The sequence below is a fragment of the Physella acuta genome, unplaced genomic scaffold, assembly GCF_028476545.2.
Source record: "Physella acuta isolate Inbredline_101_S28 unplaced genomic scaffold, ASM2847654v3 ptg001039l, whole genome shotgun sequence".
In the NCBI taxonomy this organism is placed as follows: domain Eukaryota; kingdom Metazoa; phylum Mollusca; class Gastropoda; family Physidae; genus Physella; species Physella acuta.
In genome coordinates, this window is record NW_026732556.1 from 1 (window position 1) to 144,179 (window position 144,179).

General features: G+C 36.9%; 7 protein-coding genes across 18 annotated transcripts; 4 read left to right on the top strand and 3 right to left on the bottom strand.

The window, feature by feature from the left end:
* The first annotated feature begins 2,016 nt into the window (after nt 1-2,016).
* Nucleotides 2,017-6,115, top strand: LOC131954911 (tryparedoxin). Its single transcript, XM_059318757.1, has 3 exons — nt 2,017-2,215; nt 5,005-5,204; nt 5,566-6,115. Exons 1-3 carry the CDS (start codon nt 2,128-2,130, stop codon nt 5,704-5,706), a joined length of 429 nt encoding a protein of 142 aa, XP_059174740.1. The 5' UTR covers nt 2,017-2,127; the 3' UTR covers nt 5,707-6,115.
* Nucleotides 6,116-11,244: 5,129 nt separating this feature from the next.
* LOC131954907 (acyl-CoA 6-desaturase) lies at nt 11,245-20,191 on the top strand. 6 transcript variants are annotated; one of them, XM_059318732.1, is made up of 11 exons: nt 11,245-11,263; nt 12,016-12,233; nt 13,028-13,117; nt 13,563-13,760; nt 14,391-14,492; nt 14,600-14,786; nt 15,461-15,537; nt 15,847-15,944; nt 16,058-16,237; nt 17,905-18,030; nt 18,141-20,191. In XM_059318732.1, exons 1-11 carry the CDS (start codon nt 11,260-11,262, stop codon nt 18,190-18,192), a joined length of 1,332 nt encoding a protein of 443 aa, XP_059174715.1. In that variant the 5' UTR covers nt 11,245-11,259; the 3' UTR covers nt 18,193-20,191. The 6 variants fall into 6 exon arrangements, with proteins under 6 accessions (XP_059174715.1, XP_059174719.1, XP_059174717.1 ...); XM_059318736.1 differs by having other exon boundaries at nt 11,251-11,347; XM_059318734.1 differs by lacking the exon at nt 11,245-11,263 and adding an exon at nt 11,411-11,512.
* Nucleotides 20,192-20,284: 93 nt separating this feature from the next.
* LOC131954908 (7-methylguanosine phosphate-specific 5'-nucleotidase A) lies at nt 20,285-26,318 on the bottom strand. 2 transcript variants are annotated; one of them, XM_059318738.1, is made up of 10 exons: nt 26,060-26,318; nt 24,810-24,983; nt 24,475-24,573; nt 24,091-24,160; nt 22,629-22,675; nt 22,387-22,472; nt 22,199-22,288; nt 21,696-21,861; nt 21,315-21,515; nt 20,285-21,232 (listed from the first exon to the last, which is right to left on the bottom strand). In XM_059318738.1, exons 2-10 carry the CDS (start codon nt 24,831-24,833, stop codon nt 21,119-21,121), a joined length of 897 nt encoding a protein of 298 aa, XP_059174721.1. In that variant the 5' UTR covers nt 24,834-24,983; nt 26,060-26,318; the 3' UTR covers nt 20,285-21,118. The 2 variants fall into 2 exon arrangements, with proteins under 2 accessions (XP_059174721.1, XP_059174722.1); XM_059318739.1 differs by lacking the exon at nt 24,091-24,160 and adding an exon at nt 24,226-24,295 and having other exon boundaries at nt 26,060-26,317.
* A 2,466-nt stretch (nt 26,319-28,784) lies between these two features.
* On the top strand, nt 28,785-34,060 carry LOC131954913 (uncharacterized). The gene is made up of 11 exons (XM_059318759.1): nt 28,785-29,488; nt 29,637-29,644; nt 30,112-30,225; nt 30,488-30,710; nt 31,197-31,248; nt 31,751-31,925; nt 32,123-32,191; nt 32,273-32,418; nt 32,882-32,928; nt 33,363-33,480; nt 33,790-34,060. The coding sequence occupies exons 1-11, from the start codon at nt 28,785-28,787 to the stop codon at nt 33,925-33,927; spliced, it is 1,794 nt and encodes a 597-aa protein (XP_059174742.1). The 3' UTR covers nt 33,928-34,060.
* An 835-nt stretch (nt 34,061-34,895) lies between these two features.
* On the bottom strand, nt 34,896-67,241 carry LOC131954909 (titin homolog). 6 transcript variants are annotated; one of them, XM_059318741.1, is made up of 25 exons: nt 67,183-67,230; nt 66,935-67,068; nt 66,560-66,840; nt 61,091-61,307; nt 55,217-55,292; nt 45,964-54,749; nt 44,961-45,212; nt 44,286-44,416; nt 43,987-44,106; nt 43,652-43,783; nt 43,171-43,372; nt 42,917-43,014; nt 42,647-42,770; nt 42,317-42,448; nt 42,059-42,184; nt 41,362-41,923; nt 40,302-40,546; nt 39,991-40,054; nt 39,868-39,885; nt 39,273-39,378; nt 38,023-38,938; nt 37,723-37,901; nt 37,326-37,422; nt 37,035-37,220; nt 34,896-36,832 (listed from the first exon to the last, which is right to left on the bottom strand). In XM_059318741.1, the coding sequence occupies exons 3-25, from the start codon at nt 66,595-66,597 to the stop codon at nt 36,671-36,673; spliced, it is 12,969 nt and encodes a 4,322-aa protein (XP_059174724.1). In that variant the 5' UTR covers nt 66,598-66,840; nt 66,935-67,068; nt 67,183-67,230; the 3' UTR covers nt 34,896-36,670. The 6 variants fall into 6 exon arrangements, with proteins under 6 accessions (XP_059174724.1, XP_059174729.1, XP_059174725.1 ...); XM_059318746.1 differs by lacking the exon at nt 67,183-67,230 and having other exon boundaries at nt 38,023-38,267; nt 38,754-38,938; nt 66,935-67,171; XM_059318742.1 differs by lacking the exon at nt 66,935-67,068 and having other exon boundaries at nt 67,183-67,241.
* A 5,429-nt stretch (nt 67,242-72,670) lies between these two features.
* LOC131954912 (uncharacterized) lies at nt 72,671-86,764 on the top strand. Its single transcript, XM_059318758.1, has 12 exons — nt 72,671-72,906; nt 77,071-77,209; nt 78,137-78,281; nt 78,480-78,635; nt 79,400-79,649; nt 79,806-79,894; nt 80,401-80,561; nt 80,828-80,998; nt 81,167-81,303; nt 81,989-82,095; nt 82,551-82,786; nt 83,727-86,764. Exons 1-12 carry the CDS (start codon nt 72,789-72,791, stop codon nt 83,743-83,745), a joined length of 1,728 nt encoding a protein of 575 aa, XP_059174741.1. The 5' UTR covers nt 72,671-72,788; the 3' UTR covers nt 83,746-86,764.
* A 45,832-nt stretch (nt 86,765-132,596) lies between these two features.
* LOC131954915 (uncharacterized) lies at nt 132,597-133,235 on the bottom strand. The gene has a single exon (XM_059318760.1). The coding sequence runs from the start codon at nt 133,233-133,235 to the stop codon at nt 132,597-132,599; it is 639 nt and encodes a 212-aa protein (XP_059174743.1).
* Nucleotides 133,236-144,179: the final 10,944 nt, after the last annotated feature.

Consider the following 144,179-nt stretch of genomic DNA (forward strand, 5'->3'; position numbering starts at 1 on the left):
CGCATGGTGGTGGATGTGAGATGTTGGTGGATGTGAGATGGTGGTGGATGTGAGATGGTGGTGGATGTGAGATGTTGGTGGATGTGAGATGGTGGTGGATGTAGATGTTGGTGATGTGAGATGGTGATGGATGTGAGATGGTGGTGTATGTGAGATGTTGGTGGATGTGAGATGTTGTTGGTGGATGTGAGATGTTAGTGGATGTGAGGTGATGGTGGATGTGAGGTGGTAGTGGATGTGAGATGTTGGTGGATGTGAGATGGTGGTGGATGTGAGATGTTGGTGGATGTGAGATGGTGGTGGATGTGAGATGGTGGTGGATGTAAGATGTTGGTGATGTGAGATGTTGTTGGTGGATGTAAGATGTTGGTGGATGTGAGATGTTGTTGGTGGATGTAAAGATGTTGGTGGATGTGAGATGTTGTTGGTGGATGATGAGGATGTGAGCTGTTGTTGGTGGATGTGAGATGGTGGCTGGATGTAAGGTGATCTGATGATGGTGGATGTGAGATGGTGGTGCGATGTGAGATGTGGTGGCTGTAAGATGTTGGTGGATGTGAGATGTTGTTGGTGGATGTAAGATGTAGGTGGATGTGTGAGATGGTGGTGGATGTGAGATGGTGGTGGATGTGAGGATGGTCGGTGGATGTGAATGGTGGTGGATGTAAGATGTTGGTGGATGTGAGATGTTGTTGGTGGATGTCAGAGTTGGTGGATGGATGGTGGATGTGAGATGGTGATGGATGTAAAGATGATGGTGAGAGATGGTGGTGGATGTGAGATGGTGGTGGATGTGAGATGTTGTGATGTGAGATGATGTGGTGGATGTGAGATGGTGGTGGATGTGAGATGTTTTGGTGGATGTAAGATGTTGTTGGTGGATGAAGATGTTGTTGGCTGGATGTGAGATGTTGTTGGTGGATGTGAGATGGTGGTGGATGTGAGATGTTGTTGGTGATGTGAGATGTTGTTGGTGAGAATGTTGTTGGTGAAGTGAGATGTGTTGATGCTGAGATGGTGATGGATGTGAGATGATGGTGGATGTGAGCTGGATGTGAGCTGTGAGTGAGGCAGGTGAGATGATTGTTGTGATGTAAGATGTTGTTGGGTGGATGTGAGAAGTGTTGGTGGATGTGAGATGTTGTTGGATGGATGTGAGATGGTGGATGTGAGATGTTGTTGGTGGATGTGAGATGTTGTATGATGAGATGAGATGGAGTAGGTGATGTGAGATGGAGGTGAGATGTGAGATGTCGGTGATGTGAGACTGGTGATGATGTGATGGTGGTGGATGTGAGCATGTTGTTGGTGGATGTGAGATGTTTTGGTGGATGTCGAGATGGTGTTGGTGGATCGTGAGATGGTGGTGGATGATGGTGAGGTGGATGTGAGATGTGGTGGATGTGAGATGTTGGTGGATGTGAGAGGTCATGTATTCTGCCAACATTTTTGCCTTATTTTGTCTCTGCCTACATCTTCAGCTCTACAAAATCTAGCGAAGCTCCGCCCTCTCATTAATTATGCTGTACCATCCAGGTGTGGGTCACATCGACTACAACAATTAATGAAGTAACTTAAGTAACAGGAAAATCCAAACGTTACTTCTTTTAATCAACATCCTAATCTTCTGTAAATAAAAATTCAAATCAATAGTTATAAATTCATAGCATTGATTACTAATTTTGTATTTATTAATCGAATTAATTATGTGATATATTTTATCCTTTAGTAAACACAGGGTAACATAAAATACCAGATTTAACGACACATCAACGGATCGAAACAAATTCATTATTTTGGTACTTTTAGTTTTTTAAAATTAGTCTAACGGGTTGGGGGGGGGTAACTCAATTAACTGCAAAAATAATCAATAAACTGAAACCAAATATACATATTCAGAATTGCTCTGGTTAAGCAAGTCATTTCTTTACCTGTATTAACAACGTTGTAGTCACATTCTAATTTTACTGTAGGGAATCGATACCGTGTTCTATATATAGAAGATTACGCCGATAAACTAGGCCAAGCTGTTTGTTGTGTTTCCATCTCAGTACACGACACCAGTCGGCCGTGCTAGCTACCGTGCGGTGTACACCAGACTTAGGATCAGTGTTGGAATATTTGAAGATGGCTTTAGTCAAGCTGTTGGGGGACAAGGTTGTGGGCAAGAATGGTCAAGTGGCTGTCTCCTCCCTCTCAGACAACGATGTTGTTGGTGAGTACTGTCTGTGTGTCCTGTGTGTTGAGATACACGTCACTCGGTCAGGTGTAAGTCAACACGCTAGGTCAGAGTCCACTACATTTTTTTGTATGACTTTTATCAATTGTAGAAGACAATACGGGTTGTTGCTTAATTGCATTCGTCATCTCGGTACTTGTATTTTGTATGTTTTGCTAAGGTGGTATAGATACTATAGAAGTTATGATTTATATTGGAAGGTCGCCGTTTCATAAGGCATACCGACACAAAATGAAACACACCGGTCTGTATAGTATAGAGCTGCTAGCTACGATGCTGTAGGCTACTCTGTGGTCTGCATGGAAATGATTGTACCGGTGTACCGGCATTTTTTGTAGCGTTTTTAAACTGCAAGAAAAATAAAATTACTAAAAATATAATTGATTAAAATTTAATATTAGCTTAGACTTATGGCCTACAACATCACGGGGTTGTCAGGCTTGCCGGTCGAGAGATTTATTCAGGGTTTCAGGGTTCATGAGACAGATATAAATTGGGGGGGGGGGGGGCGGCTAGTGTTTCTTCCAGACTTTTTTCTCCGTTAACAGTATATAATTTCTATATAAATTCCATTTCGTTCCGGGGGGGGGGGGGGGGGGCAAAGAAAGTCCTACCACCCCGAAGCGAAGAGATGCCTGGAAGAAACTCGGGGGGGGGTATAGATCTCTTGTTCTAAATTATACAGGCCTAATATTACTAGTAATTATTTCCAAGAAATGAGGGAGGGAGGGGTTTTCATAAATTAAAAATATTGTCGAAGTAGCGCAGCTTCCTTGATAAGATGAGATATCAAGTGACTCAAAGTTTTGCATGTTCTTGTTGAGATTAGAGAAATGCATTCGTTGGGAAATTTTAAGGTTTATACAATTATATTTATGGCACTGTAACATTTACCACCCCTCCCCGCAAACCTTTTACAAGTAGTACAAGCCATAATGTGGTCCATTGGTTAGATATATTAAGCCTGGAACAAGTGAGTGTCGACTGGATATAGAAAAACATCATTGTGTCATGTTAGTGTGGATAGGTGAGAGACGACTGTGGATATAGCTCGAGTCGAATGGCACGGGTATACCGGCTCATGAGTTGTACTCCAGCCAGGCAGGCCTCGGCGTAGTGAACTCCAACTAACTGGCAAATTTATGGACTGAAACAGTGTCACGAAGATATTGCTTTGATACACTACTCACTACATGTTGGTAGTTTATTCATCCGTGGGCTCTCACCATGCTTACCTCCCTTTCCCCCCCCCCCCCCCCCCCCCCCCCCACCAGGCGTGGGACGTCGTCCTACCGTCTGTTACCCGGCTTGATCGCGGGGGAATGAACATAGCTGTACTGTTTTATTTTTCTTAGAAATGAAAAATTGAAATCCGGGAGTTTTTTTTTATAACGTGTTTAGGGAATAAACATCATCAATGCCCAGAGGCGTAGCCAGGGGAGAGCGTGTGAGGCAGCCGCCCCTAAGAGTGCCGGACGGGGTAGAAAAAAACTGAAAGCTCATTTTTAGCTGCATCATTGAGTTGTAAAAAGTCAAAGTTAAGATAGAGACTATTACTTGGTTTATTACAGTTACAGGCTTAACTATTTCCTATCTGTGACACCGACATCAAAACTGTTACGGTTAAGGGAAAGAGACTGGTACCCCAGTCTTTCCGAATTTCAACTTGAATCACTATAAATGGTGGTATTAGGGCGAAAAATTGATAGTTCGCCCCTGAATGTGTCGCTAAGACTCGTCTAGTCATGGTTTTCTAGCGTGTGCCTACCTCTTAATATGGAGATTTTACAATGACGTGTAATTATTATGTGTATGTGTTGGCTACATAGAGCATCTGTACCATGCATTATGGGAACGTGTGTAATCAGCCAATCTGTGATTGAGAGCTATGACAAATACTAGTTTTGTTATTCACAGCGCGTGCCGTTAAGTTCCAATACTGAGCCGTAGCCCCGCCCCGTGACACAGCAGTTACCGTATTGACTTCAAGCGACCCTGACCTCCCTGACCTTACAATGAATAACATTGTATAGACCACTTTACGTGTAGTCTACACGCGTAACCTCATTATTGACATTATCTACAATGTGCGCGATAGCTCGAATACGCAATTGAACGATTATGTTTTCAACAGGACTAAATATGCATTGATTAAACATGTACGGTAACTTCAAGTTAACTAAAAAACCAAAACCCAGTAGTGATGACACCGCGACGCGTGTTTTATTTACGTGTCGTCGTCATGGAGATTCGACCAATTCGTGTAGCTACAACAGACCAATCAAGTCTGGGATCGATATGACCTATTATGTTGTCTAAATCATCCTAACTCCGCAATCAGTACCGAGGTAACGACCTGGGTATCTTTCAGATATCTCCAAGGGGGGTGGGGGGGGGGGGGGCGTGTGAAGGGGGTTGTGCAGACACTGGTTAAAGTATATATATTTTCTAGATCTATATAATATCCAATAATTAATAATGTTCCTGTCGGCCTTTTGTCCTACATCCTTTTGAAGAGAGAGAGCTTGATGAACTTTAGAGAAATCGTCTTTCATTTTTTTTAAGGTATCTAATGTTTTTTCCCCACTTGAATTAGAAGGTGGATTAATAATATATATAGGAAAACATCCTTCTTGTGTCATTCATGGGTAGCATTATAAAAACAAACTTATTCTACTTCTAGGAGTGGACGTGTTAAAAAATGAAACTTGAGCAAATTACTCATATTTTTTCATGATTTCACAGCTAAATTTTGTTTTCCCCAGGCTTTTACTTCTCTGCCCACTGGTGCCCCCCATGCCGTGGGTTTACGCCTGTTCTTGCAGAATACTACACCAAACTAAGAAATGCTGGGAAAAAATTTGAAGTGGTCTTCGTCAGCTCTGATAGAGATGAGGCATCTTGCCAGGAGTACTTTAACAGCATGCCATGGTTGTTGCTACCGTATGAGGAAAGGGATACAAAGGTCTTAGACGCATTTTTCATGTATACACAACGCTAATCAATTCCAACCAACAACACTCTAAAGTTTATTGTAACAGCAACAGCTGCTAGTTTTATTATTATTATTGGGATCTTTAAAAGTCCCTACAGTATGAATACTTCCAAATTGAATAGCATAATAATACCCATATCAGACTAAATACATAACGATAGATTCTGGAGTTTTAAAAATAATTTTAAAAAATCAACAGTTAATAGAAAATTCAGTTAGCCTAAATTATTAGATGGATGTTAGGTGCAATCATTAAGTACTTCAATACACAAGGGCTACTTTCATTTGATATCATGCTTGCACTCACAGCTGTATGATAATTCTATTACAGGATGAACTGTGTTCTTCCTACGGCATTAGAGGGATCCCAACACTCGTTCTACTAGATGCCAAAACTGGGGACACCATTTCTACAGATGGTCGAAGCATTGTTACAACCGACACAGATGGTGACAAGTTCCCATGGAAGTAAAAAGCAATCCAGATAGTTTATTTTTAAAAGATCTAGCTAGATTTGCTAATTTTTACACTTTCTTTTTTTTCTTTATAAAGTCAGCAATTTGTTCGTGCCCTAGGTAACTAGGTTGTCATTCAAATAGGCCTTCTTGATAGTTCTGTAAATTTTAGTTAAGTTGCCTTTAACTAAGGTACTATTTAGAAAATTATTTACCTTGATCTGAGGGATTGTAGTGCACCTGATCATTATACAAGATACAACCACAGTATGTTTTATTTTTTTGTGATATTTCATTGTGAGTTGTAAAATTTATTAAAAGTTTATTTATTATTTGCTCATGCAAGACCAATATTTTACAGTGTTTATATTGTTTCTGAAATAATGTGTTTTATGTACTGAAAGCATATTAAATGATACAATGTTATGTAGTTTTTTAGTCTGTTATTTGTGCATACAAATTATTTAAGATTCTGATATTCAGCAACTTTTTTGTTAATACAGTATTTCAAGTTACATACAGTAGGCAAAGTATTAGTTTTAGGAATTTAAAAACATTTTTTTTTAAATAAAATTAATTATGAAATTTTTGTTTGCTTAAATTTGTCATAGATTGGGCATAACACCTGGCTAAATCCTCAAATTTGTTGCTGTATTAAAATAATGTCTGACCAAAATTATTAGGGGTTCATCAAAGTAAAGCTATAAATTCAAATTTTATATATTAAAAAATTTATCCAAACCCAGAGATCAGAAAATCTGCAATAAAGGTAGAATTTAAAAATGTGAGCTTAGTTAGAAAAATTATTCTGTTTAAAATTAAACTTAGAATGCATAATATTAAAGCACAGACCTCACCAAAAAACAAAAACAAAAGACTGTAAACAAAACAACAAAAATACCAATGCTATTTACTAACCAGGTTTTTTAAACTGAATTATTCAAGGCAATATGTGTCAGTAATAATATGGTGTTTTGCTGAATAAAAATTGTACATATTTTTTTCATCATAACATACACATTTTATTTTTGATGAGTGAAATCACTACTAAGCCAACCTCATCATCCCCCATCCCCGTAGGCGTGCACAAAACTCAACTTTCCTTTCTTGCCATATATGAATGTCACATAAGAACTGGGGGGTGGGGGTGGAGGAAGTTGGCAAGTAGTTTGTGTTGTGCAGTGCAACAAATAGACCACTTCCCAATGGGAAACTGGGTCGTCTAGTAAATCAAAACAAAATCTGTGACAATCAGATATGATCTTCCTTATTATTAATGTAATAATAATAATTATTAAACATATTTTCATAAGAGTCTATTGTGGGACAAACAATAAGTTGCATGCTAGCTAGATCTAGATCTACAATTTTTACAGATCATTATTTGAACTAGGTAATTCAAATGATGTAATCATACATCAGCAACATTTGGACCTAATGACTAGAACAGGGGTCGGCAACCTGCAGCTCATGAGCAGCATGCAGCTCTTTTGATGTCAAGATGCGGCTCTTCAGCTCCGTGCACAAATATTAATAATTGTTTTATTTTCAAAACTCATAAAAATATTGTTCTGCAACACTCTGTAATGAACGATATAATAATAAACAATAAACACTCACTATTCTATTAAAATATTTAGTTATTTCCTATTTCAATTAAATTGTTCATCCCAAATTGAAACAATCAACTTCATGGTGGATATCACAAAGAAACGAAACAAGCTAAATATAAAACTGCAAGGAAAGGAAAACCCAAGCTATGCCTTGTTTGAAGAAGTGGATTGTTTAAAAAAAATTTACTTTTTTGTTGAAGGCATGGAGAGCGGTAAATTACTTAAATTTTGAAAAGTCAGAAAAAAATTTCATGATGAAACCAATGCAACTATTAACATGAATTCAGAGGTGTAGCGAGGACGGGGTTGCGGACCGCATTGGGTGACACCATTTAGGGGGGTGACACCAAGGCAAAAAATTGTAAAATGTTCAGGAGAAATATGCTTTTTTTCCAGTTCCATTAATGATTAATTTAAGTTAAATAGTCTTTTAAGTACAAATTGGCAATTATTACAAGGGGGTTAGGGTGACACCGTGACGTAATGCACACTACCTATAGAGAAAACAAAGTTACATCCAACTGTATTAGTACCATATATATGTATAGATATATATATATATAATATATATATATATATATATTATATATATATATATTATATATATATATATATATATATATATATATATATATATATATATATATATATATATATATATATATATATATATATATATATATATATAAATATATACTTTGTTTCTCTGGGAGGGAGGTGACATCACAAATTGCCGCACCGGATGACACCCGACATAGTGACGCCACTATAAACAATTCAAAACAAATGCAAGTACTCTGACGTTCATAGTAGATTCTCTCAAAACAAAAACTTTAAGCTTTTTGGAATTGATGCTGAATTGATATATTGAATATATATACATATTTATATAGGCCTATTTTATATATATATATATATATATATATATATATATATATATATATATATATATATATATATATATATAAAATAGGCCTATATAAATATGTATATATATTCAATATATCAATTATATATATATATATATATATATCAATATATCAATTATATATATATATATATATATATATATATATATATATATATATATATATATATATATATATATATATATATATATATATATATATATCATTATATATATATATATATATATAGATCTATATATATATATATATATATATATATATATATATATATATATATATATATATAATCATAATTAAATATAATATTTAAATAAAAATGTTAGTGGCTCTTTAAAACAGTGGCGGAACTAGAAAAAAATGGCCCCCCCGCAAAAATTTTTTTTAGGCCCCTATATATATATATATATCTATATGTATATATATATATATATATATATATATATATATATATATATATATATATATATATATATATATATCGGGTGCAGTGGCGTAGCGAGGTCGTGTATCACTCGGTGCGGCACTTAATGGTGTCACCCCCCCAGAGGCATAGAGACCCTTCCCAGGGACAAACTTTCAAATTTTCGATTTGCACCCCCCCCCTCAAGTTTTCGATTTGCACCCCCCCCCCTCAAGTTTTCGATTTGCACCCCCCCCTCAAACTTTCGATTTGCACCCCCCCTCGAGTTTTTCTCTATATATTTTGCTATCTTTTGCCTTGGTGTCACCCCCCTAAATGGTGTCACCCGGTGCGGTCCGCACCCCCCCCCCCCCCCGAAAGAAATTAAATTTATATAATTTATATAGAAAATATATACTTTTAACAGTGCCCGCCCCCCCCCCTCCGAAAATTTCAAGTGCCCCCCCCCCGAAGAAAAAAGTCTGGAAGAAACACTGCCAAAGACCCACCCATATTATAACCGAATATAACCCCTCCCCGTTACGGGCTAAACATGAAATTAAACATTAATACATTCAAAGGTGATATAGATCTTTTGGTTGTTTTTAGGCTTAAAAGCTAGATCATTGTATCCTAAATTTGATTAACTTTAATGTATTTAGTGTTAATAACTAATGTTCAATTAATACGTGTACTAATTATAAAACAATTAATAATATAAAGACGAGCCTTACCTTCCTTGTTGTGTGAATTAGACTCGTCAACAAAATACTTCATCAGGTAAATGAACAACTACTGACTAGTGTCTTTAACAAAATGTGCAGAAGTAGTCAGTTTACAGTTCAGTAGTTCATAGACGGTTCGTTAATCTATGCATTACATCTTATTGTAAGAGTAAGGGTGTGGTGAGGGGTAGAGGTGAGGGGTAGGGGTAGGGGTGAGAGGGGGGTGAGGGGGGAGGGGTGAGAGTTGGGAAGGTTCAAAGGAAGGGGACTAGAAAGTGCCGATAAACATCTACATCAATAGTGCCGACTTTTTCCGGTCGTCTAGAAGACCAGAATAGTCGCCGCAACATTTCCCCAGCCCGATTTCAAAGCGTGCCGGCAAAAACTTCAGATGCTTCGCTAAAGGGAGATAACTTAAACTTTCACAAGTTTATTGATACAGTTGTTAAAGTAAAAATGAACGCAATTATAAATGTATGACATCGAAATAAATAATTATATTTTTTGTAGAGTCCAGGCCAGTAGTTTAAACACACAATCATATATATATATATATATATATATATATATATATATATATATATATATATATATATATATATATATATATATATATATATTTAATAATGTAAACAATATAACAATCCTTTTTTGTTCTCCTAATCGACGCCACTAAAACTAAAAAGGTAGGCTACGTCTTTGAAGTTGTCTATATGTCTGGCGGTCTCTCGAGCTATATTCTGTACATTTTTTTCAAAGACGTTTGCCGACTATCGTGTTTTTTTGTAACTGTAGAAGAAAGATAACTCGACCTCCACCTAATTTTAAAAAAAAAAATTAATTTTTTTTTTTAATTTTTTTTTTACATTTTTTTTTTAAAATAATTTAGCCAGGATTTTTGGGCCCCCAATCGGTCTGCCCCCCTCCCCCGCATTGCGGTGTCTGGCGGCACTGTAGTTCCGCCCCTGCGTCTTTGAAGTTGTCTATATGTCTGGCGGTCTCTCGAGCTATAGTCTGTACATTTTTTTTCAAAGACGTTTGCCGACTATCGTGTTTTTTTATAACTGTAGAAGAAAGATAACTCGACCTCCACCTAATTTTAAAAAAAAAAAAAATTTAAATTTTTTTTTGTTTTAATTTTTTTTTACATTTTTTTTTTTAAAAATAATTTAGCCAGGATTTTTGGGCCCCCAATCGGTCTGCCCCCCTCCCCCGCATTGCGGTGTCTGGCGGCACTGTAGTTCCGCCCCTGATAAGTGTGCAAGTACATCGAAAAGGCTGGTCAAAATTATATAAAGACGTTAGTTTGATTCTCGAATGGTTTATCGCGTTATGTTTATTTTTTTCATTTTTGGCTTTGATAATATCAATTTTGAAAACATTGATTTTTATAGCTATACTATTGTATAGTACGTTTTATTTAAGTAACAATTCAGAGAATCAATAGCTTTTTAATATAGATAGTACAAAACTATTTAAATGAGCTTCGTGGGCATCCCTATTTGTTTTTTTTTTTTTACAAAACCACTTTCAAGATGCATGAAAAACATAATTTTTGAAAAAAAAATTCATTGTTTTTTGGTCGGAACTGGGCCCCTAAACGTCATGGGCCCCCCCGCATTGCGGGGTCTGGCGGTATGGTAGTTCCGCCCCTGCTTTAAAAACTGGGAAATTTTGTAAATTGTAACTTTTGGCTCTGCCGTCTCAAAAGGTTGCCGACCCCTGGACTAGAAGAATCTAGGCCTACTTCAAAACTTGAGTTCATGTGTACCTGCAAGTTAAAAAAAAAGAAGGGACACTTCCTCATTGAAATTGTGGAACAAAACTTTGGTATCCAACAAAAAATGACAGGCTGCAAGAAAACTATGCTGCGATTAGTATCTAGTATCTAGTATCTAAATCTATGCGTATGTTTAAATGTCAACAATAAAATGATAGAAAGCTTCATGCTTTGGAATTATTTTGTAACTATTTAACCGACTTGTGTGCCAGTGTGTGGTAATAGGAAAATGTTTGTTATGAAATTGTTATGACTACCGGTGGCGTTACGCTACCGCTACCAATACCACCATACACCCGCAAAGTGTTGGTATTTTTGGCATCTAGATTTTAGATCTATAAATCTATACTTATGTAACTGGGACTTCCATTTTAACGTGTGTGCATGTCTATAAAATAATATTAATCTTTCTAAATTTGCTTTGATTTTTTTGATAGGCGTGTTGAAGTTGTATTTCTATTCCTGTTGGAAAATTCTAGTTCTAGTCAGTAGTGAGTAGTCAGTAGGCCTATTTTTTAAAATTTAATTTATTTTAATAGACCTACAATTTAATATATTATTTAAGACTTAAGAAGTAGTTAGTAGATCTATTATCTGGTATTATTAATTAAGCGAAATTGAAATAGGCCTACAAAAATACTATAGGCTAATACTCAAACAGGCCTACTACTACTAGTACTAAGTAACTAATACTACAGTTATTAAGTAGGCCTATTAGACTTAGTTTTTTATTAATTAATTAAAAATATAGTTTAATATAGGTATAGACTAGGCCTATTCAATTGTATTAATTATGCTAGAATTAGTATTTAGATTTTGGACCCTAATCTAAATACTAAATATGCCTTCTAAATATTTTTTTTCCAACTCTTAAAATAGTTCCATTTGAAGGAATAAAAATGGAGAATGGGACAAAAGCTAAAAATGGTCATAGTCATGCCATACAAACTGTCACTTTTGAGGAAGTGAGCAAACACAATAAAAAAGATGACCAATGGCTACTAATTAATGGAAAAGCGTATGACATAACAAACTTTGCCAAGAAACACCCTGGTGGAGCCAAAATACTTAACCATTATGCAGGAGAGGATGCAACGGTAATTTTATTAGGTTTAAAAGTTTTTTTCTTTATGGTATTAAGAGTCATCCATAAATAAAAGACATCACATTTTTAAAAAATATTTTTACCTTCCCTCTCACCACTTTCACACATCGTCACCAAAATGCCAGAATCTTACCCCAAAATGATGTAACACCTCAGCCTTTAATAATTTTGGTTTTAAAACATTTACTTCTTTCTAAAATATTTCCTGAACTTAGTAAAATATCAATTTCCCATATTGATACATTTCTATAACAATGTTTTAAAAATGCAAAACAACTACCTAATTTTATTTTCTATCAATACTTTTTAAAACTCAAAAACATGTCAAAAATACCCCCTTTCTCCATTGACACATATTGTCACAACATTTCAACCTCCCATCTCTACCTCCTCTGATTGTAACATTGTTTAAGGATGTCCTCTTACAATAGTATGTAAATTACCTACCTAATTAATTAATTTTTTTCATAGACAATCAGTATCACAGGTAGAAAAAGTAAACACATACTATAATATTGAGAGTAATGAAAGTATAAGCCTACTACATAACATGTTTTATAGATGAGTAGTTTGTACTGAGGGCATATAATTATTTCATACATTAGGCCTATATGTGTGAACTGGAGGTTCACCTTATCCAAATATGTAGTCCTAGGTCTTCAAAAATAAAAAGCATTATACTTTTAGCAAATTTATTTACTTATACTTTGCACAATAAAAACATATATCAGAATCAGTAGAGGAATGAGCATACATATGTTTACATATACATTTTTTTTGTTGCAGGATGCTTGGGTTGCATTTCACAATGACAAAGAAAAAGTCGGCAAATTCCTGCAAAGTTTATATGTTGGTGATGTTGTTGATCCACCATTAGTAAGTTAAGCTCTATCAGCTTGATGATTTATCATTTATGGTTCATTTAATTTTTAAATTTGATGCTTTCCTTTTAAGTTAAATTATATAATTTTCAGCATTAAAGATGGGAAATATTTAGTGCCATTTAATAACAAGTAAAAATTATGTATGCCTAACAGTTATAAAATGAGCACTATTTCAGGCTTTAAACTTACAACACACTTACCTTTTCATTATCTGCATACTCTCTGCCTATGAAAAATGACCCATTATTTTAATAGATTATTATAATAGTAAATTTCTGGAAGGAATGAAGATAAGAACATATTAACAGTACAGTTTTATTATCTTATTCACAAAAGTAAATCACATATTATTTTATCGCTTATTTAGTTTTGCACAACCTTAAAATTGTATTGAATTGTTTATGTAAAACCCTACACTTTCTATTTATTCCCTACAGAGTACTCTTAAAAAAGACTTCAGAGATCTGAGAGAGATGGTTGTAAAAAGTGGTTGGCTTAAATCAGATCCATGGTTTTATCTATTTCATTTTTTCCACATCATCGGTCTAGAGGTACTTGCGTGGTGCTTGTTATGGTATTTTGGAACACAGTGGTATATAACACTGGCAGCCATACTCATTTTGGCAACAGTTCAGGTACATATTTTAAGCAAAATACACACTTATATAAACATTATTACACTTGACTTAATATAGTCTTAAGAAAAGTATTACACAGTAAAAAGGAAAAACGCATTAAAATTGAAGTAAGTTCTTATTTTTTATGTTTTAGAAAAATGGGATTTAGAATTATTTTAAGAAATATTTAATATTTTTAACCCAGTCTAATTAAATATAGATATTTTTTTGACACTAGTGAATCCCATTCTCATGTATCCACTCATCCTAGAACAGTCTAGTTCATATTATTTTAACTTAAAGAGCCAAATGGGATCATTGATATTCCTGCTGAAATGGAACTTTTTCATGCAATTTAAAGAAATTGATATAGCACTAATTAGAATAATGCAGTATTCTCAAAAAAAGAAAATTTTAATTAAATCTAGAATATTAGGGGCCTAACTATTTTTAAATAAAAAAATTAAATTTTAATTAAATCTAGAATATTACTATTTTTAAATGCCACCTTAAAATGAAAAAAAAAATATTTAAAAAAAAATTAAAATCATGAATAAAAATATGAAAAAAATCTTGCTTATATGACTTTCTGTAAAGTTGCTGACATCAATGCCAACTAAGTGTCATCTGGTCTTGTCATGATTTCAGGCCCAAGCAGGGTGGACCCAGCATGATTATGGTCACCATAGTGTTTTCCCTGACCTCAAGAGATCACACCTATTCCATCATTTAACTATTGGCTTTATGAAGGTGAATCTTTTGAATTAATCAATGTAATTGAATGCAGTTTATTTAGTTTATTTTTTAAAATTTCTAACAACCCTTCAAATCAAACAATTATTCATCATTTGTATCAGGGAGCCTCATCTCATTGGTGGAACTTCCGCCACTTTCAGCACCATGCAAAACCAAACTTAATCAAAAAAGATCCAGATGTTGAAATTGCGTATCTGTTTCTTATTGGAGACAAGCTTCCTGTTGAGTTTGGTAAAAAGAAGAAAGGTTTTATGCCTTATCAATGGCAGCATGAATATTTTTTTCTATGTAAGTATTTGACCTTGGAAATTTTCAATAGTTGTTTAAAAATGATTTAACGTTTTTCTCTTTAAAAATCTTTTTTTTTCTGCTCGTTTTATATTTTAAACCAATTTCAGAAATGAAACAGCTTTAATGGTACAAAGACTCTTTACATTAAAGATTTGGTGTCTCGAGAGAGACAGTTTAGCTTTATTGTTAGCTAAGGGAACAGGGCATTTTCCCCCTTGTCAATTACCCCCCAGACATTTCCCCCCCAACATTACCCCCGGAGTAATTACCCCCCCCCCCCACCCTGTAGGACATTAGGGTTAGGTTTAGGGTTAAGGTTAGGGTTAGGTTTAGGGCTAGGGTTTGGGTTAGAGTTAGGGTTAAGGCTAGTGTTAGGGTTAGGCTTAAACCAATGTCTAGCGTTGGTTTTGGTTTTGTGTGAAGTTTTAGGCTAAGGTGGATGCTTAGGTTTTGGTCTTTTTCTTAAGGTTAAGATTAAAGTAGTATATAGGATAGAATTTTAGTTAGAGTTAGGCTTCTAACTTGAGGGGGGGGGGGGGGGTAATAGTTCCAGGGGGGGGGGGATGTCCTGTAGCTGTTAGCTAATACCCTCTTAATTTTGACCTTATGTTCAAGTTTTGAAGTTACTTGTGTTCAAGTTACCATCAAGATTTTACATTCTATTTTTTCAGTGGGACCACCCTTATTATTACCAATTTATTTCCATTTTGAGATCATTTACTTTTGTCTTAAAAGGAGAGACTGGCTGGTAAGATAATTTCAATTGAAATTCTTTTAAGATCATTTTACACAAATAATTTTTAAATCAAAAAGGTATGTAGTTTATTTTTAATTAATTTTGTTACAATCTTGTTTTTTACCAAATGTAACCAAACGTAACCAAACGTAAATAACGATGTTTACACCTTACTAATTTAAAAAAAAAAATTCTCTAAATAAATTTTTGAAAATTAAAAAAAATCAGTCTTGGAAAGTTTGAAGAGTACCAGGTCACATTATAATAAATTTAAAAACAATATATCGAAAGATTGAACTATGAATGTAATGTATCTTTCAGGACCTTGGACTGGCCATTGCATTCTTCATGAGATTTTTCTACTGCTACACACCATTTTTTGGTGGTTGGGGAACATTTGCTTTTTATATGGGCATGAGGTACAAAAACCAAATGCTTAACTCTTTAAATTTTAAGTATCTGTTAATTTTTAAAGATTGACCTACATTCTATTCTAAGCATGTACATGAGATCTGAACATTTTTCTCTGTAGGTTTGTTGAAAGTCACTGGTTCACCTGGGTCACACAAATGAGTCACCTGCCCAACGAGGTAGACAGAGACAGCAAAAATCTGGACTGGTTCACCTTGCAGCTGAGGTCAAGTTGTAACGTCAAGTCTAGCTGGTTCAACGACTGGTTCACAGGTCACCTCAACTATCAGATTGAGCACCAGTAAGTACCACAATGGGGTGGGATCCTTAATGCCAAAACAGGAACTATCAATGTTATGGATCATTTCTAATGCTAAAATACTTTTTCCATAGATTCATGTAGGATATTTATGTTTTGAAATTTCATCTGGGAAAAAATTTATACATTAAAAATGTAATTTCTTGTATGATTTTATTTAAAGTGGATAAAATACATGTAGTTTTTTTTCCTATTAGTGATGTTTTAAAATTATTTTTTAGCTTCAATAATTTGGGCAATCCCCAAACAAGCTGGACACATTTATTCCCTTTTATAAATACACTGTTTGCAAATCCTTGCTGGTATTGCTTATTTCAACAAACGATAGAGGAAATACGCTACTGGGTTAGATCCTCTCACATCTGGTTTAGGATATATACAAAGTATGACGAAATAGTCTGTGGAAAAACAAAAAACACTTCTACATAAAATATAGATCTAAACATTAAAAAAATACTTATTTCATCAATTCATTGGATGATATAAGCACTTCCATCCTTGCTATGTCATCTGTAAATAGTAGAATTATTAATGTAACTGTTAAGTCATATTAATTTAGCCAGAGGGTTTATAGTGAATTGTTTGTACACCCAGTACTGATATTAACACTCCATAGTAAATTTTAATTGTTCTTGCTGACAACATTTAATCAATATCCATCACTGTTATAATGACATTTGCATCACAAGTCTGGTGTCACCTGGTGGGGTAACACAAAGATTCCACCTTCTTCATTAACATTAACTAAAATACAGGCAGATTGATATCACCCCTTGGGAAGATAGCACCACCCAGTGCTCAATGATGTACACATCTGTAATAAGCTATTAAACTAATCCAAAAAAAAAAGCAAACTATCATTAAATTAGATTATTTTATTTTGGTGTCACCTCTTTGAATGGTGATACCCAGTGTGGTCCCCCCACTTTGTGATACATCATAAAAAATTATAACAGAATATAAATATATATTCGTTTTCTTTAAATATTTGTTTATAATTGTATGAAGTCCTTAAGAAGAAATATGCAATGTGCTTAGATCCTATTACATCCAATCAGATGCTTTAATTTATAACCATACATATTTTAAGAATTTTTTAGAGAGGTTTGTTTCATTCAATATTTTATTTTTATAGTCTGTTAATTTTTACACATTTTTTCAGTATTGTTTTCAGGTTCAAAACCTGTCTTAATTATGTTTTTTTTTTGTTATGGGCGCAAATGGTGTTATTTTTATATTTTTAATGCATTAGATCTAACTTGGGTTGGACTTAGGGTTAGGCTTAGTGGTTAGGATTAGGCTTATGGTAAGAGCAATCGATTGTTAGAACAAATATTTAAAAATTTAACTTACTTTATGAATTTAATGAAATTTGTATCTTGTAGAATGGTTTTTTTTGTTTTTGTTTTTATTCAGACAGTTTCATCATACTGTATTGGGAATATGCATATGCTTATATCCTCTCACATCGTGTACAGGAAATAAACACAGTGTTTATTGTTTATTTCCTCTCAACCAGATGATGATAAATATATCCTTAATTGGATGTGAGAGGATTTAAGCACATTGCATATTTCCTGTCTATCGTCAAAACAAACACTACCAATATTGTCTTCATGTAAATAACATAATTTAAATTTTTCTTTTAGTTTATTTCCTACAATGCCTAGAATGAACTATCACAAGGTAGCTCCACTGGTTGAGTCATTGTGCAAGAAACATGGAATAGAATATCGGAATAAAACTTTATATACTGCTTGTGCTGACATTATAAGGTAGGTGAATTAAGCCAAAAAGCTATAATAAAATGTTGCCTTTAAAATTCTGTACATATGTATTTTTATTATTAAATGATAAATAAAATAAATTATTCTTTAATCCCCAGAATGTTGAAAAAGTCTGGTCAGTTATGGTATGATGCTTACTATGATAAATAATAACATAAAAATTAGGTTCCTGAAAAAAGTCTTCTTTAAAAAATGTACATTATAGGAGCTCTCATGAACTATTATAGAACATACTAAAATGTTTTTACAAGTTCTTTTTTTTTCTGCTAGAATTGTTTTTAGATCTCAAATTTGGTGTATTGATTTTGTTAGCTACATATTTTTTATGTTATTATGTGATTGTTATTCTATTTGTATTATTTTAATATGAAAATGTTTCTTTTAAAGTGCAGACACAATCAAATTGTACATTAATTTATTGCATATAGGGCTTACATTAATTTTTAAACATATTCTTTTCTATTCTATTGATCATTTTAAGTTGCATTTTATGATTTTATGACCACAGGGTATAACTTTTTAATTTACCTTAACTCTAATTTTCACTGCTTATAATTAAGCTTCTTTCTATGTATATGCTTATTATATTTTTCTTAAACTATTTTAGGTTTTTTCCTTTTTTAAATGCTTGTTTTTGTAAAAAGAAATTTTTTTTTAATGCGGCAATTTTTGTCAGCTTAAATTATGGAATGATTATTATAATTCTGCATTTCATTATTTTCTTCAGATGTTGTACCATTTACTCTTGGTAAATACAAGTGAGCAGTATTTTAAAAACATCTATTCGTATAGTATGGGAAATCAATGCACAAAAACTAAGTGCAGACCCAACAAGAGTATTGTTATAATTTTATGCAATATCACTAGTCTTATAGGAAGGAATTAACTTAAATTTTGTTTAAGATAACCTTTTATCAGATAAATAGTATTGATGATATCCATTCAATTTGTGATGTTATGTTCTAACTTAACCAGAGTGGACTTAGATTTTGACTTTTCCTCCCTCCCATTTACATACTTGTATATTTTTTAAATCCAATTTACTGCCTCTCTCTACATATCTATAAATATATTAATTTAAAAAGAAAAAGTGATGCTGGGAGATGAAAGTCCCTAAGCTAATGCTGCTGTATCTCAGTTTTGGCTTGAAAGCTGTGAAATTACCAGAATTAAGATTGTAAGGCAGTATTTTTAATGTCTAGATAACCTGTAACACATAGGAGAATCCTACCATCACGTGGCAAATTAGATGTGAACAGAAATTTTTTCTCACACTTGTTTATGTTAATCTCAATGCTTAAACTCTTGACAGATCAATTTTGTGTAAAAAAAACTACGTTTTTGTAAAATATTTTATATATTTTTTGTTTTAGCAGTTCTAAAATTAATACACAATTATAAAAATGTTTTTAAAAACTTTTCATACAAAGCGTGAATTTATAAAATCAGTTTTATACAACCTCAGGCTAATCAACTTTCCTTGTACTTTTCAATCAGCATTGTACATTATTTATTGATTAATCACACAAGTAATATTTATATAATATATTAAATACATAGCTACATCTTGTGCTTGTTTGATCAAAGTCATGTACCTATTCTGTGATAATTATGCCATTTTTATATTTTGAAATATAATAATGAAAATATATAATTTAATTGCATTAGAAATTTTAGGTTATTAACACATTTTTAGATTTTTTAGTCTCTAAGATTTTTTTTTATGTATCCAGTGTGTTGGTTTATGTATTATTTTTATCAAATCTGTTAATGAAGTATTGTATTAGGTTTCTGTCACAGGTCCATCAGCTGCTGTATTATCTGGGTTTTTGCTGATACCCAATCTGTTATTTGACTTGTCAGCTTTTATAAAACAGGAGAAAATTCACATCACCATTGCCTGCTATCTCAATCCTTAATCCATAACATAAGACCCTAGTGTTTAATGTTCTATTATAAAAACACTGAGTTATTTAAGTATTTTCCCTTGCCACTGCTCTGTATAAATCAGATTGTACATTCTTCCCATTAAAATAATCACTGCTGACAAATTTAACTGACATATTGTTTTTTTATATGAACTTATTTTTTTACACACTATCTCACCTCTATTGTGTTTGATGCAATAAATTAGTCAATGTCCAGATAATCTTGTCTTATTCAGTAATCTCTCTGTGTATTCGGGGGGGTAGGGGTGTAGAATGCAGTGTTCTGAGCAATGTTACCACCACAAAACAAAATGTTCACTTGTAACAGTTGGATTTATTGTTAGAAGGTGGTTGACTACAGGATCAGAGATCTAAGATTCACTTTTATGCTACATTAAGCATAACAAAAAGATGGGCATGACTTTGAAAAAAAATATTGTTAACATATACAATTGTGAAAAGCAGCTCAAATTATGGAATTGTGAATGGGTTACTATTTTGCTATTAATAAACAATTGTTTAGGGAGAAAATATCTAACATAGATATACACATTTTGAATAGGAAAAACTGAAATTTAACCAAAAACCTAGAAATGTTGACAAATGGTAAGGTAAGGACATTTTTTACAGTTCACATTTATAAATGTTTTAGCAAGTTAAAAAAATAATTATAAAAGTGTTATATAACAGCGTTAAGTTATCACAATATATGAAATGGATTGTACAACATTAAGGCATGGAAAAAACATGGAATTAAGCATATTCTAGTGGCAGTGGGTAATTGATTCATGTAGAACACTCAGCATCACTCACTCTTGACAGCAATCCGTGTGTTTTAGAATCAAGTTATAATATCAAAATTTTACTGTGAACAAACTCACAATTTATAAAACTAAATACCTTTTACTAAACAATTTTAGTTGCACTACATATTATATTTCTATGTATAGATGTATTTTTAGTAAAGTAGATACATATATAAAATTATTTTGGAGACTATTCGTAGCTTTCTAAATAATTTAGTTCACTAAATACTGAAAGTCTAAAACAAAAGGATCAAAATGTTGGTAAAATCTGCACACATTCATTATAAATTTGGGAGCACCAAAAATCTAATAAATACAGTGTTGTAATGAATACACCTATAACTAAGGTGTTGATCCAACTATAGCTTTCATAATGCCATTCACAACATCTAAACTTTCATCTTCTACTATGACTATATCAAAACTGTTCATGTACAGCTCTAGACTTTCTTCAACCTGCAGACAGAAAAGAATAAACATGATTAAAAACTGATCAAACATGAACTGACTAAACAGGTTTTCAATTTCTGACATTCACCTTAAAATTAAGAAAACCTATTTTCAGGATACACTCTACATGATCAGCACCCTCTGCCATGCGAAGGTCACCAACAGAGTCCCCCATCAGTAGAAGATTTTCTCTGTGTTTGATGTTGAAGAAATAATCACTTGAGTGTATAGCGTTCTCATTCTTGTTGAACGTGTGTATGATCTCATCAGCAAACCCAACCACAATTTCCTAAACAAAAGGGAAATATTATTTTACATGATCATATTTGTAGAGAAAATTAACGTAAGAAATCAGACAATTTTTCTTGATAAATGATAAATTGTTTTAAATTAATGTTTGTAAAATAAGTAGAAAAAATCATAAGCTTCTTGTCTAGACCAAGTTAAAAAAACGAAAAATTGTTGCAACCTTTTCATCAAACGTGAGAAAATTGGAAACAATTTTCATATTCTCTGGATGAAACTGGGCTTGCTGAGATATTGCCAGGTGAATTATGTCCCCTATACCAGCAGAAAAGATCAGGATTGGGATGTCACGTTCATGCAGCTCCTCAAAGAACCATTTGCATCCATTTCTAAATACAAGAGCATTTTAAGTTCACTCAGCCTTGTAGCATATAATATTTGGATAAACAAATGAAAGGGTGTAGCCAATGTAACTTTCCTTACAGAAATGTTTTTTCTCACACTGGTTATCTCTTTATAAAACAAAGCAGGTAAGTTGGATAATCTTCCAATCTAGTTTAAAGCATGTTTAGTAACATCAAGCTAAACATTCATATTCCATTTTTGTAAATGTTTTTCATCCAGGGTCTGGATAAAAACCAACAACATTTGAGCAGGTAAAACTGCTGAGTTAGAATTTATTTAACACAATGATTTCAACCAAACATAAACATAATGACAACTCACCTCAAGCGAGCTTCAGACTGAGCCACTATGCGCTCTAGTTTATTTCGTGAGAGAGAACAGCCAATGATCAATTCATGACCTTTGCTCCACCTACATAAGTAAATGTAGAAATGATACCTAACATTTATATTCTCTAAAATTAATACACATTTCCAATGACATGATGTAAAAAAATATAAAACACTAACCATTCAATCATTTTTGGAATTTTTTCCTCTATAGAAAGATTGTGATCAAATTCTATGGGCAGATAGGTGTCCTTGAGTTTGCGTGCCTAAAATTTTACAAATATTTATAATTAATTTGGCCAAAATTGTAAGAGATGAAACAATATTTTTTTTTTACAAATAAATAACAAGTTAAAAGAAGTCATGAACCTTAATTATAAGCTTTATGTGCACTTTTTAAGATTGAGGTAAAATTGACATACCGCTATTTTGAAAGAGTCAGGCATGAGGGTGCTTTCCTCTAGAACACCTAACACACAAAGCAAATCAACAAAATTATAATACAGTGGCTACAAATTTACTAACAGTTCAGTTATTTAATAAGTTCATGAAATTTCAAATTAATAAATTTTCTCAATGTCAACAATATTTTTGTTTCAAAACATAATAATACTGTTTATGTTAAAACTGAAATCAGGTTATTTAGGAGAAATCTATCATAATTGGTACTTAAATTACGACCATTTTGAGAAAGTTTACTAACAATTACTACATAAACAAAATTGATATTTACATCTAATAATATCACACTAATAGCAGATACACAAAGTACAAAATAAAAGCTAAAATGTTTCAACCTAATTATTATTTAAAGCTTCTATAGGTGACACTGTGTAAAGTTGTGATAGATTATGGTGTTAGAGTGTCAGTTTGTGCATCAAATAATCTCTGTGTTATGACTTCATAAGCCAAATATTTGAGTTTACAAGAGGAAGTAAAAGTATTTTATACAAAAGAATGCCTATTCTGGCACTGGAGAAATGAGAAGCAAAACTTAGATACCTAATAAATACAATTCTCTTGATCCATGGCAACATTTTTATTACAATTATTCAGGATTGTAAATAGTTATTACCACAACATTTTATTATACATAGACTCCTAGGTCTTTTTAAAGTTATTACAGTACTACTGAAATTGAGAAGACTAGTTTGTAAAGGTTAGACATGACCAGGTCTGATGTAGTAAGGGTTAATGCGGGCTGTGGTAAGGTTCTGACCAGATTGTACAGTAGGTAGGAATTAATTAAATATCATTCAGGAAATATTTCGTAACAAAAGAACTCTAAGGAGAAAATTAGTGGGCTTATGAGTTCTTCACAAACTTCTTACATTTACCACAGAGATCTTTTATACTAAAGAAAGAACTGATGAGATAAGATCTATTCAGCTACACTAGGGTGATCTATAATTAATCAATTTAGTTGATGCTGTAGATAATGTCTAAGAAAAAATTAGAATTACTGTAAGATTCAGATTATGTTATATTTACTAGAAGAAAATACATGACTAAAATTAACTTTGCATTTAATTAATACTTCTATTGTTATGGGTTTTCTGTTTACTACTTTCATAAATTTTTATCTCTAAGTAAAAATATTGGTAAATGTGTTAAATCTAAATTATAAATAATAAATAAGCAAAGTTATAAATTTAGTTGACGGATTAATTTCTTCTAAAAAATTAAAATATTAATTTAGCTAGGACATTAGAACATAGTAAGTTTTTTAAACTACATCAAAGATAAAACAAATTCAATAACAGACAAACCACACATGATTAATATAAATGTTTCACTGAATTACCAAACATGAAAGCCAAATGAAAACTGAGCACACAGATAAAGCTTTTTAATACTACACAACCCAATCCAACTTAAACTCACTGTGTGTCGTGTTACATATCTTCCCATTTTCAGAGTATTTTGAAAGCGTACGATCAAAATCTGCCACCACCTACAGATAAAAGTATACAACTTATCCACTGGCAATGCAGTTATAAGCAAAGGGCAATAACTCACCATGGGTTGTACTGCATATTTTGTTGTTTTCACAATGTTTAGTTAAGGTCCAATCAAAATCAGCAACCACCTACAAATGAAACAATTCTAAAAATGTCTTAATTAGATAAATGTAAACATGGTCAACCCAATTTTAAAGTCTCCAATGAAGAGGATGTTCCAATCAATGATCTTTGTGGTTTAATTCTACTAGGGAGCAGAAACTCAACATTAATTAAACCATGGCAATTTAACACGAGAGTAACTAACCTGAAGCTTATGATGTGCATCCCTCATCATTGTTCTGATTGCCTTTTCAACAAATTCATGATCTTTAATTTTTACGTTACTGCGCCCAAGCTCAGGTACCTGTGTGTATGAAGTGTAAAGCATTATTTTATTTTATTTCGCACAAGCTTGCATTATTATTCTACCCCCCCCCCCCTTATACTGGGCCTATTCCCTTAGTTATATTATTGCAATGTAAAATATTTTTTTTAAAACTGGAGAGTTATATAAATACTGAAAAAAGTTAGTTTTCTTTAATGTAATTGTTGACTGAGAGAAAAAAAAAAGCAATATTCAGGCCTATAGAAAATACTTACTAAAGCAATCAATGATTCTGTCATTTTTGAGCCACGTGATTTTCTTTCTGTTTTACTAAGACTACTTTCTATAAATTGAAGAATATAATTTGCCTGAGATATGAATTTAGCTCTGATAAACTTCAAGGCCAGGGTAACCACTCAGGAATACAGCATATATAATCCGCTTTTGCACTGAAAATAATAATATTAATGAGCTTAGGGGCTAAGGTTAGATACATAATACATATTGGATTAGATTAGGCCTATATATATATAATATATACATAAAGGCCTATATATATATATATATATATATATATATATATATATATATATATATATATATATATATATATATATATATATACATATATATATATATATATATATATATATATATATATATATATATATATATATATATATATATATATATATATATATATACATAGGCCTTTATAATACTTTATATTAATATAAATTCCTATATATTGGAGGGGGTGGGTAACAGTATTCAGTATTCAGTATGCACTGCAGAGGCATTTGTCCACATTTTACTGTTTTAAAAAATATTAGGCCATCCAGGCCCTAACATTTTATTTTTATTTCTTTTAACAGCCATAGATCTAAATCTAGCTAGACTCTAGCTAGATCTAAATCTAGAAGATCTAGTAATGGTGGAAAAAAGAAATAAAGTAATAGGCCTAAAGTTTACAATTTCACAATTTGCAGTAAGAAATACTCCAATCAAATATAAAATCATAAATAGATAGGGCCTAGGGCTTTAAATACTTTTATTAATATTATTATAGTGCCGAGTATACTTTTGAGCAGGGGCGTAGCAAGGGGGGGGGGGCGGGGGGGGGGGGGGGGGGTGCGGACCGCACCGGGTGACACCATTTAGGGGGGTGACACCAAGGCAAAAAATAGCAAAATATATAGAGAAAAACTTGAGGGGGGGGTGCAAAACAAAAGTTTGAGGGGGGGGGGGGGGGTGCAAATCAAAAAGTTGAGGGAGGGGGGTTCAAATCGAAAGTTTAAGGGGGGGGGGGGGAGTGCAAATCGAAAACTTGAAAGTTTGTCCCGGGAAGGGTCGCAACGCCTCTGGGGGGTGACACCTAAGTGCCGCACCGGGTGACACCCGACCTCGCTACGCCACTGCTTTTGAGTATGCCATTATAGTAGATTTCTAGATCTAGATCTAGATTCTAGATCTAAATCTAGATTTAGTGTATAGAAGAGAATTTGTCATTTTTTTTGGTACATACTTGAACTTGAGTCACAGTTGAGTAGGACTGAGTGAGAGTCAGTTACTTGCAGACTTAGCAGCTTCTGCTTAATAGTTAGGCCTAGCTATTGAATTATTGAAACAGTTAACTTGCATCCAGTAGCCATTGCCTATGGATCTAAATCTAGATTCTAAATCTAAATACTAAATATCTTAATATTTTAAGCTCGTAAGGCTTCGACTAGAGGTCTAGATTTAGACACTACAAAATTATCCCAAGACCAAGACCTATGCTGAGCGAAAAAATATAAGAGTGGTCTTCTCTGAATGAAATCAAAAAGAGATAGCCTAAGGAGCAACGGATGTAAATAAAACAGCAATAGGCTGTCTAATAAAATACTGACTAACAGACAGTAGTCAAATGGCCAGACAAAGATTAAATTCACTGACAAATACGCTGTTGTTCATCGAGAATGAGGATGAGCAAGAGACAATAGTGGCTGTTGAAAAGGAGAGGTCAGAAAGGAAGGTAACGGCAACGCATACGAAATTGTTTGAAGTTTCTTAATACTTAACTTAATTTATTATTTATTAGATTCCAAACCAACTCTCTTTGTCTTTCAGCTTTCTACTGGGTGAAAAATTCTTGTTTATCTCTAAAACTCTATCGTTTTAGGTACGTTTTTTTAGGCTAGTAATGTGCAAAAAAGTTGCAGTAGATAGTATTATTATAGGCCTAACTGAATAATAAAATAAATTGTGAAATAATTTAAAAGAAATATGGCTAATTGATGACTCAAAGAATTGTGGACCTATTCTATCTTCAGTCAGACTAATTATATGCAGTAGCGTAGCGAGGAGGTGGGGGTGGGGGGACGACATATGTCCCCGGGCGCCGACCTCAGGGGGCGCCAAAATGGGTTGGAAAAATAAATTGAAAGGTTGAGGGGGGTGCAAATTGAAAATTTGAGGGGGGGGGGGGGGTAAAATCGAAAGTTTGAGGGGGGGGGGGTGCAAATCGAATTATATGACACGCATAGCAGTTCTTTATTATATACAGTTCAAAAGTTTATTTACTTTTATGCTTTACCTTTCAGATAACAAGTAAAAAAAAATTAACTGAAGTTTTACGTGTTTGTTTTTGTAAATAAAAAGCAATTTACATTACAAAATTTTGAACCACAGAAACAATATTTTTCAGAGTGTTCATTTTGCAACAGAAAATGAATCTCAACTCAACACAACAGCGGGTTTCTTCAACCGGAGCGAGTTTGGATTAACAACACAAGGAAACAGTCAACATGTCCAAAAAGATAAGTACCTTCCAAAAATTTTTTAAACGTTTGGGTTTAGACTTGTGCTGGATATTTGGTGCCAGCGGTTTTTCTGCCTCTTTCTTATCTATTTCTTCAACCACACTACCCTTAAAAATGCCTCCATTGTACGAAGTGGGCACTAAAACTGAGCTCAAGTCAGGCCTAGAAGAGTCAGGTAGAATTGATGACTTGTTGCTATACACAAATGTTCAGAATACAGTTAAAATGGAACACAAAACAAGAACTATTGAGGATCCAGATATTCTGGATGAATTGATTATTAGGCTTGGACAATACACGACAACAGAAAATCGAGACTGGTTATTAACTGTTAAAGAATTTGACGTAAAAACTCTAGATGATCCAGATGCTATGGAAGATTTGATCAATAGAATTGTAGATTACAAGGTATTCGGAGATCCAGATTCCTTGTTGACTGAAGAAGAATATGATGCAAAGATAGATGCCGAGTTAGCAGAGAAACAAGGAGAAGCAGAAACATATATTGCCGGACTTAAAGAAGAAACAGAAAGAATTCGTAAAGAAAGAGAAAAATTGAGAGAACTTTGCCAAGCCAAACAAGAAACGGTGCAAAGTTTAGATACTAATAATAACAACCAGACAGCTGAAACAACATTTTACTATTCCTACGATTCAGATTCAGATGACACGTTCAGTGAAGCAAGCGAAATACCTACTACAAAAAGTGAAACACCACATACACTCCAAAAACATAATAGCGCAAATCACAACATTCAGATTAACTACAGTCAACAAAAACACAATTACAGTGTCAGATGCTACTATTGTAATAGAACAGGCCACAAACAAATAAATTGCAGAATACGATATTATGATATACGCCAACAAGATGCACAACGCAACAGACCAAAATATAGACAGATTAATAGAATGGCATTCATATCATCGTTTACAGAAGCCAGTAAAAGAACAGACACATTTACGTCAAAAATTAATAGCAGATACGCCACAGCAATTAGGGACACACACTGCTCAACAGTGGCAGTACGTAACACATTCGTACAACACCACCAATACACAGGCAGAACACAACGTGTTCACAGCTCAAGAGGCAGCACATATGTTTGGCCAACAGCTATAGTCACCATAGCCACACCATCAGCGTGTAAAACAGTTGAAGCAGCTGTTTTTAAAAACGGGCCATACGATGTGATATTAGGAAATATTAGAGGTGTGAAACAATTTAGAGTTGAAACTCGAGTGAACTACTTAGAACAACTAAGCCAACAACGCTCATCTTCAAGGAACGAACCTTACCAGAGACCACAGAGAAACAACCCTTCACAAAACCATAACCAACCAGTTGAAAGAATCCACCTACTAAACACATCAAGCTCGTTACCAACATTTAAGTCTAAAGTAAACGGACAGATAGTAAACGCAATTCGAGACACAGGTTGTTCGACAATGGCAGTAAAAGCCAAATTCGTTAAAACATGCCAATATACAGGCCGATATGTAAATGTGGAATTATTTGGCGGTATAATCGCAGAATACAAAACGGCATTGATCAATATTCAAACCCCATATCTAACTGGTCGTGTAATTGCTGTGGTCACTGACAATGGATCATATGATCTGATCATCGGAAACATAGTGAACAACGAAACTATTTCCCGAGTGGAAATCGACGATTGGGTACAAAGGGAAATAATTCAGGTGGTCGAAACAAGAGAACAAGCAAGAAAAGCAAGAGAAAGCAACAAAAGTCATGAACCACCCGTCGACCTAAGTAGTCATCAAGCAGAAGGCCAACAGAACAATGCCATGGATAATACTGAGGCCAAAAACATTTGGGAACCAGAAAAATTTCAGCTAGCACAACAAGAAGACCCGTCACTAGAAAAGATATTTAGACTCGCCCGTAAACACTCAATTACTACATCGAGGTCATCAGAACACTCTTTCTTTATTAAGAATAACACGCTTCAAAGAAAATATAAAAGCAAAGGACAAGAAATAAACCAATTAGTAATCCCACAGAAATACAGAGCACAAATTCTACACCATGCACACGACCTTACACTTGCAGGACACATGGGAAGAAAGAAAACAAAACAAAGAATTGAAACTACCTTCTACTGGCCGGGCATGGACAAAGACATCTCACAGTACGTGAAGTCATGTCAGACATGCAGGAATAGAGATACCACTAGACCACCCCAAGCCCCATTACAAACCACTGATTTAGCTAACAGACCATTCGAAAAAATAGCGATAGATATCATAGGACCACTGCCTACCCCGCTGCTCCACCAGTTGTGAGGGTGGGGATTTTTAAGAAGGCCGTAACGAATGAATCCAACAACACACAGTTCAAGTTCAACTATAATTGTTCTTTATTAAAATGATATATATGTTCAAGTTTCTACCTAACTGATCTACACTGTACTATTTACTTCTACTACTGACTGTTCACTATACTACTAACTCCCATGACCAATCCTAACACTAACTGTTCTCTACATTCTACAACGTACACCTTCTACCTTCGCTAGCTAATCATGATCTCCTAACTATTTACATTCTCGACCGTCTCTGACCGCTACCTAACCCTTCTGGCCCATCGCTCTACTGACCCACGCCTCAGTGGTCAGCTGACCGTCCCATGTGACCGGTCAGCCCTGTGCGCCCATTGGCCTCTATCTGACCAACCAACTATGGTCTATAGTCTGTTTCTGCTAACCTATATCTGCTAAACATGTCTGACGTAATCTTGCGTCATCACAATCAGAAAATGAAAACTGGAACAGCAACAGCTCAGATGGTGTGACACTGGCACAGTCTGAAAATGTGTATAGTGGTGATACATTCATATCTGAATCACTGAGTAAAAAAACATTAGCTGGTAAGAGTTAAAATTCAAGTTTTTAAAAATAGCAAATTTAAAATTTAGTTTATGAATTAAAGCTGTTGGTCTCAAAAAATTATCTATGAATAAAAATAAAATCATCAATCTCTTTTGTTCCTATGTCATTATTGTAACTAAATAAAAGATTAGTAGGAGTGTATCCATGTAATCAAAAGTATCACTTTTTATGTTGTACAAAAAAGGATGGAATATTAAAAAGTGGATTGTATTTATTTAAATATCATCTTTTTGTTGTTAGATGCAACAGAAAACACAACAGCAGATGTTGTTAGCACCATTCAAACTGAGACCAGCTATAATTCCAACACGTTCATCTTGTTGGAATCAGAAGATGAAACAAAAACAGAGAGTGACTACTCATACACTGAAAGCTATGCTTCCTCCAGCGTTTTTTCTCCAAGTTTAAGCTCAGAAAGTTCAACATCAAGAGAATGGAGAGATATAACAGAAATAGTGAAAGAGTAGGTAGAATATTTGATGGATTAGATGTATTTTCTAAATCAAATGCTGCATTTGTCAGTCAAAGCATTTTATCACACACATCAACTCCACACCAAACCATTCCTTGTTATTCATCATCATCATTTCTCATTCATGACCAAACACATGGGGCAGATGAAGTAGAGCTCATCTGCTTCAGAGACCACGGCATGTGAAGGGATAGTGGGTCAACATTATGCCCAGCCGCCTTTGTTTCCCTAAGATAGTTAATACCCATCAGAGCTGGGTTGACTCAGATACTTCCACTGATTAGAACCCTCATTCAAACTGAAGACTTGGGTTAGCATTCTATCCACGCTGTCCCTCCGTTGTTATTAAAGCAATAAAACTTGAATCCACTTATCAATCACAAAAAAATTAGCTTTAATTTCTTAATTTTATTTAGTGTAAAAAATGTTTTCTTGTCTCGTTATTTTGTCATTAATTCTTTAGTCATGTTCCATTAGCATTGAAGAACTGGGTGAGAGTGAGCAAGTCAAAAGGCCAGACTTACATCATGTAAGTTATCAGTTTTAGAAGTCACATTATAATTGTTTATTTTCATTTTTATCTAATGTACACTAGAAGTGCTTTTAAATTTGTATTAGATAAATGGTATTGGTTAATTTAAATTGATACTTTGTGAATGTATTTTCAACCTGACCTATAAAAAAGGTACCAACGTTAAATCATAGCTAAATATATCTCGGCCAGACAAAGAAAATGTTATAGAATAGCTTTGAAACATTAGAGTGAGGAAATGTTATAGAATAACTTTGTTGCGTTGAAACATTAGATTGAGGAAATGTTATAGAATAAATTTTTTTCATTGAAACATTTGAGTGAGGAAATGTTAAAGAATAACTTTGTTGTGTTGAAACATTAGATTGAGGAAATGTTATAGAATAAATTTTTTTCATTGAAACATTTGAGTGAGGAAATGTTATAGAATAACTTTGTTGCATTGAAACATTAGAACCAGGAAATGTTATAAAATACATTTTTTAAATTGAAACATTAGAGTGAGGAAACTGACTGTGAGACAGAAAACTCGGAGACCCTCGAGCTAGCCAGACAGAATTTTCTCAACAACATAATCCGTCGTCTAAAGCTGAGAGATTTACAAAGTCCACGCAGTCTGGCATTAGATGCTCAGTCTGACTTGGAGGACCAATCGTTTAGAGCACCTTTATCTGGTTTGTTGCTCATTTTAATACAAAACATTTTTCTGCCAAAAGTGTCACATTTTTATACATTTGTTTCAAGTAATTTTTTTTATTTTGAGATTATAGTATTACAAATACAATTTCTCTATCATTTATTGCTTGTTAAGTATCAATTGTTTAATTGTAGGCTACCATATATAGGCAAAACAATAAAATTTATATTCCAGGAACTCCAAATTTTGCGGAATCAAAGTTTTGTGAACAAATGATTCAAAGATGTAAGACACCGAAGCTCAGTAAGTTTTGTTTTTACATTACGAATTGTTTCATTAAAGATATAAATACACTTTTATAGGTTTTCCCTTTTTTAACACCAGAGGTGGCTGAAACTCCAAAACCTGTAGATAATCTGTATGCAAAAGCGTTAGAGAATACCAAAGGTCAGGTGTTGGAGCACTATGGCCTAAACTCTGCCATTGTAGAAAGACTTAGGCTTGAGAACCTGATGCTTACAATGAACAAGGTATAGTATTAACTCTCTGACTCCCATGTGACCAGACAAAATTAACATTATTAGTAAAGAAAGAAGACTTTTTATTATTTCTGTTTGTTGGTGCAGTTAATAACGGGAATCACGAGACAAAATATGTCCAAAACAAATTATTTTTAATCAAAATTATAATCACATTTTAATTAATTCACTAATTTTATTTTTATGAAAGTGGTTTATCACAAAAAATTGTGTTTGCTCCTTTCTATTAACCCACTGAACTAAACTACAGAAAGACATGTGGTTTTAATTCTTTAAAGAACTGTCACACATTTTCAAGGATCACTTATCAATAGAAGTACATTAGCTGCATTTTATTTACTTAAATACCCTCCAGTAAATTTCTCCATACTATTTGTGGTGTGCTGTTTACAAAATATTACATCCATTGTTTCTTTTGCAAAATATTGCAATTTTAAAAATTTTATTTTTTTAGAAAATAAAAGACCTTGATGGTGAAAATAAGCAGTCAAAATCATACATGTATGTATACCCATATATGATTATTTTTTTATATTATATTGGGCAACTTGAGTGAAGGTCTGCAGACAACTTAACATAACACTGGATGATATATGAAACCTAGATACATAGGATAGGGGAGATAATGCAAGATAACTTGGACTTAACTTATTGAACTGTTACATAGTACTGAATCAACACAACTGACAATGAATAGTTAATTAGGTCTTTGAAATGTGTAGGGCATCTGATCTCAACAATTGCTTGTGGCATTTAGTACAGCTGTTCTTCTCCCCTGGCTAAATGCCAGCTCCCCAATAGATTGAGCTGACAAATTGCTCAACTTGACCAACTTGATTGTTATACAGAGCTACTAAATTACTTACCCTAATAGACAATTAATTAGCCCAAAGTGACTCTAGCACTTGTATACATGTCAATTTGTCTTTCTTCAGAAAACATAACCAGTCTGTATATGAAGAAATGGAACAACAAAAATTTATATCGCTAATGACAGCTCATGTCCAGGCTCAAAGAATAGAAGATCAAATCCAAGACCACTTGATTAAAACGGTAACTTAAATAAGGAGATGTTTATCCATTTGGTTAAAAGGGTTTACTTGAATTATAAGATGGTAATTAAAATAGTGTGATGTGTAATTGAAGCAACTCGAATAAGACAATTAATACCCATTTAGATTTAATAAGATTTACTGCCCCAAAAGAAATTTTTGGACAATTTTACCCCTTGCCGTAGCTACCATGTTTTCCCCCACATATTCAGGTCATGAGAGTTCCAGAGAGAATTAATTAAATTTGTATGTATCAAGAATATTTTGGTGTTCAATTCAGACTTAATTCAAAAATTAAAATTGTTTTCAGCATCCTATCAGATGGTTTGGTGACTTAATCAAGGATTTGCCCAATATTGATAGCAGCTCTAGCCAAATATTATTACACTACCAGAAACAAGTAGAAAAACGTCTACAAATAATGGCACAGCAAGTCAACGAGACTTAAGTATAATATTATTAATTTTAGTATTGCAAACATGAACAGTATTAGGTCCCTTGTGATATAAGCCATCGGAGTACGTGTCATCTGTTATATATGTAATTTTATGTTAAACTATTAAATATTTATTTTTAAAATATTGGATGCTGATTTCCCTTTTTATTTATAATTTAAAGATAATATCTAGATACTGGTAAGATGACCGTCTTGCATGTTGTTATGAGATAGTAAAGTTTCCTTTTTTAACCTGATATGGTTAACAGTAGAGTTCACCTGTTGCTGTGACCTCGGCACATGGAAGGGATATTGTGGTCAGTACTATGCCCAGCCGCCTTTACTTTCCCCAACACGCGTTAGGTACCTATCAGACCTGGGTGCTCAGTGATGTTATTTGTCAGTTTTACCATTAAGTCCTCTTTTATAGTCAATAGTTTACATGAAGATGTCTTCACTGGTTATTTGAAGCTCCCCAGTTGTAATTATACTACAAATACTTGCAAATGTTTGACAGTCTTAATGAAAATGTTGAAAACATTAAAATAAGCAAGAACTAAGCTGTAAGGGTATTTTCACTACTAATCTGGTGCCTTTCAAACTTTATTATCTGTGCCATTTAACATGTCAATCAATTATATATTTAAGTGTAGTGCTACATCTTTAGACTCAGCAACACAAACTTAATATCCTGTTTACTATACCATTACTTAAGAGAGGTCAGTTGAATACTTATGATCATTGACCTTAAACTCTGCCTATTTGAATTATCCTAAAATTGGTAGTTGAGATGAAGAATAAAAGTTCTTTAGGGCTCAAGAAAACATTTTTATTTTAATGAGGATAGCACTCTCAGTCAATTAGGGATACTTTTCCACCTTGTCTTTGAATGATGTCAACAACCTAGGCTGTACAAACTAAAATTTCAAGCATTACATTTTTAAAGGTTACATTAAAAAAAACTTATTTTTTTAAATAATTTCTTTATTTCTTTTAAAAATCACATTTTTTCATTAACATACATACAAATAATGCAATATAATGGTTAAAAATAATTGTTACAATTCTTTAATGATGGTATTTAAAAATATATACAACAGGGAAGAAACAAGAAAAATGTATGCATACAATATTCCCAATTAAAAATAAAACTACACATGCAATTACTTACAAATTTTTTTTTTAAAAACACGCAAAACCATTCCAATACTCACAAAAATAAAGCAACAGAAAAAAAGTCTTCTCAGCCAGATTTCATTCAGTGACCAAACATAACCCAGCAATGATCTAACCTGACCTGTTACAAAGTCTAAGTAGTGGTTTAGATTACATTAGCCTATGTCAGCTACTGCTGTGGGTACTGAGCAAATAGTTTCAAGTTTTATTTGACAATTATTGAAGTAAAAAAATCTAATCTTAAAAATAATGAAAAACAAAGATCACTGTTATTCAACATTGATGTAATGAAAGTATCTATATGTACACGAAGGAACAAACAAAAATATTCTTTTACAGAAAAAGTGATGAGTGATATGTGTAGAAAACAAAGACAAATGAACAAGACTAAAAGTTGTATATAAGACACCCAGAGAAAAAAATTTATATTTCATTTTTAGGTGTTTGTATAATAATGCTTGACTACATTACTTGAATGTTTGGTCCCATTTACTGGTCCCCTGTTTACTTTTTTGACCTGTATTTTTAAAGTATCATTTGCCAGCAATACTATATATAATTAAATAAGGCATAAAATATTTTAATGCAAGTCCTCATATTTATTTAACAATCAGTAAAGATACAAATTATTTTTGGATTCCTACTACTTATGAAAAAACAACTAGCTGCCTCTAATTGTTTTCACTAATAGGAATTAATTGTATAATCGTTTGAATGTATAATTTTTAGAATAGGATAACACAATAATGAGCTAGACATACCAGTTGGTCTTAATGAATTGCAGGTTACACATATATGTAACCCAGAAAATACAACACTGATACACATATAATGAATGTAAAAAAAACTTCTTAAAACACAGCTTACTTGAGATGTAAAACAACATTTTGCACACTGACCCTAGACAACAGGGTTCAACATAAAGAATTGACCTAACATTGAAGAAACACAAAAATGAAGATTTTTAAAGAAATTAACAGATCAATTACAAAACAAATGTAACATTTTATTCCATACAATACATAGATAAAAAGTAAACTAGCAAAGAACACTTGCACTGAACTGTATCATAAACTTTTAACTGAGACCATGGTAGAATATGGCCAAGGGCTTCGTTAGGTCAGCCAATAATTTGTTTTGAGGATGAACGCAGTTGTTTACTTTATGATTAAATAGTTTATCAGAAACATTAAAAATAATTTACATTGACTTCACATTCTAATCAGTTAAATTTTATAAGAAATAGTAGTAGATCAATTTTCATTGCTCATTATAATTAAGGAAGGATGAAGTTCAACATTGGACAAAAAATTATTTCAGTTTGTGAAACATTCAACAACCAGTTTTCCCTATTCTGTCACTAATTTTAATTCAGTTTTAAATAGTTAAATCATAAAAATGATTTAGTATCATAACAAAATTTTGGTTATACAATAACAAAAGTGAGGGCTTGTGTAAAATGTTGTGAGACCAGTCAAACTTTGTCTCACACTATCAACATCAGACACAAGTGTGGGTTATGTAAGCCAGACATTCTATTTAAAAATCAACATTGTCTAGTACTAAAATCCTTCCATCATCAGTCTGGCTGAGGTGATGAACTTTTTCTATAATTAGCACCAAACTTGCTCATATACTTGCGTACATAGTCCTTAGCTTTAGCTTTGACATTTTCATTCACCTCTAAATCTTCTACATGCCTGCAGTGTTTCAGTTCTTTTGACATTACATGATGTGTCAACTGGAAAGGAAATATACAACTCACAATTTAATTTGTTCAAAAATATACATTGTACTATTTCAAGATCAACAGTTTACTAAAAAGGTAAAAGAACGGGCATACTGATATTATTTCCAAAGACAAAAGTAAAGGGCCACGGAGAGTAGTATAACCTGCAAGTTAATTATATAACTGTTTAATTTTAAAAAAAATTTATCTTTACTTTTCTGGCTAAATGTTTGAAGTCTTCTGTTGATGATATCCTTCCAATCTTACAATCTTTCTTGCGATAAGGATTGAGGTAAAGTATAATATGATCAGACATTTTGATACGGAAGCTGTCTTTAATTTTACGTGCCACTTCACTTGAAGTATCTGCAGCTGCTGTGGTGGTTTTCTTTTTGCTTTGCTGTAAATAAAAACATCAGTGTTAGTTTAACCTGTTCATTATGCAAATATAAACTGAATAAATGAATTAGAAAAACATGGCAAAGTTAGGAACTGTTTTCCTTACCCTAATAATTTCTTCAGGGGGAAGAGGATCTAAGTCCATATCATTAATTGAATCATCATCGTTGTCGTCCCAGTTTGGCATCTCCCACTGTGTTTGTCTGAAAGTTTTAAGTAGCTTGTTAATTAGTTCAACCTTAAGACAAGAGACATAGCTCAGCCAAAACCAAAAGGTAGTCTAATTAAATCTATTTTTGAACTTCATATTTTACTTAATAAAATAATACCAAAATGACCAAGCAATACAAAAATACAACTTTGGCATTTATGAGAGTTGGAATTTGCAAGATAAAAAGTTACAGTTTTTTTTAAAAGGTTCAAATATTTTTTTCATTATAAATGTAATTAAAAACAAAAATGTAAACATTCATTGAACAGATGGGAATAGTAAAATGGCATACCTTGTAAAGGCATGATAATAATAAACTCTTCCTTCAGAATCTTTAGCAGTTTTCCAGTTAGGGGGTAGTTTGGTGACAGGAACAGTAGGAGGGGATGGAGGTGGTGGAACCTCCTCCTCCATATCTAACTCTGACAGTCCAGTACTTGAAGTTGTAGCTTGCAAGTGTTGAGAAGGCAGCTAGAACCAGTAGCAAACATAGGATTAGTCTGTCAAAATTATTTAACATGATAAGAAAGCAGACAATGTTATGAATGGAGCAGCAGGCTTGAAATGTAATTTTGTACTGATCAAAACTTACCTGACTAGCAAAAGTGGTTTGATGACTGAGTGCTAATGAAGGTGCTGGATAGGCAAGTGGGTTGTGCTGTATCAGCTGTCCAGTGTGAGGGTCAACATCTTGTGCCACTGCAGGTCCAGCATGCAGGTTGATGGAGTGGTGAAGTGACTGGGGTATATGCTGGCCTGTCAGAGGGTCAATTGAAGGGCCTATTTGCTGCACTGAATGGGAGACTAGCTGCTGAATGGCTTGTCCAGTTGAGAGATCTATTTGGGGGATTAAGGGTTGTCCAGTATGAGCATCAATGTGGTGGACAGGCTGCCCAGTCAGTGGGTCAATAGCTTGACCTGACTGATGATGAAATATTGGCTGCCCAGTCTGTGGGTCAATTTGGTGATGACCAATATGTTGACCTGTATTTGGGTCAATTTGATGAATTATGGGCTGCCCAGTTTGTGGGTCAATCTGATGATGACCAATGGGTTGACCTGTATTTGGATCAATTTGTTGATGCACTATAGGTTGTCCTGTTTGAGGGTCTATAGTGTGATGGACGACTGGGTGCCCTGTACTGGGGTCAATCTGTAGCAAAGGCTGCCCAGTGTTAGGGTCAATAATGTGCTGGCCTGTACTAGGGTCAATAAAGTGCTGTCCAGTTTGTGGATCAATAAGGACTTCTGGTGGAATAGGCTGGCCAGTGACTGGGTCTATTAGAGTTTCAGGCGGAATCATACTTGGATCCACAAACTCACCTGACTGCTGTAACTGGTAATTATAAAAATATGAAGGGTCTTCCATAAGCTGCTGCTGCTGCAGCAGGTAAGCCTCCTGTTGTCTTTGATATTCCTCCTGGGCAGCAAGTTCGTCTTCTGCCTTCACTTGAGCTTCAAATCGTTGACGACGTTCTTCTTTTGTCATTTTGGGAAACAAAGACTTCCTAAAACAGGATTTAAAAACTGTGTCAGAGTGGCACTGTATAATATTGACATCTTTAGAACTTGAATTTACTACAGAACAATTGGTTGAGAGAGGGGGGGGGGGATAAAAGGGTAGACTACAGAACAATTGGTTGGGGGGGGGGGGGGGATAAAAGGGTAGCCTACAGAACAATTTGTTGAAGGGGGAAGAAAAGGTGGATACATAGATACATAAAATACAATGGTAGAAAGAAGTTAAACTTAACTCCCATACTATCTAGCAGTTTCCAATGTTTTTTTTTCTTTCCTAATTTTTAATAACAATTGGTAAAAAAAAACTTGGATTAAAATTACCTTTTTTCATCATCTGCAACCTTTTTACGAACAAATCCTCTAGGTAGCTCCCTTTTCCATTTAGCATATGGATCAGATGCCTCAGGTTGTTTTTTAGACAACACATCTGAAGTATTGGAAGAGTTGGTCATTAGTTTTTGTGTTTTATTTTAAGTCGTATAGACGGCCTTTGCTAGCTGCATTGTTTAGAACTGATTTTGTCGAATTGTCTAGAATTTAATATTTCTCAGTACCTTCACTTTTTATACACATTTCTAATCACCCTTAAGATGGGTTAATAGCCAACTTTTTTGTACTTTAAATAAATACAAAAAAAAGAGAAGAAGTAAAGTGTTATGAGGTTTAGTAATTCTACTCCCAGCTGTTACATGTCTAAGCTAAAATATCACACAATTATTTAATCACACTAAAACCAAACAGAATTATGTAAGCATATTAAAATGCAAAACTAAAAATAAATTATATTCTACAGATAAATCTTAGCTAAAGGTATTATATGGTAAGAGAATACAACTTAATCCAAGTTAACAGTTACAAGAGAATGAAATAAACACAATTTTAATCTTAACATTACAACTGGTTTGTTTCCTCTCACCAAGGATAATTGCATTTCCTGGATAGAAGAAAGTTAGTTCAAATTACACTTCAGCTTTCACAATTACTTTCTAACTCATTTGTGCTGGCATTTTTTATGAAAAGAAATAACTCAAAAACATACCCAATTCTCTTTCTGTACGTTTTCTTTCTTCAACTCTTTCTTTCTTGGGGATTTTGAAAATTTCCTGCACAAAATTCACATTTCATAAATTAAAACTACCCTCTTCAAAATGAATATTCCAGCATTCAATATATTAAAACTAGAAAATTGACAACAATTTAGATTTAAAACGCTTTAAATTATCGTCATATATTCATGTACTATAATTTCTGATGAAGCAACGTTAGACAATATAAGTAATATAATATCAGAAATTTTTAGTTTATATATAATGCAAACTACTTTCTTGGAGATTAAAAAGTTTGTTTTACCTTAAGCGAGCTCCATTGAGACATACATTCAGCTGCAAGGGAGGCTAGTGGGTCTTTAATGACAGATTCTGTATCAGAGTTATCTGTATCACTGCTCATGCCTGCATTGTCCCCAGCATCAAACACATCCTTCTGACTAGTAGAGTCTGCCATACTACTAGACTGTGGCAGGAGGCAGCTGGTTACCATAACATTATCTCCATTACTTCCTATAGCTGTAGCCTCACCAGGTAGCACAACTTTACCTAATCAAATTAGATAGCCACCACATTTTAGAAAACTAATCCCTATGAAGTACCAAGCATGATTTATTAACCTCAAGACTAAAAGTGGTTAGTGAGGAGAAGAATATATGAAGTACCTTGGTAAAGTTTAAGTGGGTGTTTGAATTAGTAAATTAAAAGAAATGGGGTTTTTGAAGTAATGTGTTCAATGCATTATTTGAAATGTAGATATGTGTTGAGATTGATTTTCTGAAGTTTCAAAGTACTTATTAAGATGTTGATATATTATATATTAGAAAGTTGAAAATATTAGATTATTTTGATATTTTAAAAGTTATTTGATATTAGTAATTGAGTGGTAGATTGGGTATTACAACTACTTGGTGAAGTGAGTTAGATAAAGTAACAACAACATGAACAACAGCAAGTAAGTCACAACATACAATCAGTAACAATTTTTTACTTGCTTCAAACCAAATTACATCATGATTTAGATTTGTTTAGAAAAGTCACAGTCTGTGCTTAGTCTATTTAGTCTTCAGGTTTGAAATTTTTTTATAAATCTATTGAATTGTCATTCAAATTTACTCTTATTAAACTGTAATAAAAACAAACTAATTGTGTCAATACTTTTGGCAAATAATATGGTTAATCACCAAATTTAATAATGAAAAAATCGTAGAAATTTAAAACCTCTGAAGCAATACAATAAACAACAATAGAAGCATGTTACATCAACACTGTAGATCAACACAACATTGGGCTAATCTGGTTATAAATCCCTGGAGATCACCAAATGCAATATTAAAAATATTTGAAAACTCAAAGTTTTTTACCATCAGCACCATCTTCAGTGTATTGTGTGGATGATGATATGTCATCATTGTCTTCTATGTCCTCATCTGGCTCAGGTGAAAAAGATGTTTCCACATGCACTTCAGCAAATGTCACACGACGCTTCTGTTTGGCTTCTTTAGTTTCCTTGGCAGATGCTAAGATGGACACTGGGGTCACATTGCTTACAGGCAGAGGCAGGGTGGGGGACGGTGAAGATGGTGGGGATGTTTCAGAAGATGAAGTGGTGGACTGTTCCGGCTCAGACACTACAGCTGTTGGCAGAGAAGGTTCTTCAGGACTGGGGTCTACTGGTGCAGTAGCAGCAGCATCAGCTTCATTGTTGGCCATTGCAGCCTCTTGTTCCACAGATTCATTGGCCACAGGGGGTAGGACTGAGGCAGTTGTGATTGTGGTAGTGGTTGATGTAGGTGGTGGGGGTGGTGGTGGTTTCCTGGCTGCTGCTACAGCAGCTACAGCCCACCTTTCTACAATGTCTAAAATCTTGCTTTCCTTTAACACAGTTCTGTTAGTGATGGGTAGACTTTTTAAAACAGAAAGCATCTGGAGATAAATTCAAACCCCAGGTATGAGTAAATTATTGTTATTAAAAGAGGAGAGTAAACAGTGAAAGTAAAATATAAAGATATTATATTTAGATACATTCTATTTAAAAAAAACAAGCAAAGAAAAGTGTACCAGAAGCTTCAATTCCTGAGTGTCTTCTGAATAATCTGCAGTTCCAATATCTGCCATCCAGCTCCAGAATAAAGGTAAACCATGGTAGTCTAGGAATAGTCTGAGGCATGCTGTTTCTGTGGTGCCCTAAAAGTGTCACAAAACAGTGTATGTAAGCACCCTTTACATCTTCATGTGAACAAGGGACAAATGTTTACAGTGTCTTCCTGTCAACTCTAAAGCTAGTGAGTCAAACAAGTTTCCATCACTTGTACTCACCTGCAGTATTTTTAAAATGGCAATCCTTTGTTGAACTTTCTCTGCTCGAACCATAAGTCGACACAACTCCAGCACATGATTCTTGTTTCTCATTCCCTCAAGCATAGAAAGTTTTTCTATGTCTTCTTCCAACTATCAAAGAAAAGTATGAAAAAATCTAAGCCCTACTGGGGATATGGTATTACAAAATTTAAACTAATTTTCATTCATGACTATAACACAGATAAGCTAAAGAAAAATTTATAAAATTTAATTTTTTAAATCGTGTAATAAGTGAAATAGAATAATGAAATCTTGGTAAACAATTTTGTAAAAAACAAAACTACTAACCAACTCATCTTTAAAGATTTCTCGCTTCTTCCTCTCTTTCTTCTTATTGTTCCTTGTAGGTGACTTGACAAGCCCTATATATCCTCTACAGTTCTCAGACCCACAATAACATTTCTGTGGTTCACTGGGAATTGATACAGTTTAATACAATTGGAATTTTTAAAATTACAAACATTCAAATTATACCTCTAATTTTGTAGAACAAACAATAAAAGTACAGTCTTAAAGATATATAATACATTAAGATTGTAATAGTTCAAAGTTATTTACCCATAATGTTCAAATTGATAATCAAAGGTTAATTCTTCTCCTTTCTTCACTGGCTTCCTGGTGAAGAACCCAACACGCAATTCTCCATTGACAGTCCACTAGAAATGAAATAAATACAAGCCTTATTAAAGCTACTTGTGTCTACTACAGGGGAAATTTGTGTTTAAATATTAACAACAGAAGCTTTTTGAACAAATAAAGTAATAATTGTACAAAAACAGGAGCAACACAGTTATGAAGACTGAATAAATTACCTTTTGCGTTTCACAATTAGGGTCACAGCTATGGTTGATGAAACGTGAGATGCTGCCTTTAAGTGTGGCATCCACAACCTCATCTGCATTTAATGCCATAAAGTAATGATGCTTCAGCCCAGACTTTGAGTACTGCTTTGTCCGTCTCACAAACTCTTCATAATCCAGAAGTTCACCAACATATTCCATAATGAAAGTACCTCTAACAAAATTGAACATTCTTGTTTAATTAAGTTAAAATCAAAAGGCATTAGATAAATTATGTAAGAAGAGCATACAGAGCTTGATAATATAACTACATACATAAATGTATAAATATGTAGGCCTATAAATATATAATATATTTATATTTGAGGGTCCATGGTGAAGTTCTAGGTTACCCCCCCCCCCCCCACAACTGCCTACACCATTGTTTACAATAAAGTAAATGGTGTCAATCAATTATGCATAAAAAATGTTTAAACGTGATAATTGAACTAACTTTTCCTCCATGTCTTCTTCAGCACGCAATCCCCAGCCTTTGTCTCCAGCAGAGAATGGCAGAGTTTTGGAGTAAATTTTCTTTTGGAAGCGCCGATTCTTACAGTACTCCCCACAAGGACACCTTGAACCACTGCAAAGATTTAAGGTTACAAATACAGTTTCAAAGCACTACATGTTTACAATTTTGACAAGAACCTCTCTAGAAATATTAAGTCTATTCAGCTATACATTTCTGGCTTTTGAACTTATTCATATTCAAGAGTTTAGATTATCTTAAAATTGTAGAGCTAGAATAAAATCAAGAAAGAGTATGAAAAAAAGCAAATGTGTTACCATTCTATCATTAGCATCCTGTTCAAACAGTCAGAACCGCAAGCTTCAAGTCCCATGGCCCTGTCCTCCCTAGATGTAGTACAGTCACACAACATTCGCTTCATGCTCTTGGATCTTTTCCTACACATGCAGAATTTTATTAAAATACAATGGCTGGGTTGTTAAAAAAGGTTATAAAAACTAAGTCTAAGATAATGTAAGACAAGTTGTTTGTTTACAGTTCAAGGGTAACATTTATTTCTTTAATCAATCAATAGAAAAGAAAAAAGTAAATGAGTAAAAAAGAAAGTACATCAAACCTTTCAGTTAAATGAATATTTTCTGTAATAATTTCAAATTTAGGAAAATCTGGCCTCTTAATAAGAGTTGCCAAGTCTTGTGGCTCTTCAGTCTCCTCCTTAATGCATTCAGTCTTCATGTCTTGCTCAGTCTGTAGTAAAATACAGCCATACAGATTACAACACCAAAACATTTACAATCTTTGGTTTGCCTTTGTAAACATAATCATAAGCCAACATGCTAATTGATGATTTTAAAAAAGGCTGGCCGCTTGTTAATTTAGTAAGAGACCTGAGTTACGTTGTGAAATGAAAGTTTCAGGACCTAAGGATTTTGATTAAATATCCTTGGACCAAATTCTGAAGACAATAAAGATTTGTTTTCTTTATTGTTCAGCCAGAGGAAATACATTTTTTGTAATAGCACACACACTATAAATAAACTGGGGTAATAATAAGAAAGCCATAGGGTGTATCAAAGCTTTTTTCACTTATGTTTTGGTACTTATACCCTGAGAGCAATACTGACAGAAAAAACACTGAGATTTTGCCTTTACTAGAATCTTGGGTGTTATGCTGTAACATCTTATTTTGTGGCCATTTTTTTAAATTTTAAAAAATTAGAATCATGGAGTAAAATTTAACAACACTATAAATTATCATATTATTATTAAAATTAGGAATAATGATACTTACATTTAATTTTAGCTCCTCTGATTCCATTTCCATTTTAATTCTTTTCCTAGGTGGTGGGGGTGGGGGAGGTGTCTCCAGATTAGATCCAGACTCCTCAGCTGCTGCTCTAGATCTGGTTCTCCTCATTTCTTTGGGTGAGGCATCTGGGCTAGTAGGGCCTCTGGTTGATGGGGGTGGGGTGGATGCTTGAGGAGGCGTAGACGTATCAACTACTGCTTCAGCTTCACTGTTACGGCGCCATCTAGATTTAACCTAAAACATGTTTTTCTTATAAATTATAAATAGGCAAGAGAAGTGCGATTCGATTCGTTACTGTTATTTTAAATATTCATACAAAAATTAGTACAAAATATATTTTAATAAAAAATCACAATGCAGTCAAGTTTATGTGAAAGATTTTGGGCAATGAGGTGAAGGTTTTTTTTTAAATGTATAACTCGTGTAAACTAGTAAGTGGTAAACAGACTTTAGTTAAGCCATGTCATGAATTACAACATTCTTACCTTAAATCATTTAATCCTTGAAATGGAATATTTTATAAACTGTCAAACACTGGTTTGGTTAAATTTTACACAGAATACTTTACATAGGTTATTTATAAGCTTTAAATTATTATGTAATTTCAGTTCAACAAACTGAAGGAAGAATTCTTCGAGCACCTTCTTGGCTTCTCAGAAATAGAGAATACAGATATAAATCACTTTCAAGTTCAAGAGAATAAAACATTTTACTAAGCTAAATGTAGGGAGGAAATAGATGTGTATATAGAAATAATGTTTATTATAGGTTATGCACTTGTTGCAAAACCAGAATTGTGTTTTTAGGGAATTCCCAAAATTTCACACCTTTTTATTGATTACTTCAAATGCTAAAATATAGTTATTTATATAAAAATTTAAAGAATATATTACAAGTAAGAAACTAACATTCATTCAAATAAATAACTTCAAAATACACTAACAAATTTTGTAGTAATTTACAAGAGATAACCTCAGTGACTTACCTTCAAAGGCTTCTGTGATGAATCTGTGCCTGAATCACTGCCTGTATCTCCAGTTGTATCCTCCACACCAGAAGAAGACACTGTAGGTTCATTAACATCTTCTAGATTGCTCTTCTTTCTAGATTTTCCTTTACTTTCCTGTTTAACAGATGTATCAAATTCAGCTTCAGCCAGGGATGAGGTCTCAAAGGATGGTTCAGGGTTTAATGATTTTTCATATGATAGTTCAGTTGAAGATTTTCTCATTTCCCCTCTGGCACTGGTGGTTGTGAATGAACCTGTCATCGTAAGGTCGGAAGTGGGCACAACAGCTTTGAGAGCAAAAGTTTCACTATTTAAACTGTCATCAAAAACAGGGACTCTGGGTTTTCTGGGAACTTTTGAAGGTGGTTTTGACATATTAGGTGAGGACCTAACATCAGGTGGTGGGAATCTGGGAGTGCCAAAACTGGAAGAATTATCCATGACTATTCGTGGAACCATCGGTGTTTGTAAAAGTGGACCTCGAGAAGGAAGGGGAAGTAGTGACCCTCGAATGGTTCCAGAATGCATTTTAAACTGCGAGTCTGAAGAAACAAAATGTGGTGGTGGACAATTTTCTTGGGTGAATTGAGGTTGTAAATGAGTTTGTGGTCCAGCCTGGTTGTAGGTAGGGATGACTGGCAGCTGAGCAGGTGGGTAGTGTCCTGGAATGGGCTGTCCATGCTGGTCTAATGGAATGTGAGGTGGAGGTCCACCGCTTGCATGTTGCAGATGAGGCGGTGGTAATGATTGTGGCGGTACACCAGGTTGTGAAAGATATGGGCTTGCCTGATATGACTGCGGAGGAGGATAGTGTGTATGTTGCTGCTGGTGGAATGGATACTGATTAGGCGGTGGTGCCTGATGGTCTGATGGCTGGTACTGACCTGTAGCATCCTGACTGTATGAATCATGACTAGGCTGACTTTGCCATGGACCATACTGCTGCTGTTCATAAGGTGTTTGATACTGGCTGGCATAATTTGGATCAGGATATGCTGGAGGAACATCCACAACAGGGGGAGGAACTGAATACATGGTTGGTTCTGGCATACTGGAGTATTCTTGTTCTGTCGCATACATGTGCCCTTGGTCAGGTGGGTATTCAGACACATAAGATGATCCTATAGCAGCAACTTTAAACAGTTCATCTTGGACATCAGTAGAATTAGATGACTTTGTAAATTCTTCTAAAAGATCCTCTTTAAATGATCTTGAATCTTTCTTTCTAGAGCCTCTCTCATCCCGAGACTTTCTATCTCTGTCTCTACTATTACTCCGGCTTCTACTGTCACGAGTCTTGTCATATCTTTCCCTACTTCTTTCTCTTTTTCTAACCGGGCTCTGACTTCTGCTTCTACTTTTTCTGCTTCTTTTGTAAGTCCTTGACTTACTGCGACTTTTGTCCCCTCTATCATGTTCAGGGCTACGGTCTCTGTCTCTGCTCCTTTCTCTACTTCTATCTCGCTCAGAATACCTGCCACTTCTGCTGTCACTGTACCTACCACTGTCATACTTTTGCTTCTTCCTGTAATCATCCTTATCATAGCGACTCCTCCTTCTATACTCATCATCATCATCCTTCCCTCGCCTTTTACTATAGCTGTCATCTCTGCTTCGTCTTCTTCCATAACTATCATCATCTTTATCTTGTCTGCTTTTACCCCCTCTGTCATCACCTTTCTCATCTTTTCTGCTTCCACGGCGATCTTCATAACCATCATCATCTAGTTCCTTTTTAACTTTTCTCCTAATGTCTTCATCATAATCATCATCTCTTTTTCTGTTGCCATCATCCCTTCTTCTCCTATGATCTCTTCTGTCAGTCTCATCATCACTGTCATTGTTTGCTCTTCTTTTCCTGTCAGTTCTCTTTTCATCCTCTTCACTTCCTCTCCTGTCTCGTTTCTTGCTTCTTTCTTTCCCATCTAAGTCACTTTGTTTCTTCTTCCCATCTTCGTCCTCCCTCCCACGTTTAGCAACAGTAAACTCCGGCCAAGAAGATGCAGGAGTATCTTCTTCTTTCCTAGTGCTTGTTATCACCTGCACAGGGAATGCCTCAATATCTGTCAAATTTACGATCTTTGGTCGACTTTGTACAGGTGCTTCTTCCTGCTCATTTCCTTGCTCACTGCTACTGATGGCAGATGTTTGATGCTCAGCCTTCTCTTCACCACATGTAGATAGAATGCTACTGTCCACATCAGAAGCTGGCTCAGTATGTTGTTCTTCAGAAGCATTCTCATTATCACTACCTTCATCTTCAAAGCCTGGAACTGAAGTTTTCTGCAGAGCTGATTTACTTTTAAGAACAATGTGTATCCTTGATGAGCTAGATGCTGTTGACTTTGGCTCTTCTTTATCCAACTGAGGTGTCTTTGATTTTACACCAAGGGATATTAAAGGTTTAGATTTGACATCAGACCCCAATGAACTCTTCTTCCCACTTGTGCTTACATCTGTGTTTAAACTCTCCGGCTCTGGAGGTAATTTTGGTAATGGACCAATAGCAAGTGGAGACTGAGTGAGGGGTACTTTGGGTAACATTCCAATAGCCAATGGGGACTGTGAAAACCTTTTCTTCCTATCAGCCAACAATGAACCTAGCGTTTGACTCTTGGGTGAAATGGCTGAGCTTGAATCTGGATAAACAGAAGGTTCAGATGACTTGTGGGGAGAACCTGACTCAGGTTCCTTCTTGGCTGGCTCTTGTGGCATAGGACTACCTGGCAGAGGTATACTTTCAGGCAGTGGAATACTGGTCATATCAAAGTCTATGTCCTGGGCTACTACAGTGGAGGTTTCAACTGATGGAGAAGCTTGAGCAGAGCCTTCAGGCTGGCTGCTAACAGCTTCTGTGTCTGCTGGTTTCATGTCTGGTTTATCTGTTGCCACTGCATTGGTTTTAGTATCTTCTTTAGCTGACTGTGCTGTAGAACTTTGATCAGCAGTTTCACATGTGGATGGCAGTGGACATTTTACAACTTCGTGTTTACTTAGTTTTTCTAGAAGTTCAGGGTCTTCTATTTTTGGCTGTGATAAGATGGATGATATTTTAGGGCGTTTAGAAACACCAGATGAAACTCTGGGTGGAAGTGCTGGAGAAGATTTCAATACAACTGGTGTGGATGGAGCTTTACCCTCAGTAACTGATGACGACAAGGGGTGAGATCCTTGGGTTGAATGAACAACATTAGCATCAGTGGAGGAAGGCTGCGACACAGATAGTAGAGTTGGTATGGAGACAGCTGGAGGTGGAAGAGCTGCTATAGGACCCTGGTCGAATCCACTGATTCTGTATTTGACTGGCTGTACAGGGACAGGGCTGTTTTCTGCATCTGGTGCCTGGGTAACAGGTGGAACAGGCATGGGCTGGGTGACTGCTGGTAGTGGTATGGTATGCAGTGGGGCAATCCCTGGGGGAGGTACTGGAGCTACTGTCACAGGAGCTAGGCCTCTCAAGGCTGGAAGCGCCTGAAACCCCAATAGACTCTGGGAGGTTGTTGTAGGAAGTGGCTGTGTTAAAACAGAGCTGATTGAACTGGCCCATGTTAACTGCCCTGCTGGTGGAGGGACAGGTTTGGGTGTTGTTAGGGGCAACGGCACAGTTGGGTACGTTACAGGCTTGAAGGCTTCTGCTGTCAGCGCTGGTTGTATGACTGCTGGGGTGCCCAGGACAGAAGGTGGTGGGACTGGGGCGATGATTGGTGCCACTTGCAGGCTTGGCAGTGATATTGATGGAGGTGGCACTGGGGCAATGACTGGTGCACAATGTGACACCTGTAGACTTGGCAGTGATATTGATGGTGGAGGGACTGGAGCAATGATTGGTGTTCCAATAGATGACTGAAGACTTGGCAGTGGTACTGATGGTGGAGGGACAGGCTGTATGTTAAGTAATGCACTTTGTGTAGATCCAATCATACCAGGTTGTGGGATATGAGGATATGCAACATAGGGCAAATCTACAGTTGGTTTGGTACCAATAAGGGAAGAGATGACTGGTGGAATGGCTGATGTGAATGGGGCTGTAACCATTACTGTGGCAGGTGGTACACAAGTTTGAGAGAAACTTGTTATTGAAGGAACAGGTAAAGAGCTCAATATGGCAGGGCCTGAGGGTTGTATGGAACTAGTTTTCTCCACAACACTGGGCTTAGTTTTGGGACTAGGAAGTGGCACAATGTCATCAGAATCTTCTAGAGAGGGATGGGATGGAGAGTAGGCTTCATCACTTTGGTTGTGTTGTGCTGGTGACGATTCTTCTGGTGGTGTCTCTTCTGGTGGTGATTGCGCTGGTGGTGATTTTATTGGTAATGCCTCTTCAGGTGGTGATTGCATGGATGATTCTACTGGTGTTGTCTCTTCTGATGCTGTCTCTTGTGGTGGTGACTGCACTGGTGATGATTCTTCTGGTTCAGCTTTATCTTCAACCAGCTCAACGTTTTTTACAACAGGCATTGACTGTTCTTCTTCCTTGACCTTTCCTTTCTCACTGACGTCTAAAGTCCCTGAAGTAGTTTCTACCTGTGTCACCTCAGTACTGCTGACACCCTCCTCTACAACTTGAGCTGTACTGACATCTTCACTCCTATCTGGTACTTTCTTTTTCATTGGGGATCTCTCCTCATCTTCTATGTCAGAACTTTCACTTCCATAGTCTAAAGCTAAACTAAGATTCTTCTCTTCCTTCTTAGGTAACTCTTCTATGACCGGCCTTTTTTCACTCTCTTCCATTTCCCATAAAGGAACATACTTGAACTTCAACTTCCCAGGTGGTACATTAGGCTTCAGCTCCACTTCCTTAGCTTTAGGCTTGCTAAGCTCATCATCACCACTCTCAACTACACTGGGTTTCAAGCCTTCAGTCACTTGAACAGCTTCCTGAGCTGGCTCAGTTTCTTTAACTTCTGTAGGCACAACTTCCTCTTTGGGTACCTCTACATTTCCTGACGCCTCAGCTTTTGGTACATCTGGTACATTTTCAACCACTGTTTTCTTCTCAGTCAAGATACTCAAGCTCATCCTATGTGTACGGTGTTCTACACCATCATCAAGCACCCCAGATATAACTGTTTGCTTCAACTTTTTAGCTGAACCCAAAATAGAAAATTTGACTTGCTTGTCTTTACCAGAATCAGGTGTGGATGCACTCTCCACAATGGAAAGAGTTGAAGTACTCAGTAAATCAGTGGTGGATTTGTTCTGCACATCATCAAATACTTTATCTTTAACAATCTCTATACCATTTGATGCATCATCGTCATCAGAAATCTCCATTGGCTCATCAACAATTAAGTCTTCTAAGACAATAGGCTTAACTTCTGCTTCTTTAATAACTGACTCTTTGTCTGCTTCTTTTTTAATGGGCAATGGGATTTCCCCAGGTATTGGTATAGAAGCAAGGTCAATGGCTGAGAAGTCAATCTCTGGATAGATGAGCTCTGGTTCCTTGCTAGCACTGGCCTCTGAGTTTTGGCTACCCTCTGATGGCTTGACTGCTATGGTTTCTTCTTTCATTTCTGGACTCTTGTCCTTGCGGGACTTTTCTTCACTACCCTTACGTCTTTTACGTTCATTACTGCTCCCAGATGAACCAGACCTAGATCGCCGCCTTCTATCCCAAGCCTTTCTTCCACTACGCCCATAATCTCTACTTGAGCCTTGGTACCTTCTGTAGGAGTACCCTTTGTCTGGGGATTTGGATCGTGACCTGTTTCTCCTGTCATTTCTATGAGGGGATGTGGATTTTGACCTGTTTCTCCTGTCATTTCTATGAGGGGATGTGGATTTTGACCTGTTTCTCCTGTCTGGGGATGTAGACTTGGACCTATTTCTCCTATTCCTGGATCTCCAATATGGAGACCTGCCAAATCTTCGATCAGGCGATCGTTGACTTCTTCTTCGATCTCTTTCTACTGACTTAGACCTATCCCTTTTTTCTCTGGTTCTCTCCAAAGATTTAGACCTATCCCTTTTTTCTCTGGTTCTCTCAGAAGATTTAGACCTATCCCTTTTTTCTCTGGTTCTCTCCGAAGATTTAGACCTATCCCTTCTTTCTCTATTCCTGTCAGATAGTTTAGTACCATCAGTTTTTTCTCTTTTCCTATCCGCTGAATTTGACCTATCCCTCTTTTCCCTACTCCTTTCAGATGACTTAGACCTATCCCTTCTTTCTCTATTCCTCTCAGATGTTTTAGAAGCATCAGTTTTTTCTTTGTTATCTTCAGATGACTTAGACCTATCCCGCCTATCTCTGCCTTTCTCAGGGCTATTTGATCTTCCTTTTGCCTTGCTCATAGATGCTTTATCTATACTATTTTCTCTGCTACTTTCTTTAGATTCTGATTTTAGTGTTGCACTCTGCCTACCATCCACTGGGGATGATCTCCCCTCCCTTGCTTTTTCAGTGTTGACACTTTCCTCAGTGTTTAAGGAAACATTTTCCTGCTTCACATCTTCAAGCTGGTCCACTACCGTCTCCTCCGTCATTTTACCACTATACTCCTTGAGATAGCTGACAATTTTAGAGTTGTCATGCTCAACTTTTACTTTTGTTACATCTTCTTTCCCCTTGGACTCCTCTTTCCCACTATATTCCTTTAAATAAGTCACCAGTTTAGCAGTGTCTAGATCTACTTTGGTCTTAATACTTTCTTCTTTCTTCTTCTGCTCAGACCCAACTTTCTCACTGGATGAGTTTAGTCCACCACTAGAGGGCTTCTCTTCTTCTTCCTTCTCTTCACGATGACCTTCCTTGTCGTCATGTTTCTTCTTTTTCTTTCCTTTCTTCTCCCTGCTTTTATGATTGTGTTTCTTCTTGTGCTTACCATGATCTAGTGAATGATCATCTTCATTGCCTGTACTGCTGCTTTCCCTCATCTTGGATATTGGCATTGGTTTATCAACTTTCTTTGCCTGGTGCCGGGAAGATCTTCTCCAGGTTGACTCAGGGGGCTCGTAGGTTTTAACTGGCGCAACATCTGCAGCATAGCCGCCAAATCTAGAACTGGTGCGTTTAACTGTCTCCTCCATTTCATCCTCTTCATCCATTTCCCATTTACTTTTTCCTGGAATAGCAGACACATCCACCAGAACCTGCTCTGGTGGTAATGCTGGCTCTGGTACATACACAGGAAATTTAGCTTTGGGAGAGGCAACTTTGGCTGGCACAGGAGAAGGGGGTTTCTGGGGTACATCCTCTTTGTGGCTACTCTCTGAGTCAGATTTTTTTCTCCTACCAACTGGTTGGTTGCTAATTTTCCTAGGTCTACCTCGTTTTCTCTTAACAGGTGTTGCAGAATCAACTTTGGTCTCCTTCTCGTGATCTGACTCAGATGAAGCATTAGTTGACTGCTTTAGTTTCTCAGCAACTGGCTGTTTGGATTCATCAGCAGTGGATTCTGCATTTCCTTCATCAGATGATTTCCTGGCCAAATCATTTCTGGTAATTTCAAAGTCATTGGTTTCTGTTGATCTGCGAATGACAATCTTCTGAATATGTTTTTTCTCATCAGACTCGCTGGTCTCTGTTTTCAGCTGTGTGGAATCATGCTGCACTTCCACCTGGGGCTGACTGACCTCTACACTACTAGGTTCAGCACTTGATGCTTCAGGCCCTGTAGCATCAGGTGAATGACTCCCCTCAACAGCCACTGGTTCTAGAATGTTCTCATCTGATGCTATCTCCTCAGCTGGTTTGAGTATTTTTTCATCCATTATCTTCTGATTATCAATTTTATCTTCTTTTGCACTACTGTCTTCAGAAGTGACAGCCTCCTCAGCATTGATTTCTTCATTAGATGCGACATCTTCAGATTTTGACAAACTTTTTGGAGAAGGCTGACTTTTTTCTTCTGTACTGTGGCTCCTTCTCCTTTGTGTGTTCTTTGTAGCATCAGAGGAAGGGTTTTCCTCAACTTTTGACTTTCTCCTGCCAACAGATTCCTTACTATCACCAGCTTTATTCTTCTTGTCCTCTTGGTCTTGCCTTATTCTAGAAGATCTCCTTCTATCACTGCTCTCATCCCTGCGTTTCTGCTCCTCATACTTGCGCCTGTCATCATCTCTCTGACGCCTGGAAGATGTAGAGCGAGTATTCCTGTCAGAGTCTCGTTCATCATGTCGGCTCTTGTATCTAGAATACCTGGAACTGCTATCATCTCTCTCACTTTCTCTGCTATCTTTTCTACTTCTCCGTCTATCACTTCTCCTCAGACCTTTATCACTATCCTTTCTCCTGTCATCATCACCTTTCTCATCATCAGACCCCTCTCTCTCCTTCAGCTCAGCTGCCTCTAAAGCTGAAACAGCAGCTGAGATCTGACTTGCCGCTGACATGACTGACGCCAGAGCCAATGCTGGATCAAAGACAGGTTTGGCAAGTGCTTCAACTGTGCTGGGACGAAACATTTCATGTTTTTTAGACACCTTAAACCTGGTAGGGACAAATTCACCTGCTGCTGTTTTCTCAATGATTTGTTTGGCTTCTTCCTCAACCACTTCTTCTTTGTCTTCATCATCTGAGCCAGACTTAAGCGCATTAGGTTTTAAGGTTTTTTTCAGTTGAAACAGTACTTTAGTCTTTCCTGACCCAGGGTCAGAGGCAAGCTTAAACTGTAATTTTCCTGCTTGTGTGCTACCTGCTGGCACTTGAGCAGAAGCTGTTGACTTTGTTGACTGGCTCACTAAAGGGGGATCATCTTTGTAAAGTTGTGCAACTGGGGCACTGACTTCTGGTTCTTGTATAGGGACCTTAATACTTGCTGCAGGAAAAATAAATTATGCTTATAGCTTACTCAGCATGCAATAAAACTCAGCTTAGATATTAATCAGCTTTACTATTCACATAAAAAAATTTTTTTTAGAAATATTTGACAAAAACTAAGTAACAATTGTATTTTTTAATTGCACAAAAAGTTTAATCTGAAATTATGTACATTGAAAATCTGTTACATTTAACTAACACTATCTGTTTTATTACTAATTAACATTTAACTATTTATCGAAAGTGATATTTATTGTTCAAATTGGCTTAGCAAAAATATGGAATGTTAACCTTGTATGATTAGTTGTTTATTTTTAAAAATTGTATGAACACCAAAGTTACATTTTAATTTTAGCAAAAAAAAAACATGTAGATCTATTTGCAACTAAAACAAAAGTGCTCAAAGAAAAGATGGATTTAAAAAAAAATGTAACTAGAAAGTAAAGTAACAAATGAACTAATTACCTTTGGTATCCTTGACAAGTAAAACTGTTGGTTCATGAACAGCCTGGGCACCATCTGAGTCTTCAGAAATTACAGTCTTAAAGAGAAAAATGAACTGTTTAGCTCACTTCAAACCAACTCATGTTATTAAAACAAATTTAATGGTTACAAATAAGTGAAATGTTACTACAACAGACCATGCAACAACTTAATAAAGAATTACTCATAGAAGACACACAGAGGTAAAAATTATACATGAATAGAAAAAATTAAACTGTAAATAATGGGCCTTCACCAAGCAGAGTGAGGATCTCTGAAACCCAACACTCTCAAAGCAGGCAACATATTGGACAACCAACACACAGACCCCTTTGGTTGGAGTGTGCTGATAAAAAATAACAACTTGACTTTACAAAGGCTTATTAAAAACATCCATCCCTATGATTCTACAGCTCATGGAGAGCTTTGGCCTTTGTCACATCACCTGTATGTTTCTTATAAAAATATAATGTAATTAATTCCTCAAATCAACAATAATACTTCATAGGATGTCTGACATTCAAACACATCATCAGTTTTAGGAACACTTGTGCTCCTTCAAGATAACAGTGTGGAATTTAGACTTACAGAATAATTATTTAAGGGTGGCAAAGACGGAAAACTAAATTTGTGATACACATTTAATACACCAATCTTATTGGTGTTTAGTTAGGGGTCGTCTTTCATGACGTCACACTAGGTGGGAGATCCGTAATTTTGTGACGATGAGATAATGGGGGAGGGGAGGGTCAGTTAGTATGACAAGTATTTTCAAAAGGTTTTGAAAGATAGTGAATTTTAGCCCCGTTATCGCATTTTAGAAAATTGTTTCAATATATTGCAATAGAAAATGATTAAAATACTCAATGTTGACCGAACTCAGTATTTAAGGGAAAAAAATCGATGTTAAAAAAAAATTAATCTGGTAGTGGGTAGAGGCAGAGCCGGCGTTAGGGGGTGGCAAACGGGGCGGTCGCCCCAGGCCCCGCGCTTGAAGGGGCCCCGCGCTTCAGCACTGTCATTGTTATCTAAATTAGTTTGTAAACTAAATTTTGTAAAAAAATTGTTGCTGAATTCAATTGGGAAAAACTAAATGGTCGAATGCCGAAGTTGTTGATTGTTATAACTGAGGCCACGGTTGATGTTAGTGAGTTATCACCCACCTGAACTGGGACAGGCCGTAATTCGATACAAAAACAGTGTCAGACCTCCCCTTTGTGTAGGGCAGAGTTTCTTCCAGGCATCTCTTCGTGGGGGCTTCGCCCCCCCCCCCCCCCCCCCCCGAAAATTTTTTACCGCCCCCCCCCCCCCGAACGAAATGAAATTTATATAATTTATATAGAAAATATATACTTTTAACAGTGTCCGCCCCCCCCCCCCCGAAGAAAGTTTACCGCCCCCCCCCCCCGAAGATTTCAAGTGCCCCCCCCCCCCCCGGAGAAAAAAGTCTGGAAGAAACACTGGTGTAGGGTACGGTCGCCTCGCATTTGACCTGAGCTGACTGGAGATAGTTGGACGCGAATCAGCCCCCGACCTGACATGGGATGTAAATTTGGGAAAAAGATACTCTATTGTATGCGGCCCGATGAAGACGTCCTTTTAGTGAGCAGAGGGATGCCTGTAGTAGACAGTTAGTGACCTGATGAACGCTAGTCCTGACTTTCTTGTTGTAGATGTCGAATATGTAGGCCTACTTGCCTTGGTATAACATAATTAACATTCAGTTGCGTGCAGAGGAGTGGGAACAGGGCGACGAGGGGGGGGGGGGGGGGGGAGGCCCTTAGGATCTATATCAAGGGGCATTAGACAGAGTGATTTATTATTACTTTTTTGGAAGAAAGTTAAAAGTGTTGATGTAGCGTGTTTTCTCTATCATTAGCAGGTTTGCGTCATAGTGTCACCCCCGCCCCCCTCTCCACCCTTGTCGGGATTTATCAAATTTGCTCTTAAAAGACTTTTTAACACTCTACTTAGCCACTTTTTAAAGCGGAACTATCATATTTCAGTATATGTTTTGCTATTTTTTGCCTTGGTGTCACCCCGCACCCCCCTCCCCCGCCCCTCTACGCCCCTGCTTTTATATTAACAATAAGTCAACAACAAACAATTTAAACAACTTTATTTTACTAATTATTTGGCACGTGATTGAATTTTCTTTAGTGATTTGGTATGAATTACATAACTGTCAAAAGTGATTTAATATATTAGCAAGGAAAAAAAACAACTACAAACATAGGGTTAAAACGTGGGAGAGGTAGGCCTAAACATCTGTTATTAAAGTCTTATAGACTCCAAAACATTTATGTGTTATTATGTGTTTATGCATATTATATAGGGCTATACACACACACACGCACACACACACATATATATATATATATATATATATATATATATATATATATATATATATATATATATATATATATATATATATAAAATGGAAAAAAGCAGGCCCCGCGCAGATGGTTGGCCCTAGGCCCCGCGTATTCCTAACGCCGGCTCTGGGTAGAGGTGTAACGTCATTTTAGGGAGAATCTGGCTGTTTGTGACAATGACAATGTGTGAAGAGGGGGGAAATTTTAAAAATGAGCCCCCCCCCATTGTATATCATAAAATATAATTTTATACCATGATGCATAGGGGGAAAAGTATAGTTACAGCTAGATCTATATCTAGATCTCGGTCAATGAAATGTCATCATTATTATATTGAACGGTGATAGATCTATATAATCTCTAGAATTAGACTTATGGATCTTGATCTAGATCTAGTAAACTTTTTTTCTAGTAAATTTTATGCAAGAAATGGAATAAACTGTAAAAAAAAAATGAGTGTTGAAGTATGAGCAAAATTACGATTTAAATATAAGGTAATATAAAGTAGTCTACGGGTGTAACTAAAAAGCATGTTCTAAATAGGCCTAGAATCTAGTTTAGATCTAGAATCTAAGTATTGGTAAAGAGCGTAGTTCTATTAGTCTAGGCTAGGCTATATTAAATATTCCTACGCTTAGCTAAAAATAGATCGATCTGCGTGCTCGCGGCCGTTGTGGGAGCACTGGCGGTAAATAAACTTTATAACGGTATTGTTCAAGGCATATCGCTTAGTTATAAGAAATTAGATTTTAAAATGTAACAATTTTTTGCCTTTTAAATAAAGTCTACTTGTGTTGTTTATTCCACTAGATTTTACAAGACAAAGTGTTAAAGTTAAAGAATGACAAACAGCCAACACTGGCCCTAGACCCCTCGATCGGCGGTGGATTGGTGACCTACTTAAAACGACAGCAGATTTCATGGTAGTGGCCTTGGCTACTGTACACGTTTAGTCCTATGCCTATCTCAGGGTTAGGTGCCTAGGCCTAACTGTTGAATATGGAAATTAAAGGACTTGAAATTTAGATTATTTAACTAAAAAGATGAGGGGGAAAGATCGTCTAATATAACCTAATATTTAAGCCCTTTCTAGTTATGACTGCTAGAACTAGACCTGTAGGCCTAGATTCTAGATCTAGAAATCTAGGCCTAGCGTAGGTGCATTATTACTGGAGTATATAGATCTAGAAGATCTACTAGATTTCTAGTACTAGAGAACTTGATTCGAGATCTAGACTCAACTAGGACGAGACGGAAAGAACTATCGGATACTGCGCACACAGATTGTCACTTGTGCCGTTGTCGATTTTCGAAATTATCTGCATACTGCTGCATAGGCACACAGACTATGCCTAATGATATTAATATAAAAATACAAACTTCACAACGTTTAGGCATAGGCTACTTGTAACATTAAAAGATTCTAGATTTAGTCTACGAGTTGTAGTTACAGGCCTATGAATAATAATGCCAGTATCCCTATTAAATCTATTTGTTTTAATGTTTTTTTCAAAGTGATTGTAGATTATGTATCTAGAACTAACAACAGAATCAATTGCAGACCTCACATTTCCAAAGCTATTTTACTGAGTTGGTATAAAATTAAAATGCTACGTCATTTGTTTGTATTCATTTTCGTGAGTTAAATCCCATCTTGACCCACTCTCGGCCAAAAGCCAGAATATTAGTTAAACTAGGCCAACCCCGAAACAGTTAGATTCTTAAAAATGTTATATTTTTAATGTGTTCTTGGGTTCGTATTTTACAACAAATTGTTCAATGATAGAGGTTGGTATCAATAAACTGCATCAGTGATAGATCTGCTAGATTTCTTTAGTTAGAATTTAAAATTAAAATGAAGTAAACAAGGCCTACCTTCAATTTACCGTGACCTAGTAAGTAGGAGACCTATAATCTAATATGACAAAGTATGTCATTGCACACTACGTTATCAACTGAAATCTGCACAACTGGATTTCTACTGCCACTTGCATACTTGCAAAATATAAGCGTTATATACTTTTTGTTAGTTTATATTTTAAGTTGGCATTATGAAGTAATGTTTGGCATACCTATTGGCCTATACTATATATTATATAACCTATAAAAAATATCTACACACAGTAACCGCACAGTTAGCCAAAACACAAAAAGAATGCAACACTATTTTAGTTTTATTTTTGTAGATTGTAGCTCTACATAAAAAGAGTTTTAAATGGAAAGCTTGACATTTAGAAAAGAGAGTCAACAGTATTTAGGTAATTGATGTAGGCCTACATGATGCATAACAAATAACCAAGAGCCACCAAACACAGGAATAAAATGTGTTTTAGTAACTCAAAGAATAAGCAGCCCTCTTTTGTGACATCGCTAAAGTACTTCCAATGACCAGTTTGACCACACACAATAATATGACAAGCTGGAAAGATTATCCTAAAGTGGTCATCCATCAATATAGACACTATAACTTTTTATTTACAGGATGTTTGGTGTATCCTATAAGTAAATGGATGTTTTAAATGTCAGATTCCTCCTTTGTGGATGTGTATGGATGACCCCAAAAATATTTTTTAAAAAACATGCAATGAAAAGCACAAGATCACAGTAAAAGAACAAAAAAACTGTAAAAACATTTAAAAGATACCACATTAATCACATGACTTTACAGCAGTCACCTTAATTCTCCAGAACTGATTGCCAAAAAGAAAAAGTTGTGTTTAGGTTACTTTTTGAGTTTACACTATTAGATTTTAGATTCACGTGATCATAAATATTATACTTTTATACATAAAAAATATATCCTTGAGACCTGAAAGTCAATAGGACAGATGTAAAGTTCATTAAGTGTTAAAAAATAATCTCATTAAGGTTAAAAAAGAAAATTAGTTGCGCCCTATAGTAAAGAGTTTGTTTTTTAAAAACAATGAAGAATCATTACTTGATGTTTGTTACCAGGTGCATTTTTGTCTCTGTATTCTAAATGTGAATTTATTTGGTATAGTATAATAAAAAGTATAGGAAAGATGACTCCTACAACTACAAGTAACCTGTTACAGAAAATAAATAAGTTTCACATAGTGTTGAGAAGGTGTTTTCAAGAGAAAAAAGACAGGTAGGATAAAGGATTCTAATTTGAATTCAGATAGTTTTAATTAGATCCTTAACATAGTACTTGACTGAGCCCAACTAGTTTCAAGGCACACCAAACATAAGAAATACATGTTCCATAAAGTCTGGACATCAGACAGGAAAACAAAAATAAACAGAAATATCTCACTGATTGATAAGATGTACAGCAATCATTCAGAAATGTCCTATCCATTATTAAGTTACCAGTAAATAATTAGGCTGCATTGGCAATTCACCAAGAAAATAATTTACATCCACATCACAAACATTGACCTTTAAATTAAGACTATCAAGAATTTCATAGATTGACTGTATAATAATGACTTAAAAATAATTTTAAAAATCTCACCTCTTGCACATCGTCATCTTCATCCGTCTGATATTTTGATGAACTATGCCTTTTCTTTTTCTTCCTCCTCTTGCCTTTTTTGTTCCCTTCTTTTGCAGTAACATGTGGCGATGGTGACCTAGCTTTGCTTTTGCTGTTTTTTTTCTGTACTGGTGCTGATGGTGGAAGTGGGACTTGAGAAAGGTCCAATTCCATAACTGATACCTGACTATCGTCTCTGTAAAAGAAAAGTGATGAAGTGTAGAATGCTAAATTAAACTAAAACATGAACTTATACAACCACAGATGGGGTTAGTAAAAACAAATAGCAGTAGACTAGACATTGTTCATAGCTATTAGTTGTCAGCTAAAAAATGCAGTTTATTACTTGGATCTCCTTTTCATGATATTTAGCTGCTATTAAGCAGCAAGGTAAATAAGCAAACACAAAATTTCATTTTATAAAAATGTATAATAAAACAAAACCTAATACATTTTGATTTAGATCTTAAAAGAATGTGGTTACAAACAATTTTTTTTTACATTTCAGTATTTTGTTTAAATTCAACTCTGGATTTTAAACTTAAACCTACTTAGTGCGTTTGTTCAATAAGTAAATTGCTTTGCTGGGTTTGTCAATTACAACAATGATATACCAGAACTATGTCTAGCCTACTTAATTGCCAACACCCATTACTGAGATTACTGAGAATGGTAAAGTTTACTCAAGTTCAAGCCTAACAATATGTGTAATCAATGTAAAAATAACTGAAGAATTGAAATAAAATATAATTTTATTTGTTGCAAGACTCAAATCATCTCTATTTTCTAACACTACATGCATAATATGTACATAGCTTTTGCAAAACCCTTTCTTAATAATGCAGTCTGATAATGATATATAAAAAAGTAACTTAAAAGTAGCATTCATCAAACCTCAACTAACATTAGCAAAACAATATCAAATTATAATGTAAATTTTAAGTTATACATGTTGTCTATTGAAGTTTAAAATGAAAATGACTCACTTTCATTTTTTTATTTATAGTAAATACATCTGTGTTCCCATTTTGAGAAACTATTAACTATTATGCAATAAGGTACTTTAGTAACTTGTGCTTTAAAAATGTACAGACGTTTAAGAATGTTGGTTAAAAAGCTTGAAAATTCAGTCTTTTCAGAAGCTAACTAGGTGAAAATAAAATACAACTATTTACTGCAGGCAAAATTGAAAGAATTTAGGTTTCCAATTTATTTAATATTTACTCTGTAGTACTGTAATTGTGTATTACTAATCCTTTAATAGTAATGTATTTACCTGTATCTATGCCAATGGGAAAAATTAAATGACACCATAAAACAAACAGTATTGTTATTTGGATGGGACAAGCCATTTGATAATAAATAGTGTAAATTTTGAGGATCAGACCATATAACACAAAAAGTTAAAAATTATTTGTTTTCATTTAAAAGTTTTTTTCTTTCTCCACATAACCAGGTTAGGTATGTGCATATTTTAAAGTATTTTCACTAAAATAAAAGCAAGCAGGCTAAATAAATTATCATTCTTAGCTGCAGTATTATTCTATATTTGTTTGTTAGTCAAATCCACTGGTGTTAAGTTCCATAATTACATATCAAAGAAAAATAAGAATTTGATTCTGGTATTTAAGAATGGTCTTTAATTAGTAATCTCAAGTTAGGTAATCACACACTTTGTTTAACCTACGCCATGCTGAAGTTTTTAAAACTCACATTTTAACATAAGTAGTGCTGGCTTTACTTTAAATATTAATAGCCACCATAAATAATGAAGCTTTTATATAAAGAGAAAATGTTATTGAAGTAGAATTTGTAATCTATGTGATGAAAAAATGTTTAAAATGTATTACGTGGTGTAAAAATAAAAACATGTGCTAACCTTCAATGTACTCCAACGTTTATTATTATTATAAATTATAATTACATTTTTGCTTTGATTTTAGTACCTGTATGTTATTCAAAAATCAAAGTTAATTAGTTATAGAATAAATGGTAATAAATCCAAGTAATCAAGGCCATACTTTAGTTATCAGTTGTGCATTTGAGTACTATTATGCTTAACATAATACAATTCACCTGTCATTTAGTAGTTCAATGTAAACTAGATCAAGAAAGTTAATAACACTTAAATTGTATTGGGGGGGGGGCAGACAAATTATTTATGGCACTGTTAAGAACTTTTTCTGCCATTAAATTATGTGAAAGAAATATTCAATATATATATAAGTTTAAACAGTATGAAATTTTTTTAAGGAAAAATTATACTGAAAAGTATGAAAGTTATTTATTCAGAAAACCATATGAGCCAAGTTTGTTTAACCCCCACCCTATTTAAAGAACAACAATAGTAACTGATAAGATTCTAGCACATAAGCATGGTTGAGGGAGAAGGAGAAGAGATTTTTACATCTCTTCTAGCTCTAGTTTCTAAAAGTAGGATCAACATCAGCAGAAAAAAAAACACCATAACATGTACAGGTAGAGGATGTTGAAAATACCAGATCAACACAAATAACATCATTGGTGTTGCATTAGTCATTGTTAACAAGTTAGTTTAAGAATATTTGTACTACATCTAATCTAGTTCATACTTTAACTTTCCATTATTTTTCTTTAACCATAACACAAATCTACTGTAAAATATGTTAGGCCTAAATGTTTAAGTTCAAGACATGTTCACAAATACCACTTCAGTGTAAGTCTATTAGCATTACTATTAGAATTTAGAATATGATAGAATGGCACTAGAGTCAGTCCATGAGTTGCCGTTGAATGCAAATCTTAGGCTGCCTGTAACTGTATGGAAGTAGTAAAAATAGAAGTAGTAGGCTAGTAAATCTAACTAGTACCATATGCCACTTATTTGCTGCATTAGTTTTAAGTTTTTAAGTTATACTAATGATACTTAGTCAAGTCAAATACACCAACTTATTTTTTATCCACTAAAACTATTATTTATTTTAAATTGTAGGGGCCTATAGCCTATAGGCCTAAATTAATAATATTTATTTTATAGCAGGCTAGTACTACAACAGAAGGCCTACTTCCTTAGTAGTTTAATTTAGTAATCACATAGACTAGGCCTACTTAACATATTCTATTTTAAAAACACTTAGGCCTATTCTCTTTGTATAAAATCATTATTTTAACCCTTTCCCCGGCGACTGGGTGTAATCCACCCGAAGTCGCTATATTTTTGCTCATATCTCGAGTCTCGTTTTATAAATTTTTCTGGGCCTCATTCCCATCTATAAGGTGGTTGGGATGAACACATTGGAGGTTGTAAATTTTAAAAATATGCGTAAAAAAAATTTTTATGAGGGTTTGAAATTTTTTTATACGGTCCCTGGCAACTGGGTGCTACACACCCGTACACAATTTTGAATGGAAAAAATATTTATAACTTATAAACTGGCTTCTAACAATTTGATTTTACTCATTGTGGGTTAAGTCATTGTGTTACATTTTCAAAGTTTAACTATAAATTAACAATCTGAAGGTATTTGAGTAACAAAAATATCAAACCAATTGAAGTAATCAACTTTAGTAACAAAATATTTGAACATTAACACGTTTTAAAAATTTGCACCTCAGAGAGCACAGTTGTTAGTTAAAATTAAAATAACTGGACATTTCCTTTTGCTGGCAGGGAACTTTAGTTGTTTTTTTTAATAAAATATGGGCACCCTTTTAGTGGTGTTACATGAGTCACATGTCCAAAATATTTTAATTCCATACTTATCGGAATTGCTTGGTATGTATTGGATAAATCTACTCCCACCTCTAAAATCAACCACTTGCTAATTAGTAATGATCTCTCCAGAAACATAACACCTTTCTAAATTTGAATGGAATATCTACCATAATGGAAGCAAATATACCATGAGCCTGATGGACTGTTAGTGTTATTGTTGTGAAGTGAATATGACCCAGAAGGTTGCTGAATTTCTTCATAGAAAATTCTGCCTTGAAAAACTTCCATAAGCAGAACTGAATTGACATACAACTAAATTGTTATTCTGCAGAGTGCCAGTGTCTCCTCTTGCTTTCTCTCCATCTCTGCTAATGCAGTCAAATATTGGTTGTATTATTTTTTGTATTCATGCACAAAAGAAATATTTAGGGTCAGGCTGTTTATAAATTTCCTGGGATTAGCACTTCAGGCAGTGGTCTAGTGTACTGTTACTTTGTCTTTCCTGAAAATATTTCTTTTTCTTCACTTTGCACCAGCCGTTTCATTTCATTATGAGTGCCAACTGTTGACACATTATTGATAGTTGAAATGCAGTATAGTGGGTAGACCTCGTCATCAGAGCTGCTTGATACTGTTGGCTGCCATTCTTCATCTTCTACCTCTGATACTAATAGTTCAGACTCAAAACTTGTTGGTCATTTTCACCTGCTATACTAAAACTGGCAAATATATTCCTTTATCATTAGCACTTGAGTTTAGACAAAAGCGTTCAAGACTTGTTTCTGTTGTGTTCTCAATAACGTTTGTGACTATTTATAAACCTTACTCTCAGGGTCACAACCTGTAGAATACCCACCCACTTCCAGTTTGATCAATTAATTGCCCAGTATTAACTTACAAGCAGCATTACAAAGTTGGTTTGCCTTTTTGTCCTCATTCGTACTCCTAATGAGGTAAATGTCAAGTTACTCTAAAAGGCTCGAATTATCTACATTCCAGAGCTCCCTAAAAGAGTACAAATCACTATATATGTCCTCCCACAGGCAATCTTACCCCTGCATTTCATTAACCTATTGTAACTCTAAACTACAGTTCTGTCTGTAACTGCAAGTCAGAGCTCCAGCAAAGAGTATAAATCACTACATGTGTCCACCCACAGGTTAACTCTTGCTTGAGAATCCCATCAACCACTAGTATCATATTACAGCTCTCCCATTGACAACAACATGTCTTGTGTTCCCCATGGCCTCTGTGCCCTGAATACCTCAACTGTGTCAGTATTGTTACCCACCCCACAATGAACAAAGAAAAGAATTTACTATAAGAAAGTCTTTGGGTGTGATCCACCCAGTTGCCGGGGACAGGGTACCAAATATGTTGCCGGGGAAAGGGTTAAAGCCAGCACAACTTTGATCAAATGTTTGTTTTTGAAAACTTCAGTATGGTGGATTTTAAGCAAAGGGTGTGATTACCCTATCTCTGATTACATAATTAAAGTTTCATTAGTTGTACAAACACAACTGCTGTCTTATAGCAGTAACTTCAGTGAGATTTTATTGTTCATAACTTTCATAGGCCTAGTATTAGTACAAGGAAGTTTTTAGATCTAGGTCCTATATAAATTTCAATTATTTTATAACCAATTCACTACTAGAACCTAGATCTATATCTCTGACTATACTATAGGCCTACTGACAATGTCTATTAATAGGCTGTAGCCTACCACCACAACACTCTAACTGCAATCAACTTACTCTTCAGTAGGACATGCAGGATCATAATCATCCATCATTTTAACTGCTTTCAAATTTGTAATTCAACCAGCCTTGTGTTTGAAGCATGTAAAAACCTGCTACATTTCATTGGTTTCACCACAGAATCAGCCTAGTGCAGTCTTGAAATTAGCTTAGTAGTTGTGGAGAGAGTGCTTCTCTGGTTGGTAGGTTAGGCCCCGGTACTGTATTCCAGCTCACACTGCTTATTCAATTTCTTTACAAAAACTGCCATAACCACTGGTCGATCTGTTTTGTGAAAACTAAAATGGCAAATTTAATAAAAAAAACGCCTAAATAAGATAATAGAGTGATACAGACTACACAGGTAACAAAAATATAATAACTTATCTCTACCGTAGTGTTAGTGTAAACTCCTCGCCTCGTAATTTTTTCTAACTACACACTTGAGTCGGGGCCACAACACATTTGTTGTACCAAAAATAGGTTGACCTTTATATGAGAAATAGCTCTCTAACTAGATAATAAGTCTGTAGAAATTACAATTAATATATATAGTGCGCTTATGGTTTATGTAAGGTTCATCTGTATTTTAAAACATAACTTGCAAATAGAAAAAAATAAAATAATCAATACGTTAGTACCGAAAAAGCTGGTTGAAATGTTAGGAACTGGTTAGAGAGTTTAGAATGGTCTATTTATCACAACTAAACATTTGCTTTCGGCGAGATCGACACGCTACATTCAATCTTGCTTTTACTACTTTTATCATTCTGTTTACCTCAAAATAAATAGTAACTAGACAACCGATTTTAAATGATGATATAAAGCAGTTACATTGTTTAAAATATGTAGATCTAGCTATTGATCCTTTATTTTGTAATCTCTTCTTTTAGAATTGTCGGAATGTAAATGCTTGGAACTAAAATAATATCTGTCGGAATTCACATTATTGTAAAAAGTTCCAAAACGGCACGAAAAACCGACAAAATAGAGTAAAAACATTGACACTGATCGGGCTCCAAATCAACATACTAAAAGTAGTAACAGAGACCGACATTGTGAGAATTCAATAAAATACAATTAATAGGCCTAGTTTGTTCTTAAAGAAGTGCAACAAATCTCGATATTACGTAGTAGGACGAAATATGCTATATCTTAACAGATTAGCGTACAGTTATGTATAGTCAAACCGAGTGCCAAGTACTTTCATTCAGATCACGAAGTTTAAAAATTTAAACAAAATGAGAAGTGTTATATCATCATTGACCACGAAGAACCAAATTCAGAAAACTTATTTGAGCATCAAATTTAACACACTATCGTGACGTCAACTTTGTCGTATGCCATGGAGCTACGCTTGGACTAAACTTAAGCCCATCTACCAAAACCCCGAATTGACTGCAGTGTTTCTTTCATGCACCTCTTCGGGAGTGCCTCCTCCAACCCCCTCATCGAAGAAAAAAGTCCGAAAGAAACACTGGTTGACTGTATGGGAAGGTATGCATCAACTGTGTTCAGTGTTTCTTCCAGACTTTTTTCTCCGGGGGGGGGGGGGCGGTCAACATTTTTCGGGGGGTGGGGGCGGACACTAGTAAAAGTGTATGTTTATTATATAAAATCCATCTCGTTCGGGGGGGGGGGGGTGAGGCGGTAGACTTTCTTCGAAGAGATGCCTGGAAGAAACTGTGTTTTGCATGAAAAATGTAGGCTGTATGTACCCTTTTGCGAGTTAGATAAGGTTTAATCATTTTGTCGAAACAGATCAATAAAGTGGCGCCACTGGGTCGGTTGTCATCCGATGCAGTGTTCCAGGATGTCATCCCTGCATCGAATATCTAGTCTACCTATAGGGCTGGTAAGTAGGTCACCAACCAGTTCAACGGCTCAATAAAACTTGCATGAGCCATAGAACTGGTTGGTGACCTACTTACCAGCCCTATAGGCCTATATAAGCCTAGCCTCCATGTAGAATACACCATACGAATGCTATATTTACAGTCTTAATTCAATTATTCCAGCAGAAATTTTCAACTTATTACCGAAAGCGAGAGTGTAACATGTAAGTCCGATCTATTTTTTTTACACTTGATTGTCCCCCCCCCCTCCTCCCAAAGTGGACGCTGTTACAGAAGAGCAAGTAAGTTTCTACAACGGGCAGCGTCTGAGATGTGTCGTGAGGTGAATAACTATCCACAAGGTATGAAACGTGAGTTGATGTAATAGAGTTAGTATCAAGTCCCACACGGAACCGTATGCAGATTTAGTAGTTTTCCATCAAATTTCACACAAAACGCGCAGAGATGTGACAGCGTTGTTTCAACGATTTCCAAATACAAGACAATCCTAAACTTTCCGTTGAGTTTGTATTCATGTAATAGTTTCTTTAACCAGCCACCACAACTGCTGAACGGCTACCTCATGTCATTATGTCATGACATTATGGTTAGTTTCTTAACTAGGCGGGACACAGCCCATTTCGCATTCCCCGCTTTATCGCCCCAACAAAGGTCTTGGGAATCGTTGGTGGATACGACAAGAATAAAAAAAAAATGTGCTCCTCTTCTTTGGTCTCAGGGAGAGCACCATATCAAAGACACTCAGAGATGATCGAAATACAGGTGGGCTACATTTGTTTTGGCATTTGCGATAAAAAGATTGTGAATGGACCCGTTCAGATACTTTGGCGGTACAGAGATACTGAAGGTACCCGTAAAGACGTTTTAGCATCAATTAAAAAGTAGTTGAAAGCTGATTCACAAGTTCTATTGATACTGAAACAACACAATGGCCTTTAAAAGACAGTCAGGGGAGTCAACCTCATTAAAAACTCCAACAACGGTATGTTGTAGAGGGTCATGCATGGTTACGAATTTTTTAAACACGAAACGTAGCATTAAAAATGTGCTATGTGTGTCTCATCTTTTGCCAGAATATGACGACGTCCGAAAGAAACACTGGTTGACTGTATGGGAAGGTATGCATCAACTGTGTTCAGTGTTTCTTCCAGACTTTTTTCTCCGGGGGGGGGGGGGCGGTCAACATTTTTCGGGGGGTGGGGGCGGACACTAGTAAAAGTGTATGTTTATTATATAAAATCCATCTCGTTCGGGGGGGGGGGGGGTGAGGCGGTAGACTTTCTTCGAAGAGATGCCTGGAAGAAACTGTGTTTTGCATGAAAAATGTAGGCTGTATGTACCCTTTTGCGAGTTAGATAAGGTTTAATCATTTTGTCGAAACAGATCAATAAAGTGGCGCCACTGGGTCGGTTGTCATCCGATGCAGTGTTCCAGGATGTCATCCCTGCATCGAATATCTAGTCTACCTATAGGGCTGGTAAGTAGGTCACCAACCAGTTCAACGGCTCAATAAAACTTGCATGAGCCATAGAACTGGTTGGTGACCTACTTACCAGCCCTATAGGCCTATATAAGCCTAGCCTCCATGTAGAATACACCATACGAATGCTATATTTACAGTCTTAATTCAATTATTCCAGCAGAAATTTTCAACTTATTACCGAAAGCGAGAGTGTAACATGTAAGTCCGATCTATTTTTTTTACACTTGATTGTCCCCCCCCCCTCCTCCCAAAGTGGACGCTGTTACAGAAGAGCAAGTAAGTTTCTACAACGGGCAGCGTCTGAGATGTGTCGTGAGGTGAATAACTATCCACAAGGTATGAAACGTGAGTTGATGTAATAGAGTTAGTATCAAGTCCCACACGGAACCGTATGCAGATTTAGTAGTTTTCCATCAAATTTCACACAAAACGCGCAGAGATGTGACAGCGTTGTTTCAACGATTTCCAAATACAAGACAATCCTAAACTTTCCGTTGAGTTTGTATTCATGTAATAGTTTCTTTAACCAGCCACCACAACTGCTGAACGGCTACCTCATGTCATTATGTCATGACATTATGGTTAGTTTCTTAACTAGGCGGGACACAGCCCATTTCGCATTCCCCGCTTTATCGCCCCAACAAAGGTCTTGGGAATCGTTGGTGGATACGACAAGAATAAAAAAAAAATGTGCTCCTCTTCTTTGGTCTCAGGGAGAGCACCATATCAAAGACACTCAGAGATGATCGAAATACAGGTGGGCTACATTTGTTTTGGCATTTGCGATAAAAAGATTGTGAATGGACCCGTTCAGATACTTTGGCGGTACAGAGATACTGAAGGTACCCGTAAAGACGTTTTAGCATCAATTAAAAAGTAGTTGAAAGCTGATTCACAAGTTCTATTGATACTGAAACAACACAATGGCCTTTAAAAGACAGTCAGGGGAGTCAACCTCATTAAAAACTCCAACAACGGTATGTTGTAGAGGGTCATGCATGGTTACGAATTTTTTAAACACGAAACGTAGCATTAAAAATGTGCTATGTGTGTCTCATCTTTTGCCAGAATATGACGACGTCCATCCAGGGGCGTAGTGAGGGGGGGGGGGGTGCGGACCGCACCGGGTGACACCATTTAGGGGAGTGACACCAAGGCAAAAAATAGCGAAATATATAGAGAAAAAAATGAGAGGGGTGCAAATCGAAAACCTGAGGGGGGGGGGGTGCAAATCGAAAGTTTGAGGGGGGGGGGGGGGATGCAAATCGAAAGTTTGAGGGGGGGGGGGTGCAAATCAAAAGTTTGAGGGGGGGGGGATGCAAATCGAAAATTTGAAAGTTTGTCCCCGGGAAGGGTTGCTACGCCTCTGGAGGGTGACACCATTAAGTGCCGCACCAGGTGACACCCGACCTCGCTACGCCACTGCGTCCATCAGATATCTATGAAAAGTGACACCAGTGACGGCGAGAGGTCGGGTGTCATCCCACGCCCCTTCCTTGCTCCGCCTCTGTATGGGACCAGCGTGGTAACTTGGACTTAGCGCCCACAGAATACGAAAAATGCATTGGCAACCATGCTGACTAAGATTGGAGCAGTGTTTCTTCCAGACTTTTTTCTCCGGGAGGGGAGGGGGCACTTAAAATTTTCGGGGGGGGGGGGGGGGAGGGGACGACTAAATTTTCCCAGGGGGGGCGACACTTTAAAAAGTATACATTTTCTATTTAAATTCCATTTCGTTCGGGCGGGGTGGGGGGGGGGGGGGGGGTAGACTTTCTTCGGGGGGGGGGGGGGGTAGGGGTGGCCCGAAGAGATGCCTGGAAAAAACTGAATGGAAGTTTACTGATTCATCTTTCATCAAAATAGACTAGGATTCCATGAGTAACGGATAGCCATAATTCTTGGAAGTCAAATATTTGTACTCTGATGAAGACCTTGAGTCGAAACATCCACTGTACTTGCTATTGTATTTAATTTTTGAGGATACTAACACTCAGAGGCGTAGCGGGTGGGGGCCGTGCGGACCGCACCGGGTGACACCGTTTTTTTTGGGGGGGGGGGGAGGGGGGCCCCAAGGTGAAAACTTGCAAAATATATAGAAGAAATATGCTTTTTGTCAGTTCAATTAAGGGTTACTTAGAGTCAATCCACTGTATTAATAACTGACTATAGATAAACATCCTTACTATTAACTGTGCACTCTTTAAAACTATCACCATGGGGGCGGGGGTGGGGGGGGGGGTGGGCTACACCAACTGCAAAATTTACAGAGGAAAGAAAGTTTTGTTACGTATTTAAAAAGGGCGAACATAATTTTCCTTGGGGGGGGGGGGGGCGGGCACTGATAAAAGTATATATTTTCTATATAAATTCGATTTCGTTCAAGGTAAGGGGGGGGGGGGGGAGTGTCCCCCGAAGACTAAGAGATGCCTGAAAGAAACACAGCCTCCATGTAGCTCTACATCGCGTTAAAGGCTAAAGTAAGCATTGAAACGAGTGCCATTCGACTTGATAAATAAACCAAACAGGCGGGCTTACAATACGAAAATAAATATATAGGCCCTAACATTCTGTTAGTGGAAGGCGAACATTCTACATAGAGAAGACTTTAGTAGACTTCATCAGTCTTAATACTGGACCACGCAATCGTATACTGGCGCAAAATCCATTTACTACATAACTGTTTTCCTTAACGAAACGAGTTTCGCTTACTCGTGAGCACACGGAAGCATACACTCTGCTTGGGAATCTTAATCGTAAACCGTTTTGGCTGTTCTTCCAGCTGTACTCAACCCGAGTGAGAGTTCCAGATTTATGTCAGAGTTTTGTTCTTGAAAAAAATGGCCGCCAGTGATGCACGTACGTCATACACACAGTTTTCACCGTAACGTAGACTTATCTCAATATTGAAATGACTTTAGGAATGGATTGTACTAACGAAGATCATAGTCCACCTTTAAGTGACAATACTGGAAGTACTTGGTTGAACTGGGAAAATGAAATCAGCTCCATATCGGGACTAAATATTGGTGAGTTTTTTTTTCTCACTGAGTGACTGAGTGAGTAGTTGAGTGTTTTCCTTGCTAGATTGTACTCTAGTGACTGTTATCACTGTTGACTGTAGTGTAGTGTTGATGTAATAAAAAACAGTGAAACACATAATCCATGTGGTGTGTTTGTATCTTTAACTCTAGACTCTACAAAATCTAGACTCTAGAAAAAATCTAGATCTCGTCTAACCTGTCTTAAGTCTTAGCCTTGTGCCAGTCCATAGTCTAGTAAAAGTAATAATCTAGATATAGATCTAGATTCTAGATCTATAGAATTCTAGATCTAGATGTAGATATGGTAGTTAATTTTAATTAATTTATTGATCTAGATAGATATACACACAAATTTCACTTAAAATCTTAATGTTCCATTAATTTTTGTTGGTTGGCTTACTGTTATTAAAATTCAACAGCTGAAGTAAAAAAAAAAAAAAAAAAAAAAAAAAAAAAACACCTCAAAACAAAAACCAAACAAGCCCCACTTGTAAATAAAGTGAGAATTTTTAAAAATGTCCAAACTTTTCGGCATTTTTAGAAATATTGAGCTTATTCTGTGGCCATTGAAAGGTTTTACTCGCAGTGCTTAGTGAGTGAAGTGCCTGAACTCTTGTCTATGTTCATATTAGGCCAACAAAACAATCACTGCTAGGGGTCGTCCATAAATGACGCCACGCTTTTTTGGACGATTTTTACCTTTCCCCCCTCCCCCCCCCTCCGTCACACGTCGTCACAAAAAGCCAGATCCCCCTACAACTCCCCCCCCCCCCCTCAAAATTGCTGTTGAATTTTTTTAAAACATCGATATTTTTCCAAAATCTTGTCTGAACTCTCTCAACAGAGTATTTTGATCATTCCTATTAAAATTTATTAAAACCTTTTCTAAAACGCGAAATAACGGCTAAAACTCGTTTTCTAACATTGCTTTTTTTAATGCAAAAAAGTGACGTCACACCATCTGAACCCCCCCCCTCCCCCTCATCACACACCGTCACAAAATTACGCCCCCCCTCTCCCCTACGAGCAGTGTTTCTTCCAGACTTTTTTCTCCGGGGGGGGGGGGGGGCACTTGAAATCTTCGGGGGGGCGGTAAACTTTCTTCGGGGGGGGGGGCGGACACTGTTAAAACTATATATTTTCTATATAAATTATATAAATTTCATTTCGTTCGGGGGGGGGGGGGGCGGTAAAAAAATTTCGGGGGGGGGGGGGGGGCTTCGCCCCCCCCCCCCCCGAAGAGATGCCTGGAAGAAACTCTGCCTACGAGTGTGACGTCATTTATGGACGACCCCTGCTAGATCTACAATGGTCTAGGATAGGCTAGTAGGAATATTTTACATATTTAAATGGCCTCATATTAATTCCAAGACTAAGATCTAATTTATGTCGTTTGATACTTTATGTCATGTAATGCCAAACTTGGTATCTTACCCAAAACCTAGCACTCACCCATAACCTAACGCTCACCGCTCACCCATAACTGCCCTAAACCTGTTATCTAACTTGAACGAACCTGTTCAGAGTCATTTCTCTGTCTCGTGATAATTAATGAGTACATTTTCTTTCATTTTAACCAATTGAATTCCGCTAAAAGATCTCTTGCTGTGTCATTGGACTCTTCTAGATCTAGATCTAAATCGGATAGCTAGGTTGTCGTTACTTATTTAAACATAATTTTTAACGATAGAGGATTTCAAACTGCTAATTTTAGAAATATAGGCTAAAAAATCCATTGAAGCATTCAAGTGATGATGCGGATCGTCGTTAGATGACCTTTTTCGAATGTTTACAGCCGCAAAACAATAAATGACGTCACGCTATTTTAGACGAGCTTTTTAATCACCACCTCCCGCCCCCTATCGCCGTAAATAACTGGACGCCCATAAAATGACATCGGGCAGTCCGTAAAGAAATTAAACCATAATATTAATTATTGATATTTTGTGTAGAGCCTACTAAAAGTATAAATAATCATAGAAATAAAGTAGTTCGTAAAGAAAATGACCATAATATTAATTATTGATATTTTGTGTAGGGTCTACTAAAAGTATTCATATTGATTCATAAGTCTAGAAATCTATATGCTAAGTTAGGTTTTATAAACCTACGTCTCCCCATCCCGCTGATCCCCCCCCCCCCCCCCCCCAATGTGTGCGTGACGTCATTTATGAACGACCTCCAAGCTCTTTTGTTTATTAGCCATTCAACATTATAAATGAAGAGTATAATTTCTCCTGTATGCTATGTTTGAAAGTTGAAGGATATGATATAGGAGGTGGGGCGAGGGCTACGAAAACAACCTGACATGGGAGCATCATCTGGAATTTTTTTTTCTCTCGATGTTTTTATCTAAAACCTCTGCACAATTTCGACTGGTAGAATTCTTATCAGTTTTAAAGAGGAGAAATACTTTTTCAAACAGGAATGTAAAAATAAAATAAAAATAAAAAAAACGGCCGCAGGAATGAATGGTTGTACAAGAAAAACAATATCATCGATCCGACTCGTTCTACGGCACCCCACGACACCTCCCGTCTCAAGCCCCGGCTACACACAACATGTACAAACTCACTCAACTATTCAATGTGAATTCTTTTGATACAGACTACACGAATTCCATCTGATAAATTTCTAGTCTTTCGGCTGTTCTGCTAAGTTCCACCCCGCCCCCCTCTGTCCTAAATACAAGTGCGTACACCATACAGTTATTTAAGCTGCGAGCAGGCTGAGTACTGAACGCGTGTGGGGTACATCGTTTACACAAATTATTCACTACCTCTCTTTTCATCTTGCCTGACCTTAACAATTTACTTAAAAATAATATTGATGCTAGTCTAGGTTAGGAAAAGAAGAAAGAAGCCAACGAAACTTTCCCTACAACCCTCGAAGTGCAGACATTCCATGCGAGTAGTTCCCATTCTTCCCCAGGTCGTTTCGTCCTCAGAGCGTGTTTACGCTAGGTGTACCATACACTGTATGGGTTGCTTAGGTCTCCACGCTAAGGTAGAGCTGTACTTTTATTGCTGTTTCCTTATAATCCTTTTGTCTTACCGTGACTTAAAAAAACTGCTGGTATGCGTAAGGAGTGCCTATAGATAACCCGTCTCACTATCTCGCTGGCTATGCTGCTCTTAGATGCCAACAGACCTCACGGCATGCATTAGTGTACATGCGATACTACACTGTACACACAGTGTAAGCCAATTATTGAAGTTCCTACATGAACTGTCTAAATATCATCAAACAGTCCTACACATTTCATGATGTCACACTCCTATAGGGGAGGGGGTTCGAAGTTTTGTGAAGGTGGGGGAGATGGGGGGGGGGGGGGGGGGGGGTGAGGAAAATATGGTGAAAAAAGTGTAGAATCATTTAAAGTAGGCCTTGTTATTGTTTCTAGTGATGTTATATGCTAACTTTTTAATCTTGAAGGATGGTATCTATGGTGTATTTTGTTTATATGCTTATGGGCAGAGAACTTGGTTAACTTGAAGCTGGTGTAGTTGTCTTTCATACTTAGATGTAGATGTAGGCCTAATTTTATTATTGGAATCTTATGTTGAGGTGATAACAAAATAAAACAATGGAGTATGAAATTAAATGTTCATAAATAAGCAGTACTACATGACACAGACATCTTAACTCAAACAGGAATCACTTTATCTTTAACATACCAATCCTTTGTCTCTAAACACTGGCATTATTTCCATGTGCCAGCACACTCCTTATACCATCTCTATGTTTGTATACTGCATCATTGTTCTACCTAAGAAAGTAAGGGAACAAACTAAGGGGGGGGGGGGGGGGGGGCTACCATAACCTACAATCATAACAGTCGTCTGGTTTATTGCTAGCAGCTATTAGTTACTTGATTAGTTTGCTGGTTTTTGTATTGATGCCATCTTTTGTACCTGCAGCCTGGGTTTAAAGAAAAGTTGCTTTCACATTTACAACTGTAACAGTAAATAGGTGTGTTATGTTGGTCATAGAAACTATCCTACTTGTCTCCCTGCAAATCTGTTTAAGGACAAATAGTATTTGTCCTTTATCCACTTTTACCTGCAAGTGATTGTTGTATTAGTCTACTTTTTGACTTAGTCATGGCATGAACTGATGTAGTGAAAGTTGTGCTGCTTATGTTCCTAGGTAGCTCTCCAGAACTGAATGGACTTGTTGAGGATAAAGAGGTGGCAGCCAGAGCTGTAGCATTTGTGGTCAACAGTACCAGGAAAGGGATTGTACCATTGTGTGCTGATATTGCCAACTTACTTAGAGCCAAAAGAAGGTAGGGATTGTACCACTGTGCGCTGATATTGCCAACTTACTTAGAGCCAAAAGAAGGTAGGGATTGTACCATTGTGTGCTGATATTGCCAACTTACTTAGAGCCAAAAGAAGGTAGGGATTGTACCATTGTGTGCTGATATTGCCAACTTACTTAGAGCCAAAAGAAGGTAGGGATTGTACCATTGTGTGCTGATATTGCCAACTTACTTAGAGCCAAAAGAAGGTAGGGATTGTACCATTGTGTGCTGATATTGCCAACTTACTTAGAGCCAAAAGAAGGTAGGGATTGTACCATTGTGTGCTGATATTGCCAACTTACTTAGAGCCAAAAGAAGGTAGGGATTGTACCATTGTGTGCTGATATTGCCAACTTACTTAGAGCCAAAAGAAGGTAGGGATTGTACCACTGTGTGCTGATATTGCCAACTTACTTAGAGCCAAAAGAAGGTAGGGATTGTACCATTGTGTGCTGATATTGCCAACTTACTTAGAGCCAAAAGAAGGTAGGGATTGTACCACTGTGCGCTGATATTGCCAACTTACTTAGAGCCAAAAGAAGGTAGGGATTGTACCATTGTGTGCTGATATTGCCAACTTACTTAGAGCCAAAAGAAGGTAGTCCTAAATCTTATTACTTATGTAGGCATATCTAGTTTTGGCATAATATAATTACATGGTTGCACTTTAATCAATATTTAAACAAAGAGAAATGAATTACTTCAGTGATAAAATATCTTATTCTTACTTCAGAGATAAAATATCTTATTCATTAACAGCTTGTAACTAGACTTATCCAATTAGACATTACAAGAACTAATCTCACTTTATTAGTTCAGTTTTAATCTAATGTGTTTATGCAAATTCTCATGATGATACTTAAAAGACAAAGATATTCCAGCAGTAATACATTGTTGTGTTAACTCTAGCTTAGAGAAGAAGGTCTACCTTCTAAAGCGTGAGGTGGAGGCACTAAGATCTTCCACGTCTGTCAGTTTTCGAACAAGTCATTCCACAAGCCCTACCCCACCTTTAATAGAAAAATCTATCACAGCTGAGACTATCGGCTTGCATGTAAGTACAAATATTTTAGTTCAGGCTCATTTAGTTTCTCATTATTAAAAATGTCTCATTTATTTCACTCTTGCAAGCTTCAAAATGTGTCAATATTCTACTTATAAACAAATTACCATAAACAAAATAATTATAAAAAATCCCTCTCCTTCTGATTTAGTTAAAACCCCATTTTGTACCAAATCTTTCCAATGACAGGAGAGATCTCGCCCATGTTCAAGGTGTAGCCAGTGTTCCAGTAATGTGAGTAACTCTCCTAAACTAGAGAGCACATACAGTTTTAAAAGTTATCTGCCTTCACCAGCCCTCTCAAGAGATGCATTCAGAAGAACATCACCAAGACTTGCACGTCAGGTACTTCCATTTTTTTACAACCTTCTGCTGTTATCTGAAGTAGTTTAACCAAAATTATGTAACACCATTATGTCTTGGTAATCCTGTTTCTTAAAAATAACCATAACAAGTACATACTTCAGTGTTATCAATAATATTACTAAAAACACTTTATTAATGTTTTACCTTAGAGTGTTATTTATGTTCACCTATGATTTTTGTTGATTTTAGCAGTTTAATTTGTTTGATGTTGTGCTTTAGACTGACAATATAAACACTAATTGGGGAAGGGTTGGGACATATCCATATTTTAATTATAAAGATTACATTTTACATTCACATGATAGGATAATGCTAAAGCTAGCAGATCATAAGAAATGGCTCTTTTAACATTGCTTTTTGACTACTGTGATGAAAACTTAGTCAAAAATTTAAGTATTTGATTACTTTAACAGTAAAAATGAAGTTAGATTAGATGTTAAATGTCAGTAGTAAGTCATAATCCATTGCTTGTGCTACTGTAGTATTGAGTGTAGGGAAGTAATGTTAGGATTTAATCTGATATCCATACGTGAGCAGTATTTGAGTCATTGATCCCTCACTACACAACATATTGCACAACTGCTAGACTGACAGTCTTTGCCTCCCTAATTTATTCAAATGGACCTTTCTGAGTCCACCCAGCTCTGATGAGTACCTGTTTGAAGACACATATAAAAAACCTGCTTTTGATTTATTCATCTGTTGTTGCCATGTTTTCTATCAGGATTTTCTCTCTTATCCAGCCCCCCAAGCCCCCAATGGGAGGAGTCCAGCAGCTTCACACCGCCCACACCTCCCCGGATATCAGCGTGTCCGGGCCTGCAGGGCGCCCTGACCTGCCAGCCAGAACACAGGGCAGGAAGAATTCTTTGCCTGAGATGACCAGTGAACCCAATGTGGAGATCAAGAGGATCAGTCCAAAAATATCCAAGGAGACCCAGTGCACTCTGGCCCTGAGAGGGGAGTCACAGTTTGAGGAACAGTTTATTGAAAGTAAGAACAGCTGAGCACAACAGTGTATAAATACATAATTTAATGTTCTGTTTTTCTCTTACTTTAAGCACATCTTGTTTTTCTATTAGATAATTTTTTTCTATTGCCTGAACTGTTATGATATAATTTTATCTCTGTTCTATGTGTTTGTTCCAGCTGTACGTCTCAATTCAAAATTAGCTGAAGAATTGGGATCAGCCAAAAAAGAGATTGAAATACTGAAAGGAAGACTAAAAGAATTAGAGGTGAGTTTTAATGGTTTGAGCTGTCAACAGATTTGATCTGATCTGACTTGTCCCTAATAATACTGTGTGTTATTAGTGTAAGTTTGGTTAACACATCATTGAAGGTAGATCTATTGATTTCATTCACCACCTCGGTCTATATATAAATGCTAAATGTTAAATATATGTAACATAATAAAAATATTCAGTGTTAAATAAAATCAAAATAGTAATTAATTAAATTAATCCAGCTGTTAGCCTTGATATTTAATGGACACAACCTATTAAGGAAAATGCTAGAGCCCTCTCATCTATTTTAAAAATTATCTTTGAGTTGTTATTTACTATGATTTTATAGATCATTAAAGTAAAGTTCCCCTTTCAAACCTGACGGTCTATAGGGCAAGTGAAGTAGAGTTTACTTGTTTCTATGACCTCGGCATATGAAGAGAGCATTATAGCAGTGAGAAATTATTTGTGATAATATTTTATTTCGCATGTACCAACACAATTTATTTTCAACTTAGATGAACCAATTAGCTAGGGAATGTACACAGGATCACTTGCGGCAAGAATTACCTAATGAAGACTTCTCATCAAGTGAACTACAGAACAATAGCTCACCCAATACACAAGACTGTCAACCCAAATGTGTGACTAATGGTCATAAGCATGCAAGAACCAATGGGTCAGTAGAATACTCAGCTCAGAACAATATATATATATATATATATATATATATATATATATATATATATATATATATATATATATATATATATATATATATATATATATATATATATATATATATATATATATATATATATATATATATATATTTATGTTTGTTATATTAATCCTGATAAGGGTATCATCTAACATCTGTTTCTGTCTTGTTGGTATTAATAATGGTATCATCTCTAAAACTGTTTCTGTTTTATTTGCCTTAAGGTTATCATCATCAAAAGTGAGCACAAGAGTTCCTCCCCCTGTGGGAAGTCTTCACTATGCAGAACCTTTATATGGCTGTAAGTGCACTGCATGTGATGAAGCTATGGGTGGGGAAATACATGCAGCACTTAGTGCCAGCCTTAATGAAGATCTTCTTAAGTTTCCTGTTAGGTAAGTCGCTATCATTTTCAAATTTAAACATATTTTTAAAAAAATCATGTTAGCAAGTATGAATTAAATACACCAATTCTTAACATGATTTTAAGTTGAATTTGCTTTTCTTTTTGTAGTTACCTGTATTTTAAAAAATAATTTGAGTTTATTTTTTGCTTCTTGTAGTTCCAAAATTGTTGTGCAACTTGGTGATCATGTGGTCATTAAAGGAGAAAAAACTGGTCGTATTCGCTACATTGGTCATCTTGACAAAATTGGTCAACCAAATATGGTCTTTGTTGGTCTGGAGTTAGATGCACCAGGTAATCTTTATGTAGGTGCTGTTGGTCTCAGCGTATAACGTACAAATTCAAACTAGCCCATGGTATCTTTATGGGGGTGTTGTTGGTCTATAATCTTTATGTAGGTGCTGTTGGTCTCTGTGTGCAGCAAACATGATCAAACTAACCCTAATTCTACTCCTAGTACACAAGTCTCATCTGTTATAAAGTTCTGCTTTTGGTCTTTTCAATTCCTTTACCTCAATTAGTACCATTTCTTTGTTAGGATATTATAAGAACACCATTTGTCTAACATTAGTCTCAGCTTCCATCTGTGTCATATTTTATATCAACTAGCGTTATAAACAAGCCATTGTGGTGCTTGACCACAACCTTCTAGCTGAACTGTTCTGTCTTGACTTCAACTATTTCTGTGCATTGTCCTATAGTTTTGAAACAATTCTGTATGTTTGTAATGTTATACCCCAAATAACATGCATACCCATACCTCATTACTACTAATACATACATTTAATTTGTAAATTCTTTTCTCTTTTTGTGTATTAGCTAACCTCTTCAGAAATCTCTTATTGATAAATGGTAGATAAACAGAGCATTGAAACATGAATGCCCTCAGATTATACAAAATGTTCAATTAAGTATTCACTTGTAATGAAACTTATGTCTTCCAAACTTATGTCTTCCAAACTTGTGTTTACAAATCTAGTTGGCCACCATGATGGGTTTTTCAACAAAAAAAGATACTTCTTCTGTCAGAAAGACCACGGGATATTCATCCCATTACATGACATCATATGTAAAGTGCAGCCAAAAGTAGGTATTCTACTTGCACGTACATCTATGTAAGTTCTGTTGAACCTGTATATTTTCACTTGAACCCATGTCTATATGTTTTGGCTGAATCATGTACCTATAACTTCTGCTTGAAACACCCATATATTTCCACTTTAACATACATCTATACAGTTCAACTAAAATATACTCCTGTATACACATTCATACACCTTATAAATTTTGATCATACACCTATGAATTTTCACTTAAAAAACATAAGCCACTAGAACTTAGATCTATTATTTATTATGTCCAATTAAACCTATATATCTATAATACCTCTTGCTTACTCATCATTGCAAAGGCATCTTCAAATATCTTTGGTCCAATAGTTAATTAAATATTTGTACATCAGTCTCATAAAAAATGTAGGACACAAAAACAAATGTATTCTAATATAAAAAGACCTCTAAATGCAAACAAATGTGTTTCAGATGCTTTCCTGTTCAGAAAAACTAGCATCCAGATCCAAAGATACAAGTGATATTTTATCTCAAGCTGTGATCACACTGAGAGGTGGGGATGAGATGGAGAGCAAACATCCAGGTGATTGTCTTGCTCTTGTTGGTATGACTTCAAAGTCAAATCATTCTAACAAGTCTGACAATTTACTCCAACAAGCAGTCATTCTTTCACATTTGGATGGCATTGAGGCTGAAAAACACAGAAGGTATTTCATTTTTCTGTTACTTTAACTGTACATGAACCTTAAATGAAAGTTTGTTTAAAATAAATTTATATAAAATGTAGAGAATAGATAAGAATTAAATTTATTTTCTCAAAATAAAAAGTTAAGCTAATTTAACATGAGTGTGTAATTGTTTACAAAATATCAACAATTCAACCAAAGATTTGCACTTTTTTTGTAAATAAATAGAAACATCTTTTTTTACTTTCTCGTATATACGAAGTATAGAGAAAGTATTGTAATCGTACAAAAAAAAAATCTTGTCCGTATGTCTGTGTATGTGTGTGTGTGTGTGTGTGTGTGCCTGTAAACACGATAACTTGAGTAGGCCTACCTTTACAGCTAGGTTGATGAAATTTCATATATAAGTATTATATCAAATTTGTAGATCCGTATCAACTTTTCAGCAATTTCTGATAACCGGAAGTGGAACTTTTTCTACTTTCAATTTTTCAAAAGCCTATAACATGAGTACTATTTCAGATAGATAAATGAAATTTCACATGTAAGTTCTTTGTAAGTAAAAGATCTAATTCTCTGCCATCTATCAAATTTTGAGTAATTTCCGTTGACCGGAAGTACTAATTTACGCTATTTCCGATTTCTCAAAAAACGCATGTGAATTTATAAAGTACTAATAATATTCCGCACTATTATACACATTTTGTTTGGCATTCACTTAGTGTGCAATTATTTTTTCTATGAGATTCTATTGTATTTTAAAAAAGTTTAAGTAATTAAAAATGGATTAAAAAATCATGTCTATATCCCGAGTTGCCATCCCCCATAATGTTATATAAGAATATTCAAGAAAGTTTAGGGGAGATCACTCCCGGTTTATTTATTTAACTTACTAGAAATATTTTAAAAAGTAGGCCTATGTATTTATATTAATTTTAAAAATCGTTTTCATCCTATATAGGGCTGAAGATCTTGTATGATATCAGGTAAAAAAACAACATACAAACAACTTTTAATTGACGATTCCATTCATCATGTGTGGAAGATTGCAGATCAGCCAAAGTAGAAAAAAATAGTTGTTTTGTTTAGCTCTTTGTAAATATTTCAGTACCTTCTGTGTATGAATGCCACCATAATAATTTTTAGAGATGGATCGTACAGGCAGTCATCTCACTTGTGAATGAAATGGACTTTAGTAAAAGTAATTGTTGATTTTATGAAATGTTCCTCATCTTATATGTTTTTCTATCTGAAATGTATGTTGATAAAATATTAATTCAAATAAGTAAGCTGAATATGGAATGTTAAAAAATTCTTCCATTTTTAAATTGGTCTATAATCATTTCAGTATTTATTTTTCTGAGTTTATAAAAGTGTTAATTTTAACCACAATTATGTGATACAAATTTTACTTTAACGATGCATTCTATGTCTGATCAATTCAACTGTTTCTTTTATATTTTAGGGATATGTAAAATTGAACTCATTATGTCTGATATTTTATGTTTGAATTTAAAAAGCAGAAATTAATTTCCAAATACTGTAACATTATAATCTTAAAATAATATACTTTAAAAACAATTAAACAATTATTGGTATAATGCTAAAAGCACTGAATATTAATCTTTAAATTAAAAATAAAACTGATACACTGTAAGTGTTAGTAGTTTTTCTATCAACTTATCCCAGTTTATTTAGGCTCAACTATTTTTTTGGTGCTGTGTTGAATGTATATTTATTTAAAGTTTGCTTGTTTTGGCCATTGTCATCCATCAAGCAAACCTTGGAATGAGATTGCCTTATGTAGAAGTGCCTTTGATCAAGTTTGGTGCTAACTAAAACTAATGTGTTCACTCATATCATCTTTACAATCAACCCTTCTCAATTCTAACATTACTTTATTCACTGATGTCACTCAAGACTCTCATGTCATCAACAAGATTTTTTTACTCTAACTATTTACTATTGTTGTTCAAATTTCATGCTAAAATAACCTCATTCTTAAAAACCACATGAACTGCTAACAAACCAAAGTGGTTTTAGTTTTAAACATAAATAAGCTGTGAATATGTGGTAGGCAAATTTCTTTAAGTACATGAGTATATGAAATAACTTTATATTTTGACTATATTATATTATGTGTAATAGACGACTAAGCCAAACATTTTACCATAAGTTTTTAGTATCACTAAGTATAAACTGTCTTTTAAAACTCATTTATTTTCTAGCAAAACTGACATTTTATTTTACTTTAAAATAAAAACATATTATTTAGTTAGTTTTAATGATATTATAATCTTTTACGATCACATTTATGACCCTACATTTTAAGTACTTTTTAAAAGCAGAAATTAATCAGTTTTAACCAAAATGTGTAAATACAGTTGTTTTTCATTGCTTATAAATCTACTTTAAAGAGAACAGTAATTTTTCAAACTATTTTAAACTAAAGAAACCAAAAACAAGAATAATTTTTATAACAGTACTAACAGTAATATTATATCAGCAATAGTTGCCAACTCTTTTATACTAAATGAATTTTGTTAAATGATAACTTATTACTCATAATAAATATAAATAATAACTAATAACAAAAATATAAATAATAACCTATTAACTTAAAAAAACAGTTTTTTTATTACAGTAAACAGCAAGTTATTATCTACTTGTCTAATTACAAATGCTCAATGACACTATTTCTCTATATAAACCATTGGACATGTGTGATATTCTACATTTCTAGAAGAAAAGAAAATGATGACATATTTTGACAAAACCTTTGTGGTGGTTCCAAACTGTCTGTTTAGTACAATTTTTTTCACATAGGTTGGTGTACCTTAATTTTTTTTTTTTTTCTAGAAAGTTTAATGTTCAAAATTACATTTTTTTTTCTCTTGATCTTCTATAACTTAATAGTTTTTCCTGAAAAGGTTGTCTATTTTAGCTTTAAAGATTTACTAAAATGTTAATCTATTGTGACTGTTTTATTTTGAAAAGGTTGATCTACAATAATTGTAGTTTTATCTGAAAATGATTGATGTATCATAACTTCTATTTTTTTTTTCTGAAAATTTAACATACTCTTTTAAAATTAGTTTTTTCTTGAAAGGTTAGTAGTGACCTACCAAAATATCAGTCGGTTTTTCCTGAAAAGACTAGGTTGACTTTCAAGGTTTGCTACTCTTTACAGCTACCTTGATTTGATGTCTTCTACTCTGAGAGTTGCGGTTCTTGAGTGATGTGTTTTATCATTTGACATTTTGCTTCATTCATCAGCTGTCTAACAACCAACCAATCATTGGGATACTAACGATGCTTTGAGCTTTCAAAGCTGATTTTTACAAACATTTGTATATTTTTATTTATTTAAGCAATGTTATTGTAAGTAAAACTCACCCACAAGCAGTTGCTCTGTTCAAGTCTTTTAGTGACTTCACTCAAATCAATTCTTATTTGTATTATTGGCTCAACAAAAATCAGTCAATGTATGTTTAAACAGAAGCCTTGTGTAGACATAAAAAAAAATAAGCAACAATAAATGGTGATAGAAAGTTAGTATGTTGCTATTGAGTTTCAAATCCTCACTGTCAAATGTGTGTAGAGGCACAATTGTCCTGGCAATACATGTTCCCTGCATCATGTCCACTGGACAGATGCATTTTTACATTTGTGTTCAATAAGGCAAACAATTTATAGGCCAGACTAATTTATTATGTTTTTTTTTTAGATCAGAAGATTCTCAGTTTTAACTTATTATTTCACCTAACACAATTAGAAACATGTCTCATGCGACCCACAACTACAGACATTTAAAAAACATAAATAATTTATTCTCTAGAATTCTGCTAAAGATGTTTTATAACAGCTGTGTGGCACATTCTGCAGGTACGTTGTTAAGGGAATGTTGCTGACTGCTGGGTTTGTGATGTTGTCATTGAAAACCTGTAATAGCTTAGCTTTGGCCATGGTCATAGATCTGAGTATTTATTGCTGAAGTATTTTCACTAATGCATTTCAAACCAACGTTCAAAGGTCTTGAGTCTTCATTGTATTATTTATAGTTAAAAAATGATGTCACAAACATGTGGTTACAATTTGTTACAAACGTGGTTACAATGTGCCACAAACATTTGGTTACAATGTGCCACAAAAATGTGGTTACAATGTGTGACAAACATGTGGTTACAATGTGCCACAAACATGTGGTTACAATGTGCCACAAACATGTGGTTACAATGTGCCACAAACATGTGGTTACAATGTGCCACAAACATGTGGTTACAATGTGTTACAAATGTGGTTACAATGTGCCACAAACATGTGGTTACAATGTGCTACAAACATGTGGTTACAATGTGCCACAAACATGTGGTTACAATGGTAGCCACATAAACATTTGGCACACATTAAATGTTAAACCTACATGGAACATGTTTCTAATTAGCTAAACAATTTACACTATGAGATAAAAGTAATTATAATTAAACATTTTATTGGCTCAACACCAAAATTATGAAACTTATTAATGTTTGGTATGATTGCTCTTTTCTCAGTATTTTATTTTATTATTTTTTGTTTTGCTTGTGGACTAAATTGTTTAATGTGAAAAGAAAAAGAGGTTAAAACACATAAAAAGGATAGACTCTAAATAAAATTATATCTACCGTTTCAAGATAAATAAAACATGATTATAACACTGGAAATCAAATTTTATAATTGTGTGTTAAAGTATGTTATGTTGTTATGTGTGGGACAAATTCTGCTAGGAAAACTAAACATCAAGGGGGATAACTCTTCTCTCTTCTCTATCCTCTGAAATAGTTTTTATACTTTATTATTATTATTTCCCCTAACATATTGAAGTTAAATACAATTCTAATGATTCACTTGAACAGAAACTAAATATAACGTATATCACTCATGGCACATACTAATTTAAGTAGTCCCTATCTATATATAGGTATAATCATCAACTAATTGAGTAGTTTTCATACCTATAATGTCCCATAACCCTTAATTGTGCGCAAATCTTTTAGGATCCATGTGTTGGTGGGCTTCTAAAATCCCCTTGACTACACCACTGGGCCTCTGCTCTACTCTTTCAACTACTACAACAACGTCTACACTATTACAACAACTAATAAGGCATACATTTTTTTAGCTCTAGTGAAGGATAATGATACAGTTTTGATCAACCCCCCCCCCCCCCCTCCTACCACACAATACACCAATACTTGGACGCATTCGACTTCTTATTAATCAGACCAATACCTAGTATATTTAAAGCCTACTTCCAATGAACTAAGAAAGGCCTTCAAAAATATATTTTTATCTTCTGAATGTGTGGGTCGAAATAGGTAGGCATATATATTGTTTTTTTTTTTTTAATTTTCAAGAAAATACACACTCGCCTATTGAGGTGAATACATTGTTTTGTTTTCTACTATAATATCTGCACGTATGTTTGTTTCGTGTTGTGGATTATTTAATATTTCTGTTTTTGTAAACAGCACCAGGACTGACAACCCGTGGAGACTATGTTTGGTAAAATCCCCCACAGACACAATAATAGAAGTTATTTCCCTTTAGTACATAACCACTGGCGATTACAAATATTTTTCTAATGTTTGTCATTCATTCTTCTGTCAGCTGGTGTCTTCTACATTGGCGTATCTGGGGTAGGGGAGTGGAGGATAGACATCTGTCACCATCATGAGTGTGTATGAGGAAGTCTTTGATATAGATATGGCGTGGAAGATGGGAGTGGAAGAATTTAATATAGACATCTGTCCCTATCCTGGGCGTGTCCCCCTATGTGCAGGCGCTGGACGACCAAACAGCTAACTATCAGAGGCGTCAATCGGAGATAACTCGAGCCCGTAAACCAGTCACACATCTGAGGAGGGGTGGGGTCATATTTTTGTGACGATGTGTTACATAAGGGAGTGTAGGTGATTAAAGAATTGTGACGCAGGGTACATGTCTCGTTTATAATATTATAAAGAAGTAAAAAGGTTTTTAAAAATGCATATACTGTAATGATTTTTGTAGAGTATAATAATTGGGAAGGGAAAGAGTTATATTTTTTTGACGCCATTTTTATTTAGGGAGGGGATGCGTTTCACAACGTAGCGTAGTGTTAGGAGGGAAGAAACATCTGATATTGATAAAATATGGAAAACTCGCATTATTATAAGATCTTAATCATTCATTTTCTAAGATCGAAACTTCTTCAAAATATTTTAGTATTTAGAAAAAAAATTCAGTAACAGATTGTGTTGTGCAGACGTCTTTAAAACTAATGACAAGGACCGTTACTCTGGGACACTATTTAAAGCATACAACTGTACTGAGGTACTCAGTACTGTCTTTATTTTAACCTTATTTTCAAGATAGATGCACTTAGATTTTTAAAAAAATATTCAGCGACATACATGTTTGTGTAATATAATCGAAGCTCTCTGTTTGCTCGTACTTAGTTTCATGTATTTAACCATTACCATTAGGGGATCAAAGTGAAGTGGCTTAAAATAGATGAAAGGGTCACTTAGTGCTCATTCTAACACCCGATGTCGTAAGTAACAGGCTCACGTTAAAAGACCGTTCACCTCCAGAAAAAATAGAAGCAGACAGTAGACAAGATACAAGCGGTGTAAAAATGTAACAAAGTAAAAATAAAAAGTAATATATGTTACACAACAATAGTGTAAAGTAAAATATGTTATATATACAATGATGGTATGTTATACAGCAGTATAATGTAATGTATGTTATACCACCAGTGTAAATTAATGTATGTTATACCACCAGTGTAAACAAATGTATGTTATACCACCAGTGTAAACTAATGTATGTTTTACCGCCATTGTAATGTATGTTATACCACAAGTATAAAGTAATATATGTTATAATATGTTATACCACCATTGTAAACTAATGTATGTTATAAAGTAACGCATTTTAAAGCGTTCTCCATAGTCCCAGCAACAGTTGATGTTCTCATGTCCATGTTACATATACTACCGTAATATCACGTCGTGTAGTGACAGATTCACGTCGTGAAGTGACAGATTCACGACGTGTAGTGACAGATTCACGTCGTGTAGCGACAGATTCACGTCGTGTAATGACAGATTCACGTCGTGTAGTGACAGATTCACGTCGTGTAGTGACAGATTCACGTCGTGTAGTGACAGATTCACGTCGTGTAGTGACAGATTCACGTCGTGTAGTTACAGGTTCACGTCATGTAGTGACAGATTCACGTCGTGTAGTGACAGATTCTTACATACTTTCACGTCATATAGCGACATATTGTAACATAAGGTCAGGAAACAGCCAGACATGCTATTTAAAAATCGATTGTTGCAATATATTATTATTGTAAATGAGCCAACAGGCTTTATGACAGGAGATAGGTAGAGTCGAATCGATAGGAATATCTTTTTCCTAAGGCTATTGAGCTAATTACTAAATCTTTCTATGCTTGTCATTGAAATGCCACGAAAGTATTTTTAACATAATCACAGATGTCAAATGGACATGGCATCACAAGACTTATGAGAGGTGAGATTTTAGGTGCCATTGTGATGAGGTTGGTGAGATTTTAGGTGCCATTGTGATGAGGTTGGTGAGATTTTAGGTGCCATTGTGATGAGGTTGGTGAGATTTTAGGTGACATTGTCCAGATTGGTGAGAGTATATATATATATATATATATATATATATATATATATATATATATATATATATATATATATATATATATATGTATGTCTATTTTAGTTACTGAGCTCTCATTTTGGGGTTACAACCTCTCAAACAAACTTTACGCACGCCACATACGAAGGCTCCATATAACATCATATAACATTGTAAAATGAACAGAAGGTCAAGTATCACAAAACGCTAACTTGTTACAAATCTGAGACATAGTGAGCACATCCAAGTTAAAAAAAAAAACAACTCGTCCACACGAACTTATGGTAGCGCCCGAGGCATTCTTATTTTTACACTTAATTTGTTCATTTGCTGGGGAAGCGAAACTGTTTTCTATCGACCTGCCTAGGTATTACATCACAGCTGTAAGTAAAAATCAATTAAACACCATTTAACTATCACACGGTAATTACTGATTTCAGAATGAGTCATAGGAAAGCAATCAATCGTGAATATATATATATATATATATATATATATATATATATATATATATATATATATATATATATATATATATATATATATATATATATTTCCTCCACGTTCTTCACTAACAACTCTTTTACATAAGCAAATACAATTAATACATTCCGACATTGTCCAGATACAGATTCCGTACAGTAACGTATTGCCCACCTTCAGTATTTCTGCCAAGTTTAGACCGGCGGTACATATACAACTGCAACCACTGGCTTCTACATCCAATTAATCTCATACCAGCTATGGAACCACAGGCATGGAATAACAGCCATGGAACCACAGCAATGGAACCATAGCCACGGAACCACAGCCATGGAACCCCAGCCATGGAACCACATGCATGGAACCACAGCCATGGAATCACAACCATGGAACCACAGCCATGGAACCACAGCCATGGAACCACAGCCATGGAACCACAGCCATGGAACCACAGCCATGGAACCACAGCCATGGAACCACAGCCATGGAACCACAGCCATGGAACCACAGCCATGTTCTCGTTTATTTGACCACCATCTCCGCTTTATTTATTTGTGTTTGTACAGGTCAAGCTGAACAATGAACTGACCAATGATATTTTCCTTCATTAAAATCACGTGATGAAGCAACACAGAACCTCACGTCAAGAGGACACTTTAGTAAATGAGTCTGTCTATTGATTTCCTTGTGCTGAGTATTTAAGTACATTTCTAGACACAGGCAGGCTTGTCGTGGGGTCAGTGGGGGAGGGGGTGGGGCGGGGTTAGTTGGGGCTGCGGGGTGGTGGGATGGGGTGGGGGAAGGTGGGTGTGGTTACATTAGGAAACGGGAAATGGTTGTTGGGTTATATATTGGGGCAGTGTTTCTTCCAGACTTTTTTCTCCGGGGGGGGGGGGGTGGTTGGTGGGGAGCACTTGATTTTTGGGGGGGGGGGGGGGGCGGACAACATGTTCGGGGGGGGGGGGGGGCAGACACTGGTAAAAGTGTTTGTTTTCTATATAAATTTAGTTGGGGAGAGGAGGCTGGTGTTTGCATGATGGGTAGTAGGGGCTCTGGTTGATGGAGGGGATGGTAGGCGGGGTTTGAGAGAAATCGGTGTTTGAAATGTGATGTTTACAGGCGGTGGTGGTGGCGGTGATGGGGGAGGGGTAGTGGTGGTGGTGGTGGGGGTAGTGGTAGTGGTGGTAGTGGTGGTAGTGGTGGTAGTGGTGGTAGTGGTTGTGGGGGTAAAGGTGGGTTAGGGTGATGGGAAAAGTGAGTAAATGCAGGCTTAGCATAATTTAATCTCGCTCAGTGTTACGTGATTGGTGGAATGGGTTTTTGTCATGGGCGTGGCCGTGTGGTGTTGGGCGTGGCTACATTTATACGGGGCGTGGTCGTGTCGTTCTTGTCATGGATCAGACGTCACAAAGGCCCAAATAGCCAATGTAAAATGTTTCACTTCAAAACTGGCAGTCCTATGGTGATGATATCAAAAAAAACATATACACGGACACTAGTAGTGAATAAATTGAAGGACAGAGCCCAAAATTTTTAAAATCATTTCTCATACTTAACAATAAACTCCAAATAAATATTAAGAGCTTTCTTGAGATATTGTTTGATGGAGGTTAGGAGTAATTGTATTATTACTTGAATATAACCTACATGCCGAGCTTTTAAAATAATGAATCGTTTTTTAAAATATTTTTGACCTACTGTCCTAACATGCTGTGTCGACCAACAAGTTTGGTGCAGGTCTAAATTAAAACATTGAACACATTTGACTATAAAGTCAAATCAACTGAGTTGAATTAACGCATGTGAAAACTGTGAGTTTAATTGGCAAGCTGGTACACACATTCGAACAATGTTTTAAGTTCGTAATTTCCAAAACAGTTTTATTTTGATGCAAGTGAATTATGTTAAACAAGGAGAGCGTCCTAAAACAGAGTAGAGTTCAAGTAGTTCTACTAGTGTGTTAACACATTGTGTCAGACGAAGGTGACGACCCAGAACAGCCCAGGTTGGAATAAACCATCCAGTTCTGTAGGGGTGGAAGGTTGAAGAAGTTAAGTAACTAATTTACTCTTTCAAATATGTTTCTGTGAACTCGGCATATGAAGGGATAGTGTGGTCAATACTCTGCCCAGCCGCCTTCACTTTCTCAACGTGGGTCAGATACCCACCACTGTTAGATGGACTCAGGGAAGTCCCGCAGACTATACCTCGGGATCCGAACTCGAGACCACACAGTGGAAACATAATTATAAACAAAAACATCTTTGTGTTAGAACTCCCACCCGTCACAGACATTCATAAAATTGCGGCTGGCGAACATTGAGTTACATCCCTTGGCACATAATGTCTTTATTACTGTCTGTCTTGAAATGTTGAATGTATTAAAATAATTTTTCGTTCTCTTAATCGTTTATATATAGCATCTTCCCTCTTCTTTCACTCTCCCCCTCTCTGTACATCTCTCTTTTTCTCTCCTTTCTCTCTATATATAATGTATGTACGTATGTGTGTTGACAATGGCAATTTCTGCCATCCCCCCACCCCCTCCCACCCTGCCTAGCTCAAATTGCCTACGCCTCTGGCCATGTTTACTTTTAAAAGGTTACTGGTAATAAGATTGCGAAACTGTTTCAGGTTTTTTGCTAATAAGTCCAATATTAGTGCGTTATTAATCTACTCTAGATAGTCAAGATAAAAATACATATAGACATTCATGATGAAAGCATGATGCACACAGAGACTGATGCGTTAATGAGAAGCTAATGCCACGAAGCTAATTAGATATACACCAATTAATTAGGGAATAAAAAAGAGAAAGTGGTGATTGGAGATAAAATTACTTCCCTCGCGTGCCGTTGTCGCCCCTAGTGTCAATATCATTTATCTTTTACAGGGGCAGTACAACTGGTGCTGCTGTGTTGGTTAGCAGGGGGACGGTGTGTTGTGTGTCACAGGAAGATGGTGTGTTGTGTCACAGGAAGATGGTGTGTTGTGTGTCACAGGAAGATGGTGTGTTGTGTGTCACAAGAAGTGGGCGTGTTGTGCATAACAGGAAATTGGTATGTTGTGTGTCACAGGAATGGGTGTTTTGTGTGTCACAGGGAGCTGGTGTGTTGTGTGTGTGCATGTGTGTGTATACCGGAAGCTGGTGTTTTGTGTGAAGTAGAAATTGGAAGATGGTGTGCAATGTCTAACAGGAAACGGCTTAGTCCCCCCCCGGCTATCTCTGTGCAGCTGGTCATCGCCCCCCCCCCCCCCACCCCACCCCCACCAGCTGAAGTTTATACTTGTGAAGCTGATCCATAACGATAAACGTCACAAGCTACGGTTAATTTTAAGAATTATAAAGCTGAAATTGATCTGTTCAACTGGTTAAATTAACAAACTGGAAAAGCGAGCTCATTCCAAGAGTTCCTAATAAATGACAATCCCATTTTTGTTCTGTTTTTAGATGTATATTTCTATTTATTATAACACCTCGAAATGTATGTTGCGCAGAAAGGCTAGCCATAAACATGCCATAATAATAATAATCTTAACCATAACACATTTATGCTAATATTTACATAATCAAGATAATGACAATAAAATACGAAAACAAGCAGATAAGCTAATGTTATGGAAATGAACGAAATAAAAATGGACGAATATCGATTTCGATATTAAAACACACATGACCTAAATACGAGCAACCCTCACATTTGGTCTCGACGTTAAATATTCCTTTATAACCTAACAACACACTCATGTTGCCAGGGAAAACAAACCCAGGCTACCATAGCAACCAGAAAATCGGTATTTTACTCGTTTTCTTCCCCGACCGTGATTGCGTGCGGGTGGGTCTCTGGTTTCTCGCTCACCCGTACCACAATCCTCTACTCGGACATTCGCTGGATGACGCGGAGTACTCATCTCTCAATCAACGCACGTGCACTCCTTCATTCTCGTGCACTCTCGTATACTCTCACGTGAAGGAAAACCCAAACATACCAGATTTTTTGTTTTGTTCAACTACTGCGCAGATTTTTGTGTTGTACTGGAAACCACAGTGAGTACGGTGTATTTCTAGTCGTAGGTAATTCGTCCAATCTGGCAACTTCCTCGTGTCCCTGGCCAGCGGTTGGTAATTTTCACGCGCCACGTGTCACTAACAGACGATGTCACACCACGTGATTTATCGCCTAGTTTTACCGACAAGCTAAAAAACCGGACAAATTCAACCACCGGACAAAACTTGAAAAAACGAACATAATGCGAAAACAGGCATTATTCTTACACAGCGTAACAGACATTATTCTTACACGGCGTAATTCAAAATTCAGACATTATTCGAAAGTAGGTTTAACCTCTGGTGAACCGTTTTATCAAAACAAGAAACATCCTATCAATAAAACCTATCAATGTGAGAACCGCTCTTTCAATGTGAGAACCGTTCTATCAATGTGAGAACCGTTCTATCAATATAAGAACCGTTCTATGAATGTGAGAACCGTTCTATCAATGTGAGAACCGTTCTATCAATATAAGAACCGTTCTATGAATGTGAGAACCGTTCTATCAATATAAGAACCGTCCTATCAATGTGAGAACCGTTCTATCAATATAAGAACCGTTCTATGAATGTGAGAACCGTTCTATCAATATAAGAACCGTCCTATCAATGTGAGAACCGTCCTATCAATGTGAGAACCGTTCTATCAATGTGAGAACCGTTCTATCAATGTGAGAACCGTTCTATCAATGTGAGAACCGTTCTATCAATATAAGAACCGTTCTATGAATGTGAGAACCGTTCTATCAATGTGAGAACCGTTCTATCAATGTGAGAACCGTTCTATCAATGTGAGAACCGTTCTATCAATATAAGAACCGTTCTATGAATGTGAGAACCGCTCTATCAATGTGAGAACCGTTCTATGAATGTGAGAACCGTTCTATCAATGTGAGAACCGTTCTATCAATGTGAGAACCATTCTATCAATGTGAGAACCGTTCTATCAATATAAGAACCGTTCTATGAATGTGAGAACCGTTCTATCAATGCGACAACCGTTCTATGAATGTGAGAACCGTTCTATCAATGTGAGAACCGTTCTATCAATGTGAGAACCGTTCTATCAATGTGAGAACCGTTCTACCAATGTGAGAACCGTCCTATCAATGTGAGAACCGTTCTATCAATGTGAGAACCGTTCTACCAATGTGAGAACCGCTCTATGAATGTGAGAACCGTTCTATCAATGTGAGAACCATTCTATCAATGTGAGAACCGTTCTATCAATATAAGAACCGTTCTATGAATGTGAGAACCGTTCTATGAATGTGAGAACCGCTCTATGAATGTGAGAACCGTTCTATCAATGTGAGAACCGTTCTATCAATGTGAGAACCGTTCTATCAATGTGAGAACCGCTCTATCAATGTTAGAACCATTCTATCAATGTGAGAACCGTTCTACCAATGTGAGAACCGCTCTATGAATGTGAGAACCGTTCTATCAATGTGAGAACCATTCTATCAATGTGAGAACCGTTCTATCAATATAAGAACCGTTCTATGAATGTGAGAACCGTTCTATGAATGTGAGAACCGCTCTATGAATGTGAGAACCGTTCTATCAATGTGAGAACCGTTCTACCAATGTGAGAACCGTTCTATGAATGTGAGAACCGTTCTATGAATGTGAGAACCGTTCTATGAATGTGAGAACCGTTCTATCAATGTGAGAACCGTTCTATCAATGTGAGAACCGTTCTATCAATACACGTATCTCTTAGTTGCGTCCTAGCTCAGACATCGGTCCTAAAATCAAGAAATCGATTTCAAATATTTCATTAGTTGATTAAGGTTAATGAGTTATTTTACAGATTTTTGACATCTTGTAGGCGTGTGGGTCAGCGTGCGGAGGGGGGGGGGGGGGGGGAGTAATGAGGAATTTCTGGTGGGGGGGGGGGAGATGCGTGGAAAATATCGAAAAGTTAATCAACTGTAACTTTCGAGTGTACTAAACAAGCCTTATGCTAAATCTCGATGTTTTAATCTTCTTGATTTTTGAAATCTGGTCTGTATGTCTGTCTGTGTGTGTGTTAACTAGCATAGTTTCAGATAAGTGGTCTCAATTGCCTAAATATGTATTCGATCCTTTACGAATGTTTCTATCAACTTTTAGTTGCTTTGCCTGTAGAAAGGGGGAGGGGCGCATATGGTCAGCTTGCTTAAGAAGATTATTTAATTGGGAAATGGGGAGGGGGGGGTGAGTGATTAAGAGATGCCGCGTCACAAAGGATTGCGCAATTGATTTAATTAATGACAATTGACTTATTTTTAAGCACCGGCTCTTTTAAACTATGACCTCACTTAACCTTTAAGGCCAGAGCAAGGTCAAGCTATTTTTAGACTGCCTCACCCCGGCAACCACCTCAACCTTCACCTGCCCGCCCCACCCCCACATAATAAACCCACTTTACCCACCTTATTCCTGGTCTGCCTACCCCACATAGTAAGCCTAGTTTACCCACTTTATTCCCGATATACCTATCCCACCCCCACATAGTAAGCCTAGTTTACCCACTTTATTCCAGATATGCCTATCCCACCCCCACATAGTAAGCCTAGTTTACCCACTTTATTCCCGATATACCTATCCCACCCCCACATAGTAAGCCTAGTTTACCCACTTTATTCCAGATATGCCTATCCCACCCCCACATAGTAAGCATAGTTTACCCACTTTATTCCAGATATGCCTATCCCACCCCCACATAGTAAGCCTAGTTTACCCACTTTATTCCAGATATGCCTATCCCACCCCCACATAGTAAGCCTAGTTTACCCACTTTATTCCAGATATGCCTATCCCACCCCCACATAGTAAGCCTAGTTTACCCACTTTATTCCAGATATGCCTATCCCACCCCCACATAGTAAGCCCACTTCCCACCTTATATCAGTCATCTCAGTAAACTACCACCACCCCTCTTCTACCACCACCCCTCTTCTACCACCACCCCTCTACTACCACACCTTTACTACCACCACCCCTCTACTAACATACTACCACCACCCCTTTACCACCACCACCACCTCTGTACTACAACCGCCACACCCCCTTACAACCACCACCCTTCTACTACGACCACCCCTCTCAGTAAACACCCCACACCACCACCCCTCTCAGTAAACACTACACACCACCACCCCTCTCAGTAAACACCCCACACCACCACCCCTCTCAGTAAACACCCCACACCACCACCCCTCTCAGTAAACACCCCACACCACCACCCCTCTCAGTAAACACCCCACACCACCACCCCTCTCAGTAAACACCCCACACCACCACCCCTCTCAGTAAACACCCCACATCACCACCCCAACAGAAGCACGCTATCTGTCCATCTATTAGCTTCATCCTCCACTGATTGTCTGGAAATTGCTCTCATTAGTTAGCCTGAGTTGTTGTTAGTGTTGAGTGAACTACCCATGTCACGTGGTGTGTAACCCACCTGACCATAAGGCCGATCATATTCTGCTGAGTGTGATACACAACGTTGATGAATATTACATTGACAGTACAAAAAGATACTGCAGCAATAAATTCTAGGTTGGGAAATACAGCTGCGGGGTTTTAAAGACTGAGTTGGACTAAAGTTTACATCAAGTCGTGAGCGGTTTGATCGTTGCTACTATGTGAAGGAAAGTCAAGCTTCCATTGTTTTTATTATGTGGTTTTAACATATTGTTATACACTTTCTCAGTATATATACTGTGTAGTACCTAACTTTACAACCTACCCCACCTGTGCACACTACCCACTTGTAAAACCACTTGTACACCCTACCACACCTGTACACCTCACCACCACCTGTACAATGTACACACTACCTCACCTGTAGACCCGACCGCACCTATACTCCCCACGCCACCTGTCGGCCTACACCCTACTCTACCTCACCTGTACACCATATCTTACCTATACACTTTACCTCACCAATACACCTTACCTCTCTATGTAGAACCCACCTCACCCCTACCTATACACCCTACCTTACCTGTACCTCACCTGTACACCATATCTTACCTATACACTCTACCTCACCAATACACCTTACCTCTCTATGTAGAACCCACCTCACCCCTACCTATACACCCTACCTTACCTGTACCTCACCTGTACACCATATCTTACCTATACACTCTACCTCACCAATACCCCTTACCTCTCTATGTAGAACCCACCTCACCCCTACCTATACACCCTACCTTACCAGTACCTCACCTGTACACCATATCTTACCTATACACCCTACCTCACCAATACACCTTACCTCTCTATGTAGAACCCACCTCACCCCTACCTATACACCCTACCTTACCTGTACCTCACCTGCACACCATATCTTACCTATACACCCTACCTCACCAATACACCTTACCTGTCTTTGTAGAACCCACCTCACCCCTACCTATACACCCTACCTTACCTGTACCTCACCTGTACACCATATCTTACCTATACACCCTACCTCACCAATACACCTTACCTCTCTTTGTAGAACCCACCTCACCCCTACCTATATACCCTACCTTACCTGTACCTCACACTTTCACCCTATTTCACCTTTACACTCCATCTCACCCCTATACTCTACCCCACCAAATCACCCCAATATATTATGCAGGCTTTATTTTATGGCCAATCCCCCAGAAGTCCTAACAAAACAAGCTTCCATTTGTGGCCTTGACCCATTTTATCATAACGTGGGTAGCAATAAAACAAGTTACCCATGTATGAGTTACCTTAGCACATTTTACCAATGTATAAGTTACATTAACACAAGTTACCCTTGTATGAGTTACCTTAGCACATGTTACTATTGTATCAGTTACCTTAACACAAGTTACCCTTGTATGAGTTACATTAACACAAGTTACCCTTGTATGAGTTACATTAACACAAGTTACCCTTGTATTAGTTACCTTAGCACATGTTACTATTGTATGAGTTACCTTAGAACATATCACTATTAACTAAAACACCTTAATATTAAAGTTCTCTCAACCAAATGTTTTTACAAAGGAAACGAAAATTTTTAATCAAAAGTTTTCAAAACAAGCAATTTGAGTTCATTAAAATTAATTGCATACCTTTTTGATCAATTATTGTGATGACATATTCGTTTTTACAGAAGGTACATTTATTCAGCTAATTAGTCAATTTAAATCTAATGTTTGCACTAGCCTATAAACTATCTCTTGGTATGATGTTTACAGTAGATGATAAAATGTATATAGACAGTTATATATAAATCGCCCGAGATATGATTATATATTTATTATTTCAATTTTCCAATTTTTTAAAAACATTTATAATTCCTCGATCTAGCATCACATAGATACTTAAGATCCCCCCCCCCCCCCCCATAATTCACACATTTTTGCATTAAAATAGCTTATTGGAGCATCAAGAATCAACGAAGAGGAAAATGGGAAAAATGGGGAAAAATGGGAAAAAAGATTCAAGGATTGCCAGCAAAATGCCACAAAGCAATCAAAAAATAAAATTTAAAGAAAGATGCATTTAAAAAACACACTACTTAAAGGATATCATAAATAAAGCAACCAACCAGAAATAAGGTAAAAAAAAAAAGGAAATAAAAATATAACCCCCCCCCCCCCTATTAAAATATACCCCCCCCCCCCCCCCCAAAAAAAAAATAACCTCTTAAAAATACAATCTGTGATATAAGCTTAAGATTGAAAACTTCACACACTTAATTAACAACAGCAACAACAACACCACGGTTCAGTTTGTGAAAATAATAATGGTTACACGTATTTTGCATATTGTTTTTCGTATTGTCCTGTAGGCTTATAAAATTTTTTTTGTACGTTTAATATATTCGCCTTGTGCCAATGCTTTTAAGAGCAGACAATTTACCGTTGTTGGAAGCATTCATTGAAAGAAACTTGACAAAAAAAAACTGCCGTCATTCCACGTGCAAAACGTTAACTAAATAATTATGCCGTCATTCTATGTGAAAACGTTAACAAAACAAATATGCCGACATTTTTATGTCAGAAAGTCAACAAAACTTTGCCGGTCTAAGGCAGCCAACCGTGACAGCATGCCGGTTGAGATCTGAGGGGTGCCAGCACCACACATCAAAGTTGTACTCACCCACAAAGTGTTCAGTCGTGAAACGTGATCACAGATCAAAAGATCACAAACGTGAACGTGATTGTAAACCTCAGAAGTTGAGGCGGCCATTAGGGCTGAGCTTGTGTCACGTGACAAGAATGAACTAGAACCCGGGGCTACATGGGCAGTATACTGGGGGGGGGGGCGGGCTACATGGGCAGTATACTTGGGGGGGGGGGGGGGGGGCTACATGGGCAGTATACTTGGGGGGGGGGCTACATGGGCAGTAAACTTGGGGGGTACATGGGCAGTATACTTAGTAGGGGGGGGGGCTACATGGACAGTATACTTTGGGGGGGGGGGGGCTACATGGGCAGTATATTTAATGGGGGGGGGGGGCTACATGGGCAGTATACTTAGTGGGGGGGGCTACATGGACAGTATATTTAATGGGGGGGGGGGGGGGCTACATGGGCAGTATACTTAGTGGGGGGGGGGGGCTACATGGGCAGTAAACTGGGGGGAGCTACATGGGCAATTAACTTGGGGGGGGGGGGAGCTACATGGGCAGTTAACTTGGGGGGGGGGGCTACATGGGCAGTATACTTAGTGGGGGTGGGGGCTACATGAGCAGTAAACTGGGGGGGGGGGGCTACATGGGTAGTATACTTAGTGGGGGGGGGGGGGCTACATGGGCAGTAAACGTGAGGGGGGGCTACATGGGCAGTATACTTAGTGGGGGGGGGGCTACATTGGCAGTATACTGGGGGAGGGGGCTACATGGGCAGTATACTTAGTGGGGGGGGGGGCTACATGGGCAGCAAACTTAGTGGGGGGCTACATGGGCAGTATACTTAGTGGGGGGGGGGGGGGGGGGCTACATGGGCAGTAAACTGGGGGGGGGGGCTACATGGGCAGTATACTGGGGGGGGGGGGCTACATGGGCAGTATACTGGGGGGGGGCTACATGGGCAGTATACTTAGTGGGGGGCTACATGGGCAGTAAACGTGAGGGGGGGGCTACATGGGCAGTATACTTAGTGGGGGGGGGGGGGGCTACATGGGCAGTATACTTAGTGGGGGGGGGGCTACATGGGCAGTAAACTTAGTGGGGGGGGGGCTACATGGGCTGTAAACTTAGTGGGGGGGGCTACATGGGCAGTAAACTGGGGGGGGGGGGCTACATGGGCAGTATACTGGGGGGGGGGGCTACATGGGCAGTATACTTAGTGGGGGGGCTACATGGGCAGTAAACTGGGGGGGGGGGCTACATGGGCAGGAAACTGGGGGGGGGGGGGGCTACATGGGCAGTATACTTAGTGGGGGGGGCTACATAGGCAGTAAACTTAGTGGGGGGGGGGGGGGCTACATGGGCAGTAAGCTAAAAGAAAAAAACCTAACAAACATACTCGCGTACAAACTGCCACACGGACGCACACTGTCAAAAAAACTTGGTGACAGTAAAAAAATCTGGCCACACGTTTGCTGGGCATGTCACGTGGGCTTGTGATATTTTTAATTTCCTGTCGTCTGCCTCAAACGTCTGTCAGACTCACGACGTCTGCGTGTTCCGTTTTTTATGTCTCGTGGTCCAGTCAGCACACAAGGTTTGTTGCAGCGGCCATTTGTAATGTACTGGGTTTCTTTCAGGCATTTGGCTCCGTGGGGGGGGGACTTGGAACTTGCGTTGATGGTAGTGCTTTATAAGATATATATTCTATTTACATTTTTAAAAACAGATTTCTTGAGGTGGGGAAGGTTGGAAGTAGGGAGGTGGATGCGCATGAGGGGGGGGGGGGGACAAAACGTTAGTAAATGCAATGGTCGCTCAAAAAATCTTCAAACATTTAAGCGAACAAGGCCTGTACTAAAACAAAAACCATCAAACTCATCACAACCATCAAACTCATCACAACCATCAAACTCATCACAACCATCAAACTCATCACAACCATCAAACTCATCGCAACCATCAAATTCATCACAACCATCAAACTCATCACAGCCATCAAACTCATCGCAGCCATCAAACTCATCACAACCATCAAACTCACCACAACTATCAAACTCATCACAACCATCAAACTCATCACAACCATCAAACTCATCACAACCATCAAGCTCATCACAACCATCAAACTCATCACATATTGTTCGATCCTTTCTTCCCCACCAATCCCAGAATCAGCAATTCGATCAAGTGCGAGCAAGCTTGTAAATGTCAATATTAAAAACTCCATTCGGACGGACGAGATTCAATTTTTACAAAACAATGGTTGTAGTGTCTGACGTCTTCCTCGCTTCTGGTACCTGCATCATCTCAACAGCCCAACGTCTGCCCAGCATATTGTTTCCTGTAGTGTACCCCCCCCCCCTTCCCATGCTCACACAAGACATCACGGCGTTTCCACTAATCCAAAACCCCCAGGCAGATTAGAAATCCTCAAGGCGATGTATGTAAATCAAATATTTTCTCATGTCATTTCTCGTCGAAACCACTGCTATTGTTTTACTACAAGAAGAAATATTGTTTCTGTTTTTCTAGCTCTATTTGACAGCATCTGCCATCCGATTGTCATACGTATCAGGTGACAGAATTTAATTGTCGTGTCATTAAAATATCTATTCCTTCCTTTCTGCCTATTGCTCTATTAATTGCCACATTTTTGAGTCTATACCTTAAAAAGCTTTAATAACGATTTACCACAAGTCGTTACAGCCATTTTAATTACTCCCAAGGCTGGCCTTAGAAAAACAAGATGATTAGAAAAAATAACAGAGAAAAAATAGCAGGAAGCCGGTCGTGATTTTTTCCTTTCGCTTTATAAAGAGAAAAATATTCATTCAATTATTAAAGGCTTCCATATTGACAGAGGCCTGTACTTTAGATGCGCTGGTTGTGAAGTTAGAAGAGTAGTTTAATTGTATCTGATGGGCTTGTCGCTACATTTGTTATATGACCGGCTGGGTGCTACATCTGTTATATGATGGGCTGGTTGCTACATCGGTTATATGATGGTCTGGGTGCTACATCTGTTATATAATGGGCTGGGTGCTTTATCGGTTATATGATGGGCTAGGTGCTACATCTGCTATATGATGGGCTAGGTGCTACATCTGTTATATGATGGTCTGGGTGCTACATCTGTTATATAATGGGCTGGGTGCTACATCTGTTATATAATGGGCTGGGTGCTACATCTGTTATATGAAAGGCTGGTTGCTACATCTGTTATATGATGGGCTGGGTGCTACATCTGTTATATGATGGGCTGGGTGCTACATCTGTTATATGATGGGCTGGGTGCTACATCTGTTATATGATGGTCTGGGTGCTACATCTGCTATATGATGGGCTAGGTGCTACAATTGTTATATGATGGGCTAGGTGCTACATCTGTTATATGATGGTCTGGGTGCTACATCTGTTATATAATGGGCTGGGTGCTACATCTGTTATATAATGGGCTGGGTGCTACATCTGCTATATGATGGGCTGGGCGCTACATCTGTTATATGATGGGCTGGGTGCTACGTCTGTTATTTGATGGGATTATTGGTACAGCTATTACTTAAAGGGGTGTTCAATGATGGGGTAAACACAAAGGTAAACTATAGCCCTCACAAATAATTGTGATTAGACTAACATAATATCTAGAAATCTACAGATGAACACATTAGAGCCCTGTTATGAAAAGGTCAATGGGTGGGTTAACATATTTGTGCACCATTAAATGACCATAACTAGACCTGATGGCTATATATTTAACACGTGACTAAAGTGTCGTCTGATTCAAGAATGCACCAATCTTGTTTAATACTTGGATTGAGACATCTTTTTTTAATGTCATAAACAATGTCTACTTTAAAACTGAACAATGTCTACTTTACAAAAAGTCAATATCTACAAACTTACAATACGTATTTTAGAGATCTTCTACTATATATTCTTTGAATGAGTTAAAAGTCTAATTTAGTTATACAATGTTACAATGTTAACCATTTTTGTTACTCAATGTTTACCTGAATAATATTCAACGTCTACTTTATAAACATAACTTAACTTCTTCACAATCATACAATGTTTAATCACAATCATTATAAATATGCCATGGCTTCTTCACAATCATACAGTGTTTATTCACAATCAATATAAATATGCCATGGCTTCTTCACAATCATACAATGTTTAATCACAATCATTATAAATATGCCATGGCTTCTTCACAATCATACAATGTTTATTCACAATCAATATAAATATGCCATGGCTTCTTCACAATCATACAATGTTTATTCACAATCAATATAAATATGCCATGGCTTCTTCACAATCATACAATGTTTATTCACAATCAATATAAATATGCCATGGCTTCTTCACATTCATACAATGTTGAATCACAGTCATTATAAATATGCCATGGCTTCTTCACAATCATACAATGTTGAATCACAATCATTATAAATATATCATAACTTCACAATCATACAATGTTTAATCACAGTCATTATAAATATACCATAACTTCACAATCATACAATGTTTAATCACAATCATTATAAATATACCATAACTTCTTCACAATCATACAATGTTTAATCACAGTCATATGTTTACTCAGCCTACATGTGTTGCTAGATATAAGAGATCTACTTTGTTCAGTCACTTGTAGGATTGCATGCGGAAAGACGAGATCTCGTATGGCAAGAGGTAAAAAATTAGATCTCGTATGGCCAGGTAACTAAGAAACGAGATCTCGTATGGCCAGAGAAATAAGAAACAAGATCTCGTATGGCCAGAGGTAAAAACTTAGATCTCGTATGGCCAGGTAACTAAGAAACGAGATCTTGTATGGCCAGATAACTAAGAAACGAGATCTCGTATGGCCAGAGAAATAAGAAACGAGATCTCGTATGGCCAGAGAAGTAAGAAACGAGATCTCGTGTGACCAACAGAAACAAAAAAGAAAAGTTAGATTGACTGGACTGGACAGAATGATGTGACAGATTTTTTCATCAACGCGTCATTCTTGACGTGGTAAAATATCTGGACGATTGGCATCTTTGGCAACAGTTGTGGGAATGTGTGAGAGTGGAGTGGAGGGAATGTGTGAGAGTGGAGTGGTGAGAATGTGTGAGAGTGGAGTGGTGGGAATGTGTGAGAGTGGAGTGGTGGGAATGTGTGAGAATGTGAGAGTGGAGTGGTGGGAATAGTGGAAATGTGTGAGAGTGGAGTGGTGGAATTGTGTGAGTGGAGTGGAGTGGTGGAATTGTGTGAGTGGAGTGGTGTGTGTGGTGGGAATGTGTAAGAGTGGAGTGGTGGGAATGTGTGAGAGTGGAGTGGTGGAATTGTGTGAGTGGAGTTGAGTGGAGTGGTGGAATTGTGATAGTGGAGTTGTGGGGTGGGAAAGTGTGCGTGTGGAGTGGTGGAAATGTGTGAGAGTGGAGTGGTGGAATTGTGTGAGTGGAGTTGAGTGGAGTGGTGGAATTGTGATAGTGGAGTTGTGGGGTGGGAAAGTGTGCGTGTGGAGTGGTGGGAATGTGTGAGAGTGGAGTGGTGTGAGTGTGTGAGAGTGGAGTGGTGTGAGTATGTGAGAGTGGAGTGGTGTGGTGTGAGTGTGTAAGAGCGGATCACCTGTCCCATTGTGTATTAGCCCAATAATTTTAACTGACGACTGGGTATGGTTTTTAAAAAACTTCCACAACACGGAAGAAGACAATCAATTCCTCACACAAAAAGCTGAGTCAAGCTCACTTGAATGAAGCTAGCTCGAAAATGTTGTACAACATCAACAGTTACCTCCAAATGTTGTACACCATCAACAGTTAGCTGCAAATGTTGTATACCATCAACAGTTAGCTCCAAATGTTGTACACCATCAACAGTTAGCTCCAAATGTTGTACACCATCAACAGTTAGCTCCAAATGTTGTACACCATCAACAGTTAGCTGAAAATGTTGTACACCATCAAAGTCTAGTTCTATAAATTGTAGCATGTGAACATTTAGCTCCGTATCACAGATATATTACATCATACACAGATATTCACGAATCAGTATCTGGACAGAACCTTCACTTAAATATTTTCATTTGTTCATGTGTTACAATGTTTGAAGCAGCGACCTTGGACTGGTTCATGTGTTACAATGTTTGAAGCAGCGACCTTGGACTGGTTCATGTGTTACAATGTTTGAAGCAGCGACCTTGGACTGGTTCATGTGTTACAATGTTTGAAGCAGCGACCTTGGACTGGTTCATGTGTTACAATGTTTGAAGCAGCGACCTTGGACTGGTTAAAGTGTTACAATGTTTGAAGCAGCGACCTTGGACTGGTTCATGTGTTACAATGTTTGAAGCAGCGACCTTGGACTGGTTAAAGTGTTACAATGTTTGAAGCAGCGACCTTGAACTGGTTCATGTGTTACAATGTTTGAAGCAGCGACCTTGGGCTGGTCCATGTGTTACAATGTTTGAAGCAGCGACCTTGAACCTTATACTTCTGCTCACACATCTTGAGCTTGATGGTGCTAAAAATAAATCTCTCGTCTTGTTTGCCCACACATGAAATTATCTAGTGCCACGTGTATGGTCAAATATAATTCACGCTTCTTGAAACAACACAGACCCTCACCATGGATTGATGTTCTCCAAAGTGTCCAAGTGGGCAATCTCTGGCTAAAAATAAATTAAATTCCAGTAAACCTGGGCAATTTTATTTTATTCGGGAATATCCGTTTGATTGAATCCAGCCTGACTGTTTTGTCAGTTTTTAAAAACTCCATTAGTATTGTAGCTGGCATAATAAATTACCTCAGTATTGTAGCTGGTATAATAAATTACCTCAGTATTGTAGCTGGCATGATGAATTACCTCAGTATTGTAGCTGGCATAATAAATTACCTCAGTATTGTAGCTGGCATAATAAATTACCTCAGTATTGTAGCTGGCATAATAAATTACCTCAGTATTGTAGCTGGCATAATAAATTACCTCAGTATTGTAGCTGGCATAATAAATTACCTCAGTATTGTAGCTGGTATAATAAATTACCTCAGTATTGTAGCTGGCATAATAAATTACCTCAGTATTGTAGCTGGCATAATAAATTACCTCAGTATTGTAGCTGGCATGATGAATTACCTCAGTATTGTAGCTGGTATAATAAATTACCTCAGTATTGTAGCTGGTATAATAAATTACCTCAGTATTGTAGCTGGTATAATAAATTACCTCAGTATTGTAGCTGGCATAATAAATTACCTCAGTATTGTAGCTGGCATAATAAATTACCTCAGTATTGTAGCTGGCATGATGAATTACCTCAGTATTGTAGCTGGCATAATAAATTACCTCAGTATTGTAGCTGGCATAATAAATTACCTCAGTATTGTAGCTGGTATAATAAATTACCTCAGTATTGTACCTGGCATAATGAATAACCTCAGTATTGTAGCCGGCATAATAAATCACCTCAGTATTGTAGCCGGCATAATAAATCACCTCAGTATTGTAGCCGGCATAATAAATTACCTCAGTATTGTAGCTGGCATAATAAATCACCTCAGTATTGTAGCCGGCATAATAAATTACCTCAGTATTGTAGCCGGCATAATAAATTACCTCAGTATTGTAGCCGGCATAATAAATTACCTCAGTATTGTAGCCGGCATAATAAATTACCTCAGTATTGTAGCCGGCATAATAAATTACCCCAGTATTGCAGCTGGCACGATAAATTACCTAGCCGTAATATTGTAGCGCTAAAGAAGCTGGAAAGCTTTATGAGTCCACGGCGATTTGGGGGGGGGGGGGGGGGTGAAGGAGGGGGGGAGGGTGGGGGAGTAAGACATAGGCCTACTTTTTATCAAGCAAATAAACATTTTTCCCTCATATATCTTTGATCTGAATCCTATATCTACACCACATAGAAGATTAAAACACGACATTTGAAAAGCCCTGTTATTTCACACGGAGATCTATAATACGTTACACACTTGCCTCGTTATGTTAAGCCTAAATTATATTGAAGATATCGAGTCAAACGTTTGCCATACACATTATTGACACTTCATATAACGTCATATTACGTCCAATTACGCTCTGACCTAGAATAGAAAATGGCGGCTTAAATTGCAGCTGCTTAAAGTTTCTTGCATTTTTGCTCATTATTGTCTCTGGCTTTTCTCAAGGATGGTTACTTTTACAATTAATTACAACATTTTTAATATTTGATGATGAGTGATTTTATGTGCTGTATATTTCATAAAGACATAAAAGACAAAAGAATTACGCTAATGATAGAGTACAGTAGACGCTAGTCCCAGCTCACACGCAGATGTAGACTTGTATGTAGCCCAATGAGTAGGAAGTTAGGAACGTGGATATAAACCTTTATCAGAGACATCTGGATATACATGTTTATTGCTAAAAGAGTTGCAACGTCATCCCGTTTAAATTTAAAGGTTGTCAGGGACCAATTTAATTTTTTATTGATTGTATATTTTTTTAAAGTTATAGACCTACACATGTAAATATTGTAGATGTGCAGAACGACTGATGAAATATTTGGTGTGACAATTCAAGATTAGTAATGTATTTAACCAACGTCACTGTAACTACATTTTAAGTTAAATGATGGTATATTTATTTAGCCACAGTTTGTAGCTTTTGGAGCTAACTTTTGACAGTGTGTAAATTTTGGAGCTAACTTTTGACAGCGTGTAATTTTTGGAGCTAACTTTTGACAGCGTGTAATTTTTGGAGCTAACTTTTGACAGCGTGTAATTTTTGGAGCTAACTTTTGACAGCGTGTAATTTTTGGAGCTAACTTTCGACAGCGTATAATTTTTGGAGCTAACTTTTGACAGCGTGTAATTTTTGGAGCTAACTTTCGACAGCGTTTAATTTTTGGAGCTAACTTTTGACAGCGTGTAATTTTTGGAGCTAACTTTTGACAGCGTGTAATTTTTGGAGATAACTTTTGACAGCGTGTAATTTTTGGAGCTAACTTTTGACAGCGTGTAATTTTTGGAGCTAACTTTTGACAGCGTGTAATTTTTGGAGCTAACTTTTGACAGCGTGTAATTTTTGGAGCTAACTTTTGACAGCGTGTAATTTTTTGAGCTAACTTTTGACAGCGTGTAATTTTTGGAGCTAACTTTTGACAGCGTGTAATTTTTGGAGCTAACTTTTGACAGCGTGTAATTTTTGGAGCTAACTTTTGACAGCGTGTAATTTTTGGAGCTAACTTTTGACAGCGTGTAATTTTTGGAGCTAACTTTTGACAGCGTGTAATTTTTGGAGCTAACTTTTGACAGCGTGTAATTTTTGGAGCTAACTTTTGACAGCGTGTAATTTTTGGAGCTAACTTTTGACAGCGAATAACTATTGGAGCTACCTGTTAACAGCGTACAACCATGACTGAGATACACACCCCAACTGTTAACAGCGTACAACCATGACTGAGATACATACCCCAACTTTTAACAGCGTACAACCATGACTGAGATACATACCCCAACTGTTAACAGCGTACAACCATGAATGAGATACATACCCCAACTTTTAACAGCGTACAACCATGACTGAGATACATATCCCAACTGTTAACAGCGTACAACCATGACTGAAATACATACCCCAACAGCGTACAACCATGACTGAGATACATACCCCAACTGTTAACAGCGTACAACCATGACTGAGATACACACCCCAACTGTTAACAGCGTACAACCATGACTGAGATACATACCTCAACTGTTAACAGCGTACAACCATGACTGAGATAATACCCCAACTGTTAACTACAACCATGACTGAGATACATACCCCAACTGTTAACAGCGTACAACCATGACTGAGATACACACCCCAACTGTTAACAGCGTACAACCATGACTGAGATACACACCCCAACTCTTAACAGCGTACAACCATGATTGAGATACATACCCCAACAGTTAACAGCGTACAACCATGACTGAGATACATACCCCAACTGTTAACTACAACCATGACTGAGATACATACCCCAACTGTTAACTACAACCATGACTGAGATACATACCCCAACTGTTAACTACAACCATGACTGAGATACATACCCCAACTGTTAACTACAATCATGACTGAGATACATACCCCAACTGTTAACTACAACCATGACTGAGATACATACCCCAGCTGTTAACTATAACCATGACTGAGATACATACCCCAACTGTTAACAGCGTACAACAATGACTGAGATACATACACCAACTGTTAACAGCGTACAACCATGACTGAGATACATACCCCAACTGTTAACTACAACCATGACTGAGATACATACCCCAACTGTTAACTACAACCATGACTGAGATACATACACCAACTGTTAACTACAACCATGACTGAGATACATACCCCAACTGTTAAATACAACCATGACTGAGATACATACCCCAACTGTTAACAGCGTACAACCATGACTGAGATACATACCCCAACTGTTAACTACAACCATGACTGAGATACATACCCCAACTGTTAACTACAACCATGACTGAGATACATACCCCAACAGTTAACTACAACCATGACTGAGATACATACCCCAACTGTTAACTACAACCATGACTGAGATACATACCCCAACTGTTAACTACAACCATGACTGAGATAATACACCAACTGTTAACTACAACCATGACTGAGATACATACCCCAACTGTTAACAGCGTACAACCGTGACTGAGATACATACCCCAACTGTTAACTACAACTATGACTGAGATAATACCCCAACTGTTAACTACAACCATGACTGAGATACATACCCCAACTGTTAACTACAACCATGACTGAGATACATACCCCAACTGTTAACTACAAACACGACTGAGATAATACCCCAACTGTTAACTACAACCATGACTGAGATACATACCCCAACTGTTAACAGCGTACAAACGTGACTGAGATACATGCCCCAACTGTTAACTACAACCATGACTGAGATAATACCCCAACTGTTAACTACAACCATGACTGAGATACATACCCCAACTGTTAACTACAACCATGACTGAGATACATACCCCAACTGTTAACTACAACCATGACTGAGATACATACCCCAACTGTTAACTACAACCATGACTGAGATACATACCCCAACTGTTAACTACAACCATGACTGAGATACATACCCCAACTGTTAACTACAACCATGACTGAGATACATACCCCAACTGTTAACTACAACCATGACTGAGATACATACCCCAACTGTTAACTACAACCATGACTGAGATACATACCCCAACTGTTAACTACAACCATGACTGAGATACATACCCCAACTGTTAACTACAACCATGACTGAGATAATACCCCAACTGTTAACACCATACAAACATGACTGAGATACATACCCCAACTGTTAACTACAACCATGACTGAGATAATACCCCAACTGTTAACTACAACCATGACTGAGATACATACCCCAACTGTTAACAGCGTACAACCGTGACTGAGATACATACCCCAACTGTTAACTACAACCATGACTGAGATACATACCCCAACTGTTAACTACAACCATGACTGAGATACATACCCCAACTGTTAACTACAACCATGACTGAGATACATACCCCAACTGTTAACTACAACCATGACTGAGATACATACCCCAACTGTTAACTACAACCATGACTGAGATACATACCCCAACTGTTAACTACAACCATGACTGAGATAATACCCCAACTGTTAACTACAACCATGACTGAGATACATACCCCAACTGTTAACAGCGTACAACCGTGACTGAGATACATACCCCAACTGTTAACTACAACCATGACTGAGATACATACCCCAACTGTTAACAGCGTACAACCATGACTGAGATACATACCCCAACTGTTAACTACAACCATGACTGAGATACATACCCCAACTGTTAACTACAACCATGACTGAGATACATACCCCAGCTGTTAACTACAACCATGACTGAGATACATACCCCAACTGTTAACTACAACCATGACTGAGATACATACCCCAACTGTTAACTACAACCATGACTGAGATACTTACCCCAACTCTTAACAGCGTACAACCATGACTGAGATATATACACCAACTGTTAACAGCGTACAACCATGACTGAGATACATACCCCAACTGTTAACTTCAACCATGACTGAGATACATACCCCAACTGTTAACACCATACAACCATGACTGAGATACATACCCCAACTGTTAACAGCGTACAACCGTGACTGAGATACATACCCCAACTGTTAACTACAACCATGACTGAGATAATACCCCAACTGTTAACTACAAACATGACTGAGATACATACCCCAACTGTTAACTACAACCATGACTGAGATACATACCCCAACTGTTAACTACAACCATGACTGAGATACATACCCCAACTGTTAACTACAACCATGACTGAGATACATACCCCAACTGTTAACTACAACCATGACTGAGATACATACCCCAACTGTTAACTACAACCATTACTGAGATACATACCTCAACTTTTAACAGCGTACAACAAAGACTGAGATACATACCCCAACTTTTAACAGCGTACAACCATGACTGAGATACATACCCCAACTGTTAACTACAACCATGACTGAGATACATACCCCACCTGTTAACTACAACCATGACTGAGATAATACCCCAACTGTTAACTACAACCATGACTGAGATAATACCCCAACTGTTAACTACAACCATGACTGAGATACATACTTCAACTGTTAACTACAACCATGACTGAGATACATACCCCAACTGTTAACAGCGTACAACCGTGACTGAGATACATACCCCAACTGTTAACTACAACCATGACTGAGATAATACCCCAACTGTTAACTACAACCATGACTGAGATACATACCCCAACTGTTAACTACAACCATGACTGAGATACATACCCCAACTGTTAACTACAACCATGACTGAGATACATACCCCAACTGTTAACTACAACCATGACTGAGATACATACCCCGACTGTTAACTACAACCATGACTGAGATACATACCCCAACTGTTAACTACAACCATGACTGAGATACATACCCCGACTGTTAACTACAACCATGACTGAGATACATACCCCAACTCTTAACTACAACCATGACTGAGATACATACCCCAACTGTTAACTACAACCATGACTGAGATACATACCCCAACTGTTAACTACAACCATGACTGAGATACATACCCCAACTGTTAACTACAACCATGACTGAGATACATACCCCAACTGTTAACTACAACCATGACTGAGATACATACCCCAACTGTTAACTACAACCATGACTGAGATACATACCCCAACTGTTAACTACAACCATGACTGAGATACATACCCCAACTGTTAACTACAACCATGACTGAGATACATACCCCAACTGTTAACTACAACCATGACTGAGATACATACCCCAACTGTTAACTACAACCATGACTGAGATAATACCCCAACTGTTAACTACAACCATGACTGAGATACATACCCCAACAGTTAACAGCGTACAACCATGACTGAGATACATACCCCAACTGTTAACTACAACCATGACTGAGATACATACCCCAACTGTTACCAGCGTACAACCATGACTGAGATAATACCCCAACTGTTAACTACAACCATGACTGAGATACATACCCCAACTGTTAACTACAACCATGACTGAGATACATACCCCAACTGTTAACTACAACCATGACTGAGATACATACCCCAACTGTTAACAGCGTACAACCATGACTGAGATAATACCCCAACTGTTAACTACAACCATGACTGAGATACATACCCCAACAGCGTACAACCATGACTGAGATACATACCCCAACTGTTAACTACAACCATGACTGAGATACATACCCCAACTGTTAACACCATACAACCATGACTGAGATACATACCCCAACAGCGAACAACCATGACTGAGATACATACCCCAACTGTTAACAACGTACAACCATGACTGAGATACATACCCCAACTGTTAACAGCGTACAACCATGACTGAGATACATACCCCAACTGTTAACAGCGTACAACCATGACTGAGATACATACCCCAACTGTTAACAGCGTACAACCATGACTGAGATACATACCCCAACTGTTAACAGCGTACAACCATGACTGAGATACATACCCCAACTGTTAACAGCGTACAACCATGACTGAGATACATACCCCAACTGTTAACAGCGTACAACCATGACTGAGATACATACCCCAACTGTTAACACCATACAAACATGACTGAGATACATACCCCAACTGTTAACACCATACAAACATGACTGAGATACATACCCCAACTGTTAACTACAACCATGACTGAGATACATACCCCAACCAGCTCTGGGAAGAGCTTGACTTCCGGTCTGTAATCGCTGATCCGTTGACCTAATTGTGTACTGCAGACCCTGGTATTCCGCTAGTTTAAACCTAAGCCTAATTGAATCGAAGCCCGCCAACATTTCAACCCATATAAACAAATCTCTCTCATCGATTGATTGTATGTAGTTTTCTGCTTGGCTAGCAACTAACATTCTGGAAAATACAAATTCTAAATTTTGATTGTTTCGTAGGAGAGGTTTTTCGACAAGTTATTATAAAGTTTTAATATTTTTAAATTAATTACTTTTTGAGACTTTACATGTTTTATTTACAATAGAGTTACATGACTAAAAACCATTGCGCGCCTACTGAACATCACGTTCAGTAGGCGCGCAATGGTTTTTGAACGCAGCCATTACGTGATGGCGCAGCTATTGAAGGTGATGACGCGTGTGGTGTGGTTGGCTAGACATGCCTACTAATTCGGTCCAAATTTTTATTAATTCATAAAAAATTAATTAGGCATCCAATTAAGTCAAATTTAGTTTCAGATTGCATTGTCTTCATGTCTTGACCCACGTGTCAAATGTGAATCGTATTGGTCAAGTAGAACTGTCCGAATTTTCACTCCTGCGTTTCTATCTAGACTGACGACAGACAGACTGGCGACGACAGAGGAAGTGAGTTAAATAAAAGCTTGTAAAAAAAATTCATAAAAAACGTTTTAATAACAAGCTTTTATGTAATGATGCACTAAAAAGTAGAAAATAAATTATACACTACTATTTAAATTACTATAAAGAAAAGCGTGGGTCTCTTCTCAAATATTAGTAAAGGTATTCAATAGGTACTAAAGTACTAAAGTGACCCACGCTTTTCTTTATAGTAATTTAAATAGTAGTGTATAGTTTATTTTCTACTTTTTAGTGCATCATTACATAAAAGCTTGTTATTAAAACGTTTTTTATGAATTTATTTTTCAGTACTTTACATGTTTTATTTACAATAGTTACATGACTAAAAACCATTGCGCGTCTATTGAACGTGATAGCGCAGCTATTAAACCTGATTGAACGTGATGACGTATGTGGTGTGGTTGGATAGACATGCCTACTAATTCGGTCCAAATTTTAATTAATTCATAAAAAATTAATTAGGCATCCAATTAAGTCAAATTTAGATTCAGATTGCATTGTCTTCATGTCTTGACCCACGTGCCAACTGTGAATCGTATCGGTCAAGTAGAACTGTCCGAATTTTCACTCCTGCGTTTCCATCTAGACTGACGACAGACTGTCGACAGAATGTCGACAGACTGTCGACAGAGGAAGTGAGTTAAATAAAAGCTTGTAAAAACAGCGAAGTTTTGATATACAGAGCCAAGTTGCGACCTGACTCTAAAAGAAATCTAATGATCAGGTTAAGATTCTCTTAAATCAAAAGTTGCCCGCCTTTAAGATATTGTGTGCTATTGTGTGCTATATTGTATACATAGAATGCGCAGTAATAGAATAATTTCACACGCAAGTGTTAGATTGTATACGCATGTTTCTTTTAACCCTTTGGACAATTTTCTTTAACAGGAAGTGGTACTATACTTTATTTCGGTGAAAGAAATTTCATTTATGAGTGTTCTGATTTTATGTAGATTTTTCTCAACTTTTGAGCGATTTCCGGTAACCGGAAGGGATATTTTACTCTATTCCCGATTTCTCAAAAAATCTCACAAAGCGCATTGTAAGAACTTTTCGTCTTAGTGTTTTCTCGAAAAACTTCAATATACATGTAGCTCGATTCCACTACAATTGCCATCCTAACCCTTACTCGTATTTAATAATATACATGAACATACGAGAAAGCATAGGGACTATCACTCTCGCTTAATTTTGTCATTATCTTCAACTAGACAACATGTTGTCAAAAGGTAAACAGACACGTTGTCATCAGCCAGTCAACAAAAGTTGACCACTGACCATCAGTCAAGAATGTTGGATACTGTACCCCCCCCCCCCCCCCTAGCACCAACATACCCTCATCCACACCACGAGCGATACAGACAAATGCTACAACAGTATTGCATTTCCATCAGACTTGAGATAGCAGGCAGACACGGCTCCCAGATGGCGCCACATGTACCCTTCAATCACCCCCCACCAAGTCAGGTCACATGGTCAGAGTCGAGACAATCTTTTTTCTCCCTCTAAAATGAAAATCTGTTTCTATTTTCCCGCCGCGACACGTTTCGGCATCCGGTCCGTTCCCTTGCCATTTCCGAACCGAAGTTTTTCCTAATGGAAATTTAACCAGGCTGAGTTGAGTCAACTTGTCTGCCCCCACCCCCACCCCCCCCCCCCCACCCCTTACCTCCCCTGTCCTTCAACCACGTAACATGGTGACGTCAGTGCAAAGTTTGATTCCATTTCACCGCTTCATTTCCCGTAAGTGTACGGCGGTCACATGATCTCACTAGACTTGTTTTGGTAACGGCATTCTGCTGGTGGTGCTGGGAGATGGTACGTTGTCATAGGATGGTTAGATGGTTTTGGTTGATGGTGTGGTTAGATGGTTGTGGTTGATGGTATTGTTAGATGGTTTTGGTTGATGGTGTGGTTAGATGGTTGTGGTTGATGGTGTGGTTAGATGGTTGTGGTTGATGGTGTGGTTAGATGGTTTTGGTTGATGGTGTGGTTAGATGGTTTTGGTTGATGGTTGTGGTTGTGGTTGATGGGATGGTTAGATGGTTGTGGTTGATGGTGTGGTTAGATGGTTTTGGTTGATGGTGTGGTTAGATGGTTTTGGTTGATGGTTGTGGTTGTGGTTGATGGGATGGTTAGATGATTTTGGTTGATGGTGTGGTTAGATGGTTTTGGTTGATGCACTAGTTAATGGTAATGCCGTGTTGTAATAATCGATGGTACTTGCCGACCTTATTATCTTATGGCATAGTTCATGGTGACCAACATTTGTAGGAGGAAAAAGATTTTTTATCAAGTTACATAACACAAACACTAACTCTCAAGTGAGTAACAGTGAAAAGATCTGCGATAAGATTTTGTAGGCTTTTATTTCAAGACAATTCCTGCATGTATTTATGCATAGCTTTGTAAATACGGAAGTTGTGACTCCAACAAAACTTGTCCGTGACTCCACCAGCACTTGTCCCTGACTCCACCAAAACTTGTCCGTGACTCCACCAAAACTTGTCCGTGACTCCACCAAAACTTGTCCGTGACTCCACCAAAACATGTCCGTGACTCCACCAACACTTGTCCGTGACTTTACCACCAAAACTTGTCCGTGACTCCACCAAAACATGTCCGTGACTCCACCAAAACTTGTCCGTGACTCCACCAAAACTTGTCCGTGACTCCACCAAAACTTGTCCGTGACTCCACCAAAACATGTCCGTGACTCCACCAACACTTATCCGTGACTCCCATTAAACCTCTTTAAAGTTGGTATCTAATAAAATAATTTGCGGACTCCATTCGCTCGAGTTAATTATTATTACCATTAATTGAATGGCTGTACTCTGTGGCGTCACTAGGTCGGGTGTCACCAGGTACGGTCATTAAGGGTGTCGGTCCACCGCTTTTAACAATTTAGCATCTTTGGTTGGGTGTCACCCCCATCACCCTCCCACCGGGTGTGGGTCACAACACCACCGGGTGTGGGTCAAAACATCACTGGGTGTGGGTCACAACACCACCTTGTGTGGGTCACAACACCACCGGGTGTGGGTCACAACATCACTTGGTGTGGGTCACAACACCACCTTGTGTGGGTCACAACACCACCGGGTGTGGGTCAAAACATCACTGGGTGTGGGTCACAACACCACCTTGTGTGGGTCACAACACCACCTTGTGTGGGTCACAACACCACCGGGTGTGGGTCACAACATCACTTGGTGTGGGTCACAACACCACCTTGTGTGGGTCACAACACCACCGGGTGTGGGTCAAAACATCACTGGGTGTGGGTCACAACACCACCTTGTGTGGGTCACAACACCACCTTGTGTGGGTCACAACACCACCGGGTGTGGGTCACAACACCACTGGGTGTGGATCACAACACCACCTTGTGTGGGTCACAATACCACCGGGTGTGGGTCACAACACCACCTTGTGTGGGTCACAACACCACCGGGTGTGGGTCACAACACCACTGGGTGTGGGTCACAACACCACCTTGTGTGGGTCACAACACCACTGGGTGTGGGTCACAACACCACCTTGTGTGGGTCACAACATCACTGGGTGTGGGTCACAACACCACCTTGTGTGGGTCACAACACCACCTTGTGTGGGTCACAACACCACCTTGTGTGGGTCACAACATCACTGGGTGTGGGTCACAACACCACCGTGTGTGGGTCACAACACCACCTTGTGTGGGTCACAACATCACTGGGTGTGGGTCACAACACCACTGGGTGTGGGTCACAACACCACCTTGTGTGGGTCACAACATCACCTTGTGTGGGTCACAACACCACCTTGTGTGGGTCACAACATCACTGGGTGTGGGTCACAACACCACTGGGTGTGGGTCACAACACCACCTTGTGTGGATCACAACACCACTGGGTGTGGGTCACAACACCACCTTGTGTGGATCACAACACCACCGGGTGTGGATCACAACACCACCGGGTGTGGGTCAAAACATCACTGGGTGTGGGTCACAACACCACTGGGTGTGGGTCACAACACCACTGGGTGTGGGTCACAACACCACCTTGTGTGGATCACAACACCACCGGGTGTGGATCACAACACCACTGGGTGTGGGTCACAACACCACTGGGTGTGGGTCACAACACCACCTTGTGTGGGTCACAACATCACTGGGTGTGGGTCACAACATCACTGGTCTCTCCCGCCATACTCTCTTCCAGCGCTCCCGCTTCTATGCCGCCCCTCTCTCCCTCCTCCCCTGCCTCACACTCCTCCCTTTCATTGACATCTCCTCTTGCCTCCCGACACGCCCACTCTCATCAGTTACATCCTGCCAGCCTGGCAATAATGTCAGAGTCTGGCCAGTGTGTCCAGAAAAGATCCGAACTCGAGATCCCGGTTACCAGGCGTACGCTCTACGTTTAGACCAAGTCATCCTTACAGGTGAAACTAAAACCACCAATAAAATACACGTGGAGATATTGACCTGATATACTAACAAAAGGTGAGAGAAAACTGACAGGTGAGCTGCCGGTCTATGTTTACAATTGTTTGGACAAATCACAGAAAAATTTGGCTGATATTAATGAAGCTGATAATTCTTTCGCCGAAAACAAGTTTAAAACGATATTTGTGAATTGTAAGTTTAATTATAACATGCTTTATTTTATTTTTAAAATGTAAAGTCATTATGTCCGTGTGTGTGTTTGTGTGTTTGTGCTAATGACGTTGAACACATTTTCCCAGATCGATCTCTCAAACCGAACTACTCTAATACCAATGCTAAACCAATGCTAAACCAATGCTAAACCAATGCTAAACCAATGCTAAACCAATGCTAAAACAATGCTAAAACAATGCTAAAACAATGCTAAAACAATGCTAAAACAGTGCTAAACCAATGCTAAACCAATGCTAAAACAATGCTAAACCAATGCTAAACCAATGCTAAACCAATGCTAAAACAATGCTAAACCAATGCTAAACCAATGCTAAACCAATGCTAAAACAATGCTAAACCAATGCTAAACCAATGCTAAACCAATGCTAAAACAATGCTAAACCAATGCTAAAACAGTGCTAAACCAATGCTAAAACAATGCTAAACCAATGCTAAAACAGTGCTAAAACAATGCTAAAACAATGCTAAACCAATGCTAAACCAATGCTAAAACAATGCTAAAACAATGCTAAACCAATGCTAAACCAATGCTAAACCAATGCTAAAACAATGCCAAAACAGTGCTAAAACAATGCTAAAACAGTGCTAAACCAATGCTAAACCAATGCTAAACCAATGCTAAACCAATGCTAAAACAGTGCTAAAACAATGCTAAAACAATGCTAAAACAATGCTAAAACAGTGCTAAAACAATGCTAAACCAATGCTAAACCAATGCTAAAACAATGCTAAAACAATGCTAAAACAATGCTAAAACAATGCTAAAACAATGCTAAAACAATGCTAAAACAATGCTAAAACAATGCTAAAACAATGCTAAAACAATGCTAAACCAATGCTAAAACAATGCTAAACCAATGCTAAAACAATGCTAAAACAATGCTAAAACAATGCTAAAACAATGCTAAAACAATGCTAAAACAATGCTAAAATCCTCACATTTCTAATTAGACTGAAATTAACATTAATTTCAATTTTACCAAAGGCAAAGATGTAAAACTTATTTTTTTTTTAGATAAACGGTCATCGAATAATGGTTTATACACTAAAAAATCAATAACAACAATCAACCAACAACCAACCAAACATTTGTCTAAAGAATTTGTCTAAACTGACAACTTTATTTTACAACAATTTTTAACTGCCTGTTTCTTTTAATACCTACGCTCAGATAAATTGTTTCCGAAGACAATGCAATACTATATGAATATTTTAATCTAATCTCTATATATAATTCTCTACTTGGGACCATGCGGGACATCACCACTACGTAAGCACGCCGACCCGCCCCCTCCCTCGCTCTACAGGCATGCGACCATATCGCTATCCCCCCAACCCCACCAGTCTGGTGAGCTGTGGTTCACGCCGAATGTTTACAATCGTAGAGCCGTGTCGAAGTAGTGACGGCTATTAGGGGCAGATAATTTAGATTTTAAACGATTTGAAACTAAGGGGAGGTAACAAGTTCTGCTTTATCTTTTCACCGTCGTCTGTAAACTGTCTGTCATCACGGACGGCTGCTTTAATGGGGAGGAGGGGTTGAGGGTAGTCGTCCTTCAAGAGCTACTGATAGTGTTTTAAAGTAAAATATTTTCAGTCACAGCATTGGTAGTGTCGAATTAACAAATTATGAATTACTAAAAGTTGAAAGTAAAACAACATTATAACGGCTCGTCAGACATCAAATTGCTAACTGAAAATTAATGTTAAAAATTACTATATTAAATAACATAAGCGTAGTTAACAGAATTAATACTCGAGATCACTCGATCAGTCATGTGACTTGGGTGAGTTCACTGATCTTTTTATACATGAAAGCTCAGTACAGACAGAGGAAGATAATTGACGTTTGTAGCTTTACAAAGTTAATTTATAAATACCTAATATCTAAAAAGTGATAAATATAACAAATATGTAAAACAAAACTTTATAATAATACGCTTTTAAATGCACTGAAAATACAAAAATAAAACAAACTTCCTTTCGTTAAAAAAGCTTTAGAAGTTAAATTATGAAATAAATCTGATGAGCGACCAAAGCTTTCATTAAAGAAACACAGACTCTAACAGTTTCAACTCTCATTAACTCTTGTTGTCAGAGAAATTTAATTAAAGTTCTTTAATTAAAACAATCTAATTAAAGTTTTATATTTGAAACTCGTTTAGTTGCACAAAGTCTTTAAACCCAGCTATTGTTAGGAGCCAACCCATGCGTGTTTTTCACATCACGTGTTTTCACAGAGAAGCTTCCAGATCGAGGGTCTACTGTTTTTGTGTGTGTTTGAGGGGGGGGGGGGGTCTACTGTTTATTTGGTGTGGATCTACTGGTACTTAATTTTATCATTCTTACACAATTTTACATCAATAATTTTATCATTATTACACAATTTTACATCAATATTTTTACCCTTCTTACACAGTTTTAAATCAATAATTTTATCATCCTTACGTAATTTTACATCAATAATTTTATCCTTCTTACACAATGTTACATCAATAATTTTATCATTCTTACACAATTTTACAGCAATAACTTTATCATTCTTACACAGTTTTACATCAATAATTTTATCTTTCTCACACAATTTTACAGCAATAATTTTATGACCTCCGCCAGTCTAGCATAATTAATTTAATTAGTTTAGCGTTCACCGAATTAACGAAAAGCTAAAAAAGTTGCTTTTTCACACAATTAACAAATACTTTTTTTTAAACACTTTATGCATTTGCGCGTGTAGCCTACTTCCAAACATTGTACTTTCTGTAGGCCTCTACCAAACATTGTACTTTCTGTAGGCCTCTACTAAACATTGTACTTTCTGTAGGCCTCTACCAAACATTGTACTTTCTGTAGGCCTCTACCAAACATTGTACTTTCTGTAGGCCTCTACCAAACATTGTACTTTCTGTAGGCCTCTACCAAACATTGTACTTTCTGTAGGCCTCTACCAAACATTGTACTTTCTGTAGGCCTCTACCAAACATTGTACTTTCTGTAGGCCTCTACAAGATTGTACTTTCTGTAGGCCCCTACCAAACATTGTACTTTCTGTAGGCCTCTACCAAACATTGTACTTTCTGTAGGCCTCTACCAAACATTGTACTTTCTGTAGGCCTCTACCAAACATTGTACTTTCTGTAGGCCCCTACCAAACATTGTACTTTCTGTAGGCCTCTACCAAACATTGTACTTTCTGTAGGCCTCTACCAAACATTGTACTTTCTGTAGGCCTCTACCAAACATTGTACTTTCTGTAGGCCTCTACCAAACATTGTACTTTCTGTAGGCCTCTAGCAAACAACATTGTACTTTCTGTAGGCCTCTACCAAACATTGTACTTTCTGTAGGCCTCTACCAAACAATATTTTACTTAACGAAAACATATAATCAGAATGAATTCCTAATTGTCTGACTTATAGCCAAACATTTTAAAATCTAGTTAACAAGTTTTCAACCAAATACCTCTAGTGTCGAGTGCACGTCCACTTGTTTCGTTCAACCAAAAACTGTTAATTAAATCCGAAATTTTTTTTTGCTGCTTATTGACCCTCTAATTATCTGATGACCTAAACATACATGTCATTTTTATTTTGTCATTTTTATAAATATAAAAATGTTATAGTACACAGCGAATCTATGTATTTTAACAACACCGAAAAACCTGTTAGTCAAGAGTGTAATGGTTTGTCTAGAACCGACTCACCCCCACTTTTCCCAGTCTAACTCTGTTATTTCACACAAAATGCCATTAAGAAGAGTCGAAAAACCATCTTAAAAGCAGAGAAAGTGGACTAAAAGCGCGCCCCAAACATGAGCACTTTGACCCAGGAACCACTAAAGCCATGAGCTCATGGGAGCACTGGATCTCTCGAGACAATATGGCCGTCTCCTGCATTTGGTGGGCTTCCCTGGTCTATTTTTAGCTTCATCTTTGTCAGGTCACATCCAGTGGCAACAACTGGTTTCTTGTTGGCCATTGTAGCACGTCATTCTGGACATTGTAGCACGTCATACTGGTCGTTGTAGCACGCCATACTAGACATTGTAGCACGTCATACTGGCCATTGTAGCACGTCATACTGGACATTGTAGCACGTCATTCTGGACATTGTAGCACGTCATACTGGTCGTTGTAGCACGTCATACTGGACATTGTAGCACGCCATACTAGACATTGTAGCACGTCATACTGGCCATTGTAGCACGTCATACTGGACATTGTAGCACGTCATTCTGGACATTGTAGCACGTCATATTGTAGCACGTCATACTGGCCATTGTAGCACGTCATACTGGACATTGTAGCACGCCATACTAGACATTGTAGCACGTCATACTGGCCATTGTAGCACGTCATACTGGACATTGTAGCACGTCATTCTGGACATTGTAGCACGTCATTCTGGACATTGTAGCACGTCATATTGTAGCACGTCATACTGGCCATTGTAGCACGTCATTCTGGACATTGTAGCACGTCATATTGTAGCACGTCATACTGGCCATTGTAGCACGTCATACTGGACATTGTAGCACGTCATACTGGACATTGTAGCACGTTATTCTGGACATTGTAGCACGTCATACTGGCCATTGTAGCACGTCATACTGGCCATTGTAGCACGTCATACTGGACATTGTAGCACGTCATTCTGGACATTGTAGCACGTCATTCTGGACATTGTAGCACGTCATTCTGGACATTGTAGCACGTCATATTGTAGCACGTCATTCTGGACACTGTAGCACGTCATTCTGGACATTGTAGCACGTCATATTGTAGCACGTCATATTGGCCATTGTAGCACGTCATTCTGGCCATTGTAGCACGCCATACTGGACATTGTAGCACGTCATTCTGGACATTGTAGCACGTCATATTGTAGCACGTCATATTGTAGCACGTCATATTGTAGCACGTCATTCTGGACATTGTAGCACGTCATATTGTAGCACGTCATTCTGCACATTGTAGCACGTCATACTAGACATTTTGAGCACGTCATACTGGCCATTGTAGCACGTCATACTGGACATTGTAGCACGTCATTCTGGACATTGTAGCACGTCATTCTGGACATTGTAGCACGTCATACTGGACATTGTAGCACGTCATTCTGGACATAGTAGCACGTCATTCTGGACATTGTAGCACGTCATACTGGACATTGTAGCACGTCATTCTGGGCATTGTAGACATCTTGATATAGGATACATTAGGATATATCAGGAATTTACAAGTATACATAGTGATATATTGTAATACATATGATTTATTAAGATATGCAAAGAATATTCTTATAGGATATAATAATTTCGTTATACATTAAGTTAACACAATATTTTATAGGCATTGCTTTAATTTTAGAAAAATGTAATTATTATTGCACAGCATATTTTTCTTTGTCTGGAGCTAGTTTAGGCCATTTACTTAATAAAATCTAATGCTAAGCTTGACTTCTTAAGCTTGCTACTAGAGACATTATTTTGTATTTTGGGTGCTCACTGAATAAAATCTAATGCTAAACTTGACTTCTACTAGAGACATTATTGTGTATTTTGGTTGCTCGCTGAATAAAATCTAATGCTAAACTTGCTACTAGAGACATTATTATGTATTTTGGTTGCTCACTGAATAAAATCTAAACTTGGCTTCTACTAGAGACATTATTGTGTATTTTGGTTGCTCACTGAATAAAATCTAATGCTAAACTTGCTACTAGAGACATTATTATGTATTCTGGTTGCTCACTGAATAAAATCTAATGCTAAACTTGACTTCTACTAGAGACATTATTGTGTATTTTGGTTGCTCACTGAATAAAATCTAATGCTAAACTTGCTACTAGAGACATTATTGTGTATTTTGGTTGCTCACTGAATAAAATCTAATGCTAAGCTTGACTTCTACTAGAGACATTAGTGTGTATTTTGGCTGATTACTGAATAAAATCTAATGCTAAGCTTTCTACTAGAGACATTACTGTGTATTTTGGTTGCTCACTGAATAAAATCTAATGCTAAACTTGACTTCTACTAGAGACATTATTGTGTATTTTGGTTGCTCAATGAATAAAATCTAATGCTAAGCTTGACTTCTACTAGAGACATTAGTGTGTATTTTGGTTGCTCACTGAATAAAATCTAATGCTAAACTTGGCTTCTACTAGAGACATTATTGTGTATTTTGGTTGCTCAATGAATAAAATCTAATGCTAAGCTTGACTTCTACTAGAGACATTATTGTGTATTTTGGTTGCTCACGGAATAAAATCTAATGCTAAGCTTGCTACTAGAGACATTAGTGTGTATTTTGGTTGCTCACTGAATAAAATCTCGTGCTATTTTGGCCGGCCCACGCCATACTCAGCCCTATACACGTATGCACCGTTGGGTAACGCAGTCTGCAAGCACGCGCGGGAGGGCGAGAGAGACGGGGGTGGGGTGGGGGGGGGGAGAATGGAAGGAAGAAACAAACAGCACAAGACGAATTTAAACGGGAGAAAATGACGTCACAGCGACCACATGTACGTTATCTGAATCAGTGAGTACGGCGGGGAGTCCGCGCATGCGGCACTCGTGTATGACGCAAGAGCGGTTCCAGCAGGGACGGGGAGTGACGTCAGGGATCGATAGGGCCCGGGCAGGATGAGTTGTGTCTCGTCAAGACAAGCATGGTCCAGTGAGCAAAGAGACAGGCGGAGATAACTCGTCCATGTAGACAGATTGAATTATAAAGGGAAATAACTTTAATAAACAAGGGGATGATACCCAAGTTGGTTAACACGATGCGCGGAGTTCTCTCTCAGCGGATATCATATTTCCCCAGCTTCAAGATGACATAGACGGGCAAGGATTTCTCTTCAACACAAGGTAAACCATTCTAAACATTGCGCAGCGGCCACTGGTTAAGGGTTCATGTTATCAAGACCTTTCGTGATATAATGCAAGGCTTTTACTAGACTCAATGTTCGATGATGCTAGGTTTATTCAAGTCTCAATGTTTTATGATGCTAGGTTTATACAAGTCTATGTTCAATAATGCTAGGTTTATACAAGTCTCAATGTTCTATGATGCTAGGTTTATACAAGTCTCAATGTTCTATGCTGCTAGGTTTATACACGTCTCAATGTTCTATGATGCTAGGTTTATACAAGTCTCAATGTTCTATGATGCTAGGTTTATACAAGTCTCAATGTTCTATGATGCTAGGTTTATACACGTCTCAATGTTCTATGATGCTAGGTTTATACAAGTCGCAATGTTCTATGATGCTAGGTTTATACAAGTCTCAATGTTCAATGATGCTAGGTTTATACAAGTCTCAATGTTCTATGATGCTAGGTTTATACAAGTCTCAATGTTCTATGATGCTAGGTTTATACAAGTCTCAATGTTCTATGATGCTAGGTTTATACACGTCTCAATGTTCTATGATGCTAGGTTTATACAAGTCGCAATGTTCTATGATGCTAGGTTTATACAAGTCTCAATGTTCAATGATGCTAGGTTTATACAAGTCTCAATGTTCAATGATGCTAGGTTTATACAAGTCTCAATGTTCAATGATGCTAGGTTTATTCAAGTCTCAATGTTTTATGATGCTAGGTTTATACAAGTCTCAATGTTCAATGATGCTAGGTTTATACAAGTCTCAATGTTCTATGATGCTAGGTTTATACAAGTCTCAATGTTCAATGATGCTAGGTTTATACAAGTCTCAATGTTCAATATTTGTTTTATCATAACCTCGTACTCCCGTTTGAGTTCATGATACAGATTTAAAAAAAATAATTCTAGCCATGTTTTTCTTGACTTGGTGAAGATTAGCCTAAATTCTCACCACACGATATAAACTGATGTTACGGCATACAACATATTGTTACAATATACAACATATTGTTACAGTATACAACATATTGTTACAGTATACAACATATTCATACGTCCAAGCAGTGCGGACAGCTGAGAGAGTTTATATTCTGACTGGCGGTTGTTGTTGGTGGTTTTTGACCAACCCCTCCTCCCAGCAAGTTACGTAACAGCTGCTTGAGACATTTGACTTTGAAATAGATCTGATCATTACCCCGAGTCAGGGTCTGTGTAAATAGGGTGAGGGTGAGGGTGGGGTGGGGTGGGGTGGGGGGGGACTGTCAAATCTCACATTTCTCACCCCTTGGCTGAGGTGAATAATTCGTTGCGTCTTTATCTTTAGTAAAACAAAACTCATACATTTACAATGACAAGATTTCAAATCAAATAACAACGATAAAATAAACTTGATTCTTTAGTTAAAACTTTGGTAGTTGTAATGATGTATCGGATTATATCAGCAACCAGGCCTCTACTTTAGAAAATTGAAATCGTGAAATGTGCAATGGGCTGTTTCTTCCTGTGCTTTCTACTGACGGACAGTTGGAAAGCACGGATCATTTACAACATAACATTGGCTTTGGTAAAAATCCCATGAAAAGTAGTCGTTTTGTTTTTACAATTTATTTCATTATATACATTTCACTTTTAAATAAATTGATTTTTTAATGCAGAATTACTAGTATTCAGTTATCGGTAGGACTATATCTTTACTAGTTAAAGTAATAAATATATATTTATTACTGCTGACAGATTTTAATTTTGAAATAAAATAAACAATTATGTTAATTTCTTTACTTATAAAGAATTTTTATACCGTTATACAAAATATTAAGTTTCTTTTTAAATTAAAAAGCAAATTTTGACCGTGTTCAGTATTCTTGAATTCCTTTGTAATTTAAAGAATTTTTGAAATATTTTATAAAAGTTGTATCCCTTGTTTGTGTTTCAATACATGCAAAGCAACTAAAACAAAATTTAAACTACATTTAATATTTAAACAAATCGGTCTCAATAGTCTAATCAGAGACGGAATTACAAAAAGCCCCCCCCCCCCCCTTCCCTTGGACCTCCTGTATATATATATATATATATAAATATATATATATATATATATATATATATATATATATATATATATTATATATTATATATATATATATATATATATATATATATATATATATATATATATATATATATATTATATTATATATATTATATATATTATATATATTATATAATATTATATATATATATATATATATATATATATATATATATTATATATATATATATATATATATATTATATATTATATATATTATATATATTATATATATATATATATATATATATATATATATATATATATATATATATATATATATATATATATATATATATATATATATATATATATATATATATATATATATATATATATATATATATATATATATATATATATATATATATATATATATATATATATATATATATATATATATATATATATATATATATACTGATGTATTCTTAATTAAATTATTTAACCTATTACATTGCAAACTATATTCACTATCCACAAAAATAATGCCCGCACTCAACAAATGACTGAAACAATAGAGATACAAAAATTAAAATGTTTGTAGCTGATTGTTTTTTTCTTGTTTCTCATTTCACGATCGCCGAACACGGTGATAAAATGTAATTACAAATCTGACATGCCTGTGTGTATGCAACACGGAGAATTGATATGTTTAATGGTTTCCTGAGTTTGATTTATCGCAATGTTTCCTAGTATTTACAATAATATTTTTAAATGAATTATTTTTTTTTTATAGATATGTCATTCTTTGGTATGCCTTATTTAAATTATAATTAATAATTCTTTTTGGAAAAGAAACGCCAGCAGACTAATAAATTAATGTTTAAAAAGCGTATTAAAAGCGTATGTTTCTCAAAACTAGCATAAATACTTTCGAAGTTTATCTTTAGAACTATCAGGCATAAAATTGTATACCGCGGGTTGCGATATGGAACGCTAGAACTCTAAATTGAGCCAGATGTTCACTTTTTAAATCAAGGACTTCACACTTCGCTAAAATATAATCTGTTTTTTTTTTAAAATAATGTTTTGGGGACCTATTTGACTATTTAAAGAATCGAATCTCCCCTCCCCCCTTTAAATTATTTAATGGAGGGGGAGTTATGGTGAACCTTCAATTCGAGTATTTTCACGAGTCTTATGGCCCCACCCCCTCCCCGACACACACCATTCGACTATTTTATGAAGTTTTGTTGGCCCCTTTATTAGACTAGGTTAAGAAGCTTTATGGCCACCCTATTGGGCTATTTAAACAAGAACAATACACCGAAGAGCAGTTTAAACGTACAAACCGCTGAAAGAGACCTATTTGGTTTTTAAACCCACTACCATTGTGCACGAAAAAAAAAAATGTTGAATAGAAATCTTTACTTTTATTTTATTTATGGTCGGATTTTGAACCTCCACCCCCACCCAGGTTTTGGAACTCCAAAGCCCCCCCCCCCCCCCCCCTGTCCCACCGTCCCTCGCGTTGTGGTCCCTGACAGTACCGAAGTTCCACCACTGACTCGAATGTGAAAATACGTATAACATGTTGTAATACATTGTTATATCGATAAAAGTTTTATATATATATATATATATATATATATATATATATATATATATATATATATATATATATATATATATATATATATATATATAATCTTTACTTTTATATCTATTTATTGTCATACTACAAATTTGTTATTTGTGTTCAAGTTGTCCAACTCTACTTTATGGCCAGCTATTTCTAGTTTTCAAATATTGATTACATTTGTACTTTGTTAGGAGATTTATGTCGGTGCTCGATGTGAAAGTGCGTGAGTGTACGAAAGGGGGTGAAGGGGGGGGGGGGGGATATGGGAGTAGAGGTGTGGTGGGGGGTTGATACATGTTCAAATCCCTTGTGTAAAACGTGGAAACTCGGAATGAAATCAAAGGTTCATGTCAATTCTTGCTTTCTGGTAGAATAGAACAGTTGGTGATGCCAATCAAAGGTTCATGTCAATTCTTGCTCTCTGGTAGAATAGAACAGTTGGTGATGCCAATCAAAGGTTCATGTCAATTCTTGCTCTCTGGTAGAATAGAACAGTTGGTGATGCCAATCAAAGTTTCATGTCAATTCTTGCTCTCTGGTAGAATAGAACAGTTGGTGATGCCAATCAAAGGTTCATGTCAATTCTTGCTCTCTGGTAGAATAGAACAGTTGGTGATGCCAATCAAAGGTTCATGTCAATTCTTGCTCTCTGGTAGAATAAAACTGTTGGTGATGCCAATAAAAGTTTGAAGAAAACAAAGTCTGGTGTTTGCAACAAAAAGCGCCACCTGACGGTCGAAAATTTTTAGCTGTCACTACCAGCTGGCAATAAAAGAGAGAAAACTAAATCCTGATCTAAATATAGAAACAAAAAGAGCTGATCGATTTTAAAGTTATTTGACTCATGCTGCCTGCCAGTTGGTTTATTTGATGGAACGGCAGGTCAAATCTTCTGGAAACAATGGCAGGGGTGGGGGGGGGGGGGGGGGGGCGGAGATTTTAGGACGAGGGTTAACTAACTCTATCTTGGTTTGTGTTTTAATGGTAGAAATGGGGTGGGGGTGGCGGGGTAAAAAGCTCAGATTAAAGATGGCTAAAATTTGTTATGGGGTGGGGGTGGCGAGGTTTAAGATGGCTAAAATGTGTTAGTGTGTTGATCTATTTGTTTGACTGCATGTATGTTCAAGTGTTCTAGCGTGCCTTCAAAGTCCTCGACCTCGCTCAACTGCAGTACCACACCTGCCACATTGAGTCAACTTTTGGTGAATTTAAAATGTCAACTTTTGGTGGATTTAAAATGTCAACTTTTGGTGGATTTAAAATGTCAACTTTAGGTGGATTTAAAATGTCAACTTTTGGTGGATTTAAAATGTCAACTTTAGGTGGATTTAAAATGTCAACTTTTGGTGGATTTAAAATGTCAACTTTTGGTGGATTTAAAATGTCAACTTTTGGTGGATTTAAAATGTCAACTTTTGGTGGATTTAAAATGTCAACTTTTGGTGGATTTAAAATGTCAACTTTTGGTGGATTTACAATGTCAACTTTTGGTGGATTTAAAATGTCAACTTTTGGTGGATTTAAAATGTCAACTTTTGGTGGATTTACAATGTCAACTTTTGGTGGATTTAAAATGTCAACTTTTGGTGGATTTACAATGTCAACTTTTGGTGGATTTAAAATGTCAACTTTTGGTGGATTTAAAATGTCAACTTTTGGTGGATTTAAAATTTCATCTTTTTGGTGGATTAAAATGTCAATCATTTGTGGTTTGGAATTGTCGACTTTTGGCGGATGTAACATGTCAAGGGTCGGGAATGTGCTGAAGTACCTCCCTTGCAACGTGATTTGATGGTGCATGTTTCTGATAATATTTGCAACTTGTGTAGCTAATAGATCATTTGTGTGAATATCTGATCTATCCGTGTTGACATCAAATTACATAGATAAGTGTTGCGAACACATATCTTGCACCAAATTACCGCCACAGTAGCTTCCACTGTCTACTTTGTTTTCTTTTAATTAAAAAAAAGATATTTAAGGCGACGCTACCCTCATGGTTCTATCCGGCAATTACCTCCCTTTGAAACTATCGTTTCACTGCAAGGAGCCGATAACTACTCCATGACTCAAGCCACTGGACAAGGACCCTACAACAAAAGTCGAGGTTTTCCTCTCAAGTTTTTCTCAGGTCTGGAGAAATTGAATGACACCGCGAGGTGGACTAATGCGGGCCAGCTTTGCTTGAGATCAGACAGCGGCTCCCCCGGGGAGGGGGTAAGGCCATCTAAGACTCAATGGGATTTCAGCAGCTTAGAAACTTGGGGCAGGTGTCCGGGTGGTACAAATGTGCTTGTTCCCACTGAATTAGCCACATCAACAAGAGAGATAGAGAGATATGTGGGCCAGTTGTTCCCACTGAATTAGCCACATCAACAAGAGAGATATGTGGGCCAGTTGTTCCCACTGAATAAGCCACATCAACTAGAGAGATATGTGGGCCTGTTGTTCCCACTGAATTAGCCACATCAACTAGAGAGATAGAGAGATATGTGGGCCAGTTGTTCCCACTGAATTAGCCACATCAACAGGAGAGATATGTAGGTCAGTTGTTCCCACTGAATTAGCCACATCAACAAAAGAGATATAAGGGCCAGTTGTTCCCACTGAATTAGCCACATCAACAAGAGAGATATGTGGGCCAGTTGTTCCCACTGAATTAGCCACATCAACAAGAGAGATATGTAGGTCAGTTGTTCCCACTGAATTAGCCACATCAACAAAAGAGATATAAGGGCCAGTTGTTCCCACTGAATTAGCCACAACAACAAGAGAGATAGAGAGATATGTGGTCCAGCTGTTCCCACTGAATTAGCCACATCAACAGAGAGATATGTGGGCCAGTTGTTCCCACTGAATTAGCCTCATCAACAAGAGAGATATGTGGGCCAGTTGTTCCTACTGAATTAGCCACATCAACAAGAGAGATATGTGGGCCAGTTGTTCCCACTGAATTAGCCACATCAACAAGAGAGATATGTGGGCCAGTTGTTCCCACTGAATTAGCCACATCAACATATAGAGAGATATGTGGGCCAGTTGTTCCCACTGAATTAGCCACATCAACAAAAGAGATATGTGGTCCAGTTGTTCCCACTGAATTAGCCACATCAACAAGAGAGATATGTGGTCCAGTTGTTCCCACTGAATTAGCCTCATCAACAAGAGAGATATGTGGGCCAGTTGTTCCCACTGAATTAGCCACATCAACAAGAGAGATATGTGGGCCAGTTGTTCCCACTGAATTAGCCACATCAACAAGAGAGATATGTGGGCCAGTTGTTCCCACTGAATTAGCCACATCAACAAGAGAGATATGTGGGCCAGTTGTTCCCACTGAATTAGCCACATCAACAAGAGAGATATGTGGGCCAGTTGTTCCCACTGAATTAGCCACATCAACAAGAGAGATATGTGGGCCAGTTGTTCCCACTGAATTAGCCACATCAACAAGAGAGATATGTGGGCCAGTTGTTCCCACTGAATTAGCCTCATCAACAAGAGAGATAGAGAGATATGTGGGTCAGTTGTTCCCACTTAATTAGCCTCATCAACAAGAGAGATAGAGAGATATGTGGGCCAGTTGTTCCAGTGAAGCAGAAGCAGACGGAATGTTATGGAGTTATCTTGGAGGAACCGTCCAGAACCGAGTACGATGGAGTGGTGTTGTTGTGTCTCTATGCTCCACAAGGGTCCACAGGAATGCAGATGGTGATGAGGGGTCCACAGGAATGCAAATGGTGATGAGGGGTCCACAGGAATAAAAATGATGAGTTGTACGCTTGAGATAACTACCGACAGCTAGTAGACGAACTTAAAAACAAACATCCTCCGCGACAAAACAGGCAACAAGTTTAACACAATCCCATAGGTCGAAGATTTGATCTGAAATCAAACGACCTTTGAAGAGATCAATATTTAAACACTTACCCCCTCCCGGGGACGTTAATTTACAAGAAATTGCCCGTCTCCCTTCAGTTTCCGGTCATTTGAAAGTACGGCTGTCTGCCGGCTAGGGACTACCGGATATTTATGACGGCACGTTAGTGTCTAGTGGCCATAAGTGTCGAGTACTAGTGGCCATAAGTGTCTAGTGGCCATAAGTGTCGAGTACTAGTGGCCATAAGTGTCTAGTGGCCATAAGTGTCGAGTACTAGTGGCCATAAGTGTCTAGTACTAGTGGCCATAAGTGTCTAGTGGCCATAAGTGTCGAGTACTAGTGGCCATAAGCGTCTAGTGGCCATAAGTGTCTAGTAATAGTGGCCATAAGTGTCGAGTACTAGTGGCCATAAGCGTCTAGTGGCCATAAGTGTCTTGTGGCCACAAGTGTCGAGTACTAGTGGCCATAAGCGTCTAGTGGCCATAAGTGTCTAGTACTAGTGGCCATATGTGTCTAGTGGCCACAAGTGTCGAGTACTAGTGGCCATAAGTGTCTAGTGGCCATAAGTGTCGAGTACTAGTGGCCATAAGTGTCTAGTGGCCACAAGTGTCGAGTACTAGTGGCCATAAGTGTCTAGTGGCCATAAGTGTCTAGTACTAGTGGCCATAAGTGTCGAGTATTAGTGGCCCGATGTGTCGAGTACTAGTGGCCATAAGTGTCGAGTATTAGTGGCCCGATGTGTCGAGTACTAGTGGCCATAAGTGTCGAGTATTAGTGGCCCGATGTGTCGAGTACTAGTGGCCATAAGTTTCGAGTACTAGTGACAATACGTGACGAGTACCTGGTTCTCGGGTATTTGTTGAGATTAGTGTCCAAGACTTGTGGGCATTTTATTAGGATAAAATTATTGGGTGCGTTTTATTATCTTATCAGTCACCATTTTGAAATTGATGTCTCTGTATTATGACACCTGTCCATCTGATGTATTATGACAACTATCTGATGTATTATGACACCAGTCTATCTGATGTATTATGACACCTGTCTATCTGATGTATTATGACACCAGTCTATCTCATGTATTATGACACCAGACTATCTCATGTATTATGACACCAGTCTAACTGATGTATTATGACACCAGACTATCTCATGTATTATGACACCAGTCTATCTCATGTATTATGACACCAGTCTAACTGATGTATTATGACACCTATCTGATGTATTATGACACCTATCTGATGTATTATGACACCTATCTGATGTATTATGACACCTATCTGATGTATTATGACACCTATCTGATGTATTATGACACCAGTCTGTCTGATGTATTATGACACCTATCTGATGTATTATGACACCAGTCTATCTGATGTATTATGCCACCAGTCTATCTGATGTATTATGACACGAGTCTATCTGATGTATTATGACACCTATCTGATCTTTTATGAAACCAGTCTGTCTGATGTATTATGACACCTATCTGATGTATTATGACACCTATCTGATGTATTATGAAACCAGTCTATCTGATGTATTATGACACCTATCTGATGTATTATGACACCAGTCTATCTGAAGTACTATGACACCAGCAGAAGATGTACTATCTGGACCATCACATATCTGGTGCCAGTACCCAGCTTTCATGTTTTTATCTCGGCATCTCCTGGGAATCTTTGACAAACAAGTCAAAATGTGTACCCTACAGCCACACACAGCACCACAGTTACATCCCTTTCTTTCTCAGTATCCTTAGAGTCACGTACCTTGATTCTCTCAACATTATATACAGTGGTACATCCCTTTCTTTCTCTCGTGAACATTATATTCAGTTGTATCTCTTTTCTTCTCTCATTAACCAAAAATAGTGGTAGGCCTACATCTCTTTTCTTCTAATCATCCATAAAAGTTTGTTCCCTAATTCTCTCAACAAAGAGCGTCTTATTCTTAACATTATCCAAATCTACTTCCTTTCATATTTTTAACAACATTATCCAAGGTTACTTACCTCCATTGACTTAACAACAATATCCAAGGTTACTCCCCTTTATATTCTTAACACCGTTATCCAAGGTTACTCTCCTTTATATTCTTAACAACAATATCCAAGGTTACTCCCCTTTATATTAACAACATTGTCCAACCCTCCCTTCATATTTTAACAACATTATCCAAGGTTACTTCCCTCCTATTTTAAACAACTTTATCCAGTTACTTCCCTCCTATTTTAAACAACTTTATCCAGTTACTTCCCTCCTATTTTAAACAACTTTATCCAGTTACTTCCCTCAATTTTCTAACATTATCCACACAGTTTTGTAGCGTAATTCTCTCAAAAATTGTATCCCAGGAGATACGTACTTTCCCATCTCTCCACACAACGACACGCCCCTGCCTTCCATCAAACTTCAAATATTTAAAACATGAAACCCCATCTTTGATCAGTTTCTAATCCTTTGAAACATTAGCTTCCATGATATAATGAGCCATATAATAAGCCCAAGCGTTTAATCTTTCGAATATTCGTTGGCTGGCTATTGATATGAGACTAATTTAATAAATAAATAACCGGTGGTTAACTATATTGATGAAAACAACACATGCTTGAGAATCTGCTTTGTTGTGGATTTGAGGGGATTTGCTCAGTTTACTTCTATTTTAACAGTTTAAGATCTAAAGTCTTTTGAATACTTTTACCATGTTTCACACATGAGAGTAAGTATTAAACAGCAAGAAAAAGGTTAAAAACAATTTTTTTTGTCATGGGAACCCGAAAAAATTTCCCCCTTTAAAATTTTTTCGGTACTTTTAAAAACGCTAAGGCTTTTTTATTTATGCACTTATAGCAATCCAATAGTGCTTGTAAGTCTGCGGTCTCGAAATCTACTAGCTTGCAAGTACGAGAACGAGAAGTTGTGACCTACTTACAAGCCATATTGAAACGGCTTATATTTCAGTATATATTAAAACTTTTAACACGACAATTTTTTGAAAGAGGTACTGGTCAGAATTTTACAGTCTAAAAAATCGTATCCTTTCTAGTATTCAAAAGCTTTAAAAATTTGCATATTATTTACAATAAACTTTTTTCTATAAAGCCATCACTATTCACTCGTGATAAAAGTTTTATTTTTGCATGAAGAACAATTACTGAAGATATAGTTGTCATTGTTTAATAAATAAAGAAAACAGTAGTAGGCTGTGTAGTGTTAAAAAAAACTATGAACTGTGAAAAACAGCCAAACGTTACGAAAATAGGGCACGAAAATACCATGTCTGTGTAATTTATAAAGCCAATTGTAAGCTTTGGGTGTTTCCGAGTTGATGGAAAATACTATTATCAAATACATGAGAAATCTAGCTTTCCGATGATACCAAATACAATATGAAGACGAAAATAAAACTTTTCGTTGAGAGCTTGTAAGATTGGGAAAAAATCATTGTTTTTTAATTAATAGTTTAATAAAAATGGTATTTTAAACAAATAACATTTTTTGTCCCATTAAAGTTATTATTTTCTTAATACAAAAGGGACAAAGTATCCAAAAGTGCAAGAAACCCATCATGACAAAAACAAGAAATTCCTGGTTTTTCGTCATAATGGGTTTCTTGCACTTTTGGATACTTTGTCCATTTTTTGTACTAGGTTAGGTTAGGTTAGGTTTGCCTGTCGCCCCCTCGTGGGACATAGGCCGCTGACAAGAGCTTTCCAGGCGTCTATGTCCTGGGCTAGTCTCTCCAACTGTCCCCAGGTGTATCCAATCATATTGGTCTGCCTCTCCTCCTCCTGCCCTGTGGATTCCAGGTGAGGACCTGTCTTGTTATGCTTGATACAGGCTTCCTGAGTGCGTGGCCAATCCATTCCATTTTCTCTGGAGGATCTATACTTCAGCTGGCAGATGATTTGTCCGTTGCCATGCAACATCATTTCTGATGGTTTTAGGCCAGCGAATTTGCAGGATCTTTCTAAGGCATGCGTTTATCAATGATTGTATTTTCTTCTTATGTATAGCAGTTTTAGAGTAAAACAGGTTTTACTAGTGTGTTGAAGATCCGGTTTTTATTCCAAGGGTTTTTTGTATTAAGAAAATAAAAAATGTTATGTGTTTGAAATACCATTTTTATGACCCTATTAATTAAAAAATAATCAATTTTTCCCAATATTACAAGCTCTCTATGAAAAGTTTTACATCCGTCATCATATTGTATTTGAAAACTGGATTTCTCATGTATTTGATAATCTTAATTTCCATCATCTCGAAAACACCCAAAGCTTACAATTGGCTTTGCAATTTACACATACATGGTATTTTCGTTACGTTTGGCTGCTTTTTCTCAGTTCGCAGGTTTTTAAACACTAAAATGCTTACTGTTTTTTTATGGCAATTTCCATACTGGCATTATAATATAATAATAATAACTCGTCATTTCTGGATGGATGGATGGATGTATGGAAGTGTGGATGTGTTTCCGCAGCTTTAAGTCGTATCTCCTCCTCAACGAAGCAATATCGAGGACTAGTTCCAAAGCAATTATGTTAAGCAAGTTACGAGGATGAACATAGGCCAAAAAAATTCCGGGTTTCTTTCATGGATTTCCCGGAAAAGCCAAAAAACCTCGAAAAAATGCATTTTTTGGCCCATATCTCGGCAACCAGACCACTTAGCGACTTGAAACATTTACCAATCGATTCCTGCCATAATTTAAAACAATATTGCCGAAGAAAGTTTTCAAAAATATCCTTTCATTCGGTCACAAAAAATTAATTAAAAACAAATAAGTTTATATTTATAGGATGATATTTACTACTTTACTTGTTTAAACTGAGCATCGTGTAGGCCTACTCGTTAAAACAAAACTATTTCCGTTGATATAGGTTAATATAGTTGTCTTTTTTTAGCGCAATTTCCATACTGGTTTCTATTTTGTTTTGAATTATTAAAACTACTTGTGTTGCATTATTTATTTGCTGAATATATGATTTATCTCGATTTAAAATTGTAATGGATAACCTAAGGAAATTGCGCTTAAATTGTCACTAGACTTTTTATTAACTTGTTTATTTATTAAACAGTGCCCACCATATTTTCAGTACTTGTTCTTCATGCAAAAATACAACTTTTTTCACGGGGGAATTGTGATGGCTGTCATAAAAAAGTATTTGGTAATTAATATGCAAATTTTGAAAATTTTGAATATCAAAAAGGGTACGATTTTTTAGACCTTGTAAAATTCCTACTAGTAGCTATTTTAAAAAGTTGTAATAATAACACTTTTAATGTATACTGAAATATAAGCAGTTTAAATTTGATAAATATATAGATAAAAAGCCTTAACATTTTTAAAATTACCGAAAAATTCAAAATGACGGAGGTTTTTTATGGGTTTCCGTGACAACCAATATTGTTTTTAACACTTTTTTGCTGTTTAATACTTACTTTCATGTGCCAAACATGATAAAAGTATTCAAAAGGCTTTAGATCTTAAATTGAACAAAATAGAAAAAAACTGCGCACATCCCCTTAAAAAGCCGGTGGTTAACTATACTGATGAAAACAACACAGGCTTGATAATGTGGGTTGTTGTGGGTTTACCGGGGTTGTAGCACACATGTGCAAGTTCAATCAATGGCAACATCGTTTGTCAGCCCATGAGCTCAGAAGCGTTCATTAATCTCACTTATCCATTTAATCTGACAACCTTATTTTTTGACCTTGCTTCCTCGTTACTGGCTTGGTAGTACCTGATACCCTCCCCCACCCCCATGTCCAACCAAATGACCATTAAACTCCCCCACCCCCAGGTCCAACCAAGTGTCCAGTGACCCCCCACCCCCTACCCCCGGGTCCCACCAAATGACCAGTCTATTTCAGTTATTGACCAGTAACCGGAGGCTCATTTTACATCAATCGCCGGTTATAGAAGCTGTCATTTCGATTAGCTGTCATTGCGTTTGGATGTCATTTCGTTAGGAACCTTTATGTCCAAGTAATTATTGTCGATCGGCTGTTAGCGGGTTTGTCATTTCGTTTAGAACATTACGTAACAAACGCAATTTTCAAAATGGTTTCTATTTTGTCTTTGATGAAGCAATTTTATTTTTATAAATATCCCCCCCTCCAGCCCCCCCAAAAAAATGTCTCACTAAAGGCGTTTTAACATGACAAACTTTGTCGGACTGATGTTGTCTTATACATGACGTCGGACTAATGTCTTATACATGACGTCGGACTAATGTCTTATACATGACGTCTGACTAATGTCGTCTTATGACGTCGGACTAATGTCGTCTTACAGATTTTGACCTCTGTCCTATATCTTTTAACCTTTGTCTTACAGATTTTGACCTCTGCCCTATATCTTTCAACCTTTGTCTTACAGATTTTGACCTCTGCCCTATATCTTTTAACCTTTGTCTTACAGATTTTGACCTCTGCCCTATATATTTTAACCTTCGTCTTACCGATTTTGACCTCTGCCCTTAATATATTGACCTTTGTCTTACACATATTGACCTTTGACCTATATCTTTTAACCTTTCTCTTACAGATTTTTGGGCGTGCCTTACAGCAGGACAACCACTGTGAAAGCAGAATTCAGAGAGTCGTCCATTCTACTTGACGTCTGCTACAGGTCTCATTGACGTCTGCTACAGGTCTCATTGACGTCTGCTACAGTGGCTCTTGTTCTGATCTCACTCAACACTGGCCAATTGTTTTTCTAAACTTGCTAGCTACCTTCTTGTTGGTCAGTTGTACCGGGATCCAGTAGCCAATCACCTTACGAGCCTAGAGTAGGGTCAAATGTCACTAGTATAGGGTCATATGTCACTAGTATAGGGTCAAATGTCACTAGTGTAGGGTCAAATGTCACTAGTATAGGGTCAAATGTCACTGGCATTACCCCATCTCAGCGTCAACAACTGCTATGTAATGTAAACAAAACCTCGGCTGTCACAAATTATCGATCGTGGTCACGTGATTGTCCGGCCGCCACGCTAACCAAGGATCCACTCAGTGCCAGCATACGGTCAGTCTGGAACACGCCGGTCGCAGAGTGACCAGTCTAGACCTCAGTGCCACCAGCTGTTTGTTGACAACATCACCACACAACCCACACTCGCCACAACAACAGGATAGCAACGTCAGACTTTGGATTTCTTTTCAAGATGAAGGATTATCTCTGACACTTTTCTAATCTGCGGATTTGATTAATATCGTTCAGGATCTTTTGTTGGATTATTGGCCTAACGATAAGGTAAATAGATATTTATTGAGATGCATATTTGATGGAATCAATTTTTTTCTAAGCCCTTAACCTGTAGAATATTTGCGCTGAATGTTTACACTAGATCACGGTAGCGCTATCAACTTCAATAGATTCTTGTTATCAGCCTACTGGATATTTGTCCGTGTTTTATCTGACGTTGAAAGACTTGTGGGCTAGGTAACGTGTTTTCTGTAGATTGGGTGATCTTTGGATGGATGGTAGTCAAAATATGGTAGGTTTATTGTCTGGATATGGTAGGTTTATTGTCTGGATATGGTAGGTTTATTCTCTGGACATGGTAGGTTCATTGTATGGATATGGTAGATTTATTGTCTTGATATGGCAGGTTTATTGTCTGGATATAGTAGGTTTATTGTCTGGATATGGTAGGTTCATTGTCCAGATATGGTAGGTTCATCCATTGTCTGGATATGGTAGGTTTATTGTCTGGATATGGTAGGTTTATTGTCTGGACATGGTAGGTTTATTGTCTGGATATGGTAGGTTTATTGTCTGGATATGGTAGGTTTATTGTCTAAATATGGCAGGTTGTCTAGATATGGCAGGTTGTCTAGAAATGGAGATAGTTACACCTTTTTATTTTTATTACAGCTATTTATATCACAACCTTTTATTGCCCTTAAAGCTTAAAGTAGTCACACACGGCCCTGAAAGGAAGACATGCGAACAATTCTAACAAACAAAATAACAAACGGCGATTGAGTGCTAGATTTCTTTTGTATTTTCCTTAACGCAAGTTTAATTTGTACGCATCTAGTGATATTTTTACACATCTGGCGATATTTGTACACATTTGGTGATATTTGTACACATTGATATTTGTACACATCTGGTGATATTTGAACACATTAGGTGATATTTGTACACATCTTGTGATATTTGTACACATTGATATTTGTACAATCTGGTGATATTTGTACACATCTTGTGATATTTGTACACATTGATATTTGTACACATCTGGAGATATTTGTACACATCTGGTGATATTTGTACACATCTTGTGGTATTTGTGCACATTGATATTTGTACACATCTGGTGATATTTGTAACATCTGGTGATATTTGTACACATCTAGTTATATTTGTACACATCTGGTGATATTTGTACACATCTAGTGATATTTGTACACATCTGGTGATATTTGTACACATCTCAACATAGTCGTACACATATGGGCACTAATCTCTAACTCAACCGAATTCTTAAAAAAAAACCACCAGCTCGCAAGTGTAGGTTTTGGGTTGATAAATTAGAATATGTAATTCTCTCGGCGGCTTCAATAGATCTAAGGCTGTACGTCCATTTGATTTACTGTAGACAAAATCCTTAAACACAGGATGTGACATTGTCATAAAGATCACACACTCGCTGTCAACAATTCTCGTTCAGACAATACAAGTACCTAGAGTCAAGTGGAGCCAAGATGTCAAATGTTTTAGTTGACGTGCCTTGAGGCTAGAAGTTAGATCACTATGGCTGATAGCGTCAGTGGACGTGAGTGGTCACCCACGGTCCAGTCTTGTCCCCTATCTCCTGTCTACACTGACCAGAGGTGCTT

Coding starts and splice junctions, on each gene's coding strand:
- LOC131954907 (XM_059318732.1), top strand. Junction 12,234..13,027: donor ATGCAGGAGAGGATGCAACG/GTAATTTTATTA, acceptor TTTTTGTTGCAG/GATGCTTGGGTTGCATTTCA. Junction 18,031..18,140: donor GCTTGTGCTGACATTATAAG/GTAGGTGAATTA, acceptor TTTAATCCCCAG/AATGTTGAAAAAGTCTGGTC.
- LOC131954911 (XM_059318757.1), top strand. CDS start 2,128: ATGGCTTTAGTCAAGCTGTTGGGGGACAAGGTTGTGGGCAAGAATGGT. Junction 2,216..5,004: donor CTCAGACAACGATGTTGTTG/GTGAGTACTGTC, acceptor TGTTTTCCCCAG/GCTTTTACTTCTCTGCCCAC. Junction 5,205..5,565: donor ATGAGGAAAGGGATACAAAG/GTCTTAGACGCA, acceptor ATTCTATTACAG/GATGAACTGTGTTCTTCCTA.
- LOC131954909 (XM_059318742.1), bottom strand. CDS start 66,597: ATGATGGATGATTATGATCCTGCATGTCCTACTGAAGA. Junction 42,449..42,646: donor AAATCTTTAAAGATGAGTTG/GTTAGTAGTTTT, acceptor TTTCTTTGATAG/TTGGAAGAAGACATAGAAAA. Junction 40,547..41,361: donor CACTGAAGATGGTGCTGATG/GTAAAAAACTTT, acceptor TAATTTGATTAG/GTAAAGTTGTGCTACCTGGT.
- LOC131954915 (XM_059318760.1), bottom strand. CDS start 133,235: ATGCACCATCAAATCACGTTGCAAGGGAGGTACTTCAGCACATTCCCG.
- LOC131954913 (XM_059318759.1), top strand. CDS start 28,785: ATGGCAGTAAAAGCCAAATTCGTTAAAACATGCCAATATACAGGCCGA. Junction 32,192..32,272: donor ATGTAAGACACCGAAGCTCA/GTAAGTTTTGTT, acceptor TTTTAACACCAG/AGGTGGCTGAAACTCCAAAA. Junction 33,481..33,789: donor AAGACCACTTGATTAAAACG/GTAACTTAAATA, acceptor AATTGTTTTCAG/CATCCTATCAGATGGTTTGG.
- LOC131954908 (XM_059318738.1), bottom strand. CDS start 24,833: ATGACAGAATCATTGATTGCTTTA. Junction 22,289..22,386: donor ATTCCAAAAATGATTGAATG/GTTAGTGTTTTA, acceptor TTACTTATGTAG/GTGGAGCAAAGGTCATGAAT. Junction 21,233..21,314: donor TAGGTTTTCTTAATTTTAAG/GTGAATGTCAGA, acceptor TTCTGTCTGCAG/GTTGAAGAAAGTCTAGAGCT.
- LOC131954912 (XM_059318758.1), top strand. CDS start 72,789: ATGACTTTAGGAATGGATTGTACTAACGAAGATCATAGTCCACCTTTA. Junction 77,210..78,136: donor TTACTTAGAGCCAAAAGAAG/GTAGGGATTGTA, acceptor TGTTAACTCTAG/CTTAGAGAAGAAGGTCTACC. Junction 81,304..81,988: donor TCTGGAGTTAGATGCACCAG/GTAATCTTTATG, acceptor TTACAAATCTAG/TTGGCCACCATGATGGGTTT.